At 40.7% G+C, this 144179-nt stretch overlaps 3 protein-coding genes across 4 annotated transcripts; 1 reads left to right on the top strand and 2 right to left on the bottom strand.

Moving 5' to 3' along the window:
• Positions 1-23354: 23354 nt before the first annotated feature.
• On the bottom strand, positions 23355-37874 carry INSIG2 (insulin induced gene 2). Its single transcript, XM_054070407.1, has 6 exons — positions 37768-37874; positions 32267-32607; positions 29726-29850; positions 27362-27528; positions 26776-26875; positions 23355-26282 (listed from the first exon to the last, which is right to left on the bottom strand). Exons 2-6 carry the CDS (start codon positions 32508-32510, stop codon positions 26241-26243), a joined length of 678 nt encoding a protein of 225 aa, XP_053926382.1. The 5' UTR covers positions 32511-32607; positions 37768-37874; the 3' UTR covers positions 23355-26240.
• Positions 37875-77851: 39977 nt separating this feature from the next.
• CCDC93 (coiled-coil domain containing 93) lies at positions 77852-125448 on the top strand. Of its 2 annotated transcripts, XM_054069948.1 has the most exons (23): positions 77856-78097; positions 79189-79302; positions 81037-81131; positions 83943-84054; positions 88092-88190; positions 89530-89586; positions 93354-93454; positions 94132-94171; positions 94828-94920; positions 95393-95443; positions 96308-96394; positions 99924-100040; positions 104459-104521; positions 104717-104790; positions 105337-105418; positions 106757-106828; positions 107912-107983; positions 108245-108353; positions 111546-111628; positions 116650-116687; positions 119238-119322; positions 122960-123073; positions 124257-125448. In XM_054069948.1, the coding sequence occupies exons 1-23, from the start codon at positions 78056-78058 to the stop codon at positions 124308-124310; spliced, it is 1854 nt and encodes a 617-aa protein (XP_053925923.1). In that variant the 5' UTR covers positions 77856-78055; the 3' UTR covers positions 124311-125448. The 2 variants fall into 2 exon arrangements, 1 of the variants encoding a protein (XP_053925923.1); XR_008450383.1 differs by lacking the exon at positions 124257-125448 and having other exon boundaries at positions 77852-78097; positions 119216-119322.
• A 786-nt stretch (positions 125449-126234) lies between these two features.
• On the bottom strand, positions 126235-141689 carry LOC104068626 (5-hydroxytryptamine receptor 5B). The gene is made up of 2 exons (XM_009571531.2): positions 140852-141689; positions 126235-133188 (listed from the first exon to the last, which is right to left on the bottom strand). Exons 1-2 carry the CDS (start codon positions 141560-141562, stop codon positions 132856-132858), a joined length of 1044 nt encoding a protein of 347 aa, XP_009569826.2. The 5' UTR covers positions 141563-141689; the 3' UTR covers positions 126235-132855.
• Positions 141690-144179: the final 2490 nt, after the last annotated feature.

Below are 144179 nucleotides of genomic sequence, written 5' to 3'. Positions count from 1 at the left end.
ATGTAAATACGGCCTTACCTAGGGCAGATACAGTCGCGGCTGGAAATGGGTTGTAATTAAAAACATCAGTAAAACAACCGCAAACTCAGTGATAGAGCTTTATTTCTGAAATTAAAATATGAAAGGCCTCAGTAAAATAATCACCTTTCTGAATTGCTTCTGCTAATATTCACCCAGCTTTTTCTGAACTGGTCATTATATATTGACAATAAATGTATAATTGCTAAGCATGTTTAGAGGATTATAAAGAAATGGCCTTTTTTTTAACTTTTCTTGTAATTGGCAGTATTATGTAGGCTTCTTCCTTTTGGGAGGGGAGGAGAGAATTACATATTAATGTTCCATAGATTATTAATCTCATTAAAGACCTGCTCTTTCAGTTCCCAAATCATTCAATCAGGTCCTCCAATGGTGGTGTAATTGGGCATCTTGATGGGGCTTTTCAGATTTAACGCTTTAGGAATTGGCCCTCTCTGGGCTTCCCCAGGCTGCAGTAAGAGATCCAAATAACAGCAGCAGACTTGGATGCAGAGGTAACGTCACAGGGAGCACTAAAGATCTATCAGAAGACATCTTCTAAAATCCACATTGTACAGCAATTTTCCTGATTACAGGAGATAAATAGCAGTGATTCATGCAACTAGCAGTGTTAGCCTGTCCTCCATGGAGTGTTTTATGCAGTAGTTTTTAATCAGGTTGATTGTTTATAACCCATTGAACCCATTTTTAAGGATTCTATTTGGCTGCTGGAGTGCACTGATTCACTAAACACAACACTAGAGTTGGAAGAAGGCAGAAGCACATCCTTGGCTGGATGAGGTCCCAACAAAGCCTTCCTGCCAGTTGGCCAGACCCCACTGACATTTAATTCAAGTGTTCCTTGAGGAAGAACCTATTAGCTAGACTGCAAAACACCTGAAACTGGGGGTCTCCCTTCTCTAAGTCGTTGTGTCCCAGCAACATCCAGTGGCTCAAGGTAGATGGGAAGAGGCAGGAGAAGAAGAGCCCTCTTCGCTGGGCTCCATGGAGATTATCAGGGGCTGATGTGGTAAGCTGATGAGTTCATACTCATAAAAGAAAAGGTACAAGGCCAGTATATCAAACAATAAAATGGTACAGATTATCTGTGTTAGTAAAGTCGAGTCTTTGGAGCAGAAGTCCATAGTGAAGAATTTCTGGGGCCAAGTCAGGTTTTGTCACTGCTCCCAGGCAGCTCTGGGTTCAGGTACTTAAAACTGCTCCAAGAAGGGGAAAATGCCTCAGCCCCACATGCAGCTGGGCTGATGTCCCAGAAAAACTGCCTGTGGTTCTGTATTTGGGGCCGCATAGGCAAGAGCAGGGAAGCCCCGTCTGAGACATTGGCTTAGGCTGCAGCTGTTCCTTTGATTTCTTCTTTTATATATTCATCATTCATTATTGCCCTAAAAAGAGTTGTGCTCCCAGGAGATAACAAAAGTAAAGTATTATTCCTAAAAATGAGCGACTTAAAAAAATAGGGCCAAACTTCAGCACGAATCAAATATCCACCTAGATTTCAGTGAAGATGGGCTGATTTGCACACACAGGAGTCCCTATCCCACATGTTTAAGCCTACTGGACTTCAGAGATCAGAGATGGCAAAATATTTACTATTTTCCAGGATAAACACGTTGAATCATGGCATGAAAGCATTTCCTACCTTCAGCCATACGCCTGACTTCTTGGTGTTGGAGCTTGCCCAAGGTACTGCGGTTCTGTTACCATCGAGATACTCTGCAGGTTCAATGCAGAAGCCAAAGAAAGGAAACAGAGGTAAAAAAAAAAAAGGAATTCAGCAAGAAATCAGTCATTATCTGTGAAAACATTGCATGGGCAAAAGAAGAAAGAAATGAAAACATGCATCATCTCTACTCTTCAAATGTTACGCAGAGCACCCGTTGGTTAGGTGAGCCTCTAATACATGTAAACAGATTCATGTATTGATTTTTTGCTAATAAACTGCATAGCTGTGATTCCCTTATTATAAATCTTTTCCTAAGCACAAAAGTGTGCAAAGGGAGGGGGAATGGGTTGTAGGGTAACAAGACTAATCAGGACTTCACCATCAAAGCAAATACATCCAATTAACAGCTATTAAAGAAGAATTTTATGGCACCATGCACAGTGAAGGCCATTATATCCAGTGGAATTAATCTTAATTATTTGTACCTGTGTACATACATGCAAAGGAAAGCAACTCACATTAATCTACATTAAACTTAATACACAGTTGGTGTATTATCTTCTGAGTCAAAATTGACTGCTGGTTTCTGCATATGTATCTGTAATGCTCTCTTCAGTAATTATAGTACAGCATGTCTAAAGACACAATTTGCTCCATACAGAGCAACTCAGCAGTTAAAAATCTTTCCTGTGATATTTAAAAAAAAACCCAAAAAACAACAGTATAGGCAGATATTATCTTCTCAGGACATCTTCTTAAAAAAAAAAAAAAAAAAAGAGACAAAAAAAGCCCAGAAGAAGCTGTGCAGATTTATTATCCAGCTTAAAGGGAAACTGAACAAATATAAATCTGTGGCTTTCTGAGGTTTAAGTAACAGCAATTACTGCCCCCAAAATATTGCATTTCATGCACTGTGGACAACGTTGTTAAAACCACCCGCAATATTTTGGACTGCAGGGATTTTTTTTCCAGGTTTTTGCAGAAGTTGACAGTAAATTATGTTGGTTGTTTGTTCACTTGGTTTGCATTATTTGATAGGGTTAGCTGGAGAGGTCTGTGCTGCGGTAACAATAATGAATGGTGTACTTTTTACTTTAAATCCCTGCCTAATGAATACAGACATAGGCGAACAGCTACTTAGGATTCCAAGATATAACTAACCACAAAGCAGAGCTCCAGCTGGTCTTCCCTCCTAGTGCATTGTTCAAGGGCATTTTTCTTATCAGGTACCAGCTTCTGAGTCCTGAGAAGAAAAAGGAAAGAAACTGATGCCTATTCTGCCCAGCAAAAGCACTTCTGGTGCAGTGTTGTTCAACACAACTTCTTGTCTTATAAATGTTTCCACTTAACAGTGGGTTTTATTCAGATCATAATATGCAAAATCCTGACCATGTAGAAGTCAGTAGTACTGGTTTCATGCCTTGTCTCAGGTCAGGATCCCCAGAGCAGATGTTACCTACTTCAATAAACAGGTCAGCACCTTGTCCTGCGTGAAAGCCTAAGTACTGGACTTTAGTTATGCATTAATATATGTTAATTAACTTTCACTAGCTATCAAAATTTTAAAATCCTACAGAGACACAATATACAATATTTCTTCTAGGGCTGATTGTAGCTAGCAGCAAGTGAAAGAACGTTCCACATCAGCATTTGCAGGTGTGTCAAAATATGAATAGAAGTAGCATTGTGCATTTCAGCTGTTATTCATTATTTTGAGTTAACATTCATAACTATGAATCTCTGGCAGTAAAACTAATAAATTCATGGAGATATAAAGAAAAAAGCTTGGAAAGGTCTCATGTAGTCAGGCTATTTGCACTCCTTCAGCAACCTTTAGTCTGTTCGTGAATGTTTTTGGAGATGTTTCATTTCGCTCTATGCTCCTTAAATATTGGTGCATGTTTCTCAGCTATTAAACCATTATGGTTGAGGTTTGTTCTCCTGCCCAGGCCACTCCTGGGGCTTGCTTCAATTACGCTCGCACGGGGGACACAGTGCTCCTGAACTGCTGCGCAGCCTGACATTTTAACACGAAATCAAAGTGAACCTTAGGTTTTGTACTGTCAGGGAATATCAAGAGAGGCGATGTCACTGCATTTGCTTTAATTCAGATGTTTACTGAAATCTAAAGTCACTTTAACCCACCTTGTATAACAAACCTGAGGCTTATCCCCCAAGACCACACCATTTTCCTGTCTTTATACAGTAACAATAAATCTGGAGATTGTGTTGCCTTTGGGTTTCTCCATCCCAGAGTCACCTGGCAAAGACCGACATGCTCAGAATGACCTCAGTAACTCTTTTCCAATGGGTATTAGAGAATACACTGTCCACCACTATAAGACAGTAAGATCTGAGCTCCGGTGCTCTTCAGAGCCATTCCGCATCGGGATAAGTTTGCAAGTTAAGACAATGCAAGTGGTGGCAAATCTCTGAGAAAGCCAATGGGCCCCGTGAAGGAACGAAGGCTGGAGGCAGATGAAGTATGCATCAGTACAAATACCATCATTAGCTACATTTCTGAGGTCTGCAAAGTACAACAGAGATGTCTGTTTTTCATGCGAAAAGTTGTTAGCAAGCCTCAAACCACCAAATAAGCAGGCGGGGATGGAGAAAAAAATTGTATACAAAGCTGTGTCTTTGTGAGTAAAGGAAAAAATAAACCACAAATGGATGTTTCTGAAAATATCTCAATCCTGAAAGATTAGCTTCAGCAGAAGTGTCACTGCAGAAACCATCTGCATATTGAAGAGGTTGCCTAGCAAGGGTTTTTTTCCTCATTATTATTTTCTACTTAGATTGCTAAGAAAAGATCTCTCTGGAGAAATAACAGCAGGATCTTAAAAATAGTTTGAAATATGCCATTAAAAATTCAAGAGAGATATTGTCTAAGCCATCTGTACTCATGTCGTTTTGATGCCATCATGTTAAACATGCTGAGATTCTCTGTTGAGCTTGTTTTAATTCTAAGCACCCACTTAAGTATTTCAGTGAATTAGAGGACCAGAGTAGAGTGGTGTTTGGGGAGCAGCTACAGGGGTTTGAAGATGCTGGGACATCACAATACAGTGAATAGGCTGTGTCCTTTTAATGAACTAAGGCAGGACAAGGAATTGCTCTGAAACTAGAAGAAACGACCCAGAGGGTTTACCAGGAGAAACTTCAGTCAGGAAAATGCAAAAGGATCAGACTGAAACCGAATCCTATGCTTTTCCTCTGTGCTGTGTACGTTGTTACACTGCCACTGCCACTATTGCATTTTGCCTTTTTCTGAAATGAAATTAATAATTTCTGCCGCGCACTTGTTTTTCCTTTAATTTCTTCCCATCTGGAAAGTGGGCTCTCCTTGTATAATTTTTTTCACCTCCCATCTAACATTTCTCTCTCAGCTGTTTTCCTTTTTCACTGTCAATCCCATCAAAGGCCTCCAGTGCCCCCTTTCCCTCTCCTGGACTCACTGCTCCTCACCTTGCAAGATCTGAAGAACCCAAAGAGCTTTATAAAGAGCGCAGGTGAAGACAGGGATGATATGAGCTAGCAAGTTTCGCAGGCTATTGCTGTATTACACTGTTTGCATATTAGGCATCTTTCTATTGTGATTTACGTGCCTGGACAATGGCAGCCAGTAGGATCCCCAGTGGCAGAATCATCCTCTTAATCTGTTCCTGCAGTGCTGCGTCCAACTGCAGCAAACATTTGGTTGACCTCCAGTCTTCATACTCATACAGAATAGGATGCAGCACTCTTCTGTGTTGCAGATGTTTAGTTATATTATTTACTGAAGCAAATGTTACTTGGCTAGATTTAGTGAGGATGAAGGAAGCAAGCAGAAGCCTGTGTTAAATTATGAATGTCTACATTTGGATGAAAGTAAAATATCAACATTGGTTAAGAATTTTCATAATTCATCTTATTGTTTAAAATATAAATGGGATTGGGTAAAACCTCAGCCCTAATGAAGCCAGTGCATAACCAGTGACTCCTTAAGACCACCAGCAGAAACCATAATTTTAGGTGGATAGGAAACATTGCAAAGATTTATTGTATCCTAAATGCTCCATCTCTACAGCCTTTAAGCACTTCTCAAATAATATGACTCATTGTTTCTCTCGACTTTCCCCTGGGGAGAGCAGAGAATGCACCATGAAATGGTTTCTTTTGCCACCATCTGTATTTTGAGGTGGAGTTGCTGCACATTCTATTTGTTTCTGTGAGAGAGAAGGCAGGTTGAAGACATCTGTGCCTTTTACCTGGAAAGGCAGGTAATTGTGCTTTTGATGATGGTCCATTCCCAGAGGACTTCACTTCCCAGGGTCAGGCCAACACTCCAAACACCCGTCCTTGCAAAGAGAGAGCCGGAAAGCTGGTTGGAAGTTAATCTGAGCTGTGGGGTAGGCAGGCACTACCTCCATCTCAAGCCTTGAGCCAGTCTGTCATACACCCTGGTCACAAGCCACCGAGCACTTTCAAGTAAAGAGCTGTTTAATAACGTCAGTGAGCACATAAAACCTTTTTGGTCCTGCAGAATAATTAAACTGCCATCAGTACTGCTGATCTCGCCAATGTAACAATACCAGCTACTGCATGCCAAAACAATAAAATAGCTGTCTCCACGAGCAGCCAAATGTAATTTGAACTCTTCAGTTCTTTCCAGTTATTTACAATTATTGTATTTCACAAACAGACCACCTCTTTTGCAACGTTCTTTAGGAAAGCTGTGTATTATATTGGCATAATAGTCTTCTTCAGGGAGAGCATTTTGTTTTAATAAAATGTGTGCCACCATATTTAATCAATCAGATTGATTGACACCAGCACTAGCTGCGTCTCCCAGCAGATGCTGCTACCTCATTCTTATTCCAGTTTCATTTCTCAATCAAATCCATGTGTAAAAAACATAATGTGCTGCCAACATAATGTAATAAAACTTCAACTGAAATGCACACCACCACAACTGAAACTGATAAGTCAAAGTGTAAGGAAAGTTAACTTTAGCAAAATCATTTTTGACGTGAAAATATTAAAGTTTTACAGTTCAGATATGCCTAGACTAACCCTAACATGAAAACAAAAGTTTCATGAGTGCTAAAAAAATCCTATAGAAAGAAAACTTTCTAAGAGTTATTGAGTTTTTAGCTGGCTCCCAGCGTTTTGTAATCTCTGGAGTTTGTTGATGTCATTCCAGTCAGATTTAAGCCTGGGCTGCCCAAAGGAGATAAATTATAACTTTTACTCGAACAGCTTAGGTGCCTGAGTTGAGGTGAAGACCAGTTAGCGTTGATGCATGGCTCTGTGTCAGGGGCTGAACTGCCAAGTTTGGAAGTTAATGATTCATACAAGCATAGAGGATACCCTAATTGTTAGATGTCACACACAGGATGGAACTACTCTCAACTCTATTAAAGTTCATTCTAAATAATCTGCACACCTGACGTTACTCACATGGTTTGTACAGATCATAGAGCAGCTTCCTGGGGAATTTGCCTTTACGGTACTTACAGGAGCTCATTTCAGACCACTGAAGTTAAGACCCCTCTTAATACTGATGAGTCCCTCGAATTCCTGCAGACATTGCACCATAAACCCCTACTGTTAACCTTCAGCCTGCCGGCAGCCTCCCAAGGCCAGGTGAAGATTAAGGATAAACATCTGATTGCTTGATAGATTATACACTATGTGCATAATGTTTTCGTGTGTAATTACTGAAGGAGGTATGTAAAGAGCTTCAGAACTATTTTTTAGGGTCCCACAATAAATGGTTTCCCCATCATTTAATTTATACTTCTCCCAGTGATAATATGATAAGAAACACATGCCATGAATTCACATGCCACCAATTTCCATACTTCTGTTAAAACACAGAACAGAAGTTTTAATCTGAGAAAATGCCTGGTGCTTCAGAACGCCTTTTTCCCTCCATCACTCCTTTTCAAATTAAAAATTTTAATTCAATGCAGTGCTGCTGGTCAGTGCTTTGGCCATCCCACGTAGCAACTATGGCTACATGAAGAGGGAGCGATGGGGAAATTTTTGGCTGCAAGGAAATTTCTATAGCTGAAAGTTTTTCAACAATTTCTTTAGGCAAAATGCAGGAACGATAAATATATAAATCAAACTAACACTAGAAGAAATTGCAGATCTCAAACATTTTCAGCCTTTCTGGCTTTGGCTGTTCAGAACACAATGAGCCCAGTTGGCATGTGGACTGGGGGATGCTCCACCAACAGCAACATGGGTGGTGCTGAGCTGTGTCTGCTTGTTGAGATCCCTCCTCTACTGCCACTGGATTCCACATGTTATTCTGCCGAATCAGTTCATTTTCTCAGAAATGTGTTTCCAAAGAAGGTTCTTTTAATATGTCCAAATGTCCGTGGTGCTCCAGCCTCACAACACATGGGCAACCACACGTAGGACCCATAAAATGGGAGTGAGAATGGTGGTAGGTGTTGTTCAAGCTTGACCTCAAAGCCAGACCTGAGATTGGTGGGGTTTGACTCCCTGACTCTTGAGACTTCTTGAAGTTCACCTTTGTTTGTCCCAGCTGGTGTTCACCACTGGGGCTACAGTACCAAAACGCTTCTGGGTGACGGAGGTGGTGAAGTCCAGCAGTGCCGGAGCTGCTGTCCCACCACCACTTTCCCCCTTCTCCTGTGTCTTCCCAGAGAGGGACTGGGGCTCTCTGCCCACCAAACACAGAGAATCCACATGGGCAGCCTGAAAACGATTCCAAAAAAAGAGCCACAGAAGTGAGTCAGTATTTGGAAAAACCTGTTTTGTAGTGTGAAGTTTAGTCCATGTAATTTAGTGAAATGAATTTTTTTAGGAAAATGCAGCAATAGTTTGGTTATTGTCTACACATAATGTGGGGGAGGGAATTTCTGACAGTAGAGGGCTGTTTAAGCTAACAGGCTCGGGAACAGAAGTGTCTGATAGCTGCAAGCTGAAGCTAAACACATTTGGACTATAAATAAGATGAAATTTATTAATGATTAAAAAAACTAATCCTTGGGGCTTCCTTGCTTTAGAAATAAGTTGGATTCTGTAGCAGGAATCTGTGGATTCTTGACAGCAGGCTAAATCAGGGTGGAAAGGAATGGGTAGTTCCAATTGGATTGTAAAGATAATTTTCATTTAAATTAAATACACTTTTTAAAAGAAATAAACTCATTTCAAATCGCATTTTTTTATTATGACAAGCTGTAGTAAAACCTGGGCTTACTGTTATCTTGGAATAATTCAGATACATAAAATAACACAGTGCATCAGTGAAATAAAGCTGCTTTAAATTCTATAATCTTTATTTTTTAACATGTAGCGCAAGGAAACAACTTGAACTTCTGCAAAGACCTTAAGCTGTAGCAACTTGTAACAAAACCACACAATGCATTGCCTCCATCATTTTTTTAAAGTTTAATAGTGCTCAAGAGTTCGTTATTTGCTCCCAGCCCATTGCAGGAGCCTCGGGATATCTCACCCTGGCACCATGGTCCTGTTGGAGGGTACAAACCAGATATCCTTTCGCTCCTTCAAAAAACACATGCCCTCTCCTTTTGTGTGTCCCGAGTTCGACTGATTTTGCCCATGGAATGGTTCCTGAGTTGCTGCCTGCAGGAGCAGCGGAGCCCTGGCTCCACAGCATTAAAGCGCTCAGCTCTGAAGGCCTCATCCCTATTCATTGGATCCAGGTAGACATTTCTGCCAGGAAAAGCAAAGACAACTGCCCATTTTATGAACCAGACACCCTGAAGAGAGTGATGAATCGCATATTTGAGGAAAAGTAGAGCTAAACAGAGGCAGAGCAGAGCTTTCCTGGAGACGGTACAGTGAAAACACTCCCATGTGGGAAAAAGAGGAAATCTTTCTAAGAAGTTTTCCTCAGCACTTGTGCTGAAAGGAGTGTTGTGCCTCTGTGTTACAAAAGAGTTGGAGCAGAGTTTGGGTTCCTCAAGCAGAATTTGGCTGTCAGAGTGGCTTCAGGAGATAGAACTGATGGCCACATTCAGGGGAAGAATAGCTCTGTTAATAAATGGATGAGAGAGAAAATATAGCAACGTGATCCTTGAGCCTAAAATATTTAGATTAAATTTCATCCAAATCTGAGCCTTTTTGTGGCACAGTGCTAGCAATGTCCTTCCAGGTAGTTACCATACATGTTATTCCAGATAGTACCAAAGGAACATAATTACATTTGGACTCAATACTGCCATTTTCTGACTAGCATGACAGCAACTTATATTAGTTTCTGGGTGTGTTGTCTTCTCCTAAGGGTGGCGACTTGCACCGACAACCATAAAGCCTTTCATCGCTGTTACTGAATTCCCCCTCCCAGAAGTTTCCCAAACAAGGCCCAGTTTGCCAAGATGTATGTGGAGGAATGAAAGTCCAGAGGATGAAGCTCAGTGGATGAAACATAAGTCTCTAGTGGCAGATGGGACGCTTAGGGGTACTTAAGACATCAGCATGGGGCTGGCACATGGGAGAGATGACCTACATGAGACCCGATCTTCTGTAGTGGAGGTCAGGTCTGGCAGCTGAGCAAGTCCAAAAGAGCATGAGGTATGTGTGGTTGGCAACTGAACCCCCTCTAAAGTGACTAAAACTTGTCCAAGCTCTCCTCCGGTGTCAGAACTATTGATACAACACAAGGCTGCTCTGCAGCAGCCTTCCAGAGCAGAAGGTGGACCCCATCTCATGTGTCTGCCCCCAAGTACCTTTGGTACTGATGGACCCTCAATACTGAGAATGAGAATCAGCAATCAGCATCCTCTGAAGGAGGGACGGACACTGCCTGTCTGACTCTGGCACCCCTTCATGAGGGTGCTTACTTCACCTATACCTTTTCTATGAATGTCTCTGTGACCTTTGCTGGTTTTCATCGTATAGTCCAAGCTTTTGAAAGACCCAATCACTGAAGTGTATTTTTGTTTTTACCTTTGACTCTGAACAGCCAAGCCCATTCATTTCAGTCTTCTACTGCTGTTACTTGTTGCTTCCTGATGTTTTCATATTTTTTTTAATTATTATTATTATGCTCTTTTTTTTTCCCCCAACAGAATTTCCTAGCACATATAAGGGCAAGAGCACTTCTCTCTTCCTTGAGCATTTCAGCCCTGAAGCAGAGCGTGCACTAATGGTCATGTTTTCTAGTGGAAAGGAGGGGATGCTGTGCAGAAGGAGTGCAGATCTGTGCTCCAGATGCCCGCAGTCAGGGTAGGAAGGACAATTTTTTCTGTCTTCTTCTCCCTCTTGCTGCCCTTCTCCGCCATTCCCTAACACTGGGCCATGGGGCTGTTAACTCCTTATCTGCAGGAGCCTGGTGTGACCCCATGATTTGACTCTGGATGACAGGGAGGAAAAAAATGAACCATAAGAGTGGTTGATGAGGGTAGAGGAAATGTTGCTGCTGCTCCTCTCCCCATGGCCAGCGTCTGCTTGCCCCAGCAGCCCCAGGCATTCCCCGTACAGTCTGTTCCTGCTGCCTCCACTGTGCTCTTCTGCCACGGGATTTTTGCATTCAATTGGTTTTGGCCAGCTTCCAAAATTTCCCTCAGGAATGCAACTGGAAGAAGGGAAACAGCAGTTTTTAACACTTCATATTTCAGCCCAAGCTGAATGTCATTTTAGTGGAGCAAAACCACGGTGGCTGAGCACCTCTGTAGCCCCAGGGCTGTCTGCTGACCGAACACCGCAGGCACACCGCGATCCAAATGTCAGCACTGTGAAAGGAAAAGACATACGACATCTTGTGAGAGGGTGTATTGCAAAGCCTGGAAAAATTATTTCATTGCACACTCTCCTCTAATACACGTTAAAGAAATCCAAAAAATTGTGGACATAAATGTTTTGGAAAGTTTTGAGAGCTCAAACTAATAGAAAAACACCCAAATTTTGGAAATTTTTCAATTGATGTTCGGCATGTGCAGCCTGATTCCACTTCCAATCCATTTGTAACTGTGTAGACATTAACTGTGTTGTCCTGGTTGTCTTCTACCTTGAGCTCTCTCCTTCACACAGTGATGTTTTGCAGTTGGATTGTAGAGCCTTACATACACACCCAAAATTTGCCTGTGGGGTTACTTACAGCCCTCACCACCATACAAAGCAGGGTGACAGTTGCCAGCTGTGCTGGTGGCTTTTATGACCAGCAGACTGAATGATCTGAATTTGGCTGCAAACGTTAATTCATTGCACATAAAAAAAACCTGAACAACATCAGATGTGAATGTTCCTTTTAAATACGCCACTGCTTGGCACAGATTTCTCTTACATCTGCACGAAGTAGTTGCTGCTCAGCCCAGGACTATGGAGAAGCTGAGGTGGCAGCAGTACTGCAGTCATCAGTTTGGAAAATTGCTGGATTTGAGGCTAAATTTACAAAGACTTTGCAAGTATGGGGAGGAGGAAACTTCAGGATATCTAGCCAGCCTTGGGAATGTCTCACCAAGGGCAAACTCTTCAGACAGAGGTGTTGATGATGAATTAAGTTGATTTATGCAGATTTACACTTTCTTAAGCAATTCAAGGAACAGTTGAGTAGTACCAGGAGAGGGCAGGGAACAGGGGATAGTTAGACAGGAGTATCCTCAACCCTGCTCATAGACAGATGTGAATTGTGTGGCCAGCTTAAACTAAAGACTTTTCATACAAAAGGTTTTGTTTTCTCTCATCCAAGGCATCTCTCTTGATGTTTTTCTTGTTGTTATGGCTTACCATTTATATTGCCGTACTATTCGAGACTTAGATACTCTTATGAATGGAAGTGTAACAGAGCCATGATTTGGGTTAAAATGATAGGTGCTGCCATGACATAAACGAAGAATTTCTCATTCACATCTAGGACAAAAGAATATTTTGGCCAGTAACCTCACCATGACATTGCAATCTCTGGAATAACCCAAGTGACTTGATTTCTTCACTCGACAAGAGAAACCATACAGAATGAGTCTTGGTAAGAGCCATTCAAAGGGCTCATTTCACCTCTGTTAGCCTGACATTTGAATAACATCTCCCGGAGACATGAGGCAGAAAGATCCGCACTTAATCAAATCCAGAATTTCATTTGCCTTGGACTAACAGCTAAGGAAACCAGTTTAATTTCTTCTGAGAGAAAAGTAAGATAAATGACGTGTATAAGTGTCGCAGGTGAAATATTTGATCACTTACCTTCTTAGTCATCACTAGTCTTTAATCGCTTATTATGTAACGTTACACCCAATACAGATTACATCGGGGTGGGGGGGTGGAATCACAACCACGCAACCTGCAGAAATCAGAAAGTAATTTGTCTACAGGAGCAAGGATGCTCTTTTCCACACACTCTGTGTACAGCATCATTTATCATCTGGGAGAATCGTTCAGAGGCAGCAGAAAAATGCTCAGCTAAAGTCACATCAGGCCAACTGACTTCTTAGAGGCTCCTGTCCTGACAGTAGCCAAACTCTACACTTTCCCAGGGCAAAGGCCTCTAAAGTGATGCCACGCCAGTCAGCCAAAATAGGTCTATAAGACTTTTTAAAGTCTCAGGTACTGCTGTAGAAAAGTATTTTTTTTTTCCAGGCTACCTATGTGAGAGTGCTGTATTCAGAGACCTCTTGTACTTGCAGACTGAAGACAGATCTGCTTGGTAAGAACCAAAAAACAGAAAAGGGAAAAGAAAATTAAGGAAAAAAAAAAAAAAAAGAAAGAAAGAAAAAGAAGCCTAAAACCAAACCCTCCAAACAAATTACTTCCCTTTGAAGAAACTTTTCTCATCCAATGAAACCTAACTAGAGTTTGGCATGTTTTCCCAAACATAGCATGCAAAAGTAGTAATATTTTATGTTGTGATTATAGGGCATTGTGGGCTGCAGCCATCTGCTAAGAGAGGGACATTCTGCTCCCTGAACATCCTGGCTGTAATTTGCACAATATTAGAGTTTCTGAGAGTTACTGGGAGCTCTAATATGGTGTGGATACCCATCAGCACAAACAGCACATAAAACACAAGAGAGCTGACTTGGGGGCAACAATGGATTTTGGCACTTCTGGATTTTCTCTCAGGCAGTGGAAAACGTTTCAGCACGAACTAAACACATAAAATGGTTGTCCCGAAGCACGTGCTGCCCCTATGGCAAACAGAAAGCACGTGGGGTGTCTCATGCAATACCATTAGCTCCCTTTTTCAGAATTACAGTTGGGTTCAATTTTCTGTTGCTGCAGATCTTTGGAGTGGTATTGCTTTGAAGCATTCAGTCTTGGCCTAAATCCTCTCCCATTGGAAACAATGAGCCCCCCTGACCCCCCACTGCTTTAATGGCAGAAGAGCGCAGTCAGCACAGAGCGCTCCGGGAAATCTCTCCCCTTGCGCCCGGTCCTGCACAATGGGTCAAATGTTTCAACCCTGTGTGAAGCCTGAATTAACAGGCATTGCACAAGGAATCACGGTGGGAAAGCAAAGCTGCTGTGCCAAGGGCAGGCGTTAATGCTGCAACCACTCTGCATTAACCACTCACAGACTGGGATCATTCCAGGAATGTATTCCAGTACATACTGTGAAATACTACAGGGGGATCCTGCATCTTCCTTGCTGGTTGGTTGAGTGACGTCCCAGTGGCTGATGGGACCAGGACGGCCATGGCATGGTTCATAGTTCCATATCCTCCTACAGCTGTCAAAGCCTGTAGTTTCTGAATTTGTGGGCTCTTTACTGGAAGGTCAGTTTTGGCCTCCTGGTTGCAAATTTGGATATGAGTTGGTATTTTTGAAAGTCAACCCATTTCATTCATTACTGAAAGAGTAACATGCCCACAAATCACTAAGTAGGACCTTCAGAAGAAGATGACTTTACTGTTGGTTTGAAATAGCTGACAAAACCATGCTTATAACTCAAAGATGAACTAAACATGGAGATAAAACTGAGGTGAAAGGGATGTCTGTTTGCCACACCAGCCACATCCATTAGTTTCTTGACGAAATCTGTCTGAGAGCCAGCTCAGCTTCACCCAAGCATCAAAGACTGTCTGCGCTGAAAGACCTGCAAAGTTCACCCACATCGTCCTCCTTGGGACTCACAGGCAGAGATTATGGATGGAAATATACATTTCCATAGTTGGTGGGAGCTTCTACATCCATAAGCTACGTTGCAGGAGAAGGCAGCATGGAGGACTAAATGTGGGCTCAACGGCCTTGAGCCTATGCCTATAGCTCCCCAGCTAGAAAATGAAGCTCAAATTGGGTGAAGAGCATTACTTTGCTACTAGCACACATGTTGACATCATTATTTCTTCCTTATGTGGGATGTTTCTGATGTGGTTCATCAATATTTTCACAGAATCATTAGGTTGGAAAAGATCTCTTGGATCACCGAGTCCAATCATTCCTATCAACCACTAAACCATGTCCCTGAGCACCTCGCCTACCCGTCTTTTAGAAACCTCCAGGGATGGTGACTCCACCCCCTCCCTGCGCAGCCTCTGACGGTGGCCCTTTGTGTGAAGAATTTTTTTTCTGATATCCAGCCTGAACCTCCCCTGGTGGAGCTTGAAGCCATTCCCCCTTGTCCTGTCCTCAGTCACTTGGGAGAAGAGCCCAGCTCCCTTCTCTCCACAACCTCCTTTCAGGTAGTTGTAGAGAGCAATGAGGTCTCCCCTCAGCCTCTTCTTCTCCAGGCTAAACAACCCCAGCTCTCTCAGCCACTCCTCATTAGACTGAGAAAGACTTTTACCCCAAGTCTAGGGATGTGTTTCTGTGGGCCAAAAGGAATAAACAGCTTTTTCTTCTGTGTTAGGTAAACAGGCACACTAAATGGATGCTCCCAGTTTATATTAGTTGAGGATCTGTTCCACCGTCTTCAACGCCAAGACACCTGAGCTTCCTATCATCCCTCTATTGAGATGCATACAGCAAAGGCATAAAAGGCTTTCTTCAGGCAGCCCTGAGAATATTGTGCTCATTTAAAAGGTGAGTAAAGAAGACATCACCACTGGATATGTGTCCTCTGGTAGCAATCAATGCACAGCGTACACTTTTGATGAGGTTAGATAACAAGCATCACATGGAGAGAGGACAACCACGCACACACAACCTTCTGAATATGTCAGCAATAAAATGAGAACCACAAAGACAAGCAGTAGCTGCCCACGGTAGGATGTCTCATCAAGTTCAACTGTGCACTACAAGTCCAACTCTCTGCAGCTTGATTAATAAAAACCCTACAACAACAACAAACCCCCTATATACTGGTCTGAAGGATTAGCACAGGATATATCTTTTTTCACAGAGCCTTATTTGGCTTTGATAAAGGAGTTTCTTACATCAAAACTAGAGAATTCTTTCATGTTACTGTCAGCTCCACAGCCCACCTAAAACTGTGTTATTACCACTGACAGAAAGACAGGTGTTAACAGCTGGAGAGAAAACTAATGTAGAGCGCTGTGGCAAAATTTGAGGAGAAACAGATGTGTGAGCAACTTTGCCTTTGATATTTATTTTCATACTGCTTCTCAAATGTGTTTAATATTTATGCAGCTAGTCTCGGCTTTCACTGGCATACTAGAGCCAGCACAGTGCATTATTCACCTCTGCTACCACTTCGTCTTTTCTTTTCCTCCCTTCTAACCATCATAAAACAGCATCAGTAAGTCTCTCAGGGAAATGCCAGTTTATTCCTCCTCCCCTCCCCCAGTATAAAATGGATAGAGTTTTTTAGCAGTGGGAGTTCAGTGTGATTAGTATGCTAATACGGGAGAGAGAAAAGGAAATGGAGATGAGAGATATGGTCCTTTAGAGAAGAAAAGCAGGAACAACTGAAAGGAGGATCTCTGCTAATCAATTAACCTACAATGGACCTAATGCCATAAGAAGCTATTGTGCATAAAGGGACAAAATTCTAGGTGACAGATGGCACTCGGGCTCATGATATTATGGGGTTACTGCTTGAGAGCTTGTTTACCTCCCATACAGGGGTAAGCAATAAAGCAATAAAATTGCTTATTTATTTTAAAGAGAGAAGTTGAAAAGCTTATTTACCAAATCAATCAAGGTTTACTAAGGCAGAACAGCCACAATCCTCACAGTCCTAAAATGTTGGATACTTCACTGATTTCAAATAGCAATTATCTGTTGCAGTTTCTTGAACCCGTTCTGACTGCAAAGAGACATTTAATTTGCAAATTTTGATGAAAATTGTCTTTTTGTTTTAATTGCCTATTTCATCAATTTGAATTTTAAAATAAACGATTAACTAGAAGCTCATTTTTACTTGCCTTGGGCAAGCCCGGAAAATATTTGTCAAGACCCAAGTCTGTCTGCTTAGCATTTGAGTTGAGAAATGCACAACTGCCTTCAAGTCAACATTAGCTGTGACAGAAGCAAGACTATTATTTAACAGTAGCTGAAAATGTCAAAAACAAGTGGCGTCTGGCATTTTGACAAGACGGCATTGAAAAGAAACCACCTTTTTTTTTGTTGTTTTCAGCACTCAGCTAACTGTAAAGCAAAACTGCACAATTATCAGTCAGCTCAGAGTACGGCTGTGACGGATCCCTTTGAACTGGTGGAGATGAAAGAGTGCAGGTGGGTCTCCACCTTCTGCTCACAGCCATCTCCAAGGTCCAACCACAGGCCAGATCTTTTGCACTGCTCTCCGTGCTTCAAACAAACCCACGCTCTGCTTGCAGGAACAGAGACAGCATCATCTAACAACTCGTGTCAGGCCTCAGGCATACCAACTCAATGATGAAGACATCCCGAAAGCTAAGGACATACGTAAATGTTTAGAGGTATATGTTTTAGATGCTAACCGTCTGTCAGAATAGAATGCAGTTGTGTTTTTAAGAGTAGATATTATGCCTGGGCATTCATCAGCTTTTTTTTTACATTAGAATTCATAACAAAGGGCTGGCAGATTTAATTAAAAATAGCATTGTAACAAAGAGAAGTCTGATATTGAAGGAGTGCAGGAAAACTAATATCTAAAATACTTTCTTCCCATGGGAAGATTAAGTTGGAAGTTACTGTTTTAATAAACAGTAAGATGCAACATGTTTATGATGAACGATATTGCAAACCATCTCAGGGACACAGTGCAACAGGTGATAAGACATTGTCTTCAAGAATTTGAGATAGCAGAATGAATAGGCCTTAACAATTTAAGAGATGCCAAAGTGATGAGCATATGTTCATCTTCATTGCACACACCAGATACTCAGCACTATTTATCTGAGCTCACGTAGAACAATTTTCCAGCAGCTTTTCACAGCACTTAAATGCCTTTAACAACACTCAGCATTAGGTAGGGTATCAAATCCCATAAAGATTTGTCTGTCCAAGCGTCAGTTGTCTGCTTATGCCTCAGTGAAATCTCGGCATGCATCTCAATGCAGCCACGCAAGAGAGACATCAGGCAACGTGTTGCATGTTCCCTTTTCTAGGTCACATTCCTAATATCCTGCCATCTAGCAGCTATATGACCAACCTCACCACATCTCCCTGGCTTTCATTATCTACTGTGACCTTAGAGATCACAAACTATAGAAGTCTGACAGTTTGTCAAAGCGGTGCTTTCATCTCCGGGGCAAGGCTCGCTTTTATGACTAGAAAAAGGCAGGAAAAGCCAATATTGCTGACAGGAGGAGGTGTTCCCTTTGTACTGACCTGTGCATAGGTGTTGCAATGGAAAGGTGGGGACTGGGGAATTGCTCCTGCTTTGGCTAAGCCCATTTTATTTCCTAGGAGCAGACTAAGGGACAACATTTGTCAAATCACAGGTTGCAGCAGCACACCAACATCCTCATTTACCAGTGAGCTGATCCAGAATGGTGAAATCCAGTGGTTTTCAAATTCCAATAAGCATTCAAAATTCAGGGGACTTGGGGCTCAAAAAAATCACCTCCAAGTGGTACATGTGAATGTGAAAACCCAACTCTTCCTCTTGCCTTAAATATACTCCCTTGGAGGTTAAGGTTTAAATGCAAATCATAGAATCATAGAATCACCAGGTTGGAAGGGATGCACTGGGTCATCGAGTCCAACCATTCCTAACACTCCCTACACAATGCCCCTCAGCACCTCGTCCACCCATCCCTTAAACACCTCCAGGGAAGGTGACTCCACCCCCTCCCTGGGCAGCCTCTGCCAGTGCCCAATGACTCTTTCCATGAAAATTTTTTTCCTGATGTCAAGCCTGAACCTCCCCTGGTGGAGCTTGAGGCCATTCCCCCTTGTCCTGTCCCCTGTCACTTGGGAGAAGAGGCCAGCTCCCTCCTCTCTAGTTGTAGAGAGGTCTCCCCTCAGCCTCCTCTTCTCCAGGCTAAACAACCCCAGCTCTCTCAGTCGCTCCTCGTAAGACTTGTTCTCCAGCCCCTCACCAGCTTCGTTGCTCTTCTCTGGACACGCTCCAGAGCCTCAACATCCTTCTTGTGGTGAGGGGCCCAGAACTGAACACAGTACTCAAGGAGCAGTCTCACCAGTGACAAATTCCACTCATGATATCGCTGCCTGTCTGCTGGTATTTAAAGGTAATTCTCCTTTATAAATTTACATTTTAAAAAAATTTCAAAAAGCCAGTGTGTGTGGACTGTACAGACACGATTGGTATTTGTCCACATGCTGGGCATTTTGACCTGACATCTAAACTGAGCTCCCTTTTGTATCTAGCCAGCTTATCAAGTGACCCTTCATCTCGCTGCTCTTCATTGTCATACAGTTCACCTCCTGGATGAGTGCAACGACCAAATTTTGCAGCACAAACCTGAAAAAAATGTTTCTATGAATGGAAACTCACTTTCTACCACTTTCATTATTCTTAACGCTGCATTTCTCCATTTATTACCTACATAATGCTACAAGTCCCTCGTCTCTTATACCACTTATCACCACAGTGGATACATCACTACATCAATTCATGTCCTTGAAACATCAGTCTTCAGGATCTTTCAATTCAAGCCACTACCCCAACTGCATTTTTGCTTGTTGCACTGATTTGAGGAAACTGGTTGGTAAGAGGAGTCCGAATCCACACAAAGCAGTATTATTTCTCTCTCTCCAGTTTAATCAGAACAGGCACAGGTCCAACACAAACCCTCAGCTGAATTTCCTACACGCAAAACACTGGACAAAAAAAAAAATACAATACCATGTCAAGCATTTATGACAACAAGCTCATCAGCAGCCAGCATTTTGTATTTGCATCATTATTAATCTGATCTGCCAGATCTGATTCTCTTAAGTCAGTCCTCCTGAAGAACTGATATTCCATACAAAAAGCACACACTGTAAATCACAGAAAATGATGACAGTTTTCACCCATGGTGAAAGAGCAGAGAACTGCTCTTACTTGTTGCACAATGTAGGATTTTTTTTTTACCTGTATCACACTAGAAAAGAAGTGAGGTCCAAATAATTTCATCCCTTTCAAACACAGTGGGCCAAATTCCCAACCAGCATGAACTGCTGCATATCCACTGAAATTGATGGAGCTACGCCAGTTCAGCTGAGAACTTGGCTTTGCATGTCAGTTCATTCAGCAATGATTGCACTTGACATGCAGTGCAGAACAAGCATTTGTTTTTAAAAAGAAAACAGTGGAGTCTTTCAGTGCTAACTCAGCCTATAAATAGTCCTGGTTCCAAGAACAGGATTAACTGTCCTTAGCTCAGGCTCCTATGTATTTGTGCAAAGGAAGAGTAAGAAGGGGGGAAAAAAGCATTTTCTTCCCTCTTTGGCACACTGATGGCAGGTCTCACCGCTCGAAACAAGAAACGATGGTCTGTAGAGCAGAGCAACTTTGCTCTTCATTAGAACCTGTAATTGGCATAGGTACTTCATGTCCTTATCGGGACTTTCACCCCCCCTGAACACCACGCAACCACATCCCTCACCTTTACCTATTACCACCCAAAGAACCCAGAGCCAGATCACAAAGTTCAGAAGGATTGCATCAAGCTCAGCTAGAAGTTGCCAAAGCCACTTTCCTGCAAGTTCTCTGGTGGCAAGGCCAGGCTTACCCCAGGCATCCACAGTCACTGAGGAAAAAAACTGGCACAGCTGGGTTAGAGGAAAACAGTCAAGCCAAAACATGCTCCAGTGATCACAGCTGATAAAGCAGCACCTTTGGAAAACAGCTAAAGATCAGAACAAGTCAATACAAACGTATTGCATCTGTAAGGCTTTCTTTCCCCTCTTTGTTTTGAAGCCCAGGATGAACTCAGAAAGTTTACTTATTGCCCTTTCCTTTCTTGCAACATTATGCAAAATGTTGGAGCTTCTTGCATAATTTTTAGCCAGTAAATTAAGTTGCAACCATATTCCTCCCAGACTTTTTTTAGTTCACACATTTTCCCTGAATAATTGCATGAGACAAACCTCGGTTTGAGGCTTGATTGCAAAAAAGTATTAAGTTTCTGAAATGTAGGTTTATCTCGGGTAACACAAGGCATACATTGAACTAATCAGAAGAGAGAAATAGCAGAACCAGGCTGTGAATTCAGGGAGCAACATACTTATAAATACAGATTTTCTCTCAAGAAATATTTTACCATATTTATTTAAAAGGCACAGTTTCAGGATTTCTACCAATAAACTCATAAAAAGTAGACCTTACGGCTATACCTGTGGATTTCACCACTGCAAATACTCTGTAACGTGTAGGCATACCCCTGCACAACAGGGCACAGACGTTTTTAAGTGCAAAAGTCAACGCACAACTGCTGTCAGTAAAGAAGGTGAATCCTATCGACTTCGATCTGAGGACATGTGACAGTGATGCACACGGCGCACTGGACACCAGGAAGCACTCAAGCCCTCAGCCTGGGGAAACTTAGTAGCAGCCTCTTCCCTTTATATACTCTCTTATCTATTTTCGGAGTTTCCTATCTCTGATAGTGCTGGTCGGGCTAAAACAAAAGTAAGTGTGAAAGTGCAACAAGAACTGCTGAACTTCTGCACTCCAGAAACAAAGAGGAAGAAAGGAAAACTTCAAGAAAATGCAAAACTACATTTCAACCAAGATTTTGGCACCAATCAAATCAAGAAACAACCCCTACCTCTTCCCCAGCACAGCTTTTAAGCATTCAAAGCACAAGTCCCCAGTACGCTGCCTGAAAAGCCCAGGCATAAAGTTTATCCTTTAATTTGAGGCTTTGTCATTTGACCAGAGGAGGTAATCAGGACAAGGCTCTGGACCATGCTGCTCAAAACATGACAACAGACACACCAAAAATCCAAGCTGGCTGCATGAAGCAATTAAAGTAGTGTTTACTATTCCATGACAGTTAACATGTTGGACTGACCTTTCATTTACTCTTTAGCACTGAACATTAAGCTGCAAAATTACTCATGCTTTGCATTTAGTACTGGCATCAAAACTAACAGCATTAGATAGCTATTCCCACAGCAAGGCACGTTCCCTCTGCTCAGCTGTGCATCTACTTCTAAAAGCCTTCCTAGCTGATATTTAACATCACTTCCATGGGTTATATTTATCCATTACCGTTAGAAATTATTGGTAACACTGCTCCAAAATGTAAAAAGCATATGCAAAATGTCTAGCATGACACAGCTGGTAAAATTACGTCCCTTTCTTACATGCTGGGAGACATAAAAAGAGAAGGCTGGTGTATGCCCACAGGTCCTTCTGGCAGTTCCCAGCCAGATGGCAGAAGTATAGAAGCTACAGAGGAAAAGTTTCTTTGTTTACTGTCCTTCTAGCTGCCTGCCTAATAAAGGGAGGCACAAGATGCGTTTCACGAGAGCCTGGCAGCCCTGTGCTTGGAGTGGTCTCTCTGACACTGGCAAGTTTCCATTTGACATGCTCAGGCTGAACATGGGCAAGAAGGACACAAAGCTTCCTTCCATTTCCCAAAGGGATGCTCTCATGGAGAGGCTACATATGAAAGCGAGAGGCGAACTCTCCAGCAAAGCAGCTTTGCCAGTGTGCTTTTGACTGAGCTTAGTGCTATGAGCAGGGAAAACCATGCTTATTCCTACCCTTGGCTGTGATACGCCTGGTCAGACACCTGGCATGCCCAGGACTCTGCCTTTTGAGAGCAGTTAGAATTTTCCCGTCACAGGTTGCCCAATCCAACACAAGCACGGGGCTCTTCCATTTGCCCCCGTGCTCCTTCCAGCTTTCACTTGTGTTGCCATCCTGCTGTGGGCACTGCATCTCAAATACTGATGAATTTCTCTTCCCACCCTTTCTTCACCTCTGCCTGGAGGCTTTTTCACTACCCATTTCTAAACTTCTGTTTGTTACGCCTTCTTTGAGTGATGGGCACTGCAAATGGACAGTCTGTGAATACCAGAATAACAGTCAGTTCATATCCAAACTGGAACATTAATAAATACGATATGAGATTCCCTGCCATATGGGATTCCCTGCCATTTGTGTTATTTTCATATTCACAGAGGCTATTTATATCTAAACCTCTATTTTCTGTATTGCAACTCAAGTTATCAGGCTTATTTTCCCCCAGCTCAAATATTCCCACTGCAGATTCAAAAGGGCAAAATTTCAAAGGCTGCTCAGCATGCTAATTACAACAGAATCACTGCTGATTTGATCTTGCCTGCTTCTTTTTTAGTAGATGGGTGTTTCATGCAACAAACACGCTAACTCAATGGTGGAAATTATTAAGAGACTGCTGATAGAAGGCAACTCAGTGTATTTTAATAATCAGCACCATTTCTTAAAGAAAGAAGAAACGTATTAAACAATGTTGTAATTGTATTTAATGCACATTTTGCTTTTAACAGCAATTGCCAGTTTAAACAGCAGAGAACTTACAATGCTTAATTAGTTATAGTGCTTATAAAGTTGTATCTAAAATATACCTTATTCATTCTCTATTGAACAACATTTTTAAGACAGTCTAATGTTATTACAGGCTATACAGTAGCAGAATGTTCACACCACCACGGTTAAGGCCATGTCAGCATTCTCATCATGAACTTTTTTCAGTGTATGAACACATCAGCCATACAATTACAACGCAGTTTGAAAAAATAGGACACTTCATCTTGTATCAGCTTCAGTCAAATAAGAATAAAAATAATAAAACACATATAATAAAGAACTCCACCCAAATTTTTTTTGGATGATTGCTGCCTTTGCACAACATGCTCAAAATTTCCAAAATGAAATTTAAAAGAAGTTAGTGGACAGCACAGTCTTACCAGGTTTAGATGGACCTGAGTGCAAAGTCTTGTAAAGTGGGTGCCACAGATGCACAATAACCACTTCTCACATACTGCACATTTTAACATACACAAGGCTTCTTCTGTGTAAATACATAGACTGGCAGGTAAAAGCAGATCTACCACCAACTGAATAATAAGAACTACTCATTTCTGGTTGTATACACTTACTAGTCATGATGAAAGTAAATGGTTTACCAAGTCAGCACACTGGCTACTGAGGTACCATGTTATTCCTTACAGTTAAGATAAGAAACATCTGAATCTTTATGCCATTCATGCCCTGATAATTCAAAAGGGACTGATCATATCGCCCTTCAAGCTGAAGATGTTGGTTTAAGTAAAGAAGTCGGATGAGGCCAAATACTGTATGGAAAGGGAGCCAGCAGCTTCTTCAGTGGAACACCAGAGCCTGCCTAAGGAAATCCACCTTTAGTTCACGTCCCAACAGTTTCTTGGGTTTACAAATATCATGTTTCTTATCACCATATGGTTTGATTAAAATAAAATCTCTAGTCAGGGAACTACTTAAACATGTTCTACCTCTGCTTAAACCAAAGTGCATTTGTAAGTGCTTTCCTGAAACATTAGCCATTGAAAGTATGCTTCAGGTGTTGAATTGTCATGGAGCCATGATCTGCTCATGAAACTTTGCAGAGCTGCAGAACCAAGCTGTCTATACACCATTTGCTTGTTTATTATTTTTACATTTTTCCATTCAAGAAATTTTCCTTTTGTTACCATCTCTTCCATTACAACACTTTTGGAAGCACTCCATTGCATACTTTTCAGGCTTAGCGATAAGCATATAAGACTGAAAGAGAGTTGTCTGTTTCAAGCTTTGTTACAATGCATACACATGTTTATTAATAAAAACTTGTCTAAACACCTGTTTGTTCTTTGGACCAGCTCCAGCCTCCCTGTGTGACTGTAACATGTCTTATAAACCTTTCATGGAAGATTTAAAATATAGTACTTACAGACAAAAAAGGAAAACGAATACATTAAAACATCGTCAACACAGAGACAGAAGGGGGAAAACTGAACAGAGACTCCCCATGCCAAATTCACTGCTGGCACAGGTTGACAGTGTCCTCTTGAAGTCGTCTTTCTGCCTTCTTGCACAAGTTCTTTTATGTCATGGTCTGAGAAGGGAGCTGCATAGCCAAGAGGAAACTCCACATAAGTCCCCAAATACAGGTGACATACTAAAATCCTTCTTAAGAAGGGAACGATTACCATACAACCTATTTCAGTTCTCAGTCCCATCAGACTTTCTGTGCATAGGCACCTGTTAAATATGGGTAACAGTATTTCTCTACTTCAGAAAATTGCTACAAGAACAAATGCATTTATGGTTGCCTGGACCATAGTCACAGCAGTAAGGGCTACATCAGTACCTAAATTACAGCCTTGTCTCCTTCTGCCAACCTCTGAGAACACAGCAGCTGGCAGACAAAAACTGTCAAGAGAAACATTGGTAGTGGAGGGGTTTATGACACTATATGGTAGTGGCTGATTTAGTTCTGCAGAATTAAGTTTTGGAATAAAAAGCTCCTGAAGATTATTTTTCTCATAAGGGATCGACACATCAGCTTATGGGACTGAACAAGAATGACCCGACTGTACCTGGTTACTCAACACAATGAGCAGTTATAGAATCTGTCCACATAAATCCATATACAAACATGTACCAGGGTTAAAAATAGCAAATCATTTCCACTCTCATTTTTGATTTCCATGTGCTGTAATACTGGGTACATATTACAGACAAATGAAATGCTACAACAGTCACCCAGACAATCTGTACTAAGTTTCCTCACCTGTGATGGAAGAATGACACAGTGTGTTAATAGGCAGAAATCAGTTATTGCACTGAAGCTCACTTGTAATCCATGAATTTCACAAAGATATTACGGGCTATCATCATGGAAAGAAAAGATTTGCATTCTTGAATTTGAATCCCTTGTCTCTTCATGGAGCTATTAAGAACAAATTCCCCAAAACTGTATCTTGAAAGTGAAGCAGAAGTTTCAGCTACAGAATCATAGTGCAAAGGTTCAGTTTGGCACTGCAACATTATGGACAGACAAGAACTTATGGTAAACTGAGTTTAGATCTAGAAAAAAAAGAAACCTATAATTGAACCAATATTGTCAAATGTATTGCATACTATTGTAGCTTCACAGTAATCAAAATCAGACACCAAGTTTTCTATAGAAGCAGCAATCACAGATTGCAGTAAAGTATACCACTCAAGGGAAAAAACTGCATTTTGGCAATTTCATAGTCAAGTGATCCTTATGCTCCTCCAACAGTCATTTGTCAGATATGTTCCTGTTAAAAAGGTGCATATTTCTTCTCCTCAATCCTCGTGAGACTTCTCTGCAATGACTTTGCATTCATACTGTAAAAGAGAAGTTGAAAAAATTAATATAAAGTCACATAACTAATGAAAAAGACTGCTAGGAGGGGAATTTTTCTACAAAACAGGTGATAAAATAGCTTAGCTTACAATTCACTTAGTTTACAAGTTTGGTCTCCCTAAGTTCTATGCACAGACTGTTGGCTGCAATTTATGCCTCCTTGAGCTGCAGAAAGAGCAGTTCGGGCTCAGGGCATGGCCTGACTTCTCCCCAAACACAGGAGCTCTTATTTAGCTCCTGCTCTGGAAAGGACTGAAAATATGCAATGGAGAGTGTACAGAGCAAACTATCAAACTCATGGGCTGTGCTTTGAATAACAGTACTAATGGCTCACTACCCAGATCAGAACTCAAACTGATTTCTATCTTACTTCCCATTCACAAGTCAAATAACTGGTTGGTATACATGAAGGAAGGAATGACATGTAGATTAAAACTTTTACTAGATGGCAGTTGTCTCCCTCTCCAAACTTACCATTGCCAGCTGCCTGCCAATATTGCCCATAGTTATTCCACCAGCAAAAAATATACATGGCAACCAGGAACGAACGTAAAGGAAATCTGGAGATGTATATCTGGAAAAGGACATGCATTTTTTAGCTCAACTTTATGCAATACATAGACTCCTCCCACCACATGAGACAAATCCACAACTTTAAATATTAAGACACAAATTAAATAAATCTAATTATATAAATCTAATTATAAATATATAGATAAATTTATATATGTATAACTATATATATAATTAATTATATAAATTTATTTACTTGCAGCAAATAGCAAAGAAGGCTTCTTATTGATTATAATTCCACTTGTTCAACTAAGAAAAAAGTACATTACATTGTTTGTAAGGTAGCAATTTTACTGAAATAAACAACTTCCAACTAAAAGTCTCCCAAAAGTATAAAAGCTTTCACGAACAGTTCGATTTATTTTACACTCAAAATTAAGTGCTGGCAGATTTGGAAACCATGTCAAATTCTACTCTTCCAGTTATTCTGATCTTATGTTGTACCTTCAGGAAACTACCATTTAACCTTAAAAGAGTAAATACTTACTGATAAACTCCATTGTAGACCAGAAGTTGTGACACCAATGTGGCCAAGAAAGCAATTCCTACTCCAAGACCAAAGCCACTTCGTGACCTATCAAATGTCCACCACAGTCCAATGGACAGGGCTGCTAATGTGAGAGACAACTGGATATTGTTGGCAAAATCCACTTTCTGGTGTTGATTGTTAAGGATAAATTTGCAAATATCATATACAAGCGCAAAGCCATTTTCTTCATTCTGTTTATCACATTTTGGCACAACAGAAAAAATACCATAAAACAGAGCTATCAGGTGTAAGGAAATAAGCCTTCCAAGTGTTGCCAGTCTAGTAGGAAACTAAAAACTTATGACACACCTTCACATTTTTTGGATCTTCACACTGTACAAGAGCAAAGAGATTATACACCTACTAGATAACAGAGGTGTTTTATACAGACAAGCTACTGTTCAGAATACGGATGTCTCATCCTTACATGGTCCTTTATTACACTAAGCATGAAATCTTAAATCTAGCATTAGACTCTAAATAACACGGATTTAGTGAAAAAAGGTATTTGTCACTTGTACTTAATTGTAATTTTGTTTAATTTACATGCTAAATTCAGCTAAACATTAAAAATGTTAATGTTCTCTATAAAACAAAATGTAAACACTATTACTGTGAAAGTATTCACATAAATCAACATTGAAAATCAGTTTTGTCAACTCTGTGATGAAAGTATGAAGTCACTGCAGAATATCTTTGTAGTGTTTCACATTCTTCAAAATATTTTGAAAATACTAGCTCATACTCACTACTCTTTTCCAAAATAGATTACTAAAAAGGAGGCTGCCAAGTTTCATAAGCCTGAAAGCTAATTCATGACATGACAACATAAAAACACTGCTTCGTTTTCTCAAGGACTTGGAGAGAGACCTTGAGGAAATAAGAAAGAAGTTCAACTAACTAAAACAAATAATTATAGGACAAAAATCAATAGCATCACAAAAAAATGTCAAACACTACAAAAAACCACACCAAATATGGTAACATGCAGAACTGGTAAAATGCTGAAAAGAAAGCCGTCTAGAGAGCTGTCAAGGGGGAAATACAGACAGTACATTAATGATGTCCTAAAATACATGTAACAGCTGTTGGCTATCTGCAAGGTTTGCTGTAAATAATCTGAGCCACGCAGAGAGAAGCCCTCACTTCTCCCTGAATTTCTTAAAAGCAGAGAAGCTGCATGTGCATACACAACAGATACAATCCAGGCTGGTGAGAACCCCAGGACCAGATTAATGCATCTCTGACAACATAAGCAAGGTTTGTGAGGGACAGTGGGAAGAACTCTGAAGTTTGGCAGCTTCAGCTCACGCTATCCAGGTCAGCTGGTGGGAACAAAAACAACAACAAAACCCACTGAAGGGCCAAGCCACCTCAGCAAGAATTCAGTTAGCTCCCAGATGTTTCCCTCTTTTCCAGGAGAACTTGCCCTTTTTCCTGGAGGAGATTCAATAGCACACCATCAGAACTTCTTAGCATGGTTTCCACAAAACATGTAGGAGCTGACACTGAAGAAGAGTTCCAGAGATGATCAACTAACTTTCTAATGAGTTTACAAGAACCCAGTTTTCACAGACAGATCTTGGTTTTACCTGACAGAGGATGCACTAGACTTCATTACATAAACCCAGTAAGCCTCACAGCGCTCCCAGTTAAGGCATGCCAGTCCATCAGCCAGCATGTGCCCAGCTGCTTCAGATGGAAGGGACACCAGTCTTTAGCACAACTGTGTTAGGATGTACCTCAATAGCTACACAGCTAGGAAGAGTATGATGTACTGCAACACGCTGACTGACTTCTAATTGTTCTTACTGAACAACCACAGAAACAGTAACTACTCATTCAGAACGAAGGCATCATTTGCAGAATGGGGTAACCAGGCTTACTTGCTTTGTGTAGTCCTTAGTTTTTCTCATTCTTTACAAAGTGCATGAGCTTCACTGATGGCGTCAAGACCAAGCAACCTCTTTTTACGGTGTTAAAAGCACATCAACCCTTGGTATGTCTTACAGCACTTTTCTGTAATATCTACCACGTAAATACGTACCCATGATTACTTTAAATATTCAAAGAAAATAAAAGACTATAAGCAAGATAAAGCCCAATATTGAGACATTTCTAATGAGATGATTTTTCAGAATGAAAAGACATGAGAGTTATCGCCTCCAACACTGCTACGACAGTTCAACACATATTCTGCATTTCCCTTGTAAAAATGTTGCATGTTCTATCTTTAACAGCAATTCACAATGACTGACTATGTGAGCTTTGTTTTAGTGGAAACCCATTTGTTATCGCCCATTTCATTAGAACATAGGATACAGCACTGGCATGATTTATTCCCACAAAGACAGCTACACATCGCATTACACTGGACCATTCTCTCTTAAATTTATGTGGCTCTCCCAGATGTCTGTCCATGCATGGGTACAATAACCCAATCACAGCTGTGGAGACAGGAAAGAAAAAAGGCCCAAAAGTTAAAGCGCTGGCAATGTTTAACTGAACTAAAGACTATCTAAACTTTGACAATTATTGTGACTACCAAAACAAATCTTTTAAGGATAAAGAGTATAAAACATACACTGAAAAGAAGAGGAATTTCAAGCAATTCCATTATTTTAAAAAGCCCTATAGAACTTCAGCAGCATCTTCAACCACTGCAGCAGGGGCCTGGCAGAAGTAGCAAAACAGAGAACTAGGGGCAGAGCTCTGCACCCTACCAGAACCTGCAGTCTCACACTGTAGTTCAAAAAGAGCAGCAATAGCTTGCAGGCTGGCACTTCTGAAAATCCCATGTATCAAACATACATGTTTAAGTAACTGCAAAACAAGCAACCACAGTATGGGCTGAGTGTGGTTTATAACATCAATATTTTGCATTTTTTTTGTTGTTGTTACAAGCAGTTTTTCTTTGGATAATGTTTGTCTCTTCTTCAATGCTACCATAAACACTCATGCAGAAGAAGAAAGCCAAGAGCCTACAGTAGCTGTTGAATACAGAAAGCAAACAGAATTTTCAGCCCCAGGGAATTGCTACGCTCTTTGAACATCTCTTTATAAATGTGTTCTCTACTGCAACTGCAACTAAAAAGACAATTACCAAAACATCTGAAGAACAACGCTGGTGCTTAAAGTTAAACTGGTTCTGCAGGAGGAGGGCAGAGCCTGAGTCATCGGTACAGACTCCTGTGCCCTCGGTTTGACATGCCGTTGGAGGTATGTTACAGCAAATGCTCTTTTTTATGCCAGAGAGGAAACTGATCTGCAGGATTCAGGAAAATAAATTACTAGTAAAGCCGCAAGAGGAAAAAAAAGTCACTGAACAATTTTCTTGCCAAAGGCATTGGGCCAAAATGATGACTAATAATGGTGATGGATGAAAGGACTTCTCTGAAGGCAGCCTTGATCACCATTGATTATAAACATGCAAAATACCTTTATTCTGTTCATAATAATAAGCCACACTGCACAGAATTGTTCACATCAATTCCAGGAAGGCTGTGCAAGTATGAATGGTAAGATAATGGGTGATAATGGGTGCAAGTTGAGATTCTGTCATTTCAACCCCCACATATAAAAGAACAAAACTTTACCAGACACTTGTTAAGACAGCTTAAAATATTAAAAAAAAATATAGCAAATGCAGGATAAAATCCATTCACTAATCCACAATCTCAGCAAGGCAATAGAATGAGGACTACAACAACTCGCAGAAAAAGCAGGTATGTAACTGCCACCATAATACACCAAATGCATTTCCACAGGAGAAGAAAACTGACAGGCCCAGAGAAGATTTCCTCTCAAATCAAGCTCCTCTTATACACCTGGGCTGTAGTATTTCAACAAGGTATCAAAAAGAAAGCAATGAGATGCCTAGGAAAAAATGGACTTAAAATATTATCATTAGCATAACAGTGATGACAACTCAAAAGCTATTTTATTGACTCATATTAATACCCAGAATTGTGAGCTTCTCCATCTTACTAAAACTGTCCTCTAGGAAGATACTGCCTTTACAGTAAAGGTTCGCTAAAGCAGAAACCTCCAGTACTGGCTGCTAAGAATATTCCCTTAGTAAAGGGTAAAACTGAACCACGGGATCAGTGATCTTCAGAGCCAAGAAGAAAGCTAAATTCCATCATGCTTCTAATACAGAATATGTCTTGATAATTGAAAATCAAAGAAGAGGAAAAAGGGATATTTCTTACTACCTAGCTTAAACTAGCTAAACACGCAAAAGCTGCAGCTCCCTACATGGTCAGAGGAGAAATGGACCGTGTTCACACCACCCAACTCAATACACAATTCTAATTGAGGTGCTCTGTTCTGCTACATGCTTCTACAACTGGAAATCGCATGCTGGGCCTCAACTCCCCGAGAAACAGTCACGTCTCCCAGTTACAGAGCTAAAGCAATAACCTGAACTGGAACGAGGAACAAATGGAAAGATGGACCACAAAAGGGAGCATTACTCAGGGTGGTTTGCTGCACTCAAAACAAGACCCTGTGTGCTGCACCATCTGATACTTCCACACTATTTTCAAGGGCCGCCTATAATCCATCCTCAAGGTTAAAAGTGGCATCACCTTGTAAGGTCTGTTAAACTCTAACCTAGCAGAAAAAGCAAAGGTTATGTTCTGCTGACAATATTACAGTACAACAAGTTAACAGAACAACAATTTCTGGACACATGCCTGCATGTTCGTGTATACATAGGAAGATGAGAAGGATAATAACAGCTCAGAAAGGGCAGTGATGCTGAAGAGCAATTTCTATCTCCCACATATTTCATATAGTCCATATAACTCCCTATCCACTCTTTCATCTCCACACCAGGCACATGTACACAACTGAACTTACCTGACGCTGTGCCACAGCAAGGTGGTACCCACCAAGCTGAGGAGAAGATGCTTGTGATCACATCCGGGGGAAAGAGAGTAACGTTTCTCTGGATCTGAAGCAAGTTTAATACTAATGCAAGAAATACGCCAATAAAAAAGAGCACTACACCACGAATTACCAAATTCATGCCATAACTGGTTACAGATGAAATGTATGGGCCACACTTTTTTGGTAAGGTTGGTGTTGCATCATTTTCTGCCATGACTTCCTATGTTCTCAGAAACATCCAACAGGCTGACTGAGGAGGGTGCACTTGCAGTCGGTATTTTGACTCTCCTCAATTAGGAGATACCCAAACTCTGAAAAACAATAAAAAGGGTAAAAAATGCAGATATAAGAAACAGTAACTATATTTCTCTTAAATAAATTGGAAACTGCATTAAAAAATATGTCTATTATATTTTCCTGAATTTTCTGAGGTGGAAATCAGACAATTTGAGAGCAGAACCAACCACAGCTGCAGAAATGCCTTAGAAATAAAACAGGTTTCACAAATAGCTTTGTCTATGAGGAAAGAGAGGAGGAGGAAACCTGTGGGACAAGACAGCTTGGAATGTGAAACCACAGAGAAGAGGTGAAGAAATGAAACTGATATTAGATGGAAGAAAGGCTTGCTCTGCAGTAACAACAAATTGGTTTTTTCCCCTCCTTTAAGCAACAACTGGAGATTATGTAATTCAGAGCCAAGTATAAACAGCCCTTAGTTTCAAGTCAGCTGCACAGGTGCACAGATCTCTCTTCTTGAAGAGACGCCAGAAAGCATTTCTCAACTGGAAATTGAATTCTGAGAAATATTTTCCAGGATGAAGTCAGAATTTCAGCAATCCCACAGCGCATCCATTTTTGTAATCCCAAATAGGAGCAAACAGCTCAGCAAACCACGCAAGTAATCTCAATACAGAAAAATGTTTACTAGAGTAACATACTTCTGCTGAAAAGTGCCATACATTATTACAAGCCATAACAGGCACAAAAGAACCTGAGAGGAAAGGGAAACAGAGCTCCCCCTGCCCATGCACTAGGTAGCGTCCTACATGAGTAACTGCCATCACTACAGGAATGGCACAGTTCCCATCCCAAACAGTCTTTTTAAAAAAACCTGTCCATCAAGAGTCTTGTTATACATGGATTCAGAGCCACATCTGTGTATAACAACGATTTTGATCGACAGCTTAGCCACCTGGAACTTCAGAAAAAAAGCCCTGACATTGTTTTTAAATTTGAAACTGCCAACCGGTGGCGGCTTTTGTTAACTCTTACTTATGGCCACACACGCGCAAGGGAAGTCAGACCAACACATCCATCCTCCTTCCACTCCAGCTTCAGCAGGTCCACGAGAAGTTCTGTGAAGACACAGCTGCAGTGCAGGGGACACTTTTGCTGATCGAAAGCCAAAGGAAAGTTAAATACACCCAGACTAGTTAAGGTACTACAGATAAGTCTGCAGAAGACGCAATTCCAGGCTGTGGCATTTTCTATCACTCAGGAAAAGTTCCAAGTGGCAAAACAAAAGGAAAAGCAGAGGCCTCCTAAGAACACAGGATCTCTTCTACATGGCTGATTCTCCCTGCTATTTGTAATCATGAACACGAACACGTCTGGAGGGGAAGGAAAGAGGGCAACCACGGTGTCTGGCTCCTTAGTCAGCTTTCTGACTCACAGTGAACACCAAGATATCTGCATGAATGCTGGCACAAGCACTGCAACACCCTTCCCTCAAGCAAAAAGGAGGTGCTCCACACAGTTTTTCCCTCCTCCAGATGACATAGCAGTGGAGTTTGGACAGTAACATCTAGCCTCCAGGAAAGAAACCACAGTCACAATTACACCACAAATTCAGCTGAGAGTCTCTGCTGCACATGGGGACTTTGTTCCCAAGATGATCATAGGAATTCCCAGAACCTACATGAAAGCCTTTTCTTTACATGGCATTGGAGACTGTAGGTCCCAATCACAAACTCTTCAAGAATACTATAATTAGTGGGAGCTTTTAAACTGTTATATCCCTTCTCAGCTTTAGCTTGCCTAGGAAAATAGGCTAAACTCTTGACTCTCCACTTACTTCACCTTCCCAATAGCTCCAGGCACTTCCTGAAGCCTACACTTCCCTTTTTTTAATGCACAGCGGAGCTGATGCATATAATCCCAAGTTCAGTTCTCACAGACTTGTACAATAAAGTTCACTTTTGTCTCTCTTCTGCTGCACACCAAGGATCACCATTTCTTTTTTAATTATCATAAAGCAGTTGCTCACATCCTTTGATCCATTACGACATTCAAGTCTCCTCTTTCCTGTTACTGATATCCTTGCTCCTTGGTATCAACCCCAAACCTTGCACACTGAATTTCAGCCTTTAGATATTACTCTGATACTCAACAACATTCCATTTTTCCTGTAGGATGTTTCAGTCCTCTTTGGCCTTGCTAACAGTTCCCAGTTTTAGGTCACTAGCCAACATCATTACTGTATCCTATTTTGTGTGCCAAAGTCATCAGCTAAAATACTGAGCGAGATCAGCCCAAGCCGCTGCCTTTGATGAAATCTATTAATAATACCTCCCAGCTGTTATTTCCCCATTTTATACTGTCTCTTGATATCTCCCTCTAACAAGCCTCTGCTTCCTGTAATTCTTCAAATGCAATAATTTCCAACTTAATTAAGAATCATCAGCTGTCCCGCATGGCGATACTGATGTAAACACCAATCAGATTCCACTTTTTTTTTTTTTTCCGAGAAATGCTGACGCTCAAATAAACGTCCAATTTTACTCTGACATAAACCAGCTTCAGAATTTGAAACCTGCACTTACTTGCTTTCCATTTATTTACTATGTCATTTGGCAAATCTATGATATTGTCAACACTTATCAAAATCTAACAGGACTTTGCTACACAAGGAAATCACTTACTTCTTTATGCAACCACTGCAGATGCAAGTCATGCAAGGCACCAGAAGTAAGAAGCCTGACCACAGCAAGGGCACTTGGGTGAGTACACATCAGTGAATATTTATAATAAGCAAGGCCCCAAATTACAATGATGCACTAGCTTCCATCCTAGTTTCTCACCTTACATATATTGTTCATATTTGTCTTATCCCAGTTTCCAAATTTTCTTGTTCATGGCTCCAACACCTTCTGGCAAAGCGATCATAGAGTCATAAAATGGTTTGGGTTGGAAGGAACCTTAAAGATTATCCAGCTCCAAGCTCCAGACCATGGGCAGGGACACCTTCTACTAGGTCAGGTTGCTCAGAGCCTCATCCAACCTGGCCTTGACCATCTACAAGGATGGGGCATCCACTGCTTCTCAGGGCAACCTGTTCCAAAGCCTCACTACCCTCACACTAAAACATTTCTTCCTAATCTCTCATCTAAATCTCTCCTCTTTCAGCTTAAAACTATTACCCCTTGTCCTATCAGTGCACTTCCTGATAAAAAGCCTCTCCCCAGCTTTCCTGTAGGCCCTCTTTAATTACTGGTAGGCTGCTGTAAAGTCTCCCCGGAGCCTTTTCTTCTCCAGGCTGAACAATCCCAACTATCTCAGCCTGTCCTTGTGCAGGAGGTGCTCCAGCCCTCCAATTATCTTTAAGGCCTCCTCTGGACTTGCTCTAACAGACCTACATCTTTCCTGTGTTAGGATTCCAGAACTGAACACAGTTAATTCAGGTGAGGCCTCAAGAGAGCTGAGTAGACGAGCAGAATCACCTCCCTAGACCTGCTGGTTAAACAATGCAATGGCAGGATGGAGTGAGGTACCCAACACTCATGCAAATATTTTCCACTGCCTTGGACAGCCTGGGTTTTCAGGCACAGCAAAGATATTTATTATCATCATCTTCCATGAAAATTAAGATCTTAAAGAAGACATCACCTCTTTCTTCTGGAATGGGAGGTTAGTGTGCCTACAGACATCTCTACTTTTAAGCCTGAGGGTTTGCACCCAGACAGGAATGCTTCACATATTAAACCAAGCCTTCACCTCTTGCAAATGCATATTCAAGCACTAACATCACACTGAAAGCTACAGGCTTAGCGCTGCCACAATATCACAGCTGCATTTTCCCTCCTCGGTGGCACAAGGCTTCAATCCAAGATTTTTAAACATACCATGAAGGTGCATTACATAAAATTCGCAAGGCAACCACGCGATGTCTGGCATTGCGCAAAAAGTTAACAAGTAAATTAGCACCCTAGACATTTTCAAAACACTTAGTCACTTAACTGTCTCCTAATTAGAAGATCTGTCCTGTGAGCACTCCCCAGTGCTCCTCATACTCATGAAGAGCCTTCTGCTATGTGCGACTCACAACTTCTGACACGATACCAACACATTAAGAACAACGCAGTGTAGTGGGGGCCAGGAAGAGGAAGATTTATTTAAGCAACACTGCACGGAAGACGGCAAAAAAATGGCAAAATGACAAGAAACCATCTGCCTTCTGCAAGGCAACGCCAAGAGCAAACCATCTTGCTTCTCTGGGCACAAGGCAAGGTGGCTTTCCTGGCCGGTCTACTCTGCATTACCACCGGTCTGAGGAATCCCACATTCCTGGGCACCCTGTGGGTCTGAGAAATCCCACCCTCCCACTCTCTGGGTCTAAGGAATCACACCTGCCTGGGAATCCCATGGGTCTGAGAAAGCCTACCCTCCTGGGCACCCCGTGGGTCTGAAGGAATCCTACCTGCTTGAGCATCTTGTGGGTCTAAGGAACTCCATAGGTCTGAGGAATCCCACCTTCCTGGGAATACCGTGGTTCTAAAGGAATCCCACCCTCCTGAGCATCTTGTGGGTCTAAGTAATCCTGTGGGTCTGAGGAATGACACCTGCCTGGGCATCCTTCAGGTCTGAGGAATCCTACTTGTCTGGGAATCCCATGAGTCTGAGAAATACCACCTTACTGGGCATCCCATAGGTGTGAAGGAATCCTACCTGCCTGAGCATCCCGTGGGTCTGAGGAACCGCATGGGTGTGAGGAATCCCACCTGCCTGGGAATCCTACAGGTCTGAAAGAATCCCAATCTCCTGGGCATCTTGTGCGTCTGAGGAATCCCACCCAATGGGCATCCTGTGGGTCTGAGGAATCCTACCTGCCAGGGAATCCCATGGGTGCGAAGGAATCCCACCCTCCTGTGGGTCTGAGGAATCCCCCCTGCCTAGGCATCACGAAGGTCTCAAGAATCCCACGGGTCTGAAGGAATCCCACCCTCGCGGGCATCCCACAGATCTGAAAGAATCCCACCTGTCTGAGCATCCCACGGGTCTGAAGCAACCCCACCCTCCCGAGCATCCCCCGGCTCTGACCCACCCCACCCCCCCCCCGCCCGGCCGCATTACGGTGGATGGAGGAGGGGTAAGGCTTAGCCGAGCCCCGCCGCCCTCTCCCTCGCCCCTCCCGGGCTGCCCCGCCACAAGCGGAGGCACAGACACTCGCACCACCCCACAACCCCCTCACTCACTCGCACTCCGCCATCTTCCCCGCAGCCGGAACCGCCCCGCGCAGCCTCCGCAGCGCCCGGCCGGGGGGCGGTCCCGGCGGCGCCGAGCCTTGGAGGCTCCGGCGTCCCATGAAGGGCGGCCGTGCCCGCAGCGATCGTTCCAAGCCCCCTCTCCTCGGTCAGGCTGCCCAAAGCCCCATCTAACCTGGCCTTGAACGCTTCCAGGGATGGGGCAGCCACAGCCTCCCTGGGCAACCTGTGCCAGTGCTTCACCACTCTCATGGTGAAGATATTCCTCCTTATATCAAGCCTAAATCTGCTCCTCATTGAGGATTCCAGAACTGGACACAGTATTCCAGATGAGGTCTCATAAGAGAGGAACAGAGGGGCAGGATCACCTCCCTCGCCCTGCTGGCCATGCTGCTTTGGATGCAGCCCAGGACACAGTTTGGCCTTCTGGGCTGTGAGTGCACATTGCCAGCTCATGTCGAGCTTCTCATTGACCAGAACCCCAAGTCCTTCTCTGCAGGGCTGCTCTCAATCGCGTCATCCCCCATCCTGCATTGAAATTGGGGATTGCCCTGACCCAGGTGTAGGACCTTGCACTTGGCCTGATGATGTGAGGGATGGAGCATCTCTGCTAGGAGGACAGGGTGAGAGGGATGAGGTTGTTCAGACTGGAGAAGAGAATGGTCTGGGAAGACCTTATAATGTCCTTACAGTATTGAAAAGGGCTACAGGAAAGCTGGAAAGGGTTTTTTTACAAGGGAATGTAGTGATAGGACAAGAGGTAATAGTTTTAAGGTGAAAAGGGGTAGATTTAGATTGGATGTTAGGAAGAAATTCTTTACAATGAGGGTGGTGATGCACTGATGCAGGTTGCCCAGGTTAGTTGTGGATGCCCCATCCCTGGAGGTGTTCAAGGCCAGGTTGGATGAGGCTTTGATCAATGTGATCCAGTGGAAGGTGTCCCTGCCCATTGCAGGGGGGTTGGAACTGAATGATCTTTAAGGCCCCTCCTAACCCAAACCATTCTATGAATCTGTGAAACAGAAAGATGAAATCCTGGTTTCCCAGCTCAGCCCTGGGCACCTGGTTCTGCAAGGACTTTCACATGTGTTTAATTTGGGGCAAAAAATGATACAAAAGAACGTTTTCGTCACCAGTCTGGGCCTCTAGAGAGAACACACAGTGGGAGGAAAAACAATTTACGGAATTGTAGAAAAGAAGCACAGAATCATTAAGGTTGGAAAAGGCCTCTAAGGTCATCCAGTCCAACTGCCAGCCCAACTGAATACCAACATGCCTACCAAACCAGATCCCAAATTGCCACATCTACATGCTTTTTTGAACACCTCCAGGGATGGCAACTCCCCCTCTTCTCTGGGCAGCCAGTTCCAGTGCTTCACCACTTTTCCTATACAGAAATTTTACCTAATGTCCAATCTAACCCTCCCCTGCACAATTGGAGCCCATTTCTCCGCGTCCTATCACTTGCTGCCTGGGAGAAGAAACCAACACCCACGTCACTACATGTCTTTTCAGGTGCCTGTAGACAGTGAGAAGGTCTCCCCTGAGTCTCCTTTTCTCTAGTCTAAACAGCCCCTGTTCCCTCAGCTACTCCTTATAACACTTGTGCTCCAGACCCTTCTTCAGCTCTGTCGCCCTTCTCTGGACACACTCCAACAGCTCCATGTCCTTCCTGTAGTGAGGGGCCCAAAACTGAACGCAGGATTCAAGCTGCAGCCTCACCAGCGTCAAGCACAGGGGCACAATCACTTCCCTACTCCTGCTGGCCATACAATTTTTGATGCAAGACAGAATGCTGTTTGCCTTCTTAGCCAATTTGCTTTAACCTGTCTGAATGAGTAGTAAAGGTTTCACAATAAAAAATACCATTTATTGCACATAAGTGGGGAGAGGTGTAGGAGAACCATGGTGTTATATTCATTTAAATATCACATATATTCATTCCAACATCATATTCATTATTATTCTTCTATTAATGAGCTTCTCTTTTCTTATTACACTGATAATGATTACAATTTATTAAAAACATTTGCACGTCACATTCCCCCAAGTTTAGTATGTCATTGCAAAAGCTTTGATAGAGCTTTCCATATTACAGGATCTGCAGTGATTCAGCGCAGATCCTAGTACAATTCCCAGAGTAATGACTGGATAGGATGGAATTTGTTACTCTATTTACTATAGTGAGATCTTTTGTGATAACTGTGGTTTCATCGTGCTGGTACGTTGTGTACAACAGTGTCACCAAACGTGTAAACTCAGAGGAGAATATATGGGTCTATAATAGTTGTATTAAGAATGAAAAGGAGAGAGATTTACAGCAGCAGAAACCCATTGTGGTTTAGATGAGCAATAAATGAATTTTCAAATTATTCAGCTTTGGGTTTTGTTATACAGACACAAAATCTTTTTATTCACAATAATTCCCACTTAGCTGCTTCCCCTGTCTGTGGTTTACATAGTACTTTGCTGTACTTAGGCTCCAGATTTTGGATTGAGAAAGACAAAAGGAGGTTTTAATCAAATAAAATAGCTTTCCCTAATGTCATTTAAATGCCTTTGGACAGCTGCATGCCTGAAGCACGGTAAAGTGCTCTTCCTCGTTTGGCTTAAAGACCGGAACCATGAGAAAGCCTGAAAGCAGAAACTTTGTGAACTTAAGGTGATGTGCATTAGGGAGGAAAGTGTGGCATAAGTAGATGGAGACTGCAAATGATTGCTCTATCTTTCCGTCCCTAGACACATGTATATATAGGCAGGTTATAACTTGTCTATAAATAAATTCAGACTAGTTACAGGCTGCTGTGGTGTTTGGTACTATAAAATTACACAAGCTTAATTCCTACCAGAAAATAAACTGATCATAGAAGAAATCTTAGCTATATTAGTAAAGGAAGAAAAGATGATGTGAGAAAATAAATAACCATTGTTTGTATAAAACAGTGCAAGTTCCAGGGACTTTATTGGCATTGTCAGTTTGCACCAGCTGAAGACTTGGCCCTTACACTTATCTGGTTATCTTAGAGGATGTGATGTCCTGTTGCACAAAAAATGGGAAGAACATGAGGGAAAAGCATAGGAAAACTTATCTGAATTTTTACTCCACTACTTTGTGGAGTAGTGAGGCAACCACAGAGTACATTCAGTTTAAGACCATCTTGGGAGGAGTCTCTTGTTCTCAGGGATTAGGTCAAGTTTGCTCTTAGGTGTAGGAATGTCGGTAGACCTCTCCAAGCACAGTCTGCAGTATCTCTCTGGCATCACTTTAGCAGGAGTTCTGAAGCCTGCTTGTGAAGTGAGCTGGAGGATCGCTGATAACCAGCAGCAGTTTTGCAACAAACAGTGCCTGTTCTTTCCTCATTCCATATTCCAGACAACTACACCAAGTTCTGCTGTTATAGAATCATAGAATCATAGAATGGTTTAGGTTGGAAGAGACCTTAAAGAACATCCAGTTCCAACAGCCCTGCCATGGGCAGGGACACAGGAATATAAATCTCCTTCAAAACCTTCTTGGAAATTCTCCATGCATACAAAAGGCTTCTGGAAAGCCTTCAGAAATGAAGAATTATAGAAGTGGGCACATTTTCCACAAAATGCCTCTTTTTTTCACCAGCTGAGGCTGCTGCCTTGTCTCTTTTATTATCTGCAAAAGGAGGCATAATAGCCATCCTAGTTAGTGCACAGCTGGGTCGCAGGCAAAGATCAGCAAGGCTGACAAGTCCTGCAACATATGGGGAGCTTGTTAGGCACAAAGACGCAGCGTACTGTGAACGAGTCTGGGGTCTTGGCACAAGCATAGTGTGCAGCGGATGAGTTCTATAAAATTGATTTTCCAATGGTGTTGACATTTTAGAGTGGGAAGGAAAAAGAGGCAGTAGCAATGCAAAACCATCAGATCACATGTATTCTTACATATGAAAAGGGGTTGTGCTTATCTCAGGTTAGCAACTGGATACACAATTCTAGGGCTGGTATAAAAAGCGGTTTTGTTTATTTATTTAGCCACTTGCAAAAGATGCTGGGTTGTCCACTCCAGAGGCTAAAGCCCTCTGTTTACTGAAAGGTGCTGCCTGGACAAATGCAGCATGAGTTTCCTTATATCCTTTGCCAGTGTGGCTCAGCCCTGATGTAGTACTCATTCAGTACTTGCTAAAATAGTTACCGAGGGAGTAAACACTGCCAGCCACAGCCATGGTTTCTGAGATATGGACTCCAGCCCAGTCAGAAGTTTGCCGAGATAACCTCATTGCATCACATGCCAAAGATCCACAAACAGCTGTAGTGCTGAAGGACTATGACATTTAAATAACTTACTGAAAATGCAAGGTAATCATTGTCATGTTACAATGCATCCAAATAGGAGATTTAGAAATGAAAGACCAAATTTTTATAGTGCCATACAACATCTAATTCAATGTTGTAGACTAAATCTCAGACACTAAGCTTCATCAGGGTGTATTTTTTTCAGCGATGAATTCTGGCAGGAAGCAAGGATAGTATGGAGCCTAAAGACACACAGAAAATGTACAAGAATGCATTCCAGTCTTAGGTGTGTGTGTGCACGTGTTGTAAGTGTGTCGCTTGCTAAAAGTCAAAGTAAGGTCAGTGCAGATGAGTAAGTATATGCGAAAAGGGTAGGGAGGTAATTCATGTCAAATCAAGCTAAAAATAGGTGAGCAAGTGGATGAGAAGAATGGCATAAGACATGCAAAAGGAAAGACTGAGAAGGAAAAGCAGTTTTGCATAGGAAGTTAAAATATTTTCTGAACTTCATTGAACAACTTTTAAATATATGTGTCATTGAAGATAGAAGAAAGCGGTTTCTCTATTATATATGTAAGGTTTAGAGGTTAACAGTTTCTCTGCAGCAATGAAATGTGGATTCTCTCCCTTTCCCTCTTTCTTTTTCATTCCATTCATGGCATCTCAGGTCCAGAAAGAAGGAAAGGACTCTAGCAACTGCATTTGGAAAGCTGCTACCCAATGTCACAAAGTTTGCCTCGGCAATTGCATTAGGCAGTACTGTTGAATTGAACTTATTTCAATTGGCATTATATTTGTAGAGATATAGACCTTATATTTATGCCTACAAAAAATGTCAACAGCTTGTTTTAACTTATTTTGACATAGGGTGATAATGCACCCCTATTTTGCTATTTCCTGTACAAATGCAGAGTGTGAACCAGTCTGCTGCTGCAGAGTTTACAGCCTAGAGAGAACAGCAGATTCCTCTGCAGGTGATAGAGAGAAACAGCACATGTGGAATGATCCTTCTGTTCATTTGATGTATCTATTTTAAGTTTTTAAAATGGTCTTCTGGAGAAGGCTGTTTCTTTCCTTCACCTGTTGCAGATGGAAAAGATGCCAATTTTTATATGCATCTAATTTTGGGGCTGCGGAATAAGGAGATAATGATGTTATCCTGTATAATTTGTTCAACAGCACAGATTAACTAGGTCAGTGTTGAATGTTTGTATTGCAGTGAGTCTCAAGCATGGCTGTGTCAGGTAGTGATCACTGCTGGCATTGACATTGCTGGGAAGGACACATTACAGAGGGGTTTGAAAAATGTCTCTTTCTCTTAGCCAACAGAAATCTGCAAATTTACAATGACAATTCAAATACAGGAAGTTCTCATTTCCAACAAATATTTCCATTTTACAGCATTCAACTTCTCAAATTTGACCTTTCCCTCAGAAAGCACACGGTGCAAAATGCAAAATAAAGAAACCAACAGTTTGCTTAGAAATACAATTTTCCGTTAAAATCAGTTTTAATGAAATATATTCCATCAGCCTGAGTTGCTTTTGGCAGTCTGTAAGTGATTCAGGTGCCTAATCTTAAGATTTGGGGTCTATCTTAGAAACATTTTAAGGCATCCAGGACACCTGCATAGAGCTGGGGATGTGACAGCCATGTGCAGAACCCTTGCTGACCTGAGGCTGCAGCTACGGCTGGGAAGGGATGCTCTAAGGTGTCTAGAACAGCATTACAGACCCACAGTTAGGCAATTAGTCTCCAAATCTCTACAATTTCCAGCAATAAAACATCCCATCTGATATTGTTGTTAATGGGATGTCAAAGCCTGATAACAGAGAGAGGGCAGAAGCATAGTGCTCTCAAGTCTCAACCTGTATTCATGACACTCTTTTGGCTCCTCTTGGCTATTTCACACCAGAGCAGCTAGAAATTCATGTGCTGGCAGCTCCATGCCATGACCTTCAGCAAGTGCTGAGCACCGAGTAGGTGTCTCGCCCACCACCTGCAATGCCGAGTCCTAGAGCAAGAGGCAGGGTGCTATCACGGTACCTGCAGCAAGAACCGCTGCAGTTTCAGCAAGCTTGGCAAGAAAAAAAGTGGTGTTTGGCAACCTGATTGTGCAAGGAACACAGGGATAAACGGAGCAATAGCTAGCAACCAACTTCCCATAATTCTCCCTGAAGCTATAAAAAACAGATAAGAAGGATTAATGATTGTCTGAGTCAACACTTTTTTTTTTTTTTTTGAGTTGCAGAATCATGGTGGCAACACTGGGAAGCTGTATGCTGGAGAAGGAAAGAAGACAGAAGAACATAATATAAAGTAATAGAAATGGAATTTGTATTGGTAGAGTTCTCGAGCTTTTTCCTCCTCCATAATTTTTTTACGGCTTTGGCTAAATGCTTTGTGAAAACATAAGGAATTACGTCTTTTTCCTGTAGTGACCCACCAGTTGGTGTCAGCAAAGAATTGTTAGGCTGTCCAGGATTTCTCGGATGTTACAACCAGAACGTGGGCTATGAACCTTCTGAACTTAAATTTTAATGTGATGGCAAATGGATCTGTTAACGGAATTAGTTATCTTCTCTTCTACATAATTTTTAAGGTTTAGTGAGGAAGGTTTAAGAAGGTTTAATGAGGAGATATTTTTTAATTCTTATCTGTTTCAGTAGAATTATTGCACACAAGTTGAACCAAAGTACACAGGACTTTACATGTACTGAAAAATACGTACCCAGCTGCATTGCTGATGTGTGCCCCTGAACTATGACCAGCCTAAACAGGCTCTTGGGTTTTGTCTTAGCCCTTTCCTCCTAGGCTACACATTTGGGACCTGAATTTCTGCTGGCATTATAAAGAATTTGGGCCTCACATTGTAGAGACAAATACAGTCTCAGTATTGTGTTTGTTTGGATTGCTCCTAGTGGTTTTTTGGAGGTTTTTTTTTTTTCCATTTCTTTTTGCTCCAGTGATTCATTTATGAAAAAAATATGATGAGATTCAGGCTTCTGATGGTGTTTCCATTACCTGGGAACTGAAGTAGTCTGAGCAGGCTGGGGCTGGCATAAAGATAAGCACAGGTACCCAAAGTGAACACAAATACTTTATGTACGAAAAATACTGCAACTTATGCCCTGTGCTATTTAGCCAGCAGACCTTCTGTGGATTTATGGCTGTTGTCACAATACTTTCCTCCCTGACTTTTCTCGGAAGAAAGCTTTTCCAGGACCTAAATTAATTAAATTCGTAGACTGTTAAAGTAAATATATTGTCCATACAGATACACACACATACATACTTATGCATATAATTAACAATCAGTTCTTACAGAGATTTTATCTAATTCCAGCAGATTAGATTATCTGATAATTAATTTGTTTTGAGTTTAGATCTCCAGGGTTGATGCTGGACTTACAAATTACATAATTAGTTTGCAAAAGGGTACCAGCTTCTCAGCAGTTCACTTGCATTTTCTCAAATGCGCTTCCTGAGAGGCATATGAAGATCTTCCATTCCAAATAAATTCAAAGCCAGGTGTCAGTTGCCAAATATATTATAAAAAATAAGGGGATTTAATGCACCAGTCTTTTTGAGAGTAATCTGCTTATACAATTTCTTGACTCTTTGCTCAATATTTTCCAGCAGTTGTGGTGCAGCAGAATAAAGATGATGTTTTATTTCAGTTATGAAATTTTAGCTATATATTACTAGAGACTTCAGAAGCAGTTTGACATGCTTGTAACCAGAATATGGGCCAAAATGAGTAATGTTTTGTCATCAGTGAATTTCTGCTGCTTCAGAAAAAGTTATCTTACCTTCATAACCAGCAATGATCTTACATCTTATATCTTCAGATGAAACTTGGTCTCTTGAGGCTGTGCTAGAAAAGTGATACAGTTTCTATTTGCTCTATAAGCAGAATTTCAGTTGCCCTGGCTTTCTCTTTTGCTGCATAATAAATAAGGAGTGTCATTCAAGTTTTATCTTTCTTATTCATATATAAGAAATCTCATTCTCATTTGCTGTAGAGATGCTTCAGATGCTTTACTAACATTTTATGGTCTGCCTCAGTAACAAATACACTGTCTGTCTGGAAACACTGTGGCTTCCATTAGACCATTCTATTCATCTGACTCAAGTGGACAATAAAACACGCTGAATGACAGCATGCCACTGATGACTATAGAGCTTTAAAGAAAAACCATTCTGCCTCCTGCCTTTTCATCGGTTTTTCTATATCTGAGTGACCCCCCCACCATTGTTTTTAATGGATGCATGGCCCTGTTGATACATTTCTATTACTTTCTAGTGATTAGCTCATTGGAAAGCCTTGATCAGACAAACTGATTACGGTTTTTTTTCCCAAAGGGGAGCTTGGTACCAAGGTCTCAAAAGATTGGTACCCTTCTAGTAAATGTTAGTGAAATGTATTTCTGGTAAATTATTCTACAGTGCTTGAAAAAGATTGGAAAATTGGGTAAGGTTCATTCAGCGTAAGTGTATATTTATCCTGCTGCTCCGGGAATAGATGGAAGAGGTGACTGAGAAAAACAGGTGACAGTGCTAAAAATGGCTAGTCTGGGATCTGTGTTAGGGGTATGAATCAATGGAATATCTGGTATGGTGACAAAAGACATTTCTTCCATTTGGGTTGGAGTTTACCATGTTACAGAAGCCTGGTACATAGCCAGCACCACTTATGTTCCCATTTGGCTTGCTTACATAGGGCATCAGTCTCCTGTGCTGCACAGGGATGAGGTATTATTTACATTTACATTTGTTATAGTCCTCCTAGTCAAGCAGAAGTATAAGTGACTGTAATCCTTCTCTGTATTAACTAGACACAACACTTCAGCAACTTCTGCCTGACATATATCTGGTTTTCTGTAGCCCATCAGATGTCCCTTATCCTGAGGGATCAACTGGATCGTCAGATGCCCTTCGGATATCAGATATCAATATGTGATTTTTCACGGTAATCCAGGAAATACTTTTTTTCTGAAATATAGATAGGGTTGGGGTTTTTTTCCTATTTATTACATATTTCTTCTACAGGAAGGGAATATTCCGAAGTGTATGGTAAATACTCCTCCCCCTTTTTGCATGCTCACATTTTGTTCCTTAATTAGAGAGTGGCTGGGGCCATAACTTGGATGCACTGGCCTTCTTTCAAGAAATTGGATTTTGAAAACTCAGCCACAAGCAATTGGCTAAGAGGGTTTTCATATGTGCTTTTTTCAAGATGGGAGACCTAACACAAGCCTATTACAGAAGCACACAGTGCTCCAGCAAATACATTCTTCACACTGTCTGTGATGCTGCAGCTTGTGTGCAGCCATGCAAACCGCAGCCTTTACCTCACGGAGGGAAGATCTGTGGGACAGCAAGCTTTTTGGGAGAGGCAGTATCTTTTCATTATGTGTGAACACAAGACGTAATTATGACTATTATCTCTAAGCCACTGCAACATCTCTAGGACTTGACTCTGAATCTTTTAACTTCTAATAAGCTATTACTTACCCAAATGATCTCTGTGAAACTACCATTTGCACTATGGACCATCATAAACAATAATGACAGAAATAATAATAATAACAACAACAATGCATTTCTGTAGCTGCCTCCCTTTTCTATTACATAGGAGACATTCAGGTACCACGAGATGGATACGGTGTAAAATACAGATGTATTTGGAAGTAGTAATAATGGCAGCACACAAGAGGTAACTAAAGAAACTGTCTTAGAGAGTGATGATAGTCTATGCTCAGAGTGCTACATCTCTCCTCCTCTTGTAATTATGTACACTATTTCCAACATCTCTTAGTTGAGTAGGGGTTTATTTATGTTGCCCTGCATCCAACTAAATGTTAAATATGACGTCATGCAGTACCATTCCATCTCTGGTTGAAGGTATGAGTGGAAAGGCACACAGAACTTTCTTCTGTGACATTCTCATCTACAGATACATATGAATTGATAGAAATAACCTTTTGTAATACCCACAATTTTCTGTAGTTCTAATTTTTATTGTGCCTGCTGCCTGGAAGATGATAAGACTTATTCATAGAATTCACACTCCAGTGGTTTGATAAATATATAACAGTCTGAAAAGGAGTTTCTTGGTGCAGTGCATGTTATTCATTAGGTCTCAGTTTTCCTTGGGTTTGGTCCCAACTTTTGTTCTTTTTTCATATTTTTTTTCATATTTTTCTTTTCATTTGACATTTTTGGCTGACTTCTCTGATCTTCTTCCTACCAATATCCACAAGGAAAAATAGCACTTGGGACAAAGAAAGTAAATATGGTACAATGAAAAATATGTTTATATACCTTCATTATATTATCTCTTATTCTCTATTTGACAAATGAGGAGGCAAGAATATTGTAAAGTGATATTCTATACCAGGCACAATGCTTATCAGTTATTTTCCTTTGACCTTCTGCCTTAGAAAATTAATTTACTTGAGCTGTACACTAGAACATTAGGGAAAAAATAATGTTAGCACTAGTGAATATAATCTCTGCAGGAAAGCTGGGCAATTATTCAATGGTCTAATCTTATCTCTTGTTTCATTTTTATATGGCAAGTCTACATTTAAAGTACTAGATATACTGTGCTTCTGCTCAGTACCATCAAACCACAGTAAATAAATGCCGCTAAGTGCCACCATGAGTGAAGGAGCTTATAATGAGAAGTGTGAGTAGACATGTGCGCCATTCATCATTCTGTTCAGTCCGATATTGGGGCTCTTTTTATCAGCGGATTTCGGAGCAGTGTCATCACCTCTGGTATAAATCTTCTGTCAGTGTCTGTCGTCCCCGTGCCCTATTAAACTCATGCTCTCACATAATCACTGAATGACCTTTGGATGTCTTTCATTAACCTCTGACCTGAACCCCGCTGGCTTCTTGTTGGTAGGTAAATCTATAACATGACATTTGCTTATGACTCAACCTTTATCCTTGCTTAATAGTTATGCCTTTCAATTTTCTTTTTTTTTTTGTTCTGGAGCAAAAAGATAGTTACAATCTTAAAGCACAGCTTGGATATCAAAGGCTGGAACACAATATTCACCTAAGTGTCTCTTAATAGACTTTCTCATATTTTTCCACTGCTGCTCACTGAATCTTATCAATTGTAAATTGATGCAGGATGGTAGCGTCACAAATAATATTTTAGTTTCTGACAGAAGTTTATTTTCTCTCAGGCATTTTCTTCTTGCTGTGTTCCCCTGATCAGGGATTAGGGAATGATTAATTAAATTTCAATTATGCAGCCACAGCTTAGCCTAAAGTTTCCGGTGCTGGAGATGAGGATAGCTATTACACAGCAATAATAATAATATTAAAAATAATAATGCAAGATTTTGTTCTTCTGAGGATCATGTGGGCTGGAAAGTCATCACTGCAGTACTCTACTTTGCGGATGTCTTTTTGCAAAGCCTTGGTCAAGCTACTTGCTTTTTCTATGACTCATTTACCTCACTTGTAAAATGGGCCATGGTAAAACTGTACTCTGCAGAATAAAACATGAAAAATGGCTTCTATTTACCTCTTGTGTGCTTGGAAACCAGACTGATACTCTTATTAACCCTGCTCAGCTAAGTGTGTGTACAGAGTTGAGAGCATACAGAATTCTATTTCTCTTCCTTCAGCCTTACTTTCCCTCGTGAATGTGCAGCTAATTACAGTTAACTATAATTAGTACCAATTAACTAAAATTCTTAGCAGTTGTATTCCTGCAAATCCATTGATGAAAGGGGCTCTCAGTAGCAAACAGGAAAGTAAGCAGTTAGGATTTGTGGGGGGGTTTCATGGAAAATTGCAGACTTGGTTGGTGCTCCCTTGGTAAAGGGTTTCAGGGGTGTGCTCAGTCTTGGCAGGGAAATGGGAGAGAGGAAATAGCATCAGAGGAAACCTGGGAACACAGAATGCAGGTATTAACTGTGAGGGAGGCTGCGGAGAGAGAAAAGGGTAGGTAGGTTTGATGTCTGCAGGGTGCTGTGGTCCTCATTGAGCCTTTTGGGTGACCACAGAAAAAGGTATGGGGCTTCCTTCAGGGAAAATCAACGTGAAAATCAGAGTGAATGTATATGGAGTGGCTTTTGCATTTTCTGCTGTGGTGCTTTAAATCATCCTGAAGCGATGTTAAAATAAGAATATATTGTATGACACTATCCTCTCCTCAATTTTATATACCTTTAATACAGGTATTTTAGCAGATTTGTGTACTTTCAGTAACTTGTGTAATGGCAACAGAGTTTCCTGCACCACATAATGCAAAGCAAAATGCCAGTAGTTTGTTCCTTATGTTTTCCTCCCTCCGTTTCTTTTTACTGCATTCAGGTATAGCAAGTAGTTACGCTTCTCTTTCCTGTTTTGGTAAAAGGCTATCTCTGCACAGCTGGAGGGCCCCATCTCTTCTCAGCTTGTGACCAAGTGCCATGAAAATGGGGGGAATCTCAGGGAACTGGGAATGGACAGATAAGCAGTTTGTCTCTTCTTTAATTTACCATGTTTTGATACAGCATTCCTCCTTGGTTTTATCTGTGTTGTCCTCACTTCTGCTTTCTCTCTCTTTTCATTTTCTCCTGTGCTTGGGTATGCATTTTGATATCGGGGAGGGGAAAACTAGTGTTGATATTTTACACTTCACAAAATAGCTGCGACAAGTCACATGGATTGCAAAGGAAACTGTAACAAAGCACAGATATCAACACATACCATCCCTGCTGGCGGCTGACTGCCATAACTCTCACCTTTCTGGAAAGAGAGGTTGTTCTAGGCATCAGCCATCTCCAGTAGGAGGGAAGAGTACCACAAACGCTTGGGACCAGCATCCTGTGAATGAATCAGACATCGTCTGTAACATCAGCTGCCTTGTGATCTCTGAACTTCGGATACAGAAGATACTGAGGGATGTGGCTGTATCCCTCTAGCGCGGGGGGGCAGATATGACAGCATTGGTGTCTGCTTCCTTAAATGCATCTTCCTCATCAGGTCACCACAGAATTCTTTGTGTCGTACAAATGTGGAACAACTGAGAATTCATTTCCTGACCCCAGACTTGTATTACATTTGATGATACCATCCGTGTAACAACTTATGCGTGGACAGTTTGATAACATTATGCCTTTTATTCAACATATATGTACCTTTTAATCTTTTGTTACATCAAAATGAGAAAGGATAGTGATAGGGTAAGGAAAGAAATGATTTCCATTCATGTATGATAACTCGCGCTTCCTAGCTCATTTGTAAGCATCTTCCCAGTTTAACACACAGCTGTTTTGGAGCTCACAGACAGCAGCATGGGGTAAACCGTGAGCAGTGAGATGGGAGTGGTGGTAAATTAAACCAGGAGTTGGTTCGATGCCAATTGCAAGAAAGAATATGCACGAATGTCTGGCTGTTGACAGAGCAGTCTCCTTTCATCAGCAAAAGGGAAAAAAACAGGGCAACTTACTGTGATATACTAATCCCTTGGCTGCTAAGGCCTGTTGGTGCTCCCAGGGTGCTGATGCAAAGTCAGGCAGTGGCAGAGAGGTAGGGGCAGACAGCTGGGAACCACGGAAAATATGATGGAAAGGTCATTTCCCCCCAGAAGTGCCAAGTGCCAGTCTTCAAGTGGGCCTCAGCATTCCTGATTGGTGCCTGTGATGTGACCTGGTGCCGGGGTGCATGTTCGTCATGTTACTAGACAGGGATCCATTATGTCAGGTTTCATTGGACGTGAATGTTATGAATAATGTTATGAATTATGTTATGAATAATGGTGGTAATAATAAGATGCTAGCGTACTCAAACTCTAGCTATGGATCAGAACAGTATTGTGCTAGGTATAGCAAAACCCTTTCCATCACCACTGGAGAGTGAGATGAATAAAGTCACGAAAGCATTGGAATAGAATGAGAAAATAAAGGATTGTATCTCTCTACTTTTTATTTACGTTTACAAGTACATTTATAAAAGCTTTTCAGGGTGGAATTTGACAGAGCGCAGCGGAGAGCCTTTGGAAAAAGGATTTTGAGGATAAACATATAGAGCAAGGACCCTGTCTTTTGTACAGCTCAGTCCTACAGACCTGAGTGGGCTTTTGATCTGCCTGGGACAGAGCAGAAGATTTTCAGCTGATGACGACAACTGAAAAGATTTGGGATGACAGCAGCAAAGAAACACAAATGGGTGGTTAATTGTGTGACCCATAGGGAGCACTGGAAGACATTAATGGGTATAAAGAGGCCATATTTCCATAAATGACCATTAGTCTTTTGCAAATGTTCCTTGAAATGTAAAGGAATGATTTTCTCTCTCCAATTAATCATCCTGGAAATCCTCCTTCGAGTAATCTTGAAAACACGAGAGAGGACTTAGTATCAGCAAATGTTGCCAGATGTACAAAATGGCAGAGTAATGTGTTGTATAAAATGATTTTGGGTGGCAGAAACTGGATAGGAAGCCAAGAATACTGTACCAACATTTGAGCTTTTCGGCGAGAGGCGTTCCCAGCCTCAGGAGAGAGCACTGGATAATTTATAGGTTAACATTTTCTTTTTATGTGAATAGCATTTTTTCTCATTTATAGTTAATTAGGTTAAGCATGCATGGGGAGTGAGGGAGGAAAGACTTTCAGAGAGAATCTAAACGATTAGTAATTTGAATGAAGCAAAAGAATCTGCTAAAAGATGTAGCTCTGGAATTAAATATTTTGCTATAACAAGTGCGAGTATCAGATAGGAATTTTAAAGGTTCTTACATTAATTATAGCAGCAGCATAAAAAGAGGTAGAGCGTATTTACAGGTTTGGCACGTGGATTCTTTTCCCAAGTAGCTGCTGTTTCATTTTACTAGGGGAGGAGAGGCTTTTTTGTCCCATCATTTAACAGGTTTATATCTTTTGCACACATTTCTTGTCTCGGGGGTTTTGGCTCACAAACAGGGTCAGTTAAGGTGAACTACAAAGTAGAATGAATATTGACTTAACCACCGAGTTTCTTCAAATCTTTTTTTCCCTGTGTAAAATCTTCTTGACACTTCCTGGTTGGCTGAACATTTTTTTGGCAGATTCTGTGTGTCCAGCTATACGCAGGGAGTGGAACAGTTTCACTATGGCCCATCTAAAAATGCTGCACCATATCTAGACCAGGACAAACTTTTATGCCAACACTCAGAATGGTTCAGAGCATTAAAATCACCTGGGCTGCAGTTAGATTACTGACGTACAGCCTTGTCAAATCCCGTATGTTGGTGGCGAGGATCACACAGTGTGCTGTCATCTCCCCTCTCCCGCCACGAAGGCTGTACATTGCTTCTTTGCAGCTCTGCACCGCGGGCTCTCTCCCCTCCTGGTGCCCCATCTGCCAGACACAACTGGCTGGTTTACCCCACACGACCCGTTCTTTGCTCCCTGACGCTGTTGGGTCATCCAGCGCACAGCTGTCACAAAGCTATCACATTCCAGGATATCTGTGATGAGCAAGACAGAATTTTACGAGAAGGAATTAAAAAAAATAGTTCAAACGCATTTCCAACTGGAATGACTTCCACTGGATAATTTTTGAAAATGCTTAGAAGAATTTTTAACTAATTTTCAGTTTCCTTTGCAGATTACCCTTAAGTGTTGGGTGGAGTTTTTAAATGTAAGCAAGTAAGTTCAAATTTAAGCACAAGGGATCGGATGTGCAAGTTCTCCCAGCTGAAGAGCATACAGTACTTCCGAAAATCAGGCAGGACTTTGAGTTAGATACTAAATATAGATTTAGTAATTTATCCTCTGAAACCCAAATAATCCAAGAAGTGAATGATTTATGATTTCAAGAAATGAGTGATTAGTTATAGGCCATTTTTATTGCACATGAGCAGTTCCACACAGGGAATTATTCAGAGTAGTTTAATGTTTGTGCTGTGCCCATAAAAGCCAGTTTCTTTTTCTAGACAAAAAATAGCCTAGAGGAATTGAATGCTGAGCCCCAGTGAAAGTCAGGGAGAGATAAGCACCTAAATCCCTTATACCTTTTAGAAAATCCCTGTGTTTATTGGCTTACACCCAGCTGTAAGTTAAGCCCCAGTGCTGCACCAGTTGTGCCACAGTGGTGGAGTCTGCAGTCCTGTCTATTAGGTGACTCAAAGGAAGATGCATCCTCCTGAGTTGTTTGGATATTCATGAGCTGCATGCTTTTGTGTTTTTAAATATAAGAAGAAGCGTGTGCACAGATTGTGTGTGGCCGTTTTATGTGCGCGATGCGGTCACAGGATGCCTGATTCCAGCCATAAGCAGAGTGAAGCTCAGTGGAGCACAAAAACCAGACCAGGGGATCCAGGTGCAGAGCCAGCCAAGAACAAATGAGCCCTGTACTGCAGTGCCCTGTACTACGCTGTACTGTGCTCACGTAGCAACCTCTGAGAAGCAATTTAGGGTTCCTCAGACATGACACGTGTGGTGCAATGAGTTTAAATGCCTTGCTTTAGGTCACACAGTGAAGCAGTAGCAGATGTGGTAGAACAGAGGTGCCTGACTCAGATCAGTCAACTTTTGAACCACAGGGTTTTGTCACAAGCCAAAAGGAATGCTTTCTCACACACACAAGGAGAAACATCCAAGAAAACAACTGTTCAGCCAAGCTCTTACTGAGTGTGGATACTGTTTTGGTAGAACAGCCAGTTCAGGACCAGAGCCCAGAAATTTGAGCTCAGTTCCTGGCTAACTATACCTGTGCCTCTGGCAACTCCTGCAAGTCCTTCAATTCCCTGCCAGCCTGCAAAGCTGGTGCAGAAGGGCCTTACAGAGTGATTGTGAGAATTAGCTAATTGACACTAGGCAAAAGCTCTGCCAGAGAGCTGCTCTGCCCTCGACAGAAGAGACTGTGGTGTGTGCTCTGTGCAGGGGTTATAGACTGCTCTTGCAGGGTAGGATTTAATTGCACAAGGGCTCATCTGTTCCTGCTGTGAGCATTGGGAGGTACTTTGACCTACCCTCTAACCCGTGTACTTGCCCCAGCAGCCCCACTGAGCAAACACACACTGAAGCTGTGACTTGTGCAGCAGGATGTGAGTTTAGGCATTTTGGGTATCATCCAGCTCCCACAGAGCTGCTCAAAGAAGCAGCTATGTAGAACAGTGCTGAAGCAGCAAAGAAGGTCATTGCTGCTGGCAGAGCAGCACCAGATCTGTTAGGGCAGCATGAGCTCTGCCATACCTGATTGCTGCATCTGTACAACATGTCCACAGCTCTCCATGAAAGGATTCCAGCATAGCTTAAAAGCTAATAGGGTTTGTCCCTCTGCCCACATGTCGGTTCCCACACATGGCAAAAAGCGCCATAGCAGAAGGATCCAGGTGGGAAACCACAAGACTATTCATTTCCTAACATCCCTTCTGCTTAGAGAGTCAGGCCAATTCACAGCGGGGCAGTTCTGGGGTTAGGCAGGTGGATTGTCTGCAGCTGCTGCTTTATTTGTCCCAGCAACATCCAAATGTCTTCTCTCTTGGTCTAAGAGAAGAAGGGAGGCATAATATTTTGTCACTGGAAACACTTCAATACCCAAGGTGAGGAGTCGAGAAGGGATGAGAAGGTTTGATGTGGTATCTCTTCCTTTCAAGACCTGGACCCTACCATTGTTAGGTGAAACACTTCTCCTTTGACCAGTTGGTTTTCCCATCTTTGGGAAGGGCTCTTTCCCTTGCTTCTGAGCTGTGTCTTTTCTCCAGTCCTGTACCCAACCATCGGGGCAGTGGGAGGTGCTGGGGTGCAGTAACATCCTGCCTGGAGAACTGCATAGCTCTGCACAGCTTCAAGTGTTTCCTGTGGTATTAAGTCTGGAGCTTATGCCAGTGGTTGTACCAGGACTTGGCTCATAGTAATGTTCCCTTGAGAAATAATGATTTCTCTGGAAGTTGCCAGTATGTTAAAAATGCAAGAAGGGCAGCATTCTTCATGCAAACGCTTGCTGTCAATATGGATAATGAGCTATCTGCTCCTATTTTCCTTCTTTTGAGGATGGAAGCAAAGAAGGAAAACTGGACTTCACGCTGAATGGATGGCTGTGAGAAGGTTGTACTATTCAGTCATTTGTGAGCAGCTCTGCAGACACTGGGAGTAAAGGTTTGTTACATCTCTAATTTTTTTCTTCCTGTGGGCAGGTGGCCTAGCAGCCCGGCAGCTGATGCTACTTTTAAATTTAATTTTAATTGAATGCACTGCTAGAGATGCCTTAAATTGACTCTTTTTGTTTGAATTTCCTAAGGGACTTTGCCCCAAGTCCTCTACTCTAGTGATAACTTATTCTGGCCAATGGAGCCAGTGTATTTATTGTATATCTCTCTGTCCCTTCTCTGGCTTCTGCTACCATGATCACTGCAGTTGCTGATGACTAGAAAATTACTCAAGTGTGAACTGTTTCACTGTCTGTCACTTTCCTCATTAGGCTAGTGAGAAAATGTATCTACGACTCTGTCACACACAGCCCTCATTAGATTAGCAGCACATTGAGATCATTGCCTTTTTTAAAGATGGATGCAGGAAAATGGCTGGGTAGTTTGATGCTCCTCAGTAATAAGTAGAAGTAGCAAAACTAGGGCTCAGTGCACTGTCCTCTGAAATAATTGCATTGTTTGCAGAGCCTGATCAATGGAATGAAGTGTTACTGCTGGGGAAAGCAGGTGGCAGTGCATAATCCCACTTCTTACTCTGAGCGAAGGGGGCAGAAGATGCTTGAGGTAAGACTAATTCATTGTGCAAAAGAGATTTAAGACAAGAACACTATCCATTTTTGGCATCTGCCTCTTCTTGTGCCTGTTAAACTGCAGGAACTCTGTCGAAGGCGGTGTATTTCCTTTAGTGTGTCAGTATGAAAAAATTCAGGTCTATCAGCTACAGCTCTAACTGGCAGCAGCGAGGGCTACCAGTGTGTTCCTAATTCTTACTTCAAGCAATTAGCCAAAGTACTACTGATCAATATAGACCTGTTTTAGCCATTCCCAGAATGCTGGATGTAGACACTGCTGAGTTTCTGCTAGAAAAGATATGCTAAATGACTGCATGCCTTCTGTCTAACTAGTGCTACTTTCTTTTTTGTTCACTGCTTCTTTTCCTAAGCAAAGAGTGCCTCTGCCATCCACATTGGCATTTTCCCTCAAATTGGTCCTTTAACTCCTTTATGCTCTAGAAAAACAGGCAGCTACTTTCATGCCTGGATTTCTCTAGTTGAAGAAAGGAAAATTAAAAAAAAAGAGCAGTAGTAGCTATTGTTGAGCTGTAACATACTCTTAACTACCAGAGCAGCTACATAATCCTATTTGCGGTAGGGCCAAAGTGTTACGTGGGGCCACTGGATAGACGGGAACTGCAACTTGCTTGGCTGGAAAGGGTGCTACTGAAAACCGCAGTCCAGCCGAGTCTGCTGTGGCTGTTACATGCTCGCTTTGGTGCATTCCACTGCTGCACCAGTTTAGTGTGGACAAACCTACTCATCAGAGTAGGTTTAGACTGGATATTAAGAAAAATTTCTTTACTGAAAGAGTGGTGAAGCATTGGAACAGGCTGCCTGGAGAAGTAGGGGAGTCACCATCCCTGCAGGTGTTCAAAAAACATGTAGATATTGCACTTTGGGGCATGGTTTAGTAGGGACAGTGGTGTTGGGCTGACAGCTGGAGTGGATCTTTTCCAACCTTAGTGATTCTGTGATGCTGTAGTCTAGCTCACCTACTTACTAGATGTTGTTGGCATTGGTAAGTGAAGATTTGCATGTCCTACCACATATAAAATTGCTGAAAAAAAAATCATTTTAAATGAGGAACTCCTTCTGTGCTTTCATTATAATGTATTTCTACTGATGTTTGCTTCTGTATAGTGGTCCCAAAGACCTGAAAGGCAGTTAACACAAGAACTTTTGCAGCTGCTGAATCTTTATAGAAATATGTAGTGCAATGTCTTGTCATCGCATCAGACCCGCAGGGCTGGCGATCCATCTCTGTTCTGCCACATAAATGTTCATTCATTAGCACTGGTGTAGAGGATCAGTGATGTACTGTAGTTGATTAGGTTTGTAGCAGTTATGTATCCCCTAAGGATAAGATGATGAAAAACACTTATGGCCTTTTTGCTTATTTAAAGTTGAAATCCAACTCCAAGTTAAATTGGATATCAAGTACTTGCCTCGCTCTGCATATATTCTCTTCAATTCCGTACGCATATGATTCTTCTCATTATCTGCGTTTACAAATTCAAAGGCAATTAGCCTTGAAATAGCTAGAAATGTAGAGAAAGAAATGTTTAAAATTTTATTTCCCAGAAAGTTCATATTTTCTTTTTCATTTAAGTGGGACTTTAATTTCTTCTGAAGACCAGAAGACAAATTAAAAAAAAAAGAAAAAAAACCCCCATTCTTGGGACTGGAGGCTGAAAAGGACAATTATCATGAAATAAAATATTTACTTCCTAGGCTGGTAATTCAAATATTTTTTGAGAGGCTGAGTCTATGCTGGTCAGTAGAAAGCAGCCGTTGGTCTGTCATCCATGTGGTGAGACTGCCAGCATTGGGATGTCTGGGCTGTGGCATTTCGGTTCTTCTTTTTCTCTTAGCTGAAGCTCGAGCTGCGTGCAATTCTAAGCACTTCCAGAGGGCAGTCTGGTTTGTCTGCTCGACACCAGCCTGTAATGTCACTACAAAGCACTGACAAATCTGCATCGCCCACTCTGGTGGGTCCAGCCTGTCTCTTCTGTGGGCTGGCAGACAGCTGCTTCTGGCCTCAGTGGTAGGAGGTTAGATTTTCATCTGAGCCAAGCTTTGGAGCTACCTATCCAAGAGCGCCTGTGTTCACACATCTGCTGAGTGGTTGTTAAGGAACAGGTGAGCTCAAGAGAAGCCTCAAACTTGCATTTAAAATGCAATCCTACATGACATAAGCCATTCCAGTTCCAAAGGAGCAGGTATCTTCATACTGAGAATTAGCAGACTGAGAAGAATAGTCTCTGTTAAAATCCAGTCACTGTGGAGCCATAGAATAGGAGCCAATTTCTTGGATTTTGTTCCTTTATGTCAGAATCACAGCTCTTTGGTTAACAGGAAAGCTTAAGTTGCCTCTGCAGCACCTGGTTAGGAGGGCAGCTCTGTGAACTTCTCTCCAGCTCCCTTGGCCATGGGAATAGTCAGTGGAAACTAGGCTCTACAACTTTACAGCCAAACCCAAGCAGTATTGCATGTGGCTCGTTTACCAGTGCAAATAACAGGTTCACACTCTGTGTTAACTTCATAATTGCCTTCAGTTTGATATTAGCAATTAGATTTCCATTCTGCACAGAACTCTCCTTCAGACACACTAACTTTTCAGGAACATAATTCATTTACAACAATATTACTTGCTTCATCCAGCTTGCTGGTTGTGCCTTATTAATGCCTATGTAGAAGACTGGGTTGTTTCTTCATTCTGACAGGGACTCCTGGAGTTTCAATGAGCAATTAGTATAAAAAAGCCATCCTGGTGAGACAGAATTAATACCAAAAAAACCCAAGCCCAAACCTGTATATCTTCAACTTGTCTGGAATTTTGCATATTTTCTTATTCATTAAAGGATACATTATTAACCAACAGTGTTCCCCGAGATACATATCAGCTATTAAAATCACTAAGACTAATAGCTTTTTCTTAAAGATTTCACAATTTAATTTTAATAATTTTCATTTAAAGTAAAAATATAATGTCATATTCCAAGAGATGAAGGAGCATCCTGTTTAACAGATGATGTTTCAAGAGTTGTTGAGTTTTGTTTGTGTGGATTGGAGGATGGTTTTTGTAGAATGACATTTTCATACAGAAATTTCCAAAAGCACAGTTATCACAGGAATTTCCAATTGGATTTTCTAAGAACTGTTGGTGGTATCAGTTTCTTATTTTTATAAAAGCTGTTGGGAGCCAAAACCAGATTAGTGTTTTTTAACATCTGTAAACTATGCCATACTTTCTGTAGTAGGGAAAACAAATAAGTAACAGCAATGCATGAAGACATTGTCTGTAATGTGGCCCGAACTAGTATCCCACTAATGTGTATATAACCTGCTTTATAGAACCATACCTTAATGAGGCTAAGGGCTTAATTATTATTGATTAGTTTTGCCCACTGTTCCAATATCAGTCGTTATTGAAATAATCTCCGTATCCCTCATTAAACATGCATCTGTTTCCATGGGAATGCATTTTTAAGTAAGAAGCGCTATTTGAATATTATTGGTTTCACTCGTTGTTCAGGCACTTGGTACTGTGGTCGCCCAATCTGTCATAGTTAATCAACTCTCATCTCTTAACACTGGCTGCAGTTATCAATGAGTTGAGGATTAATATTCTGGGCGAAGCAGATGATAAATCATTTGTATATAATTAGTGTACAGCAAGGTTACAGCTGACATGAATTTTTATCTTAATTATGAGAGAAATTTGTTCCATTAATTTAATTTAGTTTGCATGAGTGGCTAGACACCTAACAAAGTTAATCTTACACCTGTCATTACAACATTAAGGAGAGTCTCATTTTCAAGCTGTAGACACAGATACTCTAGCATATAAGGATAATGTTGCTCATTCTGATGTGAAAATAGATGATCGTAGACAGAAGATATAGAGCCTACTCTTTTTAAAGTCTTCCCAAAGGATTTATGTGCGAATATTACAGAGATTCAAATCTGGTTGCCGCTGTACTGAGTATACTAATTTTCATCCTCCCTTCTGTACTTCCTCGTGAAAGAAGCATGCAGTGCTTACAAACAAAGGGAAAAGATTTTCCTGTATTTTTATAGATATGTTTTTTAATTACTGCAACTGCATACATATAGTTAACATGTGACAATGCCATAGCACTGGTGTGACATGATATCTGCATTAATGGCAGTTGGTGAGGAAATATGTGCTGCCTGCAATCCAGCTTTCATAGTTATGTGGAAAAGAATTATTCATAACTTCATCTACTATACAAACGGCAATTATGCAGGCATTTCTGAGGTTTCAGCACACTGAGTAAACCTAAATTCTGTGTTAATTATCCAGGCAATTATCAAGTCTGATAAATCATACATGATTGATAGATAAGGTGGGGCTGTTTGGGTAACAGGATATGGTGTTAGTTATTTTGCTGGTAATTAACCAAGCACCTAAATGAAAGAAGACTATTTGTGGCATCCCTTATAAAAATATTTATCTTTATAGATTTGTTGATTATAGTTATTTTATTCTGGTAGGATGACTTCAGAAAAAGAAAAGCCAATACCAGAGTCTTTTTACAGCTAATGAGATGAGACTGAATACAGTGGAGACAGAAATATAACTGAAAATTGCATTCTGCGCTTGCTCAAGTCCAAATATATATTTGTAATACAAGCCACAGTCTCCTTCACATTTGCAGCATAAAAATAACCCTCAAACAGAAACATTAATTGAACAGTAACTCAGATTAATGTTTTGTAATATTAGTTCACAATTATTACTCTCAGCTAGGGTCAAGAAGTATATAGTTGGATATTCACAAAGAAATGACTGATTTAAAAACAAAGAGCTCTAATGGAATTCAATAGTGCTTTTCAGTCATTCCAGTTGGCATCTCTATTACCTGAAATGATTCACAGTCCATTATGGGAGCTTCCATGCTAATAGAATGTCTATCTTCTGTAATACAGACACATCAGGGCACTAACTGAGAATCTGTCACAATGAATTTCATCTAGATTTCACTTCATCTCTTCATGGACTGTAAAATTTGCTCTTGTACAATGCCTAAATTTACTGTGGGTAATTGAGAGAGATCTATAGATGCAGCACACGGTAAAAGCGGTTTTCCAAAGATCTATTGTAAATTGTGCAGATTTGGTTCAGTTGAGAAAAGATTGTGAAGTGCTGAACACCAGGCTCTGCTAATTGAATGTTTTTGGTGAGCTCTAAAAATATTTTGAATGGATCACGGTGAATAGAAAAGTGAAAACAGCTGCCTGGTTAAAAGGTCTCTCGCAGCTAGAAAGGCAATGAAAAAGCTTTTGAAATTTCAGAAACCCCCAAAAGAGGTGGGCAAATGAGTGAAAGCAGGCTCCGTTACCCCTCGTAAGACTTATGGATCATATCAAGTAGATGTATGGTATTTTTGACCTGTCTTGTGTTTACATAGTGCAAAGTGGGATATTACCCACTTAATCTGACTTCCTCTAGTTCTTTAGAAAATCCTCCTTAAGCAGTGCAGGCAGGCAACTCCATCTTATTTTTGAGAGTGAGATTATTCATCCTCACTGAAAACGTTGCTGTTAAGTTCTATGCATGGACTGTTGATAAAAAATTAAAATAACATTTAATGCGTGGCTCATTTTTTCCCCCCCAACTGAATACTTACTGCTCATGAAATAGATATGCTGAGCATTTTCAACCATTTCTTTCAAGTTATTGGTATCCTTACCGATCACAGACTTTAATATTTGTTAGCCAATTACAATTGTGATATATTCTATAGCTTTTTTCCCAAGCCACAAACAGAATAATAGCATCACGCTCCACTGCAAGTGAAGTGATCTCAGCCTTTACATTAGGAGAAAATCAGAATGGTATGACTGCAGTTCATTACTGAAATAGGTAACTGATGAACTGAAAAGACAAAGGGCATTGTTAAATGAAATGTCATTATTAGAGCTGCTCATGTTTAACAAATGTACTGTAAGTTAATTCAGTGGTGTTTTCTCCAAAGTTCTCTGTAGGATGTTCTCCATTCATGCTTATGTTCTTTATGTGTTCAGCGTATTTTTATTTTCTTCGTGGAAACAATGCTAACTAAACCTTAACAAAACACCAGTTACACCAACTTTGGTCCCGTGTTTACCACCAGAGCAACTGCTCATTCAGTAATCTCTGAATGATAAGCCTTTTAAAATGTTTTTTAATGTTTATTGATATCATGTTTTAATAAATTCCTTGTTTTCTTTGAAAGAAAATGAAAGGTAAATTCTGAGTTTCATGGGAAAAATATTTAGCTTTTAGGCTCCGATTCAGCAATCTATGACTATGCAACGAAGCACTTTGGCACGCGTTTAGTGTCAGGACCTGAAGCATCTGTTTTAATATGTTGCTGAATTGGGGCCTTAAAGCACAAGCAGAATCTTGGACCTCATATTTTAAGAGCTGTGTAAAAGTAGTACTCTGATATTAAATAAAAAACATATCATACTTTCAGCATCTGTGGGAAACTGTTTGCATTGCCCCTGAGGTGATAAAAATAATTTATGGACCTCAGTATTTTTCACAACAAGGAAATGACCTCAGCTTTGGCAATCTGAGGTAGGTAGTGAAGCTTTTCTGCTACACTTATGGATTTATTTGAGCTACATATTCTTCGACATGTATTTTAGATTTATTGGCAGATACATAAGTCACAGTAAATAACCTAAAAAGCAGTTGATGCTCTGTGCATTTTGCACACGGACTGATTGACAGATTAAGAAGGGCTGCTTCTTCACAACTGATTGAAACTTGTGCCCTTGCTTGTGATAAATATGTCTACTGGGGTGTAAAGCATGTTTTTTAACCAAAAATTCTAATAAAACCGGAAGATTAAAAGCATATTCAGACTACAGTACATGTAAATATGAGCTTGAAAAGAAAATATGTAGTTGTGCACTCTATGATAAGGGTAATCAACTCTTGAGAGCCGCCCTGAAGCCCTCTCTTCTCTGAGCAGCCCCACTGGCTTGATACCTCCCTTAGGAACAGGGCTGGAAACTCCAGCTGTGTTGCAGAGCTAATGGTCTAAAAGAGAGGGACGAGAAGGGTTCCTCTCCTTCTGCTTATCGCAGCATTGACATTCAGATCAGCACTGTTAATAGCTGAGGACTTCTGCCAGATCTTGCTAATGTCTTGAAAAGGTTTGGAAAGGAAGATCTGGGCCTTGAGTGCTGTATGCTCACTCTCTGTGCTTTGCATAATCATACAGGACTGAGTAATTACTTTGGTATGTGATGGAGGGAGAGTCATGCTGGGTTTCCTCAGGCAGGTCGAGCACTGAGCAGTAAGTAAGGAAAATAGCTACTGTATTGGTATATTGTATATGGTCAAGCATCTGACTGGAAATCACAAACACTGCAAGCCTGTTTTTTTCATGAAACTGCTATGGAAGTAAGATATCGGAGACATTAAGTAGACACCCCTAATAGCTTTTCATCCTTTTTTAATTTAGGCAAGGAACTTAAAGTTGCAATCAAGTATCTGTACTAACATTTCCATCCTTTGCCTGCTGGAAATTGGAAAACAAATATCCCTCTCTCACATCCTTCCACCAGAGCTGAGATTAATTTAAAGTGTGAGTCAGGACTGTGAAAGTTTACTTTCAATCTCTTTGTTCTTGTGACTTTAAACCCAGATCTTATTAACCCTCTCATGCAGCTTTTTCAAGGTTAAAACAATTGGCATTGTAAAAGTTTTTAAGCAACCCATGGTGATGTGTCTTCATTCCCTCAGATGTAGCACAATATACAAAATAAAGAATAAAAGTTTACTCACTTGAAACTGAGCTTCATCCTCATCCGTTCAGACATGCATAGGTTTTATATATGGATGTAAGAAAGAAATGATAACAGATTCTAACTGTCCTACTGTTTCTATGACCAAAACCGTCACAATCAAAATAAACATGACTTGCATTACAAACAGCTATGGATGAGTTAATATTTTCTGCTACCTGAATGTGCCACGGGTGATCTGTGCACTGGAAATGAACCTTGCACTGTCTGAATATGCACGGAGCTCTATGAGCTCTCTGCAGCAACACCATCCAGCAGGCAAAACACATTTTCTCGATTTATATCCACCCATTTGTTTAACTCCACTGCCATCTGCTGTTAAAGAAAGGAACCTGTGCTGCGGGCCCGGGAATTATCTGGGATGTGCACAGGTAATTGCTATGGCACTTCTAACACTTCTACTATTTAATGTGCTGTAAAGGATAGGAGAGAAATATTCGTGCATAACCCTTGTGTCCCACTGGACACTATGGTACCACTACCATTGCTGGGAGTTCTAACAGTACGGAAGATGCTGTGTTCCTACCACACTAAGTGTTAAAATGGCCACTAAATTGGAAGCAAGCCTGGCCCCTAGCACAGACTGTTCTTGATACCCTCCTGTGCAGGCTTACACTCTGCCCAAGGGAGCGTTTTATCACACCAAGACTCCAGCAACACCAGCCCAAATAATGCCATCATTCTTTGTACATGTTTCCCCTTCAGCATCTTCTACTTTTGCTCTATAGAAAAACCCTTCCTCACGTTCCTTCTCCTAGCACTGTTGCCCTATGTTCCTTCAGGCAGATCCTAGAAAATCCCGTCTTTTTCCACCTAGCTGAAAAGAATCTAGAAGAACAGCTTGAAAAGTAGTCAGTAATTATAGCATCTGCCATTCCATGCGATGGAAGCATCAGCAGTTTATTAGGCAGAGAGGACTTGACCCACTTGTCATTCATTCAGTTTGCCAGGGAGTTCATTCCAGTTAAATTGTTTTATGCTAGAATTTTCACTGTATTTAACAAATGGAAGTACATTCAGTATGGATAATGGGTTGCATCCAGCAAAACAACAGGACTACATGTAAAGACTTTTAATTCAAAAACCAGTTTGATTATGGAAAAGTTGTTAAAAGTAGAAAATAGTCTGTCACTGCTGGATGCAGTTAGAGACAAGAAGACTGTAAAAGCATGACATTTTCTATTCTTTCTGATGTACATTTGTGCGGCTTTGTCTCAATGACTTAATTCTGTGGCCTGATTCAATATAAAGCCACAGAAAACTTTTCTTTGGCCTCAGTAGACTTTGGCTCAGGCTGTCAGTAAAACTCTGTGTAAGCTAAGGTGATATTTGAAGACTAACCTAAATATTTCGTTTAGATGTTTAATGTGATGGCCTTGAAAGGCAAATGATGATATGACACAGTTACATGCATTTATTACAAACAACATACTTATACTCTGCAGTGTCAGGGATAGGCTCTTGTAAGAAGCAGGGTACTGCTCTAGTATCAACTCTTTTCCCATGGCAACACCTACAATCTCCTTGCTTGTCTGATTTTTTTTTTTAATTACTAGAAGGCTTGATAATCAATGTAGCTGTGGAAAAAAGCAAGATACAGTCTATTTCCCCTTATGCTTCAGCAATAAAATTGCAGTTCAGTCCTGATCTCAGAATATCTCTTATCAAAGCTAAGTTATGAACTATATGGCAGAAAAAAATGTAGCTCGATTTTCAGATAGTGTGTTAAGTGCAGACCTGGCAGTTAGAAAAATCTTATTTTGCTTTATAAATGGAGTGAATTTGATATAGAATTCAGTGAAAAAGTATCAGAATGGAACACCAACATGACAGTTATCAAGCAGAACAACATCCTTTGGGGCAACCAGATTTGTATAGAAAAGTATTGGATTACCTCTTAGCACCCGGGTGTGTTCTCGTGGGCAGAATATATTAACAGTCATGTCCAGGTCACCTGAAAAAACTCTGTATGAGCCATGGAACAAAATACTCATCAAACGAAAAAGTAAGACACTTTAGCAAGATGTTGGTCTAGAGCTGAACAAGGTCAAACTACAAAGATGTGTGGGGTTTTCTTTGCGTTATTTCTCCATAAAACGCTGAAAATCGTTGTCCTGATTAATACTTTCACTATGCATTTCTTCTTTCCTTTGGTTTCTCCTATTTGACCATTCACTCTTTCACACACGCACCCAGCACATAGGCAGGCAGAGTTTCAGTATACCAGAGTCTCTTCAGAACTGGCTTAGTAGCCCTGAAAAGAGGGACTTGGAGGTGATGGTACATGGGAAGCTGAACATGAGCCAGCAATGTGTTCTTGCAGCCCAGAAAGCCAACCATATCCTGGGCTGCATCAAAAGAAGTGTGAGCCTCGAAGGAGGTGATTCTTCCCCTCTACTCTGCTCTTGTGAGACTTCACCTGGAGCCTTCTGTCCAGCTCTGGAGTCCTCAGAATGGGAAGGACATGGATCTGTTGGAGGAAGTCCAGAAGAGTGCCATGAAGATGGTCAGATGGCTGGAAGCACTTTCCCGGCGAGAACAGAGTGAGAGACTTGGGGTTGTTCAGCTTAGAGAAGTCTCTGGGGCCACCTTTTAGCAGCCTTCCAGTACTTAAAGAGGGCCCACAGGAACGCTGGGAGGGGTTTTTTGTCAGGGAGTGTAGGGATAACAGTTTTAAGCTGAAAGAGGGGAGATTTAGATGAGATACTAGGGAGAAATTTTTTACTGTGGGGGTGGTGAGGCACTGGCACAGGTAGCCCTGAGAAGTAGTGTTTGCGCCATCCCTGGAGGTGTTCAAGGCCAGGCTGGATGAGACTTTGAGCAACCTGACCTACTGGAAGGTGTCCCTGCCCATGGTAGGGGCGCTGGAACTGGATGACCTAAGTTAAGGTCCCTTCTAACCCGAACCATTCTATCATTCTGTGATCATTCAAAATTCTGCCCCTGCTGGCAAGCTCCTGGGTAGTCCCTGGTACTCCTGACTTACTGCATGGCATGAAAACCACTGCTTGCCATCTGACTTTGGAACTCCCAGGTCACTTTGTCCAACTGAAAGCAGACTTGTTTTTTTTCTCTCTCTTAGAGGTCAGCACAGACCTCTTTTCTCTGAGCAACTGTGAAACATGCTGCTTCACTTCATTTACACATCTAGAAATAAAGGCAGGCAAATCCTGATGTGAGAGAGAGCAAATGCTGCTCATTTCCTCCTACTTTCTACATCAAAAAAAATTGCAGGATAATTTCTACTTTACAAAGGTAGAAGTATAGCAGAAGGTTTGACTACAAGGCAGCTGGGGAAGCAGACACTGATGAAAACACATTGTCAGATTTTCCTTTAAATCTGCAGTAGAAAGGGAGCCAGGAGAGAGTCTAGCCAGAAGAGATGAAAACAGAGATGTGTCTTTAGCTCAGTAGAGCGGCAGTCAAGGTAACAGGGTGAATATGCAGAAGTTACAGTCCCTGAATTAAAGGGGGCAAACAAATCTTCCCCCTAGAAGCAGTACCTGGTTTCTGGTCATTTCTGCTCCACATGGACTGTGCCGAACTGCCAATTTATAGCACTGCTCATTGCTCGCTGCTCGGCTTCCCTCCAGCCCTAAGCTTCTCAAAGTGCAAGGAAGTAACTTCTGCCAAGTCCATCTTCAGGCAATGGACGGTTTTATAGGATGGTATTTCAGTTTACAAAAAGTCTGAATAACAAAAGCAACGTGTCTCTGCTGCCACAGGTAATCACAGCCAGGGCTACGGTGCCAAAGGAGTACCAGTAAGTTCTAAGAGCAGGGCTGAGAGATGGGATGCTGGAAGAGGTTATGTTCCCTACATAAAGATAAGACTTAGGAGAGAAGAGGTAGTTGCACATCTGCTTCTTATACTAAGTAACACCGATCCCAGGAAAGAGGGCAGCAGCAATGGGAAGCAGAGCTTGCTGGAGCTTTTAATGATTGCTTTGTAAATGAGCTGTGATTTTTAATAGCCATTCTGAACAAACTAGACCGGACAGCCTATGGCACAGCCCGGGTGTTTATGTACCTGTAGGAACTTTTCTCCTGATCATGGAACTTACAAGGCATCCTTTTTCATCTTTGGTTTTCAGAAGGCATAATCACTGATAAGAGGGCATGCTTTGGGGATATGCAGTATAACTCCAAATGTATTACTTCCAGCCTTTCAAATTCACAAGAATATGAACTATTGGAGACAGTGGAGAAATTACTAGGAGAATTCTACAACAAAAAGACCTCATTAGCCTTGAACTATCAAAAAAATCCAACACAGTCACTGGAGTCAGCCAAACTGCTGCTTTTGAGTTGACTGATAAGAAAAACACTAACAATCCTAGAGGTAAATCATTGTCCTAAGTGGCCCTGCATAAATGATGTAAAGCCGTGTAAAAGTCATTGTTAGTTCTCTGTATTATGGGCCTTGCAATATTTGGTGTTTTTTAACAGCTTCCAGAATCAAGAGATTAGGTGAAAGTCTCTGTTTTAATTAAGAAACAAAGACGAAAGGTTTTCTTCATTTTGTGGTTGCTGGGGAAAAAAAACTCGAACTCTTCAAGGGCTCATAAGTCAAAGAAGTCGGTTAAAAGAACATTCATATTGATACATGATTTAGATATATTAAATCAGCTTGATTAAGTCGATTACTTTATTTACAGATTCTGAATTATTAATATTCATTGTTTAGTAACACTGATGATGCTGAACCCAAGAGGAAGTTTGGTTTTTAAATGACCCATCTTTTAATTAGCAACAAAACAGCTTCAGAGAGATCCAAGCTCAAGGCAGTTAATTCCTTTGTGGTAGCACTTGTGAGGGAAAAAACAAAGCAGGTAGCACTGATAGCTGTTACGTGTATGACTGCAACTAAGCAGGACATGCAGGATAAAGATAAAGCATGCATCCATGACTGCTTCCAAACAGAGTTGCCATATGACTGACATGAGATGCACAAGATAATGGCATTAGTATCACTCTGTGGCACACAGAAAAGAAAATAATCTTGCCTGGAACATGTAAATCTGCCAAAGAGGAATCTTCCTTTTCTGGCATGTGACATTAGATCTTTGGCAAGACTGAACTGCAGACATCTCATTCCAAAAGCTAACTCACAGTTGTAAAAAATATACACCTTTCTGGCCACAAGGGGTATCTGGTCTTGCCATAAGAAAGGACAGAGAGCTGTCATGAATCAGCTTCTTCCAAGCTGCAGAGCAAGCAGATATTATGAACCCTTACTGTGAATGTAACACTATGAGGCGTCTTTAACAACTGAGCTAGACCCTGGGTCTTCTGGACTTGGGTCTCTCTTGCCTCCTAGTTTTGACTTCTTCCCCTCTAAGAAGCCTTAGAAGCCTTGTTGGAAGCTAAAACTTTTGGAGATGCAACTTTTTCCTCCCTCATTCTTTTGGGCAATAATGGACTGGTTTTCTAATCTACTGTTTAGTGATTTTCCTCCAACTCGTCAACTATCAACTACTGTAGCCTTCTTCAATATTCCTCACTGCACAAACTGTGGACTGACTTACCAGTTGAGTGTTTCTGCTACAGTGTGGTCAACATGGAAACAACCTCATACTTTCAGATGGCATCACAGGCTGAGGATTTATCATCATGTTGCCATGAGATAGTGGAAGCAGGGTATAGCACTTTTCTTTCATGATAATCATCATATGCTATGTGCAGATTTATTCAGACATACTGCACAGCTTTATGCTAAGTTACGTGCTAATGATTATTCTTTGGAGACAGAGTGCTTTATTATCTTATTAAATAAAAGATTAAATCAATACTGTGTGGACCAGGTTCATATGATAATTTGGTGATTATATGGCCATGTTTTTCATCAATTATATACTTTAGTCCTGTGTAACAGTTAGGAACTTTCAAGGTTCCCACATAATTGTCCTTCGTCTAATTTCTTGCAAGATTCTCTGAGGTTTAGGGCTTTTGCACAGCTTTTGAATTGTGAGAGAGATAGTCTGCACAAACCATGGCCTTAGGAGACTAGTTCTTTGCAGACTAAAATACCAGAAAGTGTTTTCTAAGCTTATTATACTTACTGTTTTTATTAATTCTTAACTAAACTCACTGTAATGTGCCCTTTAACTTTGATGAAATGGGTGCCATCATCATTGTGAAATAGAACTATTCAGAAAAATAATGTATTTTATTTGTTAGCATATTCAGGTTCAATTTAAGATGAAAAGAGCTATGATTCGCAAATAATAGTCAGGTTAAGATCCATTCTTTTTCCCTACCTCTGAACAGCTAAATAGCAAAAGGTAATTCATTTTTCTTAATAATTGTATCTGTGGAAAAGAAAATCTTTGGAAAAACAGCTAATCTAATTTTCTTGAACACTGCAAGAAAATAACTTGGATCACACACCGAGAAACCTTGAAATGTCCAGTGCAATAAAACTTGAGACTGCATTTCATGGTGCCCATAAAATCTGCTCCAAAGCCTCCTAAAAGAATGGCTCAGAACAACTTGGAAAATGTTTGATTCAAATTAGAACTTCTCAGTGATTTAAGGGACAGTAGAGATAGAATCACTGTCAGGTCATATTTGTTTTCAGGAAGTTCACTCTTCCACTCCTTATACATAATTAAATAATGGATTAAAATCTATTAAAACACATTGAAACAGGCTCGCCAAAATAGTCTGTACACCGCTGATATAATTTGTAATGGCAGCAGAACATTGTGATGTGCCTGGTGTCACCAGGTGGTGCTCTTCCACCATTTGTCAAAGTGTGTGCCTTGGTGTAAGCGAGATTTGGTTCTTAAAAAATATATGTTGTTGTAATGGCGGTTTTGGATTGTGCCAGAATTCACTGCTTAGAAGCAGTTGGAAGCTGGAGGGAGTAGACTGAATGGTAGAAAAGTTTGGTTTTCACTTAGGATTAAGTCGCTGTCAGGCCCAATTTCCTAAAACCCATTGGGACTGTTACACTTAAGAATGGGTATGTGTATAAAATAATCAAGTTAAACTTGATTTCTAACCAGACAGCTAATTTCCTCTGCATGGAAGCTGCATTGTAAAGCATCTTGTAAGTGGCCCTAGATATCTTAAAGGTGTGCTATTAGTGTCATAACGAGATATTAGTATAAGAAGAAGATGGAGGATATATAAATGTTAACAATTTTCATCCACATTTTTAATCAAAACAGACTGTAGATTATATTAAAGTCAATGAAGTGAAACAATTTTTGATGCAATGCTTATAATTCGCAGAAAAGGCAAAGTCCTATTCACTTGAATAAAATGAGATTCAGATACATGGGAATGTCTTTGTTTAGTACTTCACATGCCTTTCCACTCACTCTTCAGCCTAGTTCCCTTTTTGCTTAGCTCTGTTCATTACACTTCAAGTACTTTTTTCTCTGCTATTTTCTCTTGCTCCTCTTACTACTTCTCTGCCTTTTCAAGTCCGTTTCACAAAAAAATTGACATGGAAGAAGGAAATCCAAAGAAACTCCCCTACCTTAGATCGTCTTTCTCTTGGGAGTGAGGTGAACTTGTGAGAAGTCTGTTAACTGTTTCAGACTGACTCCACCAGAGAACATAACTGTTCATTCTTACAACTATTTATGGGAAGGATGTGCCATACTGTTACAACACATAGAAAGTAAAATCTAAATACATACATTTTGCCTAAAAAAGCCACAGTGAAAATAAATATTTGTCTGCCCCTTCATAAGGGTTTTGTTCCACGATAACCAGTAATCCAACAACCTATATTTTGTTCTTTGAACATCAAATAAATCTTAAAGCATGATTCTGTTTGGAAAAGTTTTATCTTTTAAAATTATAAGTTCCTAGACTTTTTGTATTCCAACAATTCCAAATCAGATTTTCTCAGTCTTACACATAAATATGAAACAACCCATTTCTTTCTGGTGCTAGCATCACAGACACAGCTGTGATCTGAAATTTAATATCCCAGCCCAAATCGAGGATTGCGTGACTCACTTACAGTGCAATTGTTCTCATTTTCTTTGTACCTTCTCAGGTAAAGGCTCAATGACTCAGACTTAATTAGTTGTTCTGTGGATGATACGTGAGTCACAAACCCAAATTTAATTCTTCCATAGACCAATTTCTCTTACTGTAACTGCCACAGATGCCATGACTTTCAGAAGAGAAAGTGTGTAACAGCACTGCCCAGAACAAACTTCACTCTGAGTAATTACTCTGTCAGACTGTACTGTGCTTCTTCTTGCCTGGAGTTCGCAACGCGCACCCAGGTAGAAACCAAGAAACTCCTTAGTAGCCTGAATTTCAAAGAGGGCAGAGTAGGCACTCTCTGAAAATCAAGCCTCTCATAAAGTTTGTCAAAAATCGAAGTAGCTAAAATGAGTAGTTACTTGAATATTCTGACTACAGTCTTTGAGTAATGTGACCAAAATTGTGACACTGCAAAAGTCAAGTCTGGTAAAAGCTTTAGTATTAATCAGGTACTTAGTTATAATGTTTTCTTATTCTCCAGAGACACTGCTACAAGAGAGCTTTAATGGATGAAATTGTGGAGAGGACCAGCCACCAATGTTATTAACTTCTGTCATGAAGACCATGAGGGAGGTGTGTTTTTTTTCTTTCCCAAACATAAACACTATCACCATTGGACTGTCTTGTCCTCCACAAATTCCACAGGCCATAAAGTCTTTCCTCTTCTTCTTGCTTAAAAAAGGCACTATCATGTGGCCCTTTGCTAGGCACATCAAGAAGGTGACGATAAACATGAGCTTCTTCCATTTTGTAATCCATTACTCCCACCTGTTTTACCGATGTTTGCCTTGGGTTTTGTTGGGATAAATTAACAGCTTGGTAAGTGGGCTAAAAATGTTCATGTTAACATTGCCAATCAAAATAAAACAATATCAAAAATGGCACAAACATAATTTTAAAGAAAAATGTCTTCCTGACTCCCTGTCCCTCCCGTATGTTTTAAACTATTAAATGCTGAGAACAGGAATTGTTCAAAGCAGAGACTGAATAAGATCTCAGCTACCTTCGAGATGTCACCAATGGATGTGACTTTGGGCATGTTTAAAACATCACTATTTAATGTCATATGCGAGTGTTGAAAGGGCACTATACCTTGCAAAACATATCAGCCTATTTGATGGGATGCAATGGTCTGGTGCAGCCTCTAATGCAATGGCCACTGTAACAGGTCTGTGACTTTTCATTTCACAGTGCAGAGTCTCAGTTCCACAGATGATAATTGGGGAATTCGCAATTGCCTACCAAATGGTTCCTCATGCCTGCTACATCTCAGGTAATAGATGAAGGAGGCTGAATAACTGTAAGGAGATGGGATACAACCAAGGCAATAAATAAGAAAGAAGAGTAAATGCATACAGAGGAAGATATTGTGCTGTCTGGCAGTCTTGCTAATCTCAGAAATTTAGATTGAAACTTTCATAGCAGGAATCATTTCATTATGGATCAGGATGGAAGTGATCTTTTGTGTTGGAGCTGCCAGGCAATAAAATGAGTTAAAAACAGAGCTCGTCCAAGATATGAGCCACAAGAAACAATGCAAAACTTGATATTGACTTCACAAGGCTTGGGTTCAGTCCCCTTCAGCGTCTCTGGTAACTAGGAACTAGCAATACAACTCATCAGATGCAGCCATGGTAGACTGAGGTCCATAGTTCAATGCAATCACTGGAATCCATTCCATTTAGTCCAAGATCTGTCCTCAACACTTTGTTTTCTGGTATACATAATCAAAACATGCTGTACAAAGGATCACTATGCAGGGAGTTACACTTACTTTATCTTTATTTTATCTTTTATGCAGAATTCATGGAAATAAATTCTTTAAGCCTTCTCAGCACAGTGAACATCGGAAAATTCCTTAAGTCTATCTGTTTATTTACCTAATTGTGCCTGCCCAACAAAGAGTGAAGCCCTTGCTGTTGTTGTTATAACCCCATCTCGCATTTTAATTCTTGTTATGAGAAAAAACAAATATGTGCAAAAAGATACAGTGAAACCTATTGCTACATTTTCAATGGTGACCAAGTCTGACATTGCCAGAAGTCCAGGCTGAAGAGTGAAATAAATTATGTGGTTATAAAAAGGGAGGAAGCTTTTCAGCTCAGCTTCATGGAGTCAACAATCAAGACAGGATTGTTGAAAGCAGCTGCACCAAAAGCCAGAATCTGGCTTACCTTCACAGGTCAAAACAGAGCAGGGAAAGGGAAAATGAAGACTAGACTTGAACCTGCTAGAGATTTGCAAGCACAAAATGTAAAGATCTGATGGAAAGGAGGATTTCCTCTTTTAGACAGTACCCCTCTTGGGACTTTCTTTAAACCTAATTGGTATTTAGAAGATTGATTATCTGAATGTCATAGGGGACAACAGCTCTGTCTGGATAACTGGGTGAATTTGCATCACAATTAGGTATTGGGAAGCAATGCCTTTCTGGAGTATTTTATTGAGGTTCAAGTAATCAAAGATGAGTTGTAATAAAAACACAGGTACTTTTGTGTATTTTCATGCCTTCCCTTTTCATTTTATAGCCATATACCAAGTCAAGGAAAATTCCAGTCTTTACTGTAATAGATAAAAATGTCTCTAGTGCTTGTGATTGCCGAGACAAAAGACAAATTAAAAGAACCCATTACCTTTCTGGAATATATAATTTTAAACCAGCTGTGTGATTTTGGGGGCCATTTGCATTAGTTTTAAAGTCCATAGGAGTTAATTAGCCATGTTTCCCCCCTTTCCTTTAGTGTGCTTTAAAAGCCAGAGAAACAGTTAAGTTTTCCAGGGTGGATTTCATCTCTCCCTTGTCTGACACTCAGCTACCACTTAAGGCCATAGCTTATACTGCCCTTGGCTTTTTATTTATCTTTTTCCTCTAACATGTTTCTTTGACAAGGAATTTTATTAGCAGATCATGGCTTTTTTTCCAAGCTGATGGTTCTTCGCAGTAGTTATCTTACAACCTGCACTGGACAGCACATCTGAAGGTCATGTACACCCCTTCCTAACACTCCTCTGTTTCAACCCCTATTCTTGTCCCTGTTTTGTGTTTGGTTTTTTCAGTCTTCCTCTCCATGACAATCAAATGAGAGCTATGCAGTTCCCTGTGAGGAGAAGGCAGACAAAAAGCAGAAACCTTGTACTGCTCTGGTGAGCATGTTTGCTTCTGGGGTTGCACAACAGTTTTCTGCAACTCTAATTAAGATGTGGCTTGTGGTTACACCAATATGTGGCCTGAGCCACTCTGGCATATTTTTGCTTTTATTATTATTGTTTTGATCACTCTGTCAGGGCAGCCATCAGTATGGCCTGGCTCGTGCATGCCCTGCTGCCCTCCGGCAGAGGAAGATGACGCTCTCATGTGGCTTCTCTGGTTCCTTCATCTCCCTGAGATGTCTCTCATTGCAGTTTATTTTAAATAATGCTGTATGTACAGCAAAAAGTCTAGAAACTGAATGCCCAGTGTAGACTTGAAAAGAGACCACCAGAGTATTTCTGAAGCTGTCGTCAACAAGAAAGGCTGCCTTGCCTGCAAGCTGTGGATTAGTTTACTACCAGGCTGTTATCACCTAGTAAATCCTTGTGCATAGGTGTAATTTTGTTCTTGAGTCCCAAGCATGTTAGCAACCAGCTGGTGCCTGGGCACATCTTTCCAGCCCTTCACGCCACGGGACCTGCCTGGTACTGGAAAACGTGGAATGGGAGGCCAGGCTGTGGCATATCCAGTCCCTGCCTTCCCAACAGGGCTGTGCTTAGCCATGGGCTCCACCGCCAGAAGGCAGGGGTAGCATTGGATTAAGGAGGTGCAAAGGTGCCTAAGCATGGGACTCTTGTGCAGGACAGGAAAAATACAGCTGAACCCCCTCAGCTGTCCGGCAATCCAATGCAATCCAGCTGCTAATGGAGTGCCGGAATCCCATGGGGCAGGAGAGGACATGAGGCATCTCTCAGGTCACAGAGCGCTCGATAACTTGTCCTCCAGTCATCAGAGTCACTGAAATCAGGGAAAGAAACTTTTTAAAACCAACTAACACCTTAAGAAGCAGGCATTCTTTTAATTCAGTATTGGATATATGGGGGGATTGATCCTCCTACTGTATATACCAATGATTACAAGTAGCAGGTTTTTATACATTGGATTTATACATATGTATTATATTTCTAAAAAAACCCATAGTAATATAGTAATTTTCTAATAGTAATTATAATAAGCGTCCTTCTCCTTGTGAATGCTTTCCACGGTCCTTTATCAAGTCTAAGGTTTGCAAAGCAGCCCCTTACTCTACTTTGTTGCCATCTGGCCCCCTTTGAAGTTTCCATGTAAGGTTCAAAACAAGGGTTATCTTGACTTCCCATCTTTTTTTGGCTCCTGAAGTACTGGCCAGACACTGGTCTTCTGCAGTCTTCAAGCTTCCCCATTGTTCTATTCCTCAAATATCACAAAAGGAGAGGACTTTACTGCTCATTAACTCATTAACAATTAAATTAAATATTAGTATGGACACGGCATTCTACATAGCAGCTCAGCTCGTATTGGTTTGCTCAGGGGTACAACAGCAGGCCCAGGGATGTGATTCTCCCTCTGTACTTGGCACTGGCGAGACTGCACCTTGAATCCTGTGTTCAGTTCTGGCCCCTCACCACAAGAAGGATGTTGAGGCTCTGGAGTGTGTCCAGAGAAGAGCAACGAAGCTGATGAGGGGCTGGAGAACAAGTGTTATGAGGAGCGGCTGAGAGAGCTGGGGTTGTTTAGCCTGGAGAAGAGGAGGCTGAGGGGAGACCTTATTGCTCTCTACAACTACCTGAAAGGAGGTTGTGGAGAGGAGGGAGCTGGGCTCTTCTCCCAAGTGATAGGACATGAGGGAATGGCCTCAAGTTGCACCACGGAAGGTTTGGTTTGGATAACAGAAAAAAAATCTTCACTGAAAAGGTTCTCGGGCACTGTCAGAGGCTGCCCAGGGCGGTGGTTGAGTCACCATCCCTGGAGAGGTTTAAAAGATGGACAGATGAGGTGCGTAGGGATCTGGTTTAGCAGTGAACAGGTACGGTTGGACTCGATGATCGCAAAGGTCTTTTCCAACCAAACGATTCTGTGATCCCATGCTGGCGAGAGGCCTCAGCCCCCCTGCAACAGAGAAAGAAGGAAGGGCGCACGGCACCATGGCAGAGGGAAGCGCCCCGGAGCAGGCGGGCGGGGGGACCCGGGGGCGCCGCCTGCAGGCACGGGGCGGGGCGGCGCTGCGCTCCGTGCGGGCGGTCACATGAGCCGCCGGGGAGCCGCGCAGCCCCCGCCCCGCCATCCCCGCGCACCCCTTTGGCCGCGAATGGCACGGCCCGGATGCGCTTGTACGCAAGGAGGGCGCGGGCGAACCATTGCGCGGGGGCGGGGGAACCCGGCAGCCGCCGGCTGGGAAACACCCTCTTCGGCCGGGCGGACGTGACAGGCTGGGCGCAGGCTGCCGGCGGCGGAGGGCGATGGTCGTTCCGAAGGGGCAGGAGCGGCAGGGCTCCCAGGAGGTACCGCGGCGGGGCCGGAGCGGCAGGGCGGGGAGGGCTCTGCCCTGGGATCGGGGGGAACGGGATGGGGGTGGGGGGAGGCACTGCCTCGGGATTTGGGGTGATGTGGGGCACGGGGGGGCTCTGCCTCGGGATGTGTGGGGCACGAGGGGCTCTGCCCGGGGTGTATGGGGTGATGTGGGGGGCTCTGCTCCGAGTTGTGGGGTGATGTGGGGCACGGGGAGCTCTGCCCCGCGATGTGGGGCGATGTGTGGGGCACGGGTGGCGCTGCCCCGGGATGTGGGGTCGCAGGGAGCCGCTGGCCGAGGTCACCTTCCATGCACCGTTGCATTTCCCGGTCCCCTCTGCTTGCCAGGCTTTTCAGGTTTCTGTTGGAGGGAGAGGAGGCATCCCTGGAGCAGATTTTGGGGGACAGAGGGGAAGGTGGGGGGTGCCTGCAGCCACTGAGGGGACAGTGGAGCTGGGGGAGCGTCTCCCCAGCCCAGGAATGAGGTGCACGGATGCGCTGTGCTTCTAGGAATCCGTGTGCATTCGTGGGGATGTGGGGGTTCATCCCATCAGGTGGGGACAAAGCTCCCAAAGGGTGCTGTGCCGTGAGGCTTGGGAGCACCGGAGCTATCCAGGCTGCCCCTCAGAGCTCAGTATTTCTCGGTACTGTACTTTTTGCTTAAAATTGCATTACCCTAAAAGTGGAATTCCATGTATATTCCTTCTTCTGTGTTTGTAAAAGCCTTAATGTGAAACTTACGATTTTGTAAGCCCTGGAATTGAAAGAAATGTGCAAAATGGAGAGTAAATTAACTGTCTTATGGCAATAGGAGCAATCTGTCTGGCTAGAGGCAAGCAGTGGACCAGGAGCTTGAACGGCAAAAGCAGATTAAAGTATTTAACTGGGCGAAAAGAATGTGATGTTAAATCCATGTAGGAATTCATTACCTATTTCTTTAACATCTTTAAATGAGCAACCAAGCTGCTAATCAAAGTCAAGTTTCTCTGTGATGTGTGATCTATGTTAAGGTGAAGTTTGGAAAACGCTCATTTGAAGAACAAAAGAGAAACACAGAATTCGTATTGCATTGTTCATTTGTCAGGTTGAAACAAGAGAAGATGAGGAACAAAACATAAAGTTGACTGAAATTTTGGAACTGTTGGTGGCTGCAGGGTACTTTCGAGCAAGAATCAAGGGGCTATCACCCTTTGACAAGGTAAGACCAATGCAGGATTCTTAAAAACCTTCTGTAAGTATAAGACGATTACAGATTTTTTTATTCAGTTTAGCAGTTCTAGGTTACTTAAAAAAAAACCCAAACAACAAAACACTTGCAGCCCTTGAGGCTTTCGTATGCAAGTAATTCTGCAAACGACCCAGTTCCAGACAGATAGTACCTCCCCAGTCTTGCAAGGCAGTTTTGTGGAGCAAGGCCTGTTAGTTAAAGAAGACTAGTTGATGATGTGCTTTTTGTGGTCTTTACAGCCTGAGTTAAAGTCATATACAGGGAATATTTCCCCCCTCTCAGCTGCATTTGGAATAGCTGCAAAGAGGTGATACTTGAAGGTAGCATGATGATTTTAAAAAGTAGTAGTCATTAATGAGAAATGAGGAAATATTTGTCTTGAGAGGCTCTGTGTAAGAATAGAACAGTTAGCATAGTGTGATTATTTTGGGAGTGTTTTTACATATCTTTAGAATGTCATGTGTGTGTTCACCTTTCATTGTCCTGAGAGGAAGTATGTGATGCTGACAGTGAGCAAAGTTCAGGTTGAAAAGAAACTTCTGAATTGTTTTAGTGCTGACTCTGTGAGAAATTCCTGGACCCAGGTTTGAAAACACGGAACTATTGCAGTCTTGAAATGGACTTTGCTGCTTCTTTGATCATAGCACAGCCCTACCTTGCAATACTGTTTTAGTTTCTTCAGGCTATTTGGCCTTAATGACATTACTGTTCAGGAGGTTGTGCACACAGACAAAAAGGAGTTTCAAGGAGCCCGCCTTAGGATACAATATCATTGAGTTTATATGTAGAAATGGATGTATCAGGTTTATACTTGCCTAAATGTAATTGTGAAGTTACCATTTCATGACAGTGCCCAATCTTTACCAAGATGAGGGTTGCTATTGAAAATGATCTAGCTACTAACATAAAAGAGATACTGATTAACTGTTTCAGATGGGAATGTGAGAGGGCAATGTGTTAGAAAACACTGTATAGAACGCCCTAATTTGTTGTGTGGTGTTGATAAATCAGTCCACATTTTAATCCCTTTCTGCTGTTTTTTGCCCCTGCATACGTTTAGTCTGTCTTGCATATATTTACACAATGTCGCATTTAAATATTTACACAATGTTGCATTTAAATATTTACGTAATTTATGTAAAGTTGATGAAATAGCATCGCTATTTATATGCCTAAATATCTGTAGGAATAGGGCCTGAGACAGACATTTCTACAGAACTGGGGATTTCGATTACTGTGCTGATACTCTGCCTAGCACTTGGTGTTGCATGTGTCAGCAAGTGAAGAATAATAGTAGCAAAGGTATAGAGAAAGGTAAATACATGAATACAGAAATTATGATCCTTGATAATACTTTAACGTGGTCACTTTTTATAGATGATGACATTTAATGTACTGTTATGTTTTATCTGGTTTTTTTTAATCCAAGAGCTGTTTCAAAACTTAGGTATAAAGCTAAGAGTGAAATTTCAAACGTTACTAACTGCTCTGGGTTTCTTTCTGTTTTCTTGTCTATGCATATATTATGTAGAAGTTGATACATGTATTCTATCTGTATGTATTTCAGTCTCTATATAAAAGAATGCTGAGGATGGAGAAAGTATGAAACTGTAGTTTCTGAAATAAATAAAGCCTTTAAGATATATTTGGTTTTACCTCTTCAAATTAAGATGAAACTAAACATCCTGTTGCTCTTTCTACTAGGTGGTAGGTGGCATGACGTGGTGTATCACTACTTGCAGCTTTGATATCGATGTTGATTTGCTGTTCCAGGAAAACTCTACTATTGGTCAAAAAATGTAAGTTGGTTAAATGGCAAGTGCGGTATTCTTTTTTCTTAGAAAAGAAGAAGCGGGGAGGGTGGGGGGTGAAGCTACCTGATATTTGCTTCTTTGTAAGAAGAATATGTAGTCCAAGTTTCCTGCTTTTCAAGACCACCCTCTTGCAAGCATTTCACTGTTTTCTGGGTTTATTGGACTGTAGTTCCACAAACTATAAAATCAGAAAGACACTTATTTCAAAAAAAGGCAGTTCTGTTCCCTTCTGAGCTGCCATGTGCTTAGGTCCCCACTAAGCAGTGAAAGCATTTCTGTGGCTCCACATCAAACTGGAGTGGGAACTGGTCCCTATTAAAACCTACCAAAAAAATAAAAAGGAAAATAGTTTTAATGTGAATCAGTTCCTGGATCAGTTCTCTGTGCAGCTGCACAGATGCTTGTGCTGGCACAAAGGGATGATGCAGAGGCCAGAAGAAAGGGTAGAGGGAGACTGTGCTGCTAGAAACTGGAGTGCAGCATTAGAAGACCTTTCTTGAGTACTCCACGTCTACAGTTTTGTTGTGTAAATAACCTCTGATTCTCCTCTGTGGTTCTGGGTTGGAATTGTAGGCATCAGCAAGCAGAGTGCAAAGTATGGCACTCGTCCAAACAGTTGCCTGCCCCATTCTAAGGAAGAGTTCCTTCCTAATAGGGACCCAATGAAACCATTTTGGTTCGATGCATTTCTTGTGAATGGAATTTGCTCATGAACCAAATAATTCCTGTATTGTGGAGGTTGTAAGAATTGTTTCTGGTGATAAAGGGAATGCATTTTAAACTACACTATTTCTTTATGCATTCCTGTGATAAAAGAGCCATAATTAAAGTTTCCAAGAAGTAAGGATAACCTGTCCATTTACAGTTGCATGAAGAGACTTGTTTGCTCAATGTAGTCAAAGAGAACATCTTTCTGTGCTGTCTTCTTTAACGTCATTTAACAAGATTGTAACACACTTAAAAATAAAGATTTGTGGTTATTGCCATTAAACTTGGGGACACTCAAATCACCATATATAACTAACCACAGAAAGCGTTGTTAAGTGCACAGAATTTAAACAGAGATGGGAATGAAGATGTGGTAGTAGCTTTTGTAATTGTGGTCTTTTTTATCCTTAATAACAGCAGGATAGGAAATAGTTAAGTTGTTCTGTTAGCTTTCCAACTGCTGGGTGCAAAATGGGCAAAACAAAAACCAGGCTGCTGTCCCAAAACAGCAACAATGATTTATTTATAAATCTAAAGTGTTCAGTCTCATACCAGCATGGGCTGTTTTGATATTCATATAATATTTATATTGGTGGTGGCTCAATGCTTCTGTGGTGTTCTCAAGATAAAGAAAAGTTAAGTTGTGTTTTTTCAGTATTATTCTGAAGACATTTTGATCGTGTCCTGTTATTTAGTTGCAGATTTGACATAAACATGAAAACATGTATTAGGAGAGGATCTTGTGTCTATTGGCTAAATAACTTTTCTTTTAATTGTGTTTGCTTTGATTGTGCTGACAGATGCTGCTTTTTTTCATGCTGAAGAATATTACTATAGTATGGTGCTATAGTGGAAATTGCCTTTTAAGAATTATGTCAAAGTATTCACTTCTCTTAAGAAGTATAAGTTTTCAGGCTCTGTTCCCAGACTTTAGTGTCTGTCTCGTTTCTTTTGCTCTCCTTTTGTTCTTCCAGAATACCAGTTGTCCATTTGGGCAGTACTGAATATCACTGAGGTCAGTACTGGACCACTTAATTTTCCTTTATGGAAAAATAATTTTAGTTTTCCCAGGTTGTTTTCAGTGCTGACAACTGCTTTAAAAATATGCTTAACAGCATAGGTGGAAAAAAAAAATAATAAATATCTTGCCCTAACATAAGGGATTCAGTGGAAGTGGGATGACGTTCTTGTACATTAATCCTGTGTGTTAGGGTAATCCTTTGGAATGAGATGGTTGCCAGCAAATTCAATTTTATTCACTTCAAAAACATGTCAAGCACATGGTATGTCTAGCTTGTAGGTGTAATATATACTTAATCTCATAAAGTTTCAGTAGCAATGACAATTTATATTTAGAGAATTCTACTAAACATTTTTAAGACCTTACATTTGATTATGGACTTGCTTTGAGTGCAGATCTTTTACTTTATTGTGCTTCAAGCTATTGTTTCCGAGGGGCTATTTGTAAGGACTTGTGGGGATACGACCAGGGGGAACAAGTACAAACTGGAGAGGGGCAGATTTAGACTAGACATTAAGAAGAATTTCTTCACCATGAGAGTGGTGAGACACTGGCACAGGTTACCCAGGGAAGCTGTGGATGCTCAATCCCTGGAGATGTTCAAGGCTAGGTTGGATGGGGCCTTGGGCAGCCTGATTTAATGGGGTGTCCCTGCCCATGGCAGGGAGTTTGGAACTAGATCTTTAAGGTCCCTTCCAACCGTAATTGTTCTATGATTCTGTGATTCTATGATTATAGTATGCAAAGGTGTTTGTAGATATATCTTATGTAGACATCTCACCTGAAGATATGTGTAGGTCTTAAAATTATGTGTCATATTATGATTGAAATCACAAGCTAGGAGACTGCAAGAGGGGTTTAATCGCTTCATCATAGACTGATAATATATACGTAGTACAATGTCAAAGCGGTTTTGTAAGTGAAAGTTTAATTACTTTTCTCAGCTGTATGTGATAGAAGCCACCACAGGGAACCTTGTAACTACTAACTGCTTGCAAAAGTAATTTTTAATTTAAAAAAGAAAATTGTAACGCATATACGTGTGTGTTTTTGTTGTTTTATAATAGTGCCTTAACTGAAAAAATTGTGTCAGTATTGCCAAAAATGAAGTGTCCTCATCGTTTGGAACCACATCAGATCCAGGGACTGGATTTCATTCATATATTTCCTGTTGTACAGGTAATAATTTTTGTGGTGTATTGATACTTTGCTGAAAAAGGCCGTAAAATTTGCATCAAATTTTTAACAAGGATCTATATTATTGTTTCGCTTTGTATTTAACTTTGGAGTGAATAATCACAGAGTAGTAGTATAAATGAATGTTTTTAAAGAATGGAATGACGTTATGGCTTATAGAATTCTGCAGTGTTGTTTGATCCGCGTTTAAGAAAAATATGAAACAGAGTCTTTAAATTCTTTGAAATAGAGTCAGAGTCTGCCTTTTGTGGAATTCATCTACGTAAAGAAACTAAAGTTTTAAGCTTGTTACAGAATCTGATAGTCTACCAGATTGGGAAACAGAGCAAATACCTTACAGCCTGTGTTTAAGCTTATGGAGTAAGTTATGCAGATAGTCACTCAATCAAAAGGAATAATAAGGCAAAAGCCAGTTGGGATTGTTTCTTTAAGCAAAATCCATCCTTGATTCATATCACTTTAAAACTGTCTGAGTGTAAAAATAAATTGTTCTGACATGTGACCCCATTGCTGTGTATTCGTTGAGCAACACTAACTGACCATGTGCATGCTCATAGTTCTCCATTTTATTAAGGCTTAAGCTAACACATGATGTGTTCCACTTCAGTGTGGTATCTTAAGACTCTTTGGTATGTTGTTAGCATTTTTTGATTTTACTTTCATCTGCACGTGGAAATGTGTCTTTGATAAATAGGGAAAATGAAGACTGTTAAGCAAGCTTCTTTTTCATTATCTCCTTACCTCCTGCCTGTGAAAGAATTTAACAAGCAAGAGCTGGGAATCTCAATTCCCGTTTGTTAGAAGTGGGGAAAACTTCCTGTTGTCCCTTTCTTGTTATCTCCTAGTAGGAGGCTCCTGAGGAAAACCACACGTAACTGCACTTCCCACAAAAAGTTGTGTGGTGTGAGCTGCTGTTACACGATTTTCAAGCTGTGCTGATCTTCCTAAGGTGGAAAGACTATCTTTTTAATGTGACTTTTTCTACTTCTAAACTTGTATTTTCCTACTAGAAAAAAAAAATCCCAACCCAAGTTAATTTCTTGCCCTCACTTGATCATAATGATGATAAGGAATGGTTACATTTATCAATGTAAGACTTCTCTCACAGAAAAATAATTCCTCTTCTGAAGTGAGAGCATAAACTATTATTCTGGCTGTAAAAAACTGTAGCACTTTGTATTATTTTCTCTAACCTGCTTTATCAAAAATCGTGATTTGGGATATTACCTCTGGAAAGGAGAAACTTTAATTCTAAGGATGGAGGAAATAGTCTTCTGAATTTCTCTTGAAAGCAGTGATTCTCAATATTAGTATCTGGCCAGTAGGTGGTATATCAAATCCATTCTTGGTGAAAAAGTCTTTCTTGATGATCTTAGGTTTTTCTGTGTAGAGGATTTTTTATTTTTTAGAAATTGTGGATCTCTGCCAGGTCCTTGTGAAGTTCTGCCAGCTCCAGATACTGTTGGTTCCTCATTTTGTCCCAGCCAAGATAGGCTTTCAAGAAAATTTGATGTCACCAGTACACAGTGTTCTGAAAAAGCCTGTGTATATACTGTATACAGGCTGACCACACCATGGCATGTAGGGATTATGTATTTGATAATGACACTTTACTCAATGCCCTGTTAAACTCAAGATTTCACTTGCTATCTGTATATCTCAAATCAGTCCCCAGATAACACAGAAGCTCTTTCTCTGTGGGGTACTGTGTTCAAATAGCTCTTGCACTGTGCGAGCTTGTCTGGTGAACATGATGAGCGGAATTTAGATGAATCCTTCCCTACAGGAAGAAATCGGATTGAATTGGCTCACTGCCATAGACTGTAGCAAAACTTTAGAAAGAAAAAACTTTTTAAAAGACTAAAAAACATTGTAGTGGGCAGAAATGGTGCTGTTCTTCCTAGTAAATTCTGCTTATGTTCACAGAAAAGTATGTGCACAATCATGTGTTGAGATGTGCTTTTTATAATTTACAGTCTGGGTTTTCATCGCTCTTCTTGTCATCATCTTCCCCTCACTTTCCAGGGGTTCGTGGTTATAGCACAGGAAAGTGTTGCTGGTTCAAGCTTGGATCCCTAGATTGATCTGATCTCTTATGTGACCTCCTGCACAGCCTGTCAACAGCCCGCTAGATTTATCTTTTCCTACATTATTTAAAATGTACTTCAATCTCTTGTGGTTTGTTGTGTGGTCTTATAAATGTCAGAAGAAGTCTTTTGTCTTATACGGGCATGTGGTGATTCTTGAACACTTTGTAGGCTTGAAGATGTGTTTCTTCATAGTGTAGCTGTAGTTTGAAAATGTGATGTGTAGCAGAAAAAATTGATATAAATACGTATAACCTAGCTGTAATGGCTTTTACCTGGGCTACAGGCAAGATTAATGAGATGAGGTCATGTTCCAAGTGGTGTCTTCTGTCAGAGTATAATGGACTAATGATAGAAGACAGGTTCAGTGTTGGGTCCTCGTACTGAGGGTCCAGAACTTTTTCTGTTCAACTTATAATTGCTTCAAATTCAGCTCATCTCCTGACTGGTAGAGATGGTTGCTGTGAAGCATTCAAGCTTGCTTTGTAGACTGATAACCATACCATAGCCCACAGACTGTATAAAAGCCACTGTTTGTTTTAAAGTATGCTTCTAAGGGCTTCTTTGAAATAGAGAGGGAGGAACATGTTTGTGTGCTGAGTATAATCACATTTCTGTATACGTACTGTGCATCCAACACTTCTAAGAACTGAGGCATTTATTATTTGTGCAGTGTGGCCTGCTCTGTAAAAGGACAGCATTGATAGCTTTTGGAATACAGTAGAGATTTGTGGTTTTTTGAATGTAGATTGGGATGTACATATAATGTGTTGTCCTGGCTGATACAGCTGTGCTCTTGGTCTGGTGAGTTGCGAGGTGTGCTGGCTGTAGGCGAAAAGAGAAAGCCAAGGAATCAATATTCCTTTGCTTCGTGAACTACTGCTGTGTATTTTTCTATATTCTATATTGTTCTGTGTTTTCATAACAGTGTTATTAATTATTAAATAGTAATAACAATTAATGCTATGGATAATATAACTGTTTGGTGTGGTGAAATGTACTTTATTGAAACACATTTTTAGTTTAAATAGTAGATTTCTTCTGTGCTAGGATTATGCAACTCAGATTTTGGGAGGGCACTTTAGGCTTCTTTTGGGGGGGATATATTTCCTGACACACCATCCCCCCAAGCCCCCTTAAAGATGCAAGTTAAAGGGTGGTGTTTAAAGTGGCCCACATGCCTTTCTGTTCCACAGATGCTCTTTGTTTTCCTTTTTGGAATGATTTTATTGAAGATACAAATATTTAGATTACAGAAACTCATATTGGCAAAATTCCAATGGACTTTGCTTGTGCAGATTTCATATGTTTCTGTTTGACTTTTCTTTCCATATTACATTCTAATTAATTTCTTATACTAAGAGCAACCTAGTGTATGAGGAGTTAGAGTGCAAGCTAAATAAATGGGAAATCATGAAATATAATTACTAATTTTGCAATACACTGTTTCCAAATAACATTCAGAAAAGTGGTATTTTGGGTTACCAGGCTCTGCTCCAAGGAGCTCGTGGTGGAAGGCAATTTGATCTTTCAACTATTGAATCCCACTGTAGTATGCACAGGTTGGCTTGCTGAGGTTTGTATGATTCAATGCAGTTTAACAGGATGAAGAAAATTTAGGAGGATAATTGTAAAATTTTGGTTATAGGAAAAGCTATGTGTTGTTTTAGCTTATGCATTATCTGATTGCACTACTAAGCTTTTTAGTACATAGAGAAGAGCAAATGCAAAGTTTATAAAACAGTTAATGCTGAATAATTTTGTTAGGAGTAGGTTCCTGAGTTACCTTGTTTATAAATAAGTGTTCTTGTTTGTGTGCTTAAAATGTGCTTTTAGCTTTTATCATGTATTAAAAATAATTATGTGGTAGTTTGGTGTTTCCTGCTGTTATTCTTCCGCCTTTCAACTGATACAAACTTTACTTTTTTTCAGTGGCTGGTGAAACGTGCAATAGAAACAAGGGAAGAAATGGGAGACTATATCCGCTCTTACTCTATATCACAGTTTCAAAAAACTCATAGACTACCAGAGGTAAGAGCAAGCCAGTTCTTGTATCTGTTATGACATGTTAAATGCTTCAGCTTCACAGCTTTGAAATCAGCACAATATACCAGAGTTGCTGTTCCTGTCACTTTGCTAGGTGGCACATTATTAGGACAGAGTTTATAGATACTTGTTAACTTTTGCTTAATAGTTGCCTTAATTTTTCTCCAGTATTTGGTACTTCTCTGTCAGTCTGGCTTGTCAGGTAGCTCACTTCTGGAGTGGATATGGAGCTCTGCGCATGGAATCCAGGCTAACTATGTGACTGGAACTACATTGACTGAAAAATGCATTCAGAAACACTCAGTGCACTATGGAAAAGCTGATCTGACTAAATGAGAATCGATATGCTGTTAATGCTTTATAACTTGGGTTTTGGTTTAGAGTGCTCAAAGTCAGCTCTCGTCTCCCTGTACGCAACCCCCCAAATTTGTTCTTGAAAACTAGATTCCTAAAAAACTTCATTCAAAAGCTGAACTTGAGGAAAGACAGAGAGGGACAGGTTTGGGTTAAAAGGAAATATATTTGTCTCTCTAAAATGTGAGTGCCAGAGGAGTGAGAGGAGCGGGGTTTTTTTAGAAGTGTAGTGAGAAGTGTAATTTTGTGCTGTTTGAGTTACTTTAATCACATTCCTTCTCCTGGTAATAGTTTAAATGCTGTCCACTTCACAGTTATGTGCCCAGAAGTGTTGTGATCCTTTCTTCTTCCTTGTCTGCAGTTATGATAAGAAGCTTCCTTGGTGTAGGACTCAAATAAGCTTGGATTTGTGCCTATAGTGCAGAGCCATCAGTTCTGTTCATGCATATCTGAAAGCAATTCCATATTTAAAACCTAGAACTCAGGTGTTGTCTCTAATTCAGTAGCAGCTGCATTAAAGGTAGATGTCTGTAGTACTGGGAAAGACAGCCTGATTTTATTAGCCTGGAGTGGTTTGGAACTGTTTTTGTTTTATTTTTTATTTGCTTTGATGCTTAGAAGCTAAAATAACAGTTGGGGAAGCTTCTCTCTTCCACGCTAAGCCCATCCCCAGTTCATTTTTCCATAGTGTAGCCGTGATTGGAGGTCCCTGTAGTGGTCTGGGATTGTGTGTGTCAGATACCATATAAGCAGAGATCAGAAAGACTGCTTATCTGAATACGATTTTAAAGACCTACCTACCTGAGAAAAGCACATATTTCTCCATGTTACAGAAAATAACATTTCACCAAATAAATGGGCAGCTCAGTTAGAAACTGTTTGAATAACTTTGTTTGCTAAACTCATTTCAGTGGTTGAGATTTTATGTCCATTCCTGGTGTTTTTAATCACTCCCATTAATGTCTTGCAGGATGATGAATTTATGCAAAGAAAAGAGAAGGCTATCAAAACTGTTACTGATATCTTTGTAAGTACGTTAGTTTTTTATAATCAAGAATCAAGTAATTTAATCAATTTAGTAATTAAGTGATGGTGGTGAATTCTGTTTAATGCAGCCAATCCTGTGTTTTCTCATGAGAAGGTCCTAATTAAGTTGTGTATTGAGCTTCATTATTGAAAGACATCTCAAATGCCAACATATCAGATTGAAAACCTTTTAGGTGTACACTGTATGAGTAGGTAAATTGTATCAGCTGCCTGCACAAAGAGTGTGGAGTTCCATGCAGTGAAATAAAAGCCATGGGGTGGCTTCGAGGCTCAGCAGACAGTGTGTGCTTGAAGCTATCAGCATTGGTCTGTTTATCCTGAAATTAGTCAAAATGGCAGTGCTGTCCTAAATTTAAATGTCTGCATTTCAGAACTTATCTTTTTTACTTCTTGTAATTAGGAATGAAAATACACACCCTACTTTGAAGATGTTTTCTTCAAGTAGCGTACGTTGGTTTGGAAAGGTGGTATCATTTGTGCTTTTCCTCTTCAGAAGCAGATCTTTTAACTCTTGAATAAACTGTTTATATTCTTTGAAAGCTTGTTCATGAATGTTTCCAGGAGTGACATATAAAATACATAGCTTATGTCAGTGTCTCATACATGAATTCAGAAGCTGAGCTAGCAAATTGAGTTTCTATCCTTGCTTTCTCTCTAGTTCCCATATTTGCTTGCGACTTGGTCACTTCACAGTTTCTGAACCGTTGGAGTCAGGTTCACTGCCTTCTTTTTTTTTTTTTTTACCACCTTGATAAATTCACAGGTCAGCATCTGCAAAGTGATGGGAAATTTGGTTTTGCTTTGAGTGGGATATTTCCAAGGCCCTTCAATATAGAATTTCTGGGAAAATCAATGCTACTTCAGGTAGCTCTAGAAAGGCCCTAAACTCTTTGTCCATGAATAGAGGAGTTAAGCACCAGTATAATAAGCTTTGTAATAGCTTGTATGATGGACCAGACAAGTTATCTTGCTCTTTTGTCCTGGAGTTAGATATTTTTCCATATTAACTGCCCGAGTGATTGAATTACAGTATATGTTTTAGAAGGATGTTGCTCTGAAAGTCTCCAGGTGATGACCAATGCAAATCCCTTGCTAATCTAATTGAATAATTACTGTTGCTTTTAAAATTTCAGTTACAGTCTTTAACTTGTTCCCTGTGGTTTTGTGGGTTTTTGTTTTTTACTTCTTAGTGGTCTTACAATGAGTCTTTAACTGGCAATAGTTGTCTTACCAGTAAGATCTATTTTCCAGTTTACCAGTTAGCTCCCCTTGTAAATGGCTATTGTTTTGTTTGTGCACCTATATGACACTTCAGATTAGTAGAGAATGCAAGTCCATGTGAGAAATGTAATTCCAAATGACTGTTGTATCAAGTAACACTTGAAGTTCATTGAACTGCTTATTTTCAAGTGTCCTAATATTTCAAGTGTTTCAAGTATGTCTATTACCTGCATTGTCTTTAAGTACTGCTAAAGATTCCATATCCAAGTGGCTGATACCAGCCTTGTCACTGAAGAGACAGAAACAAAGCAATCACAATGCTGTTATGAGACACAGTACCTAGAATTTTTAGAAAAGCTATTTGATTAACAGTGATGAAGGAGATAATTTTGATTGCTGACAGACAGAGCTGGTTTCAAGGCTTAGTTTTTACGTTCTAATAATTTGTTTGATTTTTTCGAAAACAAAATTATTCTGTTTCATTAATGCATTTATTTGGCAGAACTTGTCTGAAAAGAAGGAATACAGCCTACTTTCAGTATGCAGTTATCTAGTAAATGTCGGGTCCACTCAAATGCCTCGTCCAAAGTTCCATGGTGCTTGTTTGAGTTGCCTTTTCCTATCCACCTGTATGCGTTCTAAAATTGATCTTTAGATCCCAAAGAGAATGACAAGGCAAAGGTGGAGGAGGTGTTTGAGTATCAGATTAGATATTTCTTTGCTAACTGAAGCCAGGGAACTGGTTTTCACTTGTACAGTATATTAAGGCTCTTCTTTAAAATTCATAGGTCATGGTCCTGGTATCAGATACACGTGTATCTACCTCTGTAGCTAAGGGAATAGTTCCATATTCAGGGTCCAAGAATGGAATGGATAATGGAAAGCAAGGAAAATAAGTTATTAAGCTTTAAAGACTATTGCATTTTACACCATTCAGCTAGCCTGTCTAAATATCTCTGAATATCTCTCCTGCCTTTGAGCGTGCTGGCTGCTCTCCCCAGTTTGGATCTGCCTGCAGGGCTGATGGATGTGTAGTCTGTCTTTTCCTCCAGTCACAGATCTCTAGTATTTAGGTGCTTCTTTGTGGTAGATAAAGTGTGGGCACTTGTTTGTCACTACTGTGGGTATCGTTAGACAAACACCTCATTCTTAAATGTATGAGCTCTCTCAGGATTATATTCTCTACAGCTGGCACCAAATCTTCTTAATGGAAGATTAGTTCATGAGAACCCTTAAGCCACCAAGGCACGAATGCAGTCTAGAAGAATGCACAGAACGAATTTTCAGGGGAGAAAATGCACGAGCTTTCCTGTGTATCCATAGGAACTGGGAGAAGGTGGCTTTAAGATGAAGGCTCTTTTTAGCAGAGCATCTTTAAATTGTTATACGCTGGAAGTGGAAGAGAAATCCACTTGCCCTGAAAGAGGATCAGCAGCTTTTAAAGATTAGGCTGTTGTCTGAATTCATTACTATAACTCTGGTCTAAGGACCTACCCTGCTTGTCTCAAGGGGGCAGTACAATGAGATTTATGGTCATGGTCAGGCCTGAAGGGTGGAAAAGGGAATATTAAATATCAGTAATGGGATTTGGAATAAGAACTGCTGCTGCTGAAAGGTGACTGTCTAGTGAATTGAGATTATCTTGCAGTGTTTTTTTTTCAACTACTCAATTATCTGATGCCAAGACTAATGTTTGTGGTGTGATGCCTACACTTAATATAGCACAGGTGAATAGAAGGATGCCATAAAAGCTATAATTACTTTTATGAGTTAAATTGCTTTTTTGTAGGTGTGCAAGTACATTTTGTGTGAGATTCTTGATTATAAAAAACTTTTTCTTGTGACAGGCAAGAATGTAGCAAGATTTAATAGCTGGAAACAAAGATGACAGAAATTCAGATTAGAAATGAAATAAAAATTCCAAAGGGTAACTGACAAAATTCAAGAGAAGTTTGCTAAGGAGTACTCTGTTTTCACTTGTTTGAAATCTCTGCTTCAGGACTACAAGTCTTTGAACAAGATTGAAAGCTATTTCAGCAATGCTATAATGCAGGAATTGCTTGCTGAAAATTAATTTGTGGTATACAAAAAGTCAATTCAAGCAAAAGATAATCTTCCTTTTTTTAATTTGTTTTAGAATCATTGCAAAAGGAGGTAACTTTTCTAGACACTGGCATTATCAGCTGAATCATAGGACTTTTTAATCGATGTTGATTTATGTTATATTTTTAACTCTCCTTTCAAATGTGGTGGAGGAGATGGTTGAAGAAATCCTGTTTATTTGTAAATATTCATTTATATTTTTAAAAAAAAAAAATGGAAAGACAGGTCCCATAGCAAATTGTTTAGAAGTAAGTTCAGAAAGATTTTATCATGTAATTCCAAAAGCAGAAAGCGAAGGATTATTATTGGGGTAAATATATTGAGTTGGAGAGCAAACAGTGGTATATACTGCTCTAGATACCAATTCTTTCTTTACTTTGGAAAAGCGTTTTACAAGCCGTGAATTCATTCACTGTATTACAGGAGGTTTACAAACCCCAGAGGAAATATAAACGTCAGAAGGGAGCTGGAGAACTGCTAGATGAGGAATCAAAGGTTCATGCTACGCTTCTGGAATATGGCAGGTGAAAGACTTCATTTCATTGTCTGTGGGTTTTGCATTGTGTGTATTTAAAAGCATTCTATATAAAATTAAGATTATGGGGGGTTTTGCCACTACTTGAGAGTCAAACTGTTTCAGATTTACTCCCAGTGCATATTCTGTGGTAGTCCCCTGCCGCATTCTTTGTACCACTAGGCTTTAAAATGCAGACAGAACTTGATGTTGTGGAATTCTTTAAAATGCAAAGCTATGATGTAACAATATAGGACTGAATTTACCTGTTCAGTATGACTGTTGAATAAATGGAGAACTGGTGGTAGTTCACACTGCTGCTGAGGATCACTTTTAACTTTTAGCCATAAAAGGCTACAAATAATCCTGCTTCTCCAGTAGTCAATGAGGAACATCACTTCTTTTCATATCTGTGTACATTCTGGGTTTAGTTCTTTGTAGTGATTGCTTGCTCATATAAAAATTTCTTTGCTTCCCATGGGACAATGTTGAACATGAAGTGAATATGTTGTAGTACCTGGTTATTTACTTTATTTGAAGCATTCCAAAACTAACCAGAACTTGGCTGGTTTAATTAAACAGTTAACTTATTGGTGCATTTCTTATGTTGAAAACTGACAGAAACTTAAAGTTTATGGAAGTTGTGAACAACAATGTAATTCTTCCATGTTACTCTTGTTCTTTTAGGAGGTATGGGTTTAGCAGACAAGCAGGAAAAACAGAACAGGTAAAAAAAACTTACTAACTTTAAATACTGAAATTGTGAGAATTATGTTGGTTTTGTTGAAGTTGTCAGTTACTGGAACATCTGAAAGGAATACAGCAAAATGAACAAATGCATCTTCTGTTATTACCAGCTCTAAAGAGTGGCTAACTGGAACTAAAAATCTGCATTCCATGAAAGATGCAATTGATTACTATCCCCATTTTTAAAGGATTTCCTTCATATGTGCTCAGGCTTTTTTTTGCTTAGAGGAAAGGGGGGTTGGGTGTTTTGTTTGGTTTATTTTTTGATTTAAGGTAATAACGTATGTTGTCTATTTAATGACTATTTTTTAATGAAGTGTTCCATAATGTGGAATCGTAGTCTAGGGTAGCCAGAACCTCTGTGAGGTTGTAGTTCTTAGAAGGTTGGGGAATAAGGGATCTTTTCACCAAACGTGTCCATAGCAAGCCAGGGACAGTCTTGAACGGGTGGAATCCTTACAAAATCAATGAGAGTTACACCTCAGCTGGCATGAATTTAAAGTGTTGGGATGTTCAAGTAGCTGAAGTGCATTCATAGAAACAGAACAGCTGTATTCCAGTTTTATCCTTGTTTTCTTTCTTAATACTTTAGATTACTAGAACTGAGTATAATATTTACTTAATTTTTCTTTAAAGGCTGAAGATAAAAAAATTGCCCTACCTCCAGGGCTTGCAGCAGCAGGAAAAGCTGAGCCGTGTGAGGAAGATGACCTTCAGGCTGCTGAAGAGGTGTGTCATATACATAGTAGGCATGGATGTTACTAACTTGAAGGAAGGGCAGTGGTTATCACTGCCCAGTCATTCTCTGCAGGAAGTAAAATTTCCGTGCTTATTTGAAGTGGGAGTTGCTTCCCACAGGAGAACATGGAACCTGAAAATGATGTACAAAATTAAATGGGTTTTGATGTTTAATACCAAAAAATTCAACCTCTGTTTTGGAATCTTAGCATTTTTAAGAGGTCAGTTTTCAGTTGATAGTGGGAACTGAGTGCTCTTGAGTGAGCCTGTACTGTTGCAAGGAATTTTCCATTATTTAGTAACTTTAGCTACCTCCTTTTTAACTTTATGTCCCATTGCATGCATTAAAATACATGTTCTAGGATACTAATTGTATACATCTGTGCCTGTCACTAGGCAGAAAGAATAAGTTAAATTCTAAAAGATAAATTGTTATTTGTAACTCCCTATATTTTGCCCCCAGCTTCGCATTAAAACTCTGATGACTGGAATGGCAGCAATGGCAACAGAAGAGGTAAGCAGCATTTAAAACTGATACAGCTTAAATTATAGTTGATTATGGCATTTATTCCTAAAATTGTTTTAATGGTGAGTCTGAAGTTTTGGAATGACTGTTAAAATTTTTGTGAAGGAGTGCAAGAGAAGTTGGTTGAATTAGGAAGAATAAATAAGTGCCTCTTTCAAATGGTTTCGACAAGGAGATTTTCAGGGGAAAGACATCACAGTACAGCCGTCCAAGATGCAGTATGTTCTTACTTTATTCATCTTGTGAAGTTGCCCAGGGGTTGTGATCATTTTCCTTGGGAGAGTGGAGGAAAACTCTATAAATTTTAAATTGTTTTTCAAAGGACTGGTTAAATATTTATGAATGATACCATTAATCTAAGATACTGAAAATACTGGATATGCGTCTTGTTTTCTTGTTTTAGTTGATGTACTTAACTTACAGGCTCTTGTAGTTTTGAAAATTCATACATCTTGATTTCTGGGTGCAAAGACTGGGAAAAAATCAGTCCTCTTTGCAGGGTGCATTCTTGCACACATCTGCATTGTCATAGTTTGGCTCAAAATGTGGTCTAAAAATGAGAAATTTTAATACTGCATATGCAGAATTCAGTATACAGAATACATTTTGAAGTAAGCATTTGGAAACTCAGATTACCACTGTTGTTTGCTAAAAGGTTGTAAGTGAGAAATATCCCTCAGTGAAGATTTTTTAGATGTGGAATGTTTCCTGATCTATTTTTTTATTTATTAGACATTTTTACCATGTGTAAAGGTTTTGTACGTTTCTGTTAAAATTAGAGCTTGGTGAAATGGCCATGTATAAAGCACAGGCAGTTCTAAAACCCCAAATATTTCCTTGACACAATTGCAGGGCAAGTTGACAGCAAGCACAGTTGGCCAGATTGTTGGACTCCAGTCAGATGAGATCAAGCAGATCGTGTCAGAATATGCTGAAAAGGTAAGTGTGTTACTTGATTATGCTTTATTAAGTGGTGTTTGAGAGGTTGTTAATTTAGGACTTAAGCTTCCAACTTCTTTTGAAACAACACTGTTTCATCTGTTCTGTGGGTAGTGGCACAGTCAGGATTCAGGAAGGTTTTTAACGAGATTTAAATATGCACAAGCTTTTGGCATGACAGCACCTATTCCTGAATTGCATTCATGAGTAATTTGTTTTAAGCACCTGCTTAAAAGTTTACATGAATAAAGAAAGGCCTGAGTTGATATCTGTTCATAGAATCACCAGGTTGGAAAGGACCCACCGGATCATCGAGTCTAACCATTCAAACCAGAGGCCTAAACTCTTAATGCATTTTGAAATGCTCAATGTTAAAAACACAGAAATAGATTTCTGTGGGCCTGCTCAGTGGAAAATCTAGGCCTCTTTCGCTCTGATTTTCAGACACTGGGATCTTAACTTGTATTGGTCTCCAATTGTCAGTCATGCCCTGGATCTCTTGTTTTGAATCTAGTATCATCCAAACCAAACCTTTGTTGCTTTTAGGAGCCAAGGCAATTAACTATATATTAGCTCCGTTTATTGTGTTCAACTGTGATTGTTTTTACAGTAATGTGAAAAGAAAATCTAGTGCTTCAGGCAATTAATACATACAATACATCACTGCCAGATATGAGTTATAGGTCGCTTTTATTTGTCCAATAGCCTTCTCATATTTCTTCCTTTTTGTTGACACATATGAGGTATGGAGCTTTCCCGACTGGGGGAGAAACCCTATAACTCAACAGAGTCTATAGCAAATTCTTGGCCTTTCTTTCTTATAAAGGATTGGGAGAACTGAAGCCCAAGGGTCATATTTCAATGTTAGATTTTTTCTGTTCCGAAAGGAGGCAGCAGGACCTTGACTATTATAGTAGAACAGTGATTAATACTCTGGAAAGTAAGAACTGATTCAAGTCAAACCAAAAATATATCGCTTTTCAAATCTCTTGGATGTGACTAAAAAAAAAATGCGTGTGCATGCTTGCAGCAGGGAAAGAGAATTAAGGATGTTATCAAACAGTTTATTGAAGCATCAGCAATGTTTGGATATAGGTCTAATAGTTTTCACCCCTTGTAACTACACATAGTTACATTACACATTTATTTTTACATATTGTAATTACACAACCCATTACAAAGAATAACATTAATTGCATGCATTTCCTTCCTGATTCTCATTTAGAACTTTTCTATATGGACAGTGGGAGACAGACTCTTAAAGTCTAGAATTAGCCATTTGTATTGGCTGGCAGTTCTTGTACACAGATTAGAGATCCTCATGCATAATTAATATGGAGTTTTAACTTAATGAATTCTGTCATAGAAAATGAGGCTACTAACATTTCTTGTTTAACTTGTTTATTTGAATTGGCTACATCTTGTTGTGGCAGTTGGGGAGTTGCAAGGAATGGGAAGGAATGCAGAAGTGTGTCCACCTGTCAGTGATGGGGATAATGTATGTTAACAGAAAAGCTGAAGGATGTATCCATGTATCCCTTTTTGTCACATGTAATTGAAGTTCTTGTTGTGAGATAGAATAGCAAATTGATATTTTTGAGCAGTCAGATACAGCTTTCTTAGATTATGTTCAAAAGGCAACAGCTGCTTCAGTATGATAAGAGAACAGGTAACAATGGCAGTGTAAAAAGCAAAGTAGCTCCTGTAATTTCTGCTTTCTTCCTTCAATGCTGAAAGATGCATTTTTCTCTACAAACTGGAACCCTGTTCCTCAGTAACTTTCAAGCTGTAGTGTTGCTGTGCAGCAGATCCTTAGCCCACTTGGACAGCACGGGGCTTGACCCTATCACTTTCATTTGCAGACTAGAAGGATTTTTCTGCAGAAACCTCTGTGTTATACTGATGTTTTTTTTTCCCATGTCCACAAAGCAAGCTTTAACAGTCCACTTCTTGAGCCATGGCCTTTTCTTTATGCCAAAGCTGTACTGTATGGATTTCTTTCATTTTTGCAAGATCAGTCTCAGACTGGGTTAGCTCATGTTTCTTTCTCCTCCATTTCTAGTTCTGTTGATTTGCATTATTTGCATATTAGATAGGCTAATTGTATGGTGAGAATGGGGAGGTCTTAGAATGCAGGACGTGATGAGGGAATGTGATTTGGCTAAATAATGAGAGGAGTAAGTAAATCTGGGTATAATTTGTTGAGTAGTTCAGTGTTACAAGTGTTGCATTTTTTCTTTCCTAACAAAGTATGTGAATTATTAGGATAAGTTGTCAGATTTGGTGTTTTCTTACTGTTTGATGTGAAAGTATAAGAAGTCATTAAGCTGCTCTTTATTACAAACAATGTAGAAAATGGAGAAGAGGAAGACAGGGTTTGCCTCTTATTTTCGTTTAAAATTAAGCTGTTAATTAAGACTTGCTTTCTCGTCTGCCTAGACAGGATACCAGGAGCGCATATGAGTGAGGAGTATTTCATACTTCTTGTAACATTTTCGGTGATTTTACATTGTGGTGGTTGTCAACATTTGGCAGTTATTAAAAAAGCACTTAGTATTGAAGTCTTTGACAGACTCCTGCAAATTAGCACCTGAAGTAGTTAAACACTAATTGTTTTTCTAATGAAATATTGGAAAATGGATTACCTGGAAAAAGAAGTTTTAAGTGCATGAAGCAAATTACCAAGTCAGATGGATATACAATAAAGTGAGGAGTTTTAAAAGGTGCAAATAAGGCTTATATGAATAATCAACTTGGACATCTAGTTATCGCTGATTTTTGGTCATTCTTTTGTCTATTGCAAGTATAAAATTGCTATTATAAATGTTATTCTTGGTAAAGAATGTTTCTGTCAGCTTTCTTTCACAATTTGGAGAGAACAGGAGACTGAATCCAGATTGCTGTCTTTGTTATGTATTTATGAGGCGTTTTCTTGGCAATGCCTGCTGGATTGAGGAGTTTTCGAAGGCTGATATACATAGCGTGCACACACATAAAAAGCATGGGGTAGCAAATATATGTACCACACTGAGCATGTCATTGTCACTCAGTATAAAGTGCATCAAAGCCGGTATGTCAGAATCTAAATACACAATTGTTCAAGGCCTTTGAAATTTCTGGATGTGCTCGTTGGGGTTTGGAGCATCTCTGATTCAAGAAGTTTAGTAACTATCAATGCTTAAAAGTGTTTGTTAGTGTAGTTGTATTTTATGCGTTTGAGAACTCTACCAAGTTTAACTGTAATGCTGATGCAAAAAAAATATCTCTCTTCCGCTGTGCTGTAGTATTTCCCATCTGTCCCAGGGCACCTGTCTTTAGCTTACTTTACCTGTTACCTTTGGGATATAATTCAGTTGTGCAGCTACTTCCTTGTTTTGAAAATCATGAAGTTGTTCTTTCTGTAAATTTGTGAGACACAGCTCTTGATAAGGCATATCATAGGTCTGTCCCACTTTGACATTTCTGAGCTCTGAAGAAGCACAAAGTAATGACAGGAAGTCCAACAGGCTGTTGTTATTGTTAATTTTAGCAATCTGAGCTTTCCGCTGAGGAGCGACCAGAAAGGCTTGGAGCTGCCCAACAGCACAGAAGGAAGGTGGCATCTCTGAATAAGCAGATTTTGCAGAAAACCAAGATCCTGGAAGAGGCAAGTATTGTGTGTGTAACAAAGAAGAAAACATTGATAAATGTGGTTGATCACAAAGTTTTTGCCATACAGAAAAGATTTGCAAGCTATCTTCTGCACCGGCAATTTGTCTTGCTGAACATTCATTTCAACATCTCTGAATGTCTTGCTTGCACATTTATTACTAAGACAATGTGGCTGGGTTTATATTAAAAAATTGTGTAGCCCTGTCTGTGAGGAGGGGGCTAGCTAATCAAAATGTGCTCTTCCTTTTTTGTTTGTTTGTTTTGCATACCGCTCTTGGATAAAAACGGAGAGAGTATCTCCATTTGACTTGTTAGCTATGGTGTTGAATGGACTCTTTTCACTGTCTCAAGAAACAATTTAGGAAGTTACTCTAAAATATGCTACCAATCACTTTTTATCCCTTTCTATCCTTTTATATGAGCCAGCTTATCTCACCAACTAAGGTGCCTTTTTTCCTTGTTTGTTTGTGGGTGTTTTTGCACAGTCACTGCTTGGTTCACATCTTCACATTTGCTTTAGGGGGAGGAGAAAAGAGGCTCTTGAATTTCTGGCTGATGTTCTATTCTTATGTATATAAGAAAGAGTGAGAACCGTAGCTCTTGTATTTAAACCTACTTACACTGTTGCTGTTTAAACCCAGAAAATTATAAATGGAAAAGCCGTGACATTAATGAAACGCTGCTTTTAATTATGCATACTGCTGTAATCAGCGCCAAGCATCTTTAGCTTGCAGAATCTGATGAAAACATATTGCATCACAGTCAGTAATTTGAAGAGCTTGTCACAAAAATAAATAGTACTTGAGGAAAAGCTCTTGCTGATGAATTCTGTGGTTATGCTCTGTCAAATACAGCACTGCTCTAGCAGCCTTCATCTGTTTTTTGGTTTGTTTTGCTCTGCTTTTTTTTTTTTTAACACCTTATATCTTAACCAGTTTTACACATTAAATGCTATGGGAGCCATCTTTACTGGTGGTACCTATTAAATGTGGAGTGCAGTGGCTTCAAAAGATAAGTGTTTGTATGGCACACTTCATGAGACAGCAGTTATGTCCTGTCTTACAAACAACAGCGGTAAAAGAACTATTGCTTTGGAAGCTTTACCTGCTGTGGTATAACCATGGAAGCACTCGACTCTAAACCTTCCTGCTCAGACCCTTACTGGACCTGACATTCTTTTTTCTTTTTTTTTAAATAAGAATAAAATAGAATAAAATAACATTTTATTATACAGTGCAATGTAACAATGTTATACAGTGCAATGATGTCTTAAGTTTTGAAGCAATAAATATCCTTTAAATTAATATCCTTTCAGTAAAACACATGAACCAGTTTTTGGACCCTTTGACTGACACTCAAGAAATACTGATTTTAGATAAAGCTGTAAAAATAAAACATTCATAAAAAATGGGTATAACCACTTGCCTATCCTGTTCTTTGTTTCTTCCTTCTTCTTTTTCAAAGTTTAATAAAAAGCTTTATGAAGAATGAGTACAGGTTCTTCTTAATTTATTTTTCACAAAAAAATACTTTCAACGGATACAGTATGACAGTGGCTTAACTTGTAAGTGTTAGAACGTATTTCCTTTGGAACATGTCGAACTATTTTCAATCTTAAATGAATGCATTTCTGCTTCTGTCTGTCATGGCCCATCTGTTAAAAGCAGCATTTTTTTCATAGTCAGTAACATTACAGTTATTATTTGTGCGGTATGTTGAGTGCAGGCAATGTCTGTCACAATACCTCTCCATTCTGAAGTAAAATATTAGTATTATCATACATTATAATTACGATATACTGAAATGAATTATGCTTCTTTTTTACTTGAGTTTGTATTCTTTTAACACTTCGGTAATAAGAATTTTCTTTGGTGTTCTGACAAATTTATGGCTGTTATTGAAAAAATGTTGACAATACCTAGCATTTAAACATAGGGTGAAGTGTCGGGCTTTCAAAGTCATAATATGAGCTTACAGACAGTTAAATCCTGCCTGAATTCCCATGGTAGTTTGAGTTCTTTTTTCCTGAATAGAAACACAAATCGCAACAAAATCTTTGGAATTTCAGAAGCAAGAGAAAAGGTGAGGATGTTCCTTATATCCTAAGTCAATGCAGTATGTTTCTATCGCACTTTAACTCTTCCTTTAAACCACAGAGGCCGTAAAACAAATACATGTGAAGGGAGTTACAGATACACTGTGTGTGTATGGTAGAATGGAGACATACACAAGCTCTCTCAGTATCCGCTCTGAGCTAGTGGCCTCCAAACCTATTCCTGATAAGATGCTTTGTTTTCATGACTAGCAGCAGTTGACCTATGGTACAAGAGGGAACATTTGCTCGGTTTTAGGGACATTCTAATATAGTTTTACAGGTGTTGAGCAGATGTTAGCTTATATCCACCAGCTCACATCTATCTGCAGTTGTTCCTCAATGAGGAGAAGGAGACATTCTGGAGGCATGCCCAGTTGGAATATATAAACACTAGAACACAATGGCCACAGCTCTGGTGTTATGAGAACTGCCTGTGTTCTTGGAGGCAGTTAGCTCAAGCTTAATTTTGGGGAGGACATCCTAGGTACAATTGTGTAGTAAGGATGGCATTGGGAAACTGCAACAGCCAACTGAGGTTTCAGAAAAGTCAAAGCCTTTGCTGTTGCACTTCTCCACCTGTGCTGTTTTCTTGATCTTTCTTGCCTAGTTGAGCAGTAAGAGAGGCTGGTAAACAAGCTTAGCAGTTGTGAATGTCTTTTACATTCATTCTGTGTTGTGCTGTTATGATCTGGAAAGCAGAAAGGATGTGCTAGTGTCTGTGTGCAGTCTTAATGACTGATATGTTCAAAAGCATTTTTTTCTGGAGCAGATGGCTTTTATATTCTACAGAATTGTAGCATAGTGCGAGTGCTGAATTAGCGGTACAGGATATGCCTGTAACTAGAGATGGATTGAGTCAGTTACATTTTCATGCTTGATGCAAGTAATTTCCTTTACCAGTTTCCCTGGTGCATGAATTGAAAGTATTTGCTTGCTTTCCACGTACTGCTGAGAAGAAGAAAGCAGTTTGGGGTGGGGAGGAAACATGGTTGTAAACCACACAATATTGGTAGAGTCCTTACTTCATTGCAGATCTGCATTTAACTGCCAAGAGAACTTCACAATCCACATGAAAAGTATTTTTTTTTTAATCTGTTATTATGCTAATTGCCATTTTAACAGTTGAGGGCCCTTTAATTCTCTGTTGTTTATTTCCAGAACATAACATTACTAATGCTATGTTTTTGTATGGGGGAAAAAAAGTACTCACAGCTATAAGCTAAATATAATTCTTTTATCAACTCAGTGAAGTAAAAATTTCCTGGCTAATTTTTCTCTTTTTTTAATTGTTTTTTTATTTTAGCCACTCACCAAAGGCAGCTTTTGAAATCACTGACAGTCAAGACACCCCTTTAAAAAATGTTTGTGAAGTTCTGGCTTCAATACTGCAATAAGTTTTAAAAGGAGTTCTCATAACAAATAATTCTTTAACCTTTATGTTGATTTTCATGAGATGTGACCATACTCTTTTCCATCTAGTTAGAATTCTGTTTGTGAATTATTGATGAAAAATATAAAAAACAATAAAAAACCTTTTTGTTAATAAACTTGGCTGTGGAAAGGGATGAGTAGAGTATTGAGTCACAGCTCCATGTTGTGAACAGCAAACTAAACAAGCACGAAAAGTGGAAGAGAAAGCCAGATATGCTTTTCTGTGTTTGTGACACTTCTGCTCCACTTTTGTAACCCGTGTTTGGTGTTACTATTTGCAATGTGATCTTCAACCATAAGGACTTTAGAGAAGGATATTCTTCTAAAACTAGCCTCTGTAAATTATTTGACCAGTGAAATATTCAGAGGTACTTTGCCAACTGCCTTCTTGTTAGACTTCCCATACTTACATCAAAGAAACGTTTTTCTTTGGTATGGATATGCCTGTGGTGACATGTGACTTTTATGCAAGTCTTGAATCACTCTAACTTATTTGGAAAAGTACAAAATGGAGACTCTCCTCTCAGCCTAGTGTGAAAGCAGTCTCCTATAAGCCAGGCTGAAAAACTCCATACAGTTTAGCAAAGATTCTGTCTAGGAAGTTACCGTGTTGTTGGCTTCCACTTTATGAAAGCTGCTGTTTATTGTAGGACTTGGTGCACCTAGAAGGTCAGGTGGAAAATGTTCGCTGTTATTAATTAAGTATTCAATCAGAATTCTTGCAATCAAGTGTTCTCACAGAAGATGATGAGAAAAGACAGTTTCCGATGGCTGGCCTATTGCATAATAGCCAACCACTATTATCAGCTCCAGTACTGCTACTCTTCATTACAGGTGTAATTAGCATGATTGTAGAATTAAACTCTTGTCTTTCTCTTTCATAATAGTTGCAAGTGAAATGTGCTGATCTGCAGGCAAAATGTACTGAAGCAAAAAAGACATTAACTGAGGTAATCTTTCATTGTTTTTCTGTGCACTGATTCTAGCTGAATCATTTTTGAGAAGTTCAGAGAGTGGGGGGATGTATTAGATGGTGGAACTGCTTGGCAGCTTACGTCACTGATTCCATGGTGTGGGAAAGCTGAGTACCAGGAATTATTTTGTGTGTTGGAAGTATGTTTCAATTTATTAATTGCAATTCTTAGGTTAAGAGTTACAGTGAAAAGCTGGACAAGGAATTGGCAGCCTTGGAAACAAAAGAATCCCAGGCAGATTCTAGGTAAGAATTCCTTTGTGACCTTTGAAATTCTGGAGGATGGTGGCTTTAAAATGAATCATTCGGTATTTCTTGGTTTTGTTGATTTAAATAACTAGAATTTAAAAATCAAACATTTCTCCAGCCCACTTTCCAAAGACAGGAGAATATTACCATAGTATTCAGTCAGAATGAAAGCCTTCAATCTGTCTCTACTTGAAAATAATTTTAGGTATTTAAAGCAGAGGAACTGTAGACATATTTGACAAGTTGATGAGGCCTTCCTGATTTTTTTCTTCGTATCTGAAACTTTCATCTGGCATAAATTAAATAGGAGTCTCTCTGAAAACTTTCACGATAATGACGTCAGAACATAGCAAAACCATCACAATATTGATTGTAAGACTATGTTTTTATTTTGATGTATCAGTGATGATATTTGATTTTTTAATTTACACAGGTTTGATTGGAAATCGATTAAAAACTAAGCTTGTTCTAATGTCTTCTAGCTATCCATCTTTAAATTAGAAACTAAAAATCTAATGTGGTTTACTGGATCTTCAAATTTAGTGTATTACAGAGCCTGCGAGCACTGGTGGCCATGAATGAAAACCTAAAAAGCCAGGAGCAGGAGTTCAAAGCACACTGTAGGGTAAGTTTTATAGTTACTTATATAAGGATTCATTTAAAACTTAGTAAATAAGCATTATACATCTTCCTGATTTGTCGTTGTGTTGTGTGTCCCTGTCTGTCATCTGTCCCATGTCCCATTCCCTGACCCCCATTTACTGTTACTTCCAGATTTATATTGAATATTGCCACCAGCTTGATTTGTGGAAGAATTACGGACAGTTGCCCAGTTCTGCAGTCTGTCATATCTGCAACAAGGCTGATGACTAGGAAGTCTGGAACTGGATTACTTAGAAGGACTCGCCTCCTGCCCTGAGGCAGGGAGGTGTCAGGAATTCTGCAGAGGCATCTGAATTAGCATGGCATTCCGTTATCTGTTTTGCCTGGAGTTTTTAATACAGGGCAATTCTTAGGCATGTAATACCAAACCAGCCTTGAACTGGTCACAACTATGTCTCTCCTCATTCCCATGACTGTTCTGCTGAGAGCAACTTGGGGTGGGTTGACAGGGAGCCCTACACTGTAGGTTAGAGGTTAGGCTGGTCTAGATACCCACCTGTGCTATCCACAACCTGACCTGGATTGTCTCTTCTTGGCTAACGCAGCCAACAGTGACCTGAGGAGAGGTACGGTGCCAAAGAGGAGGGCTCCATGAAGTCCCCTGCTTTGGAGCAGCCCACCAAAAGAGACAAGACTGAGATGAAGCTATTTCAGTTTTCAGAGCATATTTCAGTTTTACTGCTTAATTACTGTGCTTTTCACTGTGGTTTTCTGCTATGTTTATGGACTGCCTAGGAATGTAATTGGAGAGAATTGTTTTCATTCTCTTCTGTTTAAACAATAACGGATGGGATTTAATAGAATGAAAAGAATTAAAAAGAAATAGTACCCTGAGGCATAGACTGAGTGTAGGAACCTCATTTTCCCATATATACTCCTTTGGAAAGCTCTGAAGGACTGTAATGGAAACTATATTGCGAGTAAGTTTAGATTTGTTCACTTTTACAGGTGCTGTGTGTTGTGGTCCCCTGTCATGCTGTTGCTGTTGCAATTTTCCTCTGCTTCTTCACTTTAATTTTCCATGTCACCCATTAGTCATCTTAGCTGGATCTAGTGTATTTTTGAGTAAGAAATAAATTTATTCTTGTGTTTGATAAAAGCAGGCAGTTTTAAATACTGAGTAATAATGGATGCCTTGCCCTTAAGCAAGGAACTCTGTTTAATCTTACACACTTAAGTATCAAGTGTGTGGTCAGCTCCACAATTTTGTTAGAGGTGTGCATTGTCAAGCATCCTGCTCTCCCCTGCTAAGAGGACAGGTCTCAGTTACAAGCAACATAAAACTTCTTTTGTTTTAAAGGAAGAAATGGAGAGACTTCAACAAAGTATTGAAAATTTGAAAGCTGAAGCAGTGGAAAACGGGGAGGAACAGGTAATAGCAAATGTCTACGTTTTTATTTTCAGTTTGTGCTTTAAAATGTTGCTGTAGGCCCTTCTGAGTTTTGTGGCATTCTTGTAAGCTTAAAAGTATCTGTTGCAATCTCTGAAAAATTCTGTTCTCCCTCACTGTTAAGGCCACAGTTCAGGCTAATAATTATAAAAATATATTAGACTGGAAATAGCCATGGTGTTCCTCATTTTTCTTGCAGAATCCATGTGACTAACTCAAAAATTCTCAAAAGAATCTCTGGATGTTGTGTTAAGAGTAGTGCAAACCTCTGACAAAACCAGGTCTTCCTCAGGAAGCACATTTGTTTTGGCTGGTTTTTTTTTTTTTTTTCACTTAAAAGTAGGTTTATTTGAAGAATGAAAGCACGAGTTTTCAATGGCTCAGTACATTGTATGCTGTGAGCAGCTGTCAGAAGTTATGCTTTAACACAAGTGCATTCAGGCTGATGGCTATGAATAATGAATGAATAGAAAAGGAAAAGCTTGAATTACTCATATTTTCAGCGAGGAACCGTTTGATACATTTATGCCTCTGGAATGAGGTAGATTTACAGGTTCCATGATGCTGTCTTGAACACAGCATGAAAAAATTAAAAAGTAAACCTAGGTCTTCATTTTCTAAATGGGAAAAAAACCTATCTATCCACAATCCAAGAAATCTAGAATACGTCAGAGCGTTTATGTCCTGGGCATTGTTTATCCTTAACCCTACTATTGAATCCAAGTGCAAATGTTCAGGTAAGGAGTACAGATAATCTTCTAACACACACCTTGATTTAAAGTGTGGCTGTTGTAACGCAGTGGAAAAACTATTGACATCTTAGAAACTAAACTATCAAAGGCTTAAAAGCTAGCAAAATGCACTCGTTTACAGTAAAAGATGTCAGGTTTTTAATGCAGATTATGAATCATTGGTAAAAAAAATAATGGCAAACAGTGTTATTGTGGAAGCCACTAAATGGAAGATAGACAAACGCAGAAAACAAACCAAATCTGCACTTCTTTTTCAGCTGTGTCTGTCATTTGCTACCGTAACACACAATTGTTTTGCATTCTCAAATTCTAGGAGTCGAATAAGATTATAGAACAGCAGTACAAAACAGAGAAAGAGAAACTTCAAAAGATCCGTCTGTTATTGGTGAGTTACTCTGTGTAAATTTACTTGTACAAAATGATTGATGGTTTTCTTATCTTGTAACTTCTAATACTTTTTTGTTGTTCTAATTTTTAAAAGTTTTTCTGTCACAAATCAATTAAAAAAAATTGAGCCTCAGCCAACATTTTTTTTTTTAAAAAAAATAATTATTTAGTAACAAAATATTGCTGGGGGGGGCTTCATCCATTTTAAGAAGAGAACAAGAAGAGGCTTTGTTTTCTCCCCCCCTAACTTTCTATTCAGGCACGAAGAAACAGAGAAATAGCCATTTTGCAACGCAAGATTGATGAAGTACCCAGCCGAGCTGAGCTAACACAGTATCAGAAGAGATTTATTGAACTTTACAGTCAGGGTATGTATATCAAGCAGGAATATCCTGCTGAAGGCTAAAGCCCTGAAAGGAGGGCAGTTGCATTTTAAGCATATGGCATGTAACAACAGCACTTGGTAATTTTGTGGTATCTTAAGAGTCTTTTGGTATTTTGTTATACACCCTATTTTCAGGGTTTTATAAGCTGGCTATAAGAACTTTCCTGAGGGTGAAACGATGCCAAGATCTCCAGAGTAAATTTTGTTTGCAGCAGGTTCAGTCATTTAGGTTAATGACCAGTGCATTTAGAAAGTCTTTGATTCACCATTTACACATGAGGTTCCTGTAGATTTAAGTCCTGTTTAGTTAATTGCTACTAACAGTAGATTGCTTTCATTATTTCCATTGACATGAGGTATCTGGTTCTGAACTAAAGTATCTAAAATAATACAAAGTAGTGGCAATTTCTTGAGGGGATTTTCTTTCTTTTTGTTTTATATATCTCCTGATAGGATCACAGTAAAAATTGTCTTTGACCTCTTTTATTATAAGAATTTAAAAAGTAGGGAAATGTGCACAGTTGAGTTTTTGGATAGCTGTATTTTTGCTAAAGCAAATGCAAACCAAATAGCATTTTAAAGTTCCATTAAACAGCTACCAGACCAGCATCCATACTGGTATATATTTAGTGTAGCTTGTGTATCAGCATAAGCTGAGGTAAGTTTCTACCAAGAAGAACTAGCTAATGTTTTAAAGAACATAGAATCACTAGGCTGGAAAAGACCTTTGGGATCGTAAGAATCCAACCGTACCTGTCCACTACTAAACCATATCCCTGAGTACTTCATCTGCCTGCCTTTTAAATACCTCCAGGGATGGTGACTCAGCCACCTCCCTGGACAGCTGGTTCCAGTGCCCAATAACCCATTTGGTTATTCTGTTATTTCCTGATGTCTAATCTGAACCTCCCAAGATATTCTGCATTTATTAAATCTGTCTGTGAACCAAGCTCTTGAAGGTTGAGCAGTTGTAAAAGTGTTATCTGCCTTTTGGATTCCAATTCCTTACCCTGATGAGGCATCTCTAGTGACAGTTGTGTGCCATCTTCCATGTGCCTTGTCTGAGCCGGTGCATGGAATGTACTTTTTTAGTGAGTACACTTTGCTTCTTACGTGCCATGCAGTTCATTTAATCGCTATAAAGACAACTTTATCATCTTGCGTTTAATGTTCTACAGATTCTTTTCTCTGACAAGTCTAAGTGAATTCAGGCAAATAATCTATGGTCAGAGCATCCACCTGCTCAGAGACAGGGGCTTCATTTATATATGAAATACGGAAAGATTAAGGTCAAAGAGTCTTTTGCAGCTTTGAGTGTAGATTTAAGATGCTTTGAATTTTATGTGATTTTGAATTCTGTAGTACAAAATATGTGTAGTGTGTTAATCCTTTGGTTTGTAATGGCTGGAAACCTATGTTGTACAGGCCACGCTTTTGGAAAAACGAGCTGAAAACATCTAGCAAGTCTTTCTGTGCATTGTGGTATTTTGTAGAGACTTTTCATTTACCCAGATTCAGGTGATCTTCCGAGTTGCCAAAAGCTTTTTATTTGAACTTTGTCTTATCCAACACCTCTTGGATCAATCTTTAGCATTGCCTTCTAACCTCAGTGATTTTGTACTAGAATGCTTTTAAATTCCAATATTCCTTGCTTTATTTTGGACCTAACTGAACCTCTTCCTTTGAAAACATTAAGCTGTGGTTTCAGGAGAATCAATGAGCCAGCTGGCTCCTCCTTCCTCTTCTTTCTGTACCTGTCTTGTACTGGCTTATGGTGTGTGCCCATAAGTCAGTACAACTTTCTAACCCAGTAGATATCCTGAAATTTTTCTTCTGAGTTGGTATGTGGAATGCACTCATAAAAGATCTGTGACTGCCAGAGCTGCTGCAAGAAAGGGAGCACTGCATGAAGGAAGTGGTTTGGGAAAGGCCTCTTCAGTTCTGCAAAAAAGCAAATTCATCAAGAGAACACACCTGAAGTAAGCCTGTTGGCGGTCCTTGTGTTCGTGCAGTGTTTCAAGAAGCAGGCTATTTCAGCATTTGGAAAATCTTTGTGCAATATGCTGAACAGCCCTTACTAATTTGTCAACCTATCCCAAGCTTTCTGAATTTCTTGGTGCTTTTAGGTTTCTGGGACTCAGTATGTGTCTCGAGGCTACAGCATGTGCAGAACATGTGTCACAATTATGCTGTGGCAGTGAGAAAGCTCTTTGGTCCTGAACATCTCACTGCTGCAGGAGTAGCCACTGCTGGATTTCTGTCACTAAAAGTGAGCTGTGGGTTGCTGTTGGACTTCAGCTGGAGAACAGCATTGTACAAATCAAAACTTGGAATTTCTTTAAAAATTTGGATGTTCACAGACATTGTAATGCAGAAGGAAGGTCGTGCTGTCTGTAAACAGTTCCATTCAAAAGCTCAGTCCAGCATATCACTTCAGTGAAGGTTTTACTTAAAGGTGTGTTTACTTTAGCCTTCAGAGTTAATGAAATAAGCATGATTTCACTCGGGTTTCTCTTTAACCTATACATTTTTTTCCAGCTTCAGGATTCTAGACAATGCTTAATATTATGAACCATAACATTTTTTGTCAGCTGTCTTTCTCTGTTGGACCCTTTCATTGGGAATCATGTGTGTCTTAATTTCCTTAGGCATTGAAGAAGTAAAGAACAGACAAACACTTAGCAGATTTGAGTATCAGGTATCATCTTGTACGTTCAAAGGGAAGGCTTGTCTGAGCCTTACCTTCCCCACCAAGTGATGATCAACATCTGCTACAATCACCTAAACCACAAAGTGTTATTTGAAAAGAAAGTATTACTTGATCCTATCAACATGAATAAATTGTAAGAGGAGGCAAAAAGGGGAAAAAAAAAAAAAAAAAAGGATGAACAGACGATGGTGAGGAAGCACAGCTGATAGTGCCAACACATGTTCATGTAGAGGACTGTCAGCAGCCGAGACTTAATTTAAACACTGAGCTGTGGTGTTCCCATAAAACCTGATAGCTGCAAACCCTGCTGGAGATCTACATGCAGAGAGAATAGTCTTCCAGAATGTATTAATGAATGTGCTCCATTGTTGATAGTGGAAAGTATATAAAGCCTACAAAGTATTTTTACAGATTCTATTTCACCTCATGCTCTTTTATTGTTTTACCCTTTTTTTTTGTTTGCAGTCTCAGCAACTCACAAAGAAACGAAGCAGTTCTTTACTCTTTATAATACACTGGATGATAAGAAAGTATATTTGGAAAAGGAGGTAAGAAAATGCTATTGCTGTTCTCTAAATACATGGTCTGTGGAGAAGGAGAGAAAGAGTTTTTACTTCACTTTCACCACATTTAGGTATGTCAGAGCAGAGTTAAGAGTATTTGTAAGTAAAAATGAAGCAATTGATTTGTAATAATATTTCTAATATTGAGGGGAAATGGCCTGTGTGTTAAAAGCCAGTGCTTATTAATACAGCATATTTAAACTACTTAATGTGCTTACAAAACATGAGTGATATCTGATTAGCAAGTATCTCTGCCTTGGTATCACAGGACCAAATTACCAGGTTTTTTTGGTCAATATCTTTTATTATGAACCAGTACTACAATCAGTAGCTTTAGAAAGCAAATCCAGCTACTGTCAGCTGTGTCAGAGTTTGTTCTCAGGGTCTCAGCCTGCCTCCACTGAAGTCAATAGCGATTTTACTGGGTCAGAAGGGTAGTTCTCATGGAAGTGATGTGTTTTTTTCCCTCTCCCTTCTCTCCCTGCTATGTAGTTCAACGCTTTCTTAGGGATTAATTTATGGAGTTATTTCCACTTTATTTTTTGCAAAGACAAACATGTGACTTCATTAAAGGTGGAAAGATGATGAGCAACCACTTCCTTCGCTTAGGCAGCTGGTTGTAATACATGTTCTAGATAGTTTTCAGGTTTTCAGTTCAAAAAAAGTCAGTAATGTATGCATCTGACCGTTCCATAAAACACAACTGAACAAATAGGTTTAAATACAGAAATATTCTTTAACAGTTAACCTCTGCTGCAGGCACTGTACCTGTAGTAAAATTGTGAGGAGAGGTATCTGAGGGGGCAGAAGAAGCTTTTGGCAAACAACCAGAATGATGTTAAACATGTCCAAGAGCATGTTAACTATAAGGGAAAAAACCCAACTTCGTCCCTTACCAGTTATCAGTTCTACAGTAACTGAGTACAGTTTACCTGCTTCGGCTTTGGGAACCTAAAGAGTGCTCCATATGAGTCTGCTAGAAAGCTCAGCCATGTTCTACTGCTGTGCAGGTCTTTCTTAGAGATAGACCCAGAGATCCTGACAGATTTTCTGGAGGCCAGGATGATGGAAAAAAAAACCAACAAACAACTTAGACTACTGTTTCCACAGTACCGTTCTAAACATTAACTTTCCACCGTTTATCCCAATAGAGGCATGATTGCAGCATCAGGGTGGATCTGGCCCTTTCTGTTGCAGAAAAGCATTGCATTGTTGTATGAATTTTGCAGAATCCAAGCTGCATCACAATGAAAGTCACTTCTGTGACCAGGTGATTTAAAAATGCATGTTATTAATAAATATGAAAGCATCTCAAGTTCTCTACTGAATTGAGCCTTAGAGCTTTTTTATTGGGGCGTCAGGGAGGGAGGGGTGTGTATATATATATATTTTTCTGTTAGGTCATTGGTGGCTACAAAGGATCTTACAAAAGTTTAACCTGCAGTAATGATTAGGTATTTCTAGAGCATATGACAATTTCTGGAAGAGATTTCAGTTTAACGTGAGAGGATGCTGTTTCTAAAAATTATTCTGCCAAATGGTCCCTAGATCCTTACCTTGGAATTAGTGGTGTGACTTAAACCACTTTGTGTCCTGAAAATACCATTAAGAATTTTCCTTGAAAATTTTTCAAACATCAGCTTCTTATAAACCAGAGATGATGAACTGGCAATAATGATCCCATATAAGATCTGTTATATCCTGAATACTCAGGAAGCCTGGTTCTGAAACCTGCATCCCTGTGCAAGAGTGGGTGTTTTAATGGCTGCCAATGGGGCTGGCAAATGCCTTTAGCTAAGTCTGTAAGAACATCATCACATCCTTTGTTTTTCCATGCTCTTTCATTGTTTTTTTTATTCCAAATGGTAAAATGTATTCCTAATATATAATATAAGAGCTTGCAGATAAGTGTACCAGATGTAAAATACTGTGTTAAAAATAGTTTAACATAAAATATGTTAAGTAGCAGCTATAGAATCCATGTTACTTTCAATTTCTCCCCTAGGTTTGCGTTTAATACAGAATTTATTTAATTTTTTTTTAATTTTGAGGGCAAGCCTGCTAATTTAGGAAGCATAAAGAGATTGGTTTTTAAATGGGCACTTAAAATCCAGCTGACAGAACACTGAGCAGATGTCTTTCATTGTTATGTAAATTGGGAGTACTCTTGTGAAAACTATTCAGTGTCTGCTTTGGAGATTTTGGTTGTTTGTGGGGTTTTTTTGGTTCCAAGCTTCACTTACATGGATATAATTTCAAAAGGCAAATAAATTGATCAAGTGTTTCTTTTCTCTTGATGTCAGTCACAGGAGAGAGAGAGAGAGAGAGAGGTCTGAATGTCTTCTGATGCTGTCTGAACTTTGTTAAATATGTAATATAGTTGAGGTTTCCTTGAGTTGCTTTTAATATTAGAACCAAGGTTTCACCAAGTAATTATTGCCTGGTAATGTGTAAAAGATGGCTTTGGAATCTGTGCCTCACAAAGATTTCTGGAATATGCTTGCACTTTTTCTTGCCCCCTCCCCTTTTTTCCTTCCCCCAAAATCAACCCTTTCATAAAACACGCTGAGCATAATGGCTGTAAAATAACAATAGCAAGCGTTAGAACTTTGGCTGTGGAGATTATAGTTCTGACATGAAGGGTCTCTGTGTGTATGGTTGATAGTTTTGATCATAATTTGTGAAAGATTCACTTTCAAAATGCTTTTAAACTTTCACAGTGTCTTTTGATTTGGGGGGTTTATGCATTGAAGTCACCATTGGTAACGTAACACGTTACACCCTCACCATGCAATAGTTGTGCAGTACTATTTTTCATGACTTGAATGTTTTACAGTATAAACTGTATTTATGTTATTACACATACGATTATTGGAAATATTTTGAGGCAAGGATGTGGACGTGGCAGATATTGAGGAGTTGTACAGTAATGTCTTTCCTCTAAGTAACAGGAATTCTCAAGTGTCTCAGCTGCTTTGGAGTCTGTTCAGAATATGTTTATTTGAATTTTTCCAAGTAGGGTCAGGAACAACTGCAGGTTCTGCCATGTGTGCGCTTATCGCTGTGTGGTAGAAGATTTTAGATTTGGGAGAAATCTGTTTAGCTTTCCATAGCAGTGAGGTAAGTGATTCTGTTTGCAACACTTAGGTTTGTTTAGTGCAGAATACTTTTAAATATTCATCAAAAGGAGAACTTCTTGGACGGTTTAACCACAGGAGACATGCAGGGAGTACTCAAAGCTGAGACAGAATCACATTAATTTCTACTTGGTGAATTTTAGTGCTCTCAGAAGTGTATGGAAAACATCAAAGATGCGTGCATAGAAAATACTCCATATATAGTTTAATTCCTTCAGGGTTTTTTACAGAGAGCAACAAAATATTCCTGTGATGTTGGTATAAATGTGTGTTTCTGTCTCGATTCAGTGCAATGTTAGTATCTCACTTCACCATGAGAACAGTTAAACATTGGAATAATCTCCCCAGGGAAGTGGTGGATTCCTCTGTGCTGGACACTTCTAAGGCTCAGCTTGACAGGGTGCAGGGCCATCTCATTTAAACTATCACCTGAAAGGTTGGTTCAGGTGATCCCTGAGGGCCCTTCCATCCTGGCATTCTATGCTTCTACAGTTGAATCTGTGTATGTGGAATGTCGTTCTGTACTTTTTAGAAGCTCATCTTTAACAGTCTGTAAAATACATATAATACAGCAAGTAACAATGCTTGGCTTGTTTGGAAACTATAAAACTCATCTGCACAATGAGAGCAGTGCAGAAATTCACCTGCTGTTCCTGCGCTGCTTGGTAAGCCTTTACAGTATTGTGTGGAGATGTTCGTTCCAGTCTTGGAAGCAAAACGGGGAGTGGGGTGAGCAGGGGGGGTGTTTGTTTTTCTTTTTTTCTTTTCTGGTGAGCAAAGTTGCAGCTTCTTGACAAAAGTTGGCATCTTCAGTGCTGTTAATACAATTTTTATTTCTTTTGTTTGGCCGATGGGGAGTTACTGCTTGGGTTTTTTTGTTTTGTTTTACTCAGTGTGGTTGCTTTAAAGATACTTCTTCATTTGCTGTCCTTTCCATCTCGTAAGCCTGGTCAGGACTTACAAAACCAAGTACATAAACCTAACACAGCCACAGCGTGTGCTTGTGCACTGTGACTGTTGAACACTGAGTGAGTGAAAGGAAAATGCAAGGAAAAGACTTGCACGTTGAAAACTAAAACTACAGCTTTAATGAAATAGATATATCCTATCCCATAATATATACAAATACATGAAATTGCACCCCCACCTCTCAGTAACTGTACATCACTACAAATGCTGGAGATCAGATATGAGGGAAAGGATCCAGGGCTAGGAGGGAGCAGAGCTCAGGAACCCACAGATCTGGGATTAGGGGCAAACAGACTGACAAGGTTCTTACTGGAGACGTCAGCCATCGAAGAAGAGAGAGAGAGAACCTCATGACCTTGGTTTCATATTGAGTATGGTGTACATGGGATGGAATACTCTGTTGGTCAGTTTGGGGTCACTTGTCCTGTACACATCCCCCTGCAAGTGCAACCCTTTTTCGCCTCTGACTTAATGGCATCCACCAGCTCAAGGATGGCCTTGGTTGCTATAGGAATTAATGTAAGCATTGGCCTTTCTAGAGGGAAACTGCCTCTAGAAAAGCAAGAATGAACTTACTTAGACGAGACTGAGCTGAAGTTAGAAGACTGATTCTACTTCAGCTCACATCGCAACAGTCAGTAAAACTAAACCTCTCAATTGTGGCCCAAGACTTGCTTCTGCTTTCTGCGGTTCCTCTCTTGGCATAGATGACACTAATATAGAGGGATCATGGTTTTTCTTCCAAAAGAAAGCTTGTGGTGATTTCTACATAGGTGCCCACTTGTGAGGGCAACATCGATACAGTCTATTTTTTAACTAATTTCATTTTATTGTCTGTGAAAATTCATATCAGAAAGGACAAATGTATAATTCTTTTACTTTTTTCTTCCTAATTCACAGGTTAACCTACTGAATTCTATTCATGACAACTTTCACCAGTAAGTAATGGTTATTTTTCTCTTGGTAGTTGAGATGAGTGGCATGGTTGGTTAGAAAAATGGAAATGGGCGTGAGTTATAGAGTCTAAAAAAAGTGTTGGAAATTTTTATTAATGGAAATTATTTTATAAAATAATTTGTTAATTCTGTTTAAGCCAATATTTGAGGAATCAAAGACTTGGAATTAACGGACTTTTATAGCCAACATATGTTTTTAATATCCAGCCCCTCATTTGCAGTCATGGAGGGAAATAATTCAGTTATCATTTTCCTGGCATTAATGTACATATTTTTTCTGCATTTTGTGAAGTTGTGGTTGTTACACTGTGTACAAAACATTAGACTGACATATCTCAGACATGTTTATTATAGACTAACTACAATTCAGTAGAATCCCAGGGAGGAGATGACAGTTTTAGAAGTTTTAAACAATTCTTCCTGTTATATGTTTATAATTCTGTTGTAAAGCTACAACTTTCTGGGGTTTTTCCAATTTATTTTTTATGTCTTTACTAACACATCACTTTTGTTTGGTCAGATATTTTGATTTTTTTTTTAAATTAACTCTTTTTCCTGTTGTGATATGTAAAAATTTTAATTACAACAAAACCCACAAATTAAGTATTTCAGATGTTTTCCTTACCAGGATTGTACCTCTGGTTTGCTCAGTAATGAGATCCTTTTATTTGTCTAGTGTGTAGAAACCTGTGCTGTAATTGATGGCTGGGTTTTGAATTCTGGTTACTTTGGGTGAGTGTGCAGGGGAGTGGAGCAGGTGGAATGTTGTATTTGCTTTGTTTTATTTTTCTTAACTGTTCAAGATAAGAAACTGGTTGGCTGGTTGGATGGTCGTATACAAAGAGTAGTGGTCAATGGCTCAAAGTCCAAATGGAGATCCGTGAGAAGTGGTGTCCCTCAGGGGTCTGTACTGGGACCAATGCTCTTTGATATCTTTATCAATGATATTGACAGTGAGATTGAGTGCACCCTCAGCAAGTTTGCGGGTGACACCAAGCTGAGTAGTGTAGTTGCCATACTGCAAGGACGGGATGTCATCCAGAGGGACCTGGACAGGTTGGAGAAGTGGGCCTGTGAGAACCTCGTGAGGTTCAACAAGGCCAAGTGCACCTGGGTTGGGACAATCCCCAGTTTCAGTACACGATGGGGGATGACGTGATTGAGAGCAGCCTTGCAGAGAAGGACTTGGGGGTGCTGGTCAATGATTATAAAAGCATTTTTATGGAAATTTAAAACCCAAATCGCAATGTTCATTCAAATTATTTTTTAGAAGTGCATGGTATGAAAATATATGATAGCTGGAATTCACAAACAGGTTATCTTGGTGCCAATGTTAAATTATTCAGTTTACAAATTAGAAAGAAAAATAATTATTTTATAGAGGGCAAAGCCATAAATGTGTCCTAATATCAAAGCTGACTAGAGAAAGTCTCCAAGCAGGACTTCGGCGTGCTGGTCAATGAGAAGCTCAGCATGAGTCGGCAATGTGCGCTCGCAGCCCAGAAGGACAACCGTATCCTGGGGCTGTATCAAAAGCAGCGTGGCCAGCAGAGCGAGGGAGGGGATTCTGCCCCTCTATTCCTCTCTTGTGAGACCTCATCTGGAATACTGTGTCCAGTTCTGGAATCTTCAACGTAAGAAGGATATGGAGCTGTTGGAACGGGTCCAGATGAGGGCTGCAAAGATGATCGGAGGTCTGGAGCACCTTCCCTACGAGGACAGGCTGAGAGAGTTGGGCCTGTTCAGCCTGGAGAAGAGAAGGCTCCAAAGAGACCTTGTAGCAACCTTCCGGTACATGAAGGAGGCTACAAGAAAGGCAGGGAGGGACTATTCATAAAGGCTTGTGGGGATAGGACGAGAGGGAATGGGTATAAAGTGGAGAGGGGCAGATTTAGACTGAACATTAGGAAGAATTTCTTCACCATGAGAGTGGTGAGGCACTGGCACAGGTTGCCCAGGGAAGCTGTGGCTGCCCCATCCCTGGAGGTGTTCAAGGCCAGGTTGGATGGGGCCTTGGGCAGCCTGATTTAGGAGGATGTCCTTGCCCATGGCCGGGGGGTTGGAACTAGATGATCTTTAAGGTCCAACCTAACTTCCAACCTAGCTATACTATGATACTAAGATCTGTTTACAAGTCTAAAATTACTTCTGGGCTTTCCCCATTAAGGCATGAAATAACTTTTTAGATATTTACTGAATTACTACTCCTCTGCTTGCCTTCTTAATATTCACAACAGCTGCTTTTCTTAAGTTTGTGCTTTTGCTTAGTTAATAGCAATTTATTTCTGTACAACAGATGAGAGGAAGGAACAGACTTGAACTGACAGGGAGAACATTTGTGATGAGCTCTGTGGTCTCTGTTCCCATCTCTTTGATATTTTATACCAGCTAAAGAGCTGCACTGTTACCTGAAATCAGTGATTATGAAGATTGTTTATTTCCCTATGTAAAACTTAATCTGATCTCTTGGACATAACTGTGTGAGACCTGTTGTCCCACATCCCTGTCAGTTGTTATCTTTTTCCTTTCCAGAGCAATGGCATCTTCTGGTTCTCGTGAGCAGTTTTTACGGCAGATGGAGCAGATCGTAGAAGGCATCAAACAAAATCGAATGAAGGTCAGAGACTCTTCTCACTTTCTTCGCTAGAACCCAGGAAATATTTCTGAAAAGCCTCTTGGATAATAAATGTGCATGGAGAAATGCATTTTGTGAGGTGAAAATTAAGCAAGCAACTAACAAGTATTACGTATTTTCACATCCATAAGAAACTGCTCACCATAGAGTAAAACAGAGGTGTATTACAGCCCTCCTGTCTGAGTGAGAAGCTTACACCCTTTAACTTCATTATTGGCTGTATAGCGATGTAGATGCTTGAAACAGCCGTGTGTCACCTCAGTCAGTGAAGATTCTTCATTTGCATTTTGTGGGCATAGTCAGACCTGTGTTTCAGGCGTGGTTTCTCAGGCAGCTGGAGATGATTGAAGCTACTTTTTGCTGCTGAAAATGGTCAGCAGCATCTCACAGGGTCCCACCCATCAGCTTCCTTTGTCCCAGTTGCGGTGCTCAACTGTCACCTTGCTGAATCCACTTGGGTGGTTTTTTGTTGGTTTTCCCCTAATTCAGAAAAGACTCAATGTTGCTGATGTGTATTGTGTCCTCATATAAGGGGTTTGTGGGTGAGTAGAGCCCGAGTGCTCATTTGGAGAAGAGACAACTGTTTCTGGCAGCATGTGGAGACTGTTTTGTAAAAGCACAGACTCAGTGGACTTGTGTGAAGTGGTCTTGGGGCAGTCAAGTATGTGGTCCGACTTTGGCTCCAACTAAAGCTGTCCATAGGTGTATTTGCATACAATGGACAGGTTTAAGTACTTCTTGATAATGATAGTCACTAACCTGTACCTATTGTGTTGTTTTAGTCTTTTCATATGCAAACATACTCATGCTTTCCTAAGTCCCATAAAGGAACTCTGATTCTTTTCTCCGTAGAGATGGAAAATTCTTGGTAGTGGATTATAGCTGCTCTTTATTTGAGTTTAAATGGAAGCACGATGGACTCTAAATCAGTATATACTAGAGCGTGTGCTGAAAGTGCACCTTGTCAAGATATTAGGCTGTTTTATCTCAGTAACTAAATAGAAACTTCAAGTACAAAATATGATAAGCGTGTGTATACAGAAAAAGCAGAACAGGATGCAACTGGAGCTGTAGTAAAGCTCTCTTGCACTAACAAACTCTACTATAAAAATTTATGACATCAACCGTAAACTGCTGTGACTGGGTTGTTGCCTTTTTTTGAAATGAAGAATTTTTATTTATTTGACTTCTTGTTTTCACATAGGACAAACAAAATGACAGCAGAAAGAATAGCAATATTGGACAGTGTATGTATGGGTCATCTTTCTGTCTTCAAGGCTGTTGACTCAACATCAAATGGAGATTATGAAAATACTTTAGTAGCACAATTCTGCCTCATGAAAATTGGCTTGAGGATAATTACATTTCTTTCTTCTGGAAGAATGACATTTTAATTGCAGCATATAACTGCAAATTCAAACTGTTCAGGAGTTCAGTGTTTCGCTTTCTGTCTTGTCCTCCACTGAACACACAGAAATGAGTTACAGTAGAGCAAGTGCAAGCAGTGTAAGCAGACCGAGAGCTCTGCTGGGACTTAGTTCAGATTCTTGCAATTAAACTGTTCAATTTTTGAAATCCATAAAATCATTCTGTACTCTCTTACTGTATACTCAAATGGAATCAAAGGTTTCAGCTGCTTCATGTACAGATATGGGGTAGGAAGTGAATGGAAGCTGTTGTGTCAGATGGCTCATTATTTTGGGGGATAATACAATTTCAGTATCTCTGATGGTTGCTGAAAGCAGTGGCAGCTCCCGTCACTTGTTCTTTATTCGTGCACTGGCATTTTGGCCACTGGCATTTTGGCCACTGGCATTTTATGAGAAAGTTCATAAGTGACATTTCATTGCTAGGTGTAGGTGTCTGGATCAGCAGGTGGTGACAGTTACAGCTAACAGAGGAAAATGAGTTTCTGAATGAAAAAGCTTAAGCTTATCTCAATTGAGAGAAAAAGAAAAATTGTTAGTGATTTCTTGATGCTGAAAAGAAACAGGCGCTAAGAAAGTTTTAACAATTTACATAGTTCCTTGGGGGAACATCTCTGCAGCAAAAGGGAAGATTTTCTTATTCTTTGCCTAGGAAATGTCTGTTTGACTTTGTTAACAGGCTAGTTGTGTGCTGCGAGGGTTATTCATCGCCGGGATGCTTTAGTCTCATCTATTAGACTTCTGTCTGCAGTGCTTTAGAATTGCTCACAGTCAGTTTCACAGTTCACGCTTAAAGTGCATCGACTTTAATTGCCTTCCGTACAGCTCCAAAGACCTTATGCGTGAGGAGAAATTTCAGTTTTCAAAACCCATTGTATTGTAACTGTGCTGTAAAAGAGGCCTAAGGAGAAATCAGGCATACTTAGTATCAAGAATAAGTAACTTGCAAACGAGCATTTTGGTGTGATAACAGGTATTTTGGAGTCTTTCTGAGGACAAAGCTGGCTGGTTTCTACTGAGAGGAGTATGTCAAGAAATTTCACAGTCATGCGGAAAGGAAGCAGTTTATCAAAGGCATATCAAAGGTCTTGTGTCTTCACGAGAATCTAGGTCCTAGATGTTTTAGCAATGCTACTTTTAGCCTCATCCTAAAGGAATGGGACACGTGATAATGCTTTTTTCTGTGTTGACACATTTCATGCTTTTTCTTCCTTAAGCAAGACTTAAAAACCTGCTGACTCGAGTAGGTTATGGTAGGAGAGATTCCCTGATGTTCTGGACAGCAGCTGGCTTTGTAAAGGAGATGTACCTTGTCAGCAGTGTTCATGCTCAGGGAAAGTCTGGGATCTGCTCATTTGCTTTAGGCATAGGGAATCATTAAGATCAATGTTGAGGCATAAATCTAAAAATGCAACAGGCTTTGCTGCTGAGGAATTACCTGCGTGTTTGGGCTTTAGGGGATTCCTGCAGTTTGTGCAATTACATTTTTGCTTGTCAGAGAGAATGCAAAAATAATTTTGGGGGAGAGAAATACCACAGTGCTTTCTTTCTATGTGTGAGCCCTAGCACCAGAGGGAGGGAAAATTTACTCTCTAGACTAGCAGCAAACTTGTCTGTGATGGAGGAATGTCTTTAGAAGGACCCCTGAGAGGAAGGCATTCTGTTCTTTAATAAGAACCAGTCCTTCTCACGTTAAGGGTCTTCAGTTGTGGTTGTCAAAACTTTGGCACAAGGAGAAAAGAGAGATTTCTTACGTGTGGGTCTTGCTAAAGTGCAGCGTTGCACAGAAAAGTGAAGATGTCTCCTGCCCTCGCTGTAAGACACAGCTGATCAACCAGAGCAAGGTCTCAGTGTTGCATCACAACCCTCCCTTTTGTTTTTCCCTTTCGTTAATTAATTTCACTGTGTCATCATTGGGGGAGGATTGTTTGGCGAGCAAGATTGTTGGCTTGCAGAGATGGGAGCCTTAGTTTAATTCTGAATGCTACCTATAGCACCACTGGTACTGAGGCTTCTGCATCAGCTGGTTAATTTTCTTAAGGGCTGGCCTAAAAGTTCTTTGCATTTAAAGCACAAGCCAGGGGTATAATTTGTGAAGCATCTCTCTTGCCTTGTCTATTATAAATAGTTGTTCAGTATACGTGCGTGTATTCCTTATTCCTTATCCTCTTATCCTTCCTGTTCACCAACAGATGGAAAAGAAGAAGCAAGAAAACAAAATGCGAAGAGACCAGTTAAATGATGAATACTTGGAGCTCCTAGAGAAACAGAGACTTTACTTTAAAACAGTGAAAGAATTTAAGGAGGTAAGAATGTTTTTGTTAATGTAAACTGGCAGGTGTTCAGTGACCTATTTTGGCTTGACACGTGCATTAATACATGCACAAGAGTTGCTAATATAATGTTTATAGCACTGTGTTCACAATGTCTCTTGGTTATCACCATGTGATTCTTGGACACTGGATTTGATTCTGGAAGTCTTTTCTTCACCCAATAGATGAGCATGCGTCCACGGTACAGGGCAAGGATTAGTTGTTACCAAACCAGCTGTATATTTAGGTGTCCAAATGGAGTCTCTTGAAGATCTGAGAGCAGTTAGGTATTAGAGCAAAGAGGGTTGTGGAAATGTGTGAATAAGGGAGAGAATCCAGGGTCTCAGTAGTTATAAATACCTTTAGGAACCAGCCTGGTTTTCTAAGCACAGCACTGTGAAAGCACTGCTTAATGCTTCACTGATTTAGCCTTCCCCCAGCTTTTAATCATAATGTGCTTCTGTTAATTATTGTCTCCATGATAATGAATGGCAAAGTTGTGCTGCCAGGCAAAATTGTCATTTGGCTTCAGATGTTGAGCAAAAACATCTTTCTGTAATTTGTTCTGCTTTGTTCTGACACGGTTCCTTCCTACTTCCACCAATGTTCTCTGGAACATTCTGACAGGGACTGCTCAGCTGCTTTTCTGACATACAGAATTTTACATCCCAGTTGGAATTTCAGGTTTTTTTGGATACATGTATAAGCTGGTTTTCTTCCACTGCCCTGTGATGGAATTTCTACCCAACCTTGCTGTCCTTAAAAATAAATGAAGTTGTGCTTGTGGTGTTGGAAATAGTTGGTGTGTACTTTATGTAAATATATTTCTGGTCTTAAGAGTTGTTCCCTGAACACTGACTTTTTTGCAAACTGTCAAGTTCTGGATTTATACAATTTACATTTAAAAAGGTGGATTTACTTTAGCTACTTGTTACAACTCTAGACAAATGGTCAAGCAGCATTCCTTTTGGCTTGAATGTCATAAACTTTAATTATTATTACCATTGGAATAGCATTATGGATTAATTGGAATTATCTTGGGCTCATAACTCACTCCTTGCTACTTTGGATTTTGGAGATCTTTCAAAATAGGAGAGTTTGGTTTTGCTAATGTGAAGATACAACTAACAGAGCTAAGGGCAACGACCTCCTTAACCTGTTTGCTTTCTGTTAACAGGAATGCCGTAAGAATGAAATGCTGCTGTCTAAGCTGAAAGCCAGTTCTTCCTGAAGAATTCCAGCTGGTGAAGTTTATAGATGATTGTTCAGTCCATTGACTGTCTTTTGTGAGGTGACAGTTATAACTGCAATGTAGATATATATATAGATATATATATAAAAAATATATATACACACAGCTGTAAAAGTGGGGTTCGGTATGTATTCGGTTTTTCGTTCCTTCATCACATGTCTGTATTATTCATTATTGCCTCCACTACATAGTAAAGAGTTAACACAGTACAGCAAAATAGAAATATTGTCTAATTTTATTTATTTGGGTTTTTTTTTCTTCCCCAGTAGGGATGATGGGGATGTTTTTATTTGGGTATTAACACTGAATTAGGTCAAGATTCTGGAATAAGTAGGTATGTACTGTGTAATATGACCAGTACCACAAGATGAGCACTGTGGAATGCAGTGGTTTGTTGAGTTTTGGCCAAAAAACCCACAGAAGGAGATTCTTGAAACTGTCTTCACCAGCTAATAACTTCACATTATTTTAGTTTACACTCTAGCCATAGATAAGATTCCAAAGGTTAAAAGTTAATTTTTAATGGATAAGGCATAAGAAAATGGAAATTTACCTTGGATAATTCCTAGTGTAAAATTATAGATCTATATTTTTATAAAGTCTAGCTGTTGTATAAATTTCTTTGAAATTTCATTTTTATATATAGCGAGTGTGCTTGTTAAATTAATAGCTCCATGAAAAAAACACCTAAATTACTAGGACCATCGCACTATCCCTGGCTGGGATGAAAATCGAAGTCTGTTTCACCTGTAATATAAGAAGATAAAAACTCAAGACACTGTGTTCAAAGGAACTGATGCTCACTTTTGAAGACAACAACCCTTTTAACTGCTGAAGATTTGCCCTTCAAAGTTTAGAAACTTTGTGGAACGCTTTCTGAATCATTTTTCTATCTGTATATACAGTATTTTATAATTAAAACAGTTGCTTTTTCTACTTAACATCAGGATTTTGGACTGACTTAATGTAAATCACATCTTCAGGAGAAAAAAATCCTCGTTCTCTTTTTTCTCGATAACACTGATGACTGTGCTGTTCAATTACTTTCTCTTTGGCAGCGAATATAAAATAAAGAATGTTTGGAATTCGGTGACCTTCTGCTATTGTGTTTTTAAAGTGGAACTGGTTTTAGAAGCCATAACATGCTTTTGAATTACAAGTGCATTAAAAGGTTGTGCCAATATTCACTCACAAGGGTGATTTCATGTCACATAGCAATCTGTAACATTTTGTTTTCTCTTGGTGCTTTGGATAATCTTGGTGTTTTGGTGTTTGGCATAAACTATAAAACCTGGTATAAGGAGATCCATGGAAGGTTATTTTTGTCTTCAGTACACATCTGCTTAAGATACTGAACTCTCAGTGAAGATGGCACATGTTCATGCCAAAATACCCAATTCATGGAATCATAGAACAATTAGGGTTGGAAGGAACTGTAAAGATCATGTAGTTCCAACCCTCCTGCCATGGGCAGGGACATCCCACTGGATCAGACTGCCCGAAGCCCCATCCGACCTGGCCTTGAACACCTCCAGGGATGGGGCAGCCACAGCTTCCCTGGGCAACCTGTGCCACTGCCTCACCACTCTCGTGGTGAAGAAATTCTTCTTAATGTTCAGTCTAAATCTGCCCCTCTCCAGTTTATACCCATTCGCTCTCGTCCTACCCCCCACAAGCCTTTATGAATAGTCCCTCCCTGCCTTTCTTGTAGCCTCCTTCATGTACTGGAAGGTTGCTACAGGGTCTCCTCGGAGCCTTCTCTTCTCCAGGCTGAACAGGCCCAACTCTCTCAGCCTGTCCTCATAGGGAAGGTGCTCCAGCCCTCCGATCATCTTTGTAGCCCTCATCCGGACCCATTCCAACAGCTCCATATCCTTCTTACATTGAAGATTTCATGCCTTCAGCTTTCACTGACTTCAGAAGAAACTATGAGGACATCATTCTCATCTGTGCTCAGTTTCCTGTAAAACGCCCAGATAAAATTAACAACAGTGGGTGAAGGAGGAGGGATAAAAACATCACTTTAATTAAAACACTTGAAGAACAGGCTTGCAGGTTAACATATTTCATCGTTACCTATATGAGATAGAACTATACAACCACAGCTACTATTACTGCTTTGTAACTTAGTTGAGATACGGACTAGAAGATGCTTATTGTTCTATCAAAGATGTTTCCCCTGTTCATCTGTTAAAGACCTGTATTGATATTGTAAACAGGGAGGCATTCCTGGGGCATCGGTAGAACGAGCTCAGAATCAGAAAATGCGCAGAATAGGAACTTCACTGCCATGGGAAGTGAGAGAGTTAAGAAGTACAAAATAAAAACAAGTAGCTCGTTGGGATAAAAGGAACTACACTGCATGTGGAGTTGAAGAGGAGAGACGTGATCTGCCTACAACTGCTTTCAGCTTTAGCATAAATAAAGGCTGCTATATATTTAGCCTCTGAATATACTCAGGTGACGAGTAATGATCTGATGTTGCAAATGAAGTTTGGACTGACAGTGAAGTTCAAAGCATTAAAAAAAACAAGTAGGTTTCTAAGTGCCAAAGTAAAGGCACTTCTAAATACAAAAGCCAACTTAAATTTACCAAAAAAATAAAAACATGTAATGGAACGAAGCAACAAAACAAGCAGTGAGAAACTGGCCTGCCCAATGCAGGCTTAAACTGGAGTTTACCTGTGGGGTCTGTGGCAGTAGGAGACCTGGTAATGCTATGAGAAACACAAGCTTCTGCTTGAAATTCCTGGTTCTGGCCACCAGTAGAGACAAGGTATTAGGCTGGGATGATCTTCTGCTTCACTGTGCTGGTGGTCTAGCTCTCAAGAAAGCAAAATGTTTAAATGTTTGGAATGGATATCATCATCATGGAGCATCTAAATATTTATTTTACCAACTAGAAGGTGATTATTTTATTTTGTTTAAACTGGCAATTTATTACCAGAAGGAATAGGTCTTGTGTATCTTGATTCTTTCAATGATTAACTTAAACATCCCAGTCCCCAGTATACAAACCTAGAGCAAGCAGTCTGTCCTAATTCTCCATTGCAGCTGGTTGCATGGGAGGAACTACGAGTTTCTCAGAATTTTACCTTAGTGTTGCTGGATTTCTTCTGAATGTTTAAAAGAGAAAGATCTTGCCCCGAGTTCATTTGGTGCTATCAGGCTTGTAAATTAACATCTACAGGGCTTGTAACAAAAATCTTTTTTAATTTCATAGAGCCTGTGTAGAGCTTTAATTTGCATTTCAATAAATATAATTATTTTGATACCCTGGTGAATAAACTGCGGCAAAGTTGGCTTTATAGTTTCAGAAGCTGAGACAGTCTCTGAACTTAAGGCATACACTTTTAGACTGTGGCTTTTAACTTTCTTTAAACACAGTTCCATGAATGCACTTGTAAAATATCTTTTGAGAGTGACATTGGTGACATACACCTAATCCGAGCGTGACAAAATCCAGGCAATCTTTTTCTTACAGTATGTCAAAACGAATGGGAGTGCTGCACCAAGTCACTGTTGATCTGAATAAAAGAAAATCTTTGAAGGCAAGTTAAAATGTGACTGATACTTTCTCTAAGGTTTCTTCCTTTTCATTTCCTGAAAAATTTGCTTACTGGAGAGTGACCTCAGTGTGTAGGTTCCTGAACCAAACAGTATTTGATGGGGGAGAAAAGCATGACCAAGTAGCATGACGCGCTCTTTATTCTCCACAGACGCTATGGTACAGGTATGCCCAGTCATATAGGAGACAGCAAAACTTTGCTGAAATTTCTTTAGAAACATAACATTACTTGCATGAGAGAAAAGGGTATTGCTTCTTTTAGGGCCTGTCTTGTATAGCTGCTGGTATTCATGCGAAATGGAGAACTGGAGATTTGTGCTTGCTGGTACATCTACCTCCTTAGCGCCAGCTTTGCTAAATTAGGTCTGTAAGCAGGACATGTGTAGAAGGCAATATTCAAATCTTACTCATTCAAGTGGTGGGTGACAGACTCCTAGAATAGTCCTTTATCTAAAAAAAATTACAAACACAAGCCTGTTTATTCATGCAGTGTCTACAGAGCCACAGCTGCCACCTATCTGAACTCAGCCAGCAGACGCCAGAGCTACTCAGGCTCTCGCCCTTGGAGCCCAAGGCAGGCACTGCCTCTTTACGCAGCTCTTCAGGCAGGGTTGGTGCTCCACACCCAGCAGCACTTTCCTGTCATCAGCTGCTACTCATACCCAGTGTCTCGCTGACTGGTGTAGACTAGCTTATGAGGTACAGCCCATAGGGGTTTGTCAATGTCTGTTCGCGGGGCCAAACCCATCATCTCTTGGTGTATCAATCTTCACGGAGAGGGGCTTGGTAATTCTCATGTAAAACTGCGATTTAGAAGGAAAGATTGAATTATGGTTGAAAAATCAGGAACCCCTGGGTACTATAATAAAACTGAAGAGCTTTCTTCATGGAAGCTGCAGCATGGATGTGGGTCTCCTGGAGAGAGGAGCATGAAAGTTATTAGCATTTTCTGTTCACATTCATCTTCCAAAGCATTTGGATTTCTGCACACTCTGTAGATTCCAGCAGCACAACAAACTATGGCCTTATTTTCAATATAGCTGCAAGATTCTCGGAGCCTTGCTGCAGGATACAGCAGTGCCTTTCTGCTGAGCGATAAGTCTCCAGTGAGTTGTTCTAGGAGCAGATACAGTGTCAGGAAATAAAATTAAAACTAATAGTCCACTGTGTACAATCAGAAATGACTGGTGTGCTCCAAATCAGCAACTTCTGTTTGGGGAAATAAATGACCATATGCCTAAACACTGCCAAATGCTGTTTCTTTAGAATAGCTGATTTTTTTTTTTCTTTCCCTATTTGGATATTCAAGATGCTGTATCATTTCTCTAGGTTCACATGGGAGTAGTATTTTCTGTATTTCCTTTGGTCTGTCTTGAAGCTAAGAATAAATACGCAGCAATAACGGAAAAGCTAAACTCTAATGCTGGAATTGCCAGGAAGAAGAATGCTTGCATGCCTGATTTTACTCTTTCCTCTTTTTTTCAATTAAAATAAAGTTGCAAAATTAATAATGAGAGTAATTAATCACAGAAATAAAGTACCAAGGGAGGTAGAAAATTATCTCCTGTTCTAACTTTTTTTAATCAAGGCTGATGACTATCCAGCAGTGACACTCCCACTGCACCAAATTACTGAGTTTGGCACACAAATCCATGGGTAAAATGCTGTGCTTGCTGTGCAGAAAGCCAGGGGGTGATAATGCCTTTTCTATCTTTAAGCAGGAAGCAGCATCCAGCAGGTTAGGCCATAACTCCAGAAAATGTATTTCTCCCCCCATGCTAAACTCAGAATCCATGTGCTTAAAATCCAGGATTTAAAATCCTGAGTATGTGCTGCTGCTCTTCTAAACACAGACATGTACAGAGCCAGTGTGGGAAGCCGATTTTGTTATGAGCTTTCTAAAAGAAGCACTAGTGAAATGGAAGCTCTGTCTGTTTCACGTCGCCTCTGGGTGAGTATGAAGCCAAGCAGCTTTCAGTGGCAGCCTGTCATCCTGTAACAACTTTCTGCTGTCACAGATGGCGGGCAGGTGGGCAGAGCATTAAACTAGTTATCTGGCAAACTTCTCACAGGAAAATTACAGAGGCTCAGATTCACCTCCCAGGGAAGCTAAATCCATCTTTGAGGAGGTGGAGAGCTACATTGTATGCTACGTCAGTAGCTCTGCTACCAGTTCTCAAGCTAACTGAAGACAGACAGCCCTGCTGCATCTTCAGCAGTTGCAGTAACACCAGCGCAGTGTGCACCCACACTGAACTGCACAGTTCTCTTCTGGCTTTATGGTATTTTCTCATGTACCAGATGCCAAGCCATAGCAAAATGTACCTTTAAAATCTATGTCACTTCTTGGAAAGGTTCCTGCACCAGAACCAGAGCCTGGTATTCCTCTAGTTAGTGGACAAATACAGTTGGAACAAATAGCTCTGCTGCTGCAGCCATAGACTGTGATGCGCAGCCAGGTTGTCTTAGACCTGCCTGCCAATAACTGCTTATCTTACAGGCACTAAAATTTGGCCAAAACATGATTATTGGAAGCCTGAGGAGTGGCCACGTGCAGGAGAGTTGCATGCTTTTCAACAACTAGTTTAAGATGACCTCTTCATTTTCTCTTTCCATGGCATTTGTTTGGATTTCAAGGTTTTTAGAGCAATATCTTACATGAAAAAAAATCAATTAACTTGAAAAATTCACCAATGGTTCTGTATAAGGCCTACAGGTTTTAGTAACTTTTAGACTCTTACGTGTGTGTCTTCCTTCCTCCAAACACTAGTTTGAACTGTAGCTATTCCATATGCAGGTAAATGAGATTCACATGGGAAAGATTTTTTTTAGTTGGCATTTAAAAGTCTGAGCCACTATCTAAAAACTTTTTCTAATTCTAGGTTATTAAAATTTCTTAATTCACATTGAAAGTGAGGGGAGAAGCATCCTGCATAGATGCATAAGCTACACAGACTTGTGCTAATGAGATGAGCCCAGGTAGTTCCCTTAAGGAACTGGTGGGATGTGCCCTTCAACAGACAGCATTTGTTAAAATCACTTATTTAGAAAGGAGTTGGAACTTGCCTCGGTCTAGGTTGCCTATATACCTGCATAAAGCACAAATTCGCATCACCAGACACATGAATCATTTTAGACTACACTGCAATAAACTCTGATTTACAATTAAGCAAGTAAAGGCTGCATCACTTTTCTGTTTTCCAGACTACAAGATACTTGATAACATTTCCCTGATGTGACTGCTAGGTATGTCAGTCCCTAGCTAATGCAAGGACACCTGGCTGACGCAAATACACATAGCTGCTGCGAATACATGTAGCTGCTATTGCCTGTGAAGAAACCGCCAGGATGCCAAGACTTTGGGGCTTCATGATCAGCACTCACATCAGTGCAATACCCAACAGCATGGTAACTGTCAGAGGTGAGGCCGAGTGTGATGCGCTTCAGTGAGATCAAGATACCAGCGTTGTAGACTGCTGGGCCTGAAATTGGTGAGTTTTAGTTGTTTTGTGCTGTTTGCCCAAGAGTACGCTTTGAATCAAAAGGTTGCCTAAGCTCCAGGAAACACAAAACTGGCAGAGAAAGGCAGCGTAAAAGGTTAAACCCTAGCTTCAAATGGAGCCTTTATGGTACCTATAGACGCTTAAGCAGGAAATGGGAGACGGTGCTGGGACTCTGTGTCAGTAAAAAGCTGCCATGCAGAGAATACTCAGAGATACCATCAGCATCCCCCTTCAGGGAAGGACAAAAACTAAAACGCACTAGAGATAAAAATAGAGAGAGAGACACTGGGCAGTATCCATGGCAAGACTTGTCTTTTAATTTATGTATGTACATACTTGTCAGGACAGCGTGTTTGTTAATTCTTGGAAAAACAATTTAAGGCTTGGGTTTGAGTCACACTGGAGGTTTTGGAGTCATTCAGACCTGATGGCATCAATACCTTTCTTACAGTAATATTTATGAGACAAGGACCCCAGACAGCACAGCACAGGTACCTTCCACTGACAAGCAGCCACACGTTGCTGCCAGCAAGCCTGGTGATTGACTACAACGTTTGGTGTTTGTAATAGCAAATATACGCCCAGTGTTATGGTAGTATGAAATAATGGACTGCATACAGTCCTGCTTCACTTGGAGGTATCAGGTGCCGATCTTAACCTCACCCGAGTTTCTTAAAACAGGGAGAGCCTGAGACCTGTAGAGTGATGGAGTATAAGCCAGGTGAAAACTCCACACTAGCTCCTCCTCCCATGCAAGCATATTCTCAGTATCTCTTAATAATTTTATACTTGGCTCTAAAATGTCACTTAACCCTAGTGGAGATAACTGACCTGTATTTCACTAAGCCTTCCCATCAAAGACTGAGGCTTGCTAGGGAACACGCAGCCCTTCCATCATACTAAGGTGTGGTTTTGAGCTGCTTAGTCACCCATTTTAATTTCTCATCAGTTCAACGACTGATTGACTATAGCATGTTTATTCCCTTCCAAATAAATCTCAAAAATGAATCCAGCATCCTGCCCATATCACAAACATCTCAGTATTGCTCAATTAGCAGTTCCCAATGGTGCCTTTGCTAACGATGAGTGAGCTACAGAATGGCACCTGCAGGTGTTTACATGAGATCAGTCTGGTTAGATTTGATGGTCATGGTATTAGACACATACAGTGCTTCACTTGCGATCTTAACACATGTTGATCTAAAGAGCAGATGGGAGGTATTCACTGGTTCAATCTTCTTTGCCAAACCCTGGAGCAGCATATACGTATTTCCAAGGGGGAACTGCAAACTGTCAGTAGATTTATATCCAAACATCTTCCACTTTTTCCATTGTTCTTAAATCCCTTTTAGTAGGTCTCGTGCATGAAAACCGTACATATCATAGGCATGTTTCCCTCAAGAAATCTTTGTATTACACAACAAAGTAATAATTTTCTCCTCCGTGTCCCCTTTTATCTCTGCTTTACAAAAAAGCTCTTGAAGGCATTATTGTAATTTTTGTTAAATGCTGTATAAATGAGAGGATTAAAGAAAGAATTGGAGTAGCCAAGCCAAAGAAAGATGCTTTTCCAGATGGGTGGGATGTTGCAGGAACAGAGGGGACTTATTAATTCTGTGATGAAGAAAGGGATCCAGCACAGTACAAAAACTCCAATTAAGATGCCAACCATCAGAGCTGCCTTTTTCTCTTTCTGTTCCCTCCATGTTTCTCCATCTGTCTGGAAAGTGATAGCTGCATGATGAGCTGTAAACACCATCTGTGGTTCATGCGAAGCTTCCTTCACCTCAAAACAAAAGCAAACATGGATTCTTACCAAGACAATTTGTTTGAGTGAAGTATTACTTTTAAATGACAGCACGACATCTGTGCACCTACCACAAGTGGCCCCAACTCTGTTCCTTTCATGCTAAAAGAAAATGCCCCAGAGTGCCAAAATTACCAGACTTCTCATTACACTGGAAAAGCTGCCGAGTGTGACTGACAAACAAAGCTAAATAAAGAGTAATTGATGCCATGAGTTGTGGGCATTCTTTTTCAGTTTATTTTATTGGATGCCTTGATACCTAGTGGGAAATCATGTTGTTGAAGAAGACTAATAAAGGCACATGCCTTCTGCCTATCCCTAAACTGGACCCTTCTATGTTGCTGTGTGACCTTCAGGGTTTCTGAGGCCTCAATCGTAAATGAATTTCATTCCATTGCAGGCCCTTTGGGTAATTTCCCTAAGGTATTAGGGAGGGACTTGCAACAAATGCCCACTCTCCAACTACAAGATAAATCTGTTTTCGGACTAACTGCCCTGGATGCAAAGCTCAAAATCCCATCCCTGGTGGATGCAGGAGCTTGGCACTACCACTTGTTCTGCAGAAGGGACGGAGCACACCCCAAAAAACTCAGCTAAATCTGCAGGAATATTTTTCCAACAGAATCTTTTTTAATGAAAGAATGAGATTTCAATTAAAGGAAAGTTTTAAGAAATGTGTTTGATCTTTGAAAAATGTTGATATTTTATTACCCCATAAATAAATCAAATGCTTTGGAAATATTTCAGTGGAAAATAAACCCCTCAAGAAGAGTCCCTTATGAAGACAGAACTTAGGTGCCTTCTGCTCTTTCTTGACAGAGGCTATCTCATCACATACAATTCTCCCTCCTGGAGAGGGACAGAGTAGTGATCACACCACCTGCAGCCTGGTCACAGTACCAATACAGTGTATGATGATGGGAGTACCTGAAATGATGTACACTTAGGCACATTTTGAATTAGCTAATAAAACACTCTGGCAGTAATCAAGAAATAGGTTTACTGAAGAAGCACGGTTTTCTGTTCCTCATTTTCTCTCTTCTGTCACTTGTCCTTTATTTCACTCAGATCTACTTGGTATTCTCACAAAAAGTATTCCGTTGTCAGAAAAATACCGCTTCTAACAGCCTTCAGTTTAAAAGAAGTTACACAAGAGAGGGGAAAACATCAGTTGTTCCAGGCTGCTGACAGTACATCTTGTCTCATCTCTTCCTAAGGGCAAGACATTCAGCTACACAGTGAGTATGGCTCAGAGCTCCAGGTGGCAGCAAGATTGTTGCAAACTGGTTCTGGGCACAAATTATTAGTATGCTTAGAGTCTACCCAAAAACCAAATACTCCCTTGTGCTTTTAACCTCAAGATTAAAGTATTTGCAAGTTTAAAGTTCTTCTAGGCACTACAGTTATGAAGACAGTGCAATAAAATAAACAGTTTAAGGATGCAACCCGAAGTTCTAAAATTAGCTGAAATGATAGTTCACAGGCACTTCAAGACTTTGACACCACTCCAGAGACAGCTTATTGTTAAATTAGCTACCTATTCCACATGTGTATGCCACCTCTATGTAAGCTTTATAATACATGGGGGACCGCTGTTTAATATGAGCACAGCAACTCAGAAAGGAAAGAACTAGCAATGGCTAGACAATCACTCTTTAAGATGGATAATGCTGTCTTCACCCTCCGACGTGAGACATGGCTGCAGAATGTAAGAGCAGCAGATTATGGGCGCAGGCAAATAATGGAGGAAAATGAAAATCACATCTGTCCTGACAATTAAAATGGGACACCCCTCATGTAGCAAGGATCACACCATTTGTCTGCAGAAGGACTTGTTCTGCACACCCTTAATCACACTCTGCAAAAAGGGATGAATGTATGACAGGAGGACAAATTTGTGACAAGCAACCCTGCAAAATTACATCTTAGCCCTGAGGAATAGCTACATAAGTAAGCCTCTTGGGAAGAGCCAAACAAAGGACATTGTCACTAGCACTGGGCATAGTTTGGTACTATATTTAACCTTCAACTCTTACTCAAAAGACAGAGCTCCCAGTGTGCCAAAATCAGAGCCTTTTCAGTACTTCAGGTTTTAGAAGACTTGCAACTGAACTTCAGAATTTACTAGTAGTGACTCATTTATCACTTAATTTCATATTGTGAGAAAAAGTTATTTAATTTATTTTGATAGAAGATATCACAGTCCTCAGGTGTTTTCCCTAATGAAGCATGCATTTACAGCCTGGTCAAGCTCCTACTGAAATGAGAGGAGTTTCCACAAACATCAGGCTTCCGAATACTAAACAGCAAGTGAAAAGAGATCATGGTATTCTTCATAAATTAGAGGGCAGCAGGTGTATTCCTATCTACATAATTTCTACTGTAACTGTTGTTACAGCTGTTTTTACAATTTTTTTTTTTCCTAGTTCTGCCTGGAACTTGTGAATAGTGTTGTAATAACAACAATAACAATAAAAGTGCAAATAGGAGCCTGGAGCTTTAGGAAAAAATAACAGGATCTCTCACGGAACCTTTGATTAAGTAAACTGTGTAAATATCCATGGCAGACTGCAGATATCTCGCTTCAATTTTCTGTAAGAAAATATTTGGAAAAGAGGCACGAAATGTTCTTATAAAAGTAACTAGTACCCCTGCTTTGCAAGGTCCTTTAGCCTGCATCTTCAACAGGACTTTTAAACCTTGGAAGCTGTATGAAAGCTTTCCATGATCATCAGTGTCTAATGCTCACCTTGGACATCATTTCCAGCTGACCAGGCACACACTGTGAACGGCCCTTTCACAGTTGGCTCTCCATCAGGCTCACCTGTTGTGACACCTGCCTTTCAGCATTCCTGGCATGGGGTACCATTCCAAGTGCCAGCTCCCAGCACGAGTGCTGCCACTTGGCAGACCTGTAATCCACTGGCCAGCTGCTCCTGGCATGTACTATTGCAAAAGGGACCAGACTTTGCACAGGGTTTCTAGTGAGGCCCTGCGCTAGTGAGGCCCTGCGCTCAACGCTCTTATGCTCAATGCCCTTGTAAATGCATCCAGCTTTGCCATACTGTGCTCCCTCCCTGCCTGGTCAACACATACACCTACTGCAAGATTACCAGCATCTCATCCCTGCCGTGAACACCTACTTTCTCTCACAGGATTTTCTTCTGCTGTAAGCAAGAACCACTCTGCATTTCTCCCAGGAAATGACTAGCCACTCCACTTTGCTTCCTGCCTCACCTTTCTCCTACCTGACATCTGCTCTTTTCCAGGCAGTTGCAGTTTGTTCCTGACCCATTTCTTCTACTGGTACATTCAGAGACAGAAATACAAAACAGAAGGCCTGTGACTCCTTTAGAGAAGGAGAACCAGTTTCTTCTCCCACATTGTTCTGACTGATTACGTGGGTTGGAAAAGCTGAATGGGCCAAGGTGCAGTATAACACTGCACCACTGGAGGTCTTGGGCCTGATATTATCTAAGCAGTGGGAAGGACTCTCACAAAAATGAGAAGGTTTGGATCAGCCCTAATTACTCATACACTGCACAAGGTATTTTGAGAGGGGAGAAAGTAAAAAAAAAACAAAAACCCAACAAAACAATCATCAATAGAACTTGATTTTTAAATCCTCACATGGAAACTTCAGAGATTGACAGAATGACCTGAGTTGGAAGCGACCCACAAGGACCACAGAGTCCAACTCCTATCCCTGCATTGGACAACCTCAATATTTACACCATGTGTCTGAGGGCATTGCCCAAATGCTTCTTGAATATTGTTAGCCTTGGCTCCATGACTGCTTCCCTGGGGAGCTTGTTCTAGTGCTCCACCACCCTCTGAGAGAAGAACCTTAGCAAACGTAAACCTCCCTGGCACATCTTCCTGCCACTCCCTCCAGTTCTATCATTGGTCACCAGAGAGAAGAGATCAGCACACCTGCTCCTCCTCTTTCCCTTGTGAGGAAGAAGTAAACTGCTATGAGGTCCCCCCTCAGTCTCCTCTTCTCTAGGCTGACCAGACCAAGTGACTTCAGCCACTCCTCATACAATTTAATCTTGACCCTGTAATTGCTACATGTAAGTAAACCTGATATTCAGATTCTGCCATCTTCATTCTTGCTGGGCAAAATCTATGCTACAATCTATGCTACTTCATTGATTTAAAAGGGCACTATCCAGCAGTACCTACTGTTTTTTCAAGCAGTCTCATTTTTTCAATTGAACTATTTATAGGATTATTATCTACTGTCAACAAAGCATGACAGAGCATACCTTTGTCAGTGATGGTATGTCACCAGTTTTTTTACATGAGTGTCACTGACATCAGTATTGACTGTAGTATTTGCTTTTTAAGGAGTTTCATAATTAGCAAGTGGATAATTATAAAAGCACCAGCCTAATTTGTGGTCCAAATTTTGCATTATTTTTGTATCAAGGGAAAGCAAGAAACAAGCTCTCCTTAAAACTAAAGCACCTCAGATGTTTCATGTCCATTTCCCTCACTTTATTTTTTTCAGAGTTTAAAAAGTGTTTTTAAAAAACAAAAGTAAAATTTTAACCACAACCTACTCAACACAGTTATTTTGTAACTATTCTATTCTGCATGTCTGTAAGAATATAGAACATGAGGTATGTAAGCCAGCTCTCAGCTCTGAGCCAACTGCCCATTCTATGTGTAAGACTGTGTGTGTGTATGTATACATACACAGTGGCAACCTGCAAAGCACTTTGGGGCCTGGCTCTGTTTGCTGAAAAGCACTGTGTAAAACCATCAAGGTATCATCGTAATTGTTCCACTTGGTGCATTGGTTTCTTCAAGGCATTTCTACTTGCATATGAGTACTACGACCTCAAATCTTTTCCTCCTTAAATTAACTCGCTAGAATGAACCAGTTCCACTGCTGGGTATACCTCAGGCCACAAACCACAGCCCTGGCACGCGGTTCCAACTCAGGGCTACCTGACAACTAATTCCTGAGTGCAACACAGACATCTTTCCCAGCAGGGATTGCTGCTGTTACTGCTCACCTCCAGCCTAAAAAGCACCACCAGTCTTTGGCACGGGCTGTTGAAAGCCCCTCTTCTGTCAGATCAGCCAGTGCAGGGCACAGGAGCTAAGAACTGACATAGAAGCAGAGGGCACTTCACAGTCAGAATAACAGTGAGAGAGGGAAAATTATGCAAGCTGAGCATGACAGGTGAGCATTCTCAGAGGAGGAAGGGATGAGAGAAAGTAAAGGTGGGAGAGACATTAGATGAGAAAGAAACAGAAAATTAGAGCGAGTTGATAGCAAAACAGGAGAGGTGGAACAGAACTTTTCCCATCAGAGAAAAGGACAGAGCTGACACTCGCAGCCTAATTACCCCTGGATGTAGAGAAGCAAAGCTGGATCACCTCCCTAGCCTTGCCCTGGTAACGTTATCTTTGCATTTTGCCAAAGGGAACAGTAGTTATGTGTCAAAAGATTCTTCTGGAGAATTCACTGGGGAACAACAACTTTTCCTGTGGACAGGATCCTGCTCCTATAAGCTTAAATGGCATCAGGATAAACCTCAAGTGAGTAGGTCTCAGTCCCTCAACTTAGAAAGAAAACTGAAAAGAAATGCATCCTGAATGCCCACTCCTTTGATCCATCGGTTTGTTTAATGTATACATGTGCAGCTGAGCATCAGCTCTTTCTTTAAATGATAAGTAAAGCTTTGCATGTGCATCACAGAACTCATTTTATGTAAGCCAGCAAATGAAGGTGCCAGCATGATGGGGAAGGCTAACACTACATACCAATTGCAGATGGAAGAATCACTGTTATAAAAGGAGAATTCAGTGTCACTGCAAATATAAGAAAGATTAAGAACTGCTGGCTCGAGCATTCAGTGGTATTGCATAACAGCTATACTGGCAATCCCTCCAAAATGGGTGTTCAGCTCACACTGACAGGAGCTCTTTTGTCAGCCTAGCCTACACCTAGACTCCTAGACAGCAGCTCCTAGACACTGCATCACCAAAACCCACTTACCTACCAGCCTAGCTGTGCCCACACAAAGGTTTCTGCAGACAGAGCTGTTAACAATTAGAAGCCAGACTTTTTTCATGTTGAAACTGACACACCAACAACATGTCTCTGTACAGGCTAAAACGTAAGCTGCAATGCCTCAGCTCATTCAGCTTCCCAGAATTTTAGATGCCAAACTAGTCCTGAATAAGTATGCGTGTATGTAAGAAGATAAAGCATTCAAAACCTTTTGTGCTTGGAAGGATTATACAATAACTCCAAGCACTACATTCATCACACTTAAAACAATTTGAAAAGAAATTTGGTCCAATCCAGGGGATGAAGGCCACAGGAAAAAAAAAAGAATGCCTCTAGAGTAGACATTCTCATCTTTTCTAACACAAAGACATTTAATTATTTTGCATAGAAGACAGCTTCATAAATCAATTTATATTAAAAACACCTCCTGGACATTATGATCCAAATATGCAAGTCTGATCACATGCCAGTGCTGTCATCTCTCACCAGAATGAGGGAACCCAACCTACAAACTTGTATTTGTGACCACAGTAACATTTCCTACCATGACTCCAAATTAAAGTTAGAGGCATTTAGCAAAGGAGTACGGCTTTGCAGGATTAGCCTCGACCGACCAGATATGTTCTACGTGTCTTAAGGTATCTCTAACATCCGCACAACTCATCTTCTGCTGTTAGGAAGGAACTGGACTTAACAAGTACAACATGCGATTACAAAAACGTACTGTAAAAAATCAGTTCCACAGGTAGGAGTGAGAGTAAGTGACAGAAAGTGGAGAGACTTTACACAGAGCACTATTGAGCACCTAGATGACATGGCATGGGTGACAGTATTGTCATGCAGAGAGCCTGACTTATCAGGGCGCAAGGGAGCAACCTCAACCTTTCCAGAGGGACACAGCTCTCCTGTCAGTTAAGTGTATCCCTGAAATGAATGAGACCTCCCACGTGACTAGGGTTTTGAGGGATTGCGGGCAATGTTTGGGATAAGAAGGAAGAGGATGTGAAGTTTAAGACAGCTGGTGAATTTAAAATAGAAACAACTCATTACTCATTGCTTTAATACTATGCAATGTACAGTATGCTCCCAGTATTCAAGGTAAAATAGCCCAAGCACATAAATAAAACGTATCATTTATGTACTAAAATCTATTCAGCCACTGACAGATCCCACACCAAGCTGGTGCTGGTAGATAAATGTGCATGCATTTACTCTGTACACAACCTAGGGATCTGTTTATGTCTTCGTTAACCCCATCAACTCTGTATAGAAATAAAGAGGAAAAAATTCCAAGGAATGGCAAATTCAGACTAATGAGACAGTTTTTAAATGGCTCTCGAGACCAGTAGCGAATGTACCTGCCACTCTTATGGCAAACTTAAGAAACAAATGAGAACAAAACTCTTGTCTGAGAGTGGTGCTTTTTGACCGGCTAAGCACTGCTCATGTACAGTCTGAACAAAATTTGCACCAGACCTCCAGGGCATGTCTCTGTCTTCTCACTGAGCCAAAACCACCAATGCAGGGGTGACGGCCGCGAGCAGATAAGAGAAGCAGGAGTGCAGGTAGCTGGGGGAGGCAGCAGGGGCTCTCCCTCCCGTCCCACACTCTTACCTGGGCAGCCTTGGGAAGGGGTACCACAGCATTCCTCCTGTGGCCCCCCATGCGGAACTTGGCCGCCTTGTAGATCTTCCAGTAGACGAAGAGCACCACGCAGAGGGGCAGGTAGAATGCCCCGCCAGTGGAGACGATGGCGTAGGATGGCTCCTGGCTGACCTGACAGCGCTCCTGCTCAGGGCTGTAAGTCTCCCCCCAGCCGAAAAGGGGGGCGAGGGAGATGGCAGCAGAGAGCAGCCAGGTGAGAGCGATCATGATGTTGGAGATGCGGCGGCGGGTGAGCAGCGTATACTCCAGGTGGCGGGTGATGGACCAGTATCGGTCCAGGGCGATGGCGGTGACGTTCCAGATGCTGGCTGTGCAGCACAGGACGTCGAAGCAGACCCAGACGAGGCACAGCTCCCGGCCCAGCCGCCACCGCCGCCCGGCTGACAGCTCCTTCACCAAGCTCAGCGGCATCACCAGGGCCGCCACCAGCACATCCGACACCGCCGTGGAGGCCACAAGGTTGTGGGGCACCCGGTGGAAAGCCTTCACTCGCAGGATGGTAGCCAGCACCAGCAGGTTCCATAGGAAGGTGGCCACGGTCAGAAGCACCAGCAGAGTCAGGATGAGGACGGTGAAGAAGGAGAAAGGCTCCCGGCCCTTCCACGTGCCCACCGAGGAGGCGTTGGCGTCCACGTTGGCCGACGAGGCGTTGTCGCCCATGCCGGGCGCAAGGGCTCCGCCACGGCCAAGACCGGTGCTCGGCTCCTCGCTACTCCTGCACACGAGCACCGCTCCCTCGGCACCGTCCCCAGCGCCGCCGCCGCCGAGCGGGAGCGCGAACCGCCCTCAGCCGCCGCCCGCCATGGGCAGCGAGAGGCACCGCCTCGCGGGCTGCTCCGCGCAGACCCCGCCAGGGGGCGGGACGGACCCCTTCGCGTGGTCCCCGTCCGACCGAGGGAGAGTCCCCTCCTCACGGCGCCAGCGGGGCAGCCCTCTCACAGCAGTCCCCATGCAGGAGGCGGGACAGCCTCTCTCCTCATGGTCCCCGTCAGACAGCGGGACAGTGCCCCCCTCGCAGGCCCAGTGAGGCAGCGGGACAGCCCCTTCTCCTCGCAGACCCCATCAAGCAGAGGGACACTGTCTCCCACAGCTCCTGTGAGGCAGGTGGACGACTCCTCCTCACAGCCCCCCTTCTCATGGTCCCCATTAGGCAGTCAGACACCTCCTTCTCCCCACGGACCTTGTGAGGCAGCCGCACACCCCCTCCCCTCTCCTCACAGACCCCGTCAGAAGGCAGGACAGCCCCCCTTCGGCAGTCAAACGCCTCCTTCTCCCCACAGAACCGGTGAGGAGGCAGGACAGCCCCCATTCTCGTGGTCTCCGTTAGGCACTCAAACACTTCCTTCTCCCCACAGAACCTGCGAGGCAGCGGGACGCCTCTTCCCCTCTCCTCACAGACCCGCTAGGAGGCAGGACGCCCCCTGTTCTTACGGCCTCCATCAGACAGAGGGACAATCCCTTTGTCATAGGCCCAGTGAGGCAGCCCGACACCCCCCGTCCCCGCAGACCCCATCAAGCAGCGGGACACTACTACTCCACAAACCCCGTGAGGCAGGTGGACACCTCCTCACAGCCCCCCTTCTCATGGTCCCCGTTAGGCAGTCGGACACTCCTTTCTCCCCAGAGACCCGGTTAGGCAGACGGAAATCCCTTCTCCCAGATCTCGTCAAGCACATCTCTAATCGTAGAATCGCTAGGTTGTAAAAGAGCTTTGAGGTCATCAAGTCAAATCATCCCTGTCCACTGCTAAATCATATCCCTGAGCACTTCATCTGCCTATCTTTTAGATCCTTCCAGGGATGGTGACTCAACAACCTCCCTCGGCAGCCAGATCCAGCCGGATCCTGTAACCCTTTTGGTGAAGAAATGTTTTCCTAAAGTCTAATCTGAACCTCCCCTGGTGCAAAACTCTCAAACCATCCTCACAAACCCCATCAGATGGTGGTACACCCCCTCTCTTCCATCAAGTAGCAGGACACTGTCTCCCCACAGACCCTGTGAGTCAGCTGGACACCCCTTCTCCCCACAGACCCTGTCTGGCTGTTGGATACCTCTTTCTCCCCACAGTTGGTGGGACACACCCTCTCCTCATGGCCCCTGTCTCCCATGTTTTCCCCCATGCACCTGCCAGGGCAGCCAGCACCTTCCCACCACCCAGCACCACCGCCGGGTGCAGCCTGCCAGGTTGTGGGCAAGTTTAATACTGGACACGAGTTATTTCTAGGCTTCAGCATTTAAATGGGATTTTTTTCCAGTTAAAGAAAGAAAGTTCCTGACATTCCCTTAAATTTTTAAGTGGCCGTGAGCATCTCTGTCTTTATGCTTGTTTTGGGGCAGGTTCATGGCAGGGGTTCTTTACTAAGGGCACTGGCCCAGCCTCAGAAAACTAACCCCTTCTCCCAGCCCTTTCCAGTAACTACCCTCAAAATGTTTCAAAAATACTTTAACACCTGTAACACAATCTTCTTTAAATTCTGTAATAGATGTTAACAGGAGGGTACACGTAAAGGAGAGACAGTGATGAGCTTTGTCACCTCCTGGGTGATAAATGGTGAGAAGTAGCATGACAGGATTCTGTAGCAACCTGGGTGTTATACTTGAGATGTATTTAAGGTATTATATCTAAGGTCTTTGGGAAGCATCCTTTATCCCAGCTTACTTTTATTCCTGGGGTCCTTTACAACCTGTAACCAGCATTTCCACCTGCTTAGACCATAACCAGGACAATTTCAGTTGGAGTTACAGTCTTTTTTCCTTTATCAGGTCATACTGTGCTGTCAAGAGCTCTCCAAAGGTGTTTGAAGTTGTTGATCAAAATGTTGATGCTGAAAATAAGCTCAAAGAAGGACAGTGAAGTTGGTTTTCTTGTAAATAGCAGACCTATAATCACAGACTGTAACAGGGCAGAATTTGGGGACAGGAGGTTGGTTGCTTGTTTTTGAGGTAAAGAAGGAGTATTTTCAGGGTCATTATAGTCCTGTCTAAATGAATAGTGTTCAAATCAATGTTTTGCACTAGCATTCATGTTTACTGAAGAATCAGAACCACCTGACAAAGCAGAGACCTCTCAAAGCACCACAACGTTGGGCTCGGCAAGGAGGGCTCGCCAAGTTTACCTTACTCAGAGAACCCAACTTCAGAAGCTGACACAATGACAAAATATTACAGAAGTGGAAGATAATGACTATACTCTACTCTGACTACAGGCTGCTTTGTTTGGTTAGCTTTTGGATGCCACTTCAATCCCCAGATGAACAATGAAGAAAAGAAATTCCCA

Source organism: Cuculus canorus, chromosome 6 (genome assembly GCF_017976375.1).
Source record: "Cuculus canorus isolate bCucCan1 chromosome 6, bCucCan1.pri, whole genome shotgun sequence".
NCBI lineage: Eukaryota > Metazoa > Chordata > Aves > Cuculiformes > Cuculidae > Cuculus > Cuculus canorus.
The sequence above is the reverse complement of the archived record's forward strand: the minus strand, read 5'-3'. Positions and strand labels throughout refer to the sequence as shown.

Excerpts from the sequence above, each read along its gene's own strand:
- INSIG2 (XM_054070407.1), bottom strand. The coding sequence starts at position 32,510 with ATGGCAGAAAATGATGCAACACCAACCTTACCAAAAAAGTGTGGCCCA. Across the intron at positions 29,851-32,266 it reads TTGCTGTGGCACAGCGTCAG|CTGTGATTGGGTTATTGTAC; the intron begins GTAAGTTCAGTT and ends CTGTCTCCACAG. Across the intron at positions 26,283-26,775 it reads TTGGCAGGCAGCTGGCAATG|TATGAATGCAAAGTCATTGC; the intron begins GTAAGTTTGGAG and ends TCTCTTTTACAG.
- CCDC93 (XM_054069948.1), top strand. The coding sequence starts at position 78,056 with ATGGTCGTTCCGAAGGGGCAGGAGCGGCAGGGCTCCCAGGAG. Across the intron at positions 100,041-104,458 it reads AAACCAAGATCCTGGAAGAG|TTGCAAGTGAAATGTGCTGA; the intron begins GCAAGTATTGTG and ends CTTTCATAATAG. Across the intron at positions 111,629-116,649 it reads AAGTATATTTGGAAAAGGAG|GTTAACCTACTGAATTCTAT; the intron begins GTAAGAAAATGC and ends CCTAATTCACAG.
- LOC104068626 (XM_009571531.2), bottom strand. The coding sequence starts at position 141,562 with ATGGGCGACAACGCCTCGTCGGCCAACGTGGACGCCAACGCCTCCTCG. Across the intron at positions 133,189-140,851 it reads CCCTTCCCAAGGCTGCCCAG|GTGAAGGAAGCTTCGCATGA; the intron begins GTAAGAGTGTGG and ends TTTTGTTTTGAG.